We start from the raw sequence: 144,179 nt of genomic DNA on the forward strand, positions 1-144,179 counted from the left end.
CATAATGGTCGTCATGGTGACGATGATGTCATAATGGTCGTAATGGCGACGATGATGTCAAAATGGTCATCATGGCAACTGTGATATCATATGGAAATGGTGATGTCATAATAGTCGTCATGGCAACGGTGAAGTCATATTGGTCGTCATGGCGACGGCTATGTCATAATGGTCGTCATGGCGACGGTGATGTCATAATGGTCGTCATGGCGACGATGATGTCATAATGGTCGTCATGGCGACGGTGAAGTCATAATGGTCGCCATTTCGACGATGATGTCATAATGGTCGTAATAGCGACGATGATGTCATAATGGTCGTCATGGCAACGGCGATGTCATAATGGTGGTGATGGTGAAGATGAAGTCACAATGGTCGTCATGGCAACTGCGATGTCATATGGGTAGTCATGGCAATGGTGATGTCATATGGGTCGTCATGGCAACGGTGAAGTCATATTGGTCGTCATGGCGACGGTTATGTCTTAATGGTCGTTATGGCGACGATGATGTCATAATGGTTGTCATGGCGACGATGATGTCATAATGGTCATCATGGCAACGGTGATGTCATAATGGTCGTCATGGCGACGATGATGTCATAATGGTCGTCATGGCAACGACGATGTCATAATGGTCGTGATGGCGACGATGATGTCATAATGGTCGTCATGGCAACTGCGATGTCATATGGGTCGTCATGGCAATGATGATGTCATAATTGTCGTCATGGTTGTCATGTCGACGGTGATGTCAAAGACTTGAAATGGTGACGATGATGTCATAATGGTCGTCATGGTGACGGTGATGTCATAATGGTCGTCATGGCGACGAGGATGTCATAATGTTCGTCATGGCAACTGAGATGTCATATGGGTCGTCATGGCAATGGTGTTGTCATAATGTTCGTCATGGCAACGGTGAAGTCATATTGGTCGTCCTGGCAATGGTTATGTCATAATGGTTGTCATGGCGACGATGATGTCATAATGGTCGTCACGGCAACGGTGATGTCATAATGGTCGTCTTGGCGACGATGATGTCATAATGGTCGTCATGGCGACGGTGATGTCATATTGGTCATCATGGTGACGATGATGTCATAATGGTTATCATGACAACTATGTTGTCATAATGGTAGTCTTGGCAACGGTGATGTCATAATGGTCGTCATGGTGACGATGATGTCATAATGGTCGTAATGGCGACGATGATGTCAAAATGGTCATCATGGCAACTGTGATATCATATGGAAATGGTGATGTCATAATGGTCATCATGGCAAAGGTGAAGTCATATTGGTCGTCATGGCGACGGCTATGTCATAATGGTCGTCATGGCGACGGTGATGTCATAATGGTCGTCAAGGCGACGATGATGTCATAATGGTCGTCATGGCGACGGTGAAGTCATAATGGTCGCCATTTCGACGATGATGTCATAATGGTCGTAATAGCGACGATGATGTCATAATGGTCGTCATGGCAATGGCGATGTCATAATGATGGTGATGGTGAAGATGATGTCACAATGGACGTCATGGCAACTGCGATGTCATATGAGTAGTCATGGCAATGGTGATGTCATATGGGTCGTCATGGCAACTGTGAAGTCATATTGGTCGTCATGGCGACGGTTATGTCATAATGGTCGTCATGGCGACGATGACGTCATAATGGTCGTCATGGCGTCAGTGACATCATAAACTCGAAATGGCGACGATGATGTCATAATGGACGTCATGGTGACGGTGATGTCATAGGGTCATCATGGCGACGATGATGTCATAATGATCGTCATGGCGACAGTGACATCATAAACTCGAAATGGCGACGATGATGTCATAATGGACGTCATGGTGACGGTGATGTCATAGGGTCATCATGGCGACGATGATGTCATAAAGGATGTGATGGCGACGATGATGTCATAAAGGATGTGATGGCGACGATGATGTCATAATGGTCATCATGGCGACGATGATGTCATAATGGTCGTCATGGCGACGATGATGTCATAATGGTCGTTATGGCGACGATGATGTCATAATGGTTGTCATGGCGACGATGATGTCATAATGGTCATCATGGCAACGGTGATGTCATACTGGTCGTCATGGCGACGATGATGTCATAATGGTCGTCATGGCAACGACGATGTCATAATGGTCGTGATGGCGACGATGATGTCATAATGGTCGTCATGGCAACTGCGATGTCATATGGGTCGTCATGGCAATGATGATGTCATAATGGTCGTCATGGCAACTGTGAAGTCATATTGGTCATCATGGCGACGGTTATGTCATAATGGTTGTCATGGCGACGATGATGTCATAATGGTCGTCATGGTTGTCATGTCGATGGTGATGTCATAGACTTGAAATGGTGACGATGATGTCATAATGGTCGTCATGGCGACGCTGAAATCATAATGGTCGTCATTGCGAAGATGATGTCTTAATGATCGTCATGGCGATGATGATGTCATAATGGTTGTCATGGCGACGATGATGATGTCATGATGTCATAATGGTCGTAATGGCAATGGTGATGTCATAATGCTCGTCATGGCGACGTTGATGTCATAATGGTTGCCATGGCGACGGTGATTTCATAATGGTCGTCATGGCGACGGTCATATCATAATGGTCGTCATGGCAACGATGATGTTTTATTGGTCGTCATGGCAACGATGATGTCATAATGGTCATCATGGCGACGAAGATATTATAATGGTCGTCATGGCGACGAAGATGTTATAATGGTCGTCATGGCGACGATGATGTCATAATGGTCATCATGCTGACGATGATGTCATAATGGTCGTCATGGCAACGGAGATGTCATAATGGTCGTCATGGCAATGGTGTAGTCAAAATGGTCGTCATGGCAATTATGATGTCATAATAGTTGTCATGGCGACGGTGACATCATAAACTCGAAATGGCGACGATGATGTCATAATGGTCGTCATGGCGACGGTGATGTCATAGGGTCATCATGGCAACTATGATGTCATAAAGGATGTGATGGCGACGATGATGTCATAATGGTCATCATGGCGACGAAGATGTTATAATGGTCGTCATGGCGACGATGATGTCATAATGGTCGTCATGGCAATGATGATGTCATATTGGTCGTCATGGCAACGATGATGTCATAATGGTCATCATGGCAACGAAGATGTTATAATGGTCGTCATGGCGACGATGATGTCATAATGGTCATCATGGCGACGAAGATGTTATAATGGTCGTCATGGCGACGATGATGTCATAATGGTCGTCATGGCAACGACGATGTCATAATGATCGTGATGGCGACGATGATGTTATAATGGTCTTCATGGCAACTGCGATGTCATATGGGTCGTCATGGCAATGGTGATGTCATAATGTTTTCGTCATGGCAAAGGTGAAGTCATATTGGTCGTCATGGTGACGATGATGTCATAAGGGTCGTAATGGCGACGATGATGTCAAAATGGTCGTCATGGCAACTCTGATATCATATGGCAATTGTGATGTCATAATGGTCGTCATGGCGACGGTTATGTCATAATGGTCGTCATGGCGACGATGATGTTATAATGGTCGTCATGGCGATGGTGATGTCATAATGGTCGTCATGGCGACGATAATGTCATAATGGTCGTGATGGCGACGATGATGTCATATTGGTCGTCATGGCAATGGCGATGCCATAATGGTCGTCATGGCGACGATGATGTCATAATGGTCGTCATGGCAACGGTGAAGTCATAATGGTCGTCATGGCGACGATGATGTCATAATGGTCATAATAGCGACGATGATGTCATAATGGTCGTCATGGCAACGACTATGTCATAATGGTCGTGATGGCGACGATGATGTCATAATGGTCGTCATGGCAACTGCGATGTCATATGGGTCATCATGGCAATGGTGATGTCATAATGGTCGTCATGGCGATGATGATATCATTATTGTCGTCATGGCGATGATGATGTCATAATGGTCGTCATGGCAACGACGATGTCATAATGGTCGTCATGGCAATGATGTCATAATAGTCGTCATGGCGACGATGATGTCATAATGGTCGTCATGGCGCAAGTGACATCATAGACTCAAAATGGTGACGATGATGTCATAATGGTCGTCATGGCGACGATGATGTCATAATGGTCGTCTTAACAACAATGATGTTATGATGGTCGCCATGGCGACGATGATGTCATAATGGTCGTCATGGCGACGGTGATGTCATAATGGTCGTCATGTCGATGGTGATGTCATAATGGTCGTCATGGCGACGGTGATGTCATAATGGTCGTCATGGTGAAGGTGATGTCATAATCGTCGTCATGGCGATGATGATGTCATAATGGTCGTCATGGCGTTGATGATGTCATAATGGTTGTCATGGCAACTGCGATGTCATATGGGTCATCATGGCAATGGTGATGTCATAATGTTCGTCATGGCAACGGTGAAGTCATATTGGTCATCATGGCAACAGTTATGTCATAATGGTCGTCATGGCGACGATGATGTCATAATGGTCGTCATGGCGGCGGTGATGTCATAATAATCGTCATGGCGGCGGTGATGTCATAATGGTCGTCATGGCAAAAGTGACGTCATATTGGTCGTCATGGCAAAAGTGACGTCATAATGGTTGTCATGGCGACGATGATGTCATAATGGTCGTCATGGTTGTCATGTCGACGGTGATGACATAGACTTGAAATGGTGACGATGATGTCATAATGGTCGTCATGGCGAAGCTGAAATCATAATGGTCGTCATTGCAAAGATTATGTCTTAATGGTCGTCATGGCGATGATGATGTCATAATGGTTGTCATGGCGACGATGATGATGTCATGATGTCATAATGGTCGTCATGGCAATGGTGATGTCATAATGCTCGTCATGGCGACGGTGATGTCACAATGGTTGCTATGGCAACAATGATGTCATAATGGTCGTCATGGCGATGGTGATGTCATATTGGTCATCATGGCGACGGTGATTTCATAATGGTCGTCATGGCGACTGTGATTTCATAATGGTCGTCATGGCGACTGTCATGTCATAATGGTCGTCATTGCAACAGCGATGTCATAATGGTCGTCATGGCAACTGCGATGTCATATGGGTCGTCATGGCAATGGTGATGTCATAATGTTCGTCATGGCAACGGTGAAGTCATATTGGTCATCATGGCAACGGTGAAGTCATATTGGTCGTCATGGCGACGGTTTTGTCATAATGGTCGTCATGGTTGTCATGTCGACGGTGATGTCATAGACTTGAAATGGTGACGATGATGTCATAATGGTCGTCATTGCGAAGATGAAGTCATAATGGTCGTCATTGCGACGATGATGTCATAATTGTTGTCATGGCGACGATGATGATGTCATGATGTCATAATGGTCGTCATGGCAATGGTGATGCCATAATGCTCATCATGGCGACGGTGATGTCATAATGGTTGCCATGGCAACAATGATGTCATAATGGTCGTCATAGCGATGGTGATGCCATATTGTTCGTCATGGTGACGGTGATTTCATAATGGTCGTCATGGCGACGGTGATTTCATAATGGTCGTCATGGCGACGGTCATGTCATAATGGTCGTCATGACAATGATGATGTCATATTGGTCGTCATGGCAACGATGATGTCATAATGGTCATCATGGCGACGAAGATGTTATAATGGTTGTCATGGCGACGATGATGTCATAATGGTCATCATGGCCACGATGATGTCATAATGGTCATCATGGCCACGATGATGTCATAATGGTCGTCATGGCAACGGCGATGTCATAATGGTCGTCATGGCAACGGTGTTGTCAAAATGGTCGTCATGGCAATGATGATATCATAATAGTCGTCATGGCGAGGATGATGTCATAATGGTCGTCATGGCGACAGTGACATCATAGACTCGAAATGGCGACAATGATGTCATAATGGTCGTCATGGCGACGATGACATCATAAACTCGAAATGGCGACGATGATGTCATAATGGTCGTCATGGCGACGATGTTGTCATAATGGTCATCATGGAAACGGTGATGTCATAATAGTCGTTATGGCGACGATGATGTCATAATGGTCGTCATGGCGACGATGATGTCATAATGGTCGTCATGGCGACGATGATATCATAATGGTTGTCATGGAAACGGCGATGTCATAATGGTCGTCATGGCGACAATGATGTCATAATGGTCCTCATGGCGATGATGATGTCATATTGGTCGTCTTGGTGACGATGATGTTATAATGGTAATGACAACGATGATGTCATAATGGTCGTCCTGGCAACGGTGAAGTCATATTGGTCGTCATGGCGACGGTTATGTCATAATGGTCGTCATGGCGACGGTTATGTCATAATGGTCGTCATGGTGACGATGATGTCATAATGGTCGTCATGGCGATGGTGATGTCATATTGGTCATCATGGCGACAATGATGTCATAATGGTCGTCATGGTGACGGTGTTGTCAAAATGGTCGTCATAGCGATGATGATGTCATAATAGTCGTCATGGCGACAATGATGTCATAATGATCGTCATGGCGACAGTGACATCATAGACTCGAAATGGCGACGATGATGTCATAATGGTCGTCATGGCGTCGGTGACATAGACTCTAAATGGCGACGATGATGTCATAATGGTCGTCATGGCAACGACAATGTCATAATGGTCGTGATGGCAACGATGATGTCATAATGGTCGTCTTGACAACAATGATGTTATGATGGTCGTCATTGCGACGATGATGTCATAATGGTTGTCATGGCGACGATGATGATGTCATGATGTCATAATTGTCGTCATGGCAATGGTGATGTCATAATGCTCGTCATGGCGACGGTGATGTCATAATGGTTGCCATGGCAGCAATGATGTCATAATGGTGGTCATGGCGATGGTGATGTCATATTGGTCGTCATGGCGGCGGTGATTTCATAATGGTTGTCATCGCGACGGTGATTTCATAATGGTCGTCATGACGACGGTCATGTCATAATGGTCGTCATGGCAACGATTATGTCATATTGGTCGTCATGGCGACGAAGATGTTATTATGGTCATCATGGCGTCCATGATTTTTTTAACGGTCATCATGGCGATGATGATGTCATAATGGCTGTCATGGCAACGGCGATGTCATAATGGTCGTCATGGCAACGGTGTTGTCAAAATGGTCATCATGGCAATGATGATGTCATAATAGTCGTCATGGCGACGATGATGTCATAATGGTCGTCATGGCGATAGTGACATCATAGACCCGAAATGGCGACGATGATGTCATAATGGTCGTCATGGCGACGGTGACATCATAAACTCGAAATGGCGACGATGATGTCATAACGGTCGTCATGGCGATGGTGATGTCATAGGGTCATCATGGCGACGATGATATCATAAAGGATGTGATGGCGACGATGATGTCATAATGGTCATCACGGCGACGATGATGTCAAAATGGTCGCCATGGAAACGGTGATGTCATAATAGTCCTCATGGCGACGATGATGTCATAATGGTCGTCATGGCGACGATGATGTCATAATGGTCCTCATGGCGATGATGATGTCATATTGGTCGTCTTGGTGACGATGATGTTATAATGGTGGTAATGGCAACGATGATGTCTTAATGGTCGTCATGGCGACGGTGATGTCATAATGGTCGTCATGTCGATGGTGATGTCATAATGGTCGTCATGGCGACGGTGATGTCATAATGGTCGTCATGGTGAAGGTGATGTCATAATCGTCGTCATGGCGATGATGATGTCATAATGGTCGTCATGGCGTTGATGATGTCATAATGGTTGTCATGGCAACTGCGATGTCATATGGGTCATCATGGCAATGGTGATGTCATAATGTTCGTCATGGCAACGGTGAAGTCATATTGGTCATCATGGCAACAGTTATGTCATAATGGTCGTCATGGCGACGATGATGTCATAATGGTCGTCATGGCGGCGGTGATGTCATAATAATCGTCATGGCGGCGGTGATGTCATAATGGTCGTCATGGCAAAAGTGACGTCATATTGGTCGTCATGGCGACGGTTATGTCATAATGGTTGTCATGGCGACGATGATGTCATAATGGTCGTCATGGTTGTCATGTCGACGGTGATGACATAGACTTGAAATGGTGACGATGATGTCATAATGGTCGTCATGGCGAAGCTGAAATCATAATGGTCGTCATTGCAAAGATTATGTCTTAATGGTCGTCATGGCGATGATGATGTCATAATGGTTGTCATGGCGACGATGATGATGTCATGATGTCATAATGGTCGTCATGGCAATGGTGATGTCATAATGCTCGTCATGGCGACGGTGATGTCACAATGGTTGCTATGGCAACAATGATGTCATAATGGTCGTCATGGCGATGGTGATGTCATATTGGTCATCATGGCGACGGTGATTTCATAATGGTCGTCATGGCGACTGTGATTTCATAATGGTCGTCATGGCGACTGTCATGTCATAATGGTCGTCATTGGAACAGCGATGTCATAATGGTCGTCATGGCGACTGTCATGTCATAATGGTCGTCATAGCGACGATGATGTCATAATGGACATCATGGCGACGGTGATGTCATATTTGTCGTCATGTTGACGATGATGTCAAAATGGTTATCTGGGCAAAAGTGATGTCATAATGGTCGTCATGGCAACGATGATGTCATATTGGTCGTCATGGCAACGATGATGTCATAATGGTCATCATGGCGACGAAGATGTTATAATGGTCGTCATGGCGACGATGATGTCATAATGGTAATCATGGTGACGATTATGTCATAATGGTCGTCATGGCAACGGAGATGTCATAATGGTCGTCATGGCAACGGTGTTGTCAAAATGGTCGTCATGGCAATGATGATGTCATAATAGTCGTCATAGCGACGATGATGTCATAATGGCCGTCATGGCGACAGTGACATCATAGACTCGAAATGGCGACGATGATGTCATAATGGTCGTCATGGCGACGGTGACATCATAAACTCGAAATGGCGATGATGATGTCATAATGGTCGTCATGGCGACGATGTTGTCATAATGCTCGTCATGGAAACGGTGATGTCATAATAGTCGTCATGGCGACGTTGATGTCATAATGGTCGTCATGGAAACGATGATGTCATAATGGTTGTCATGGAAACGGTGATGTCATAATGGTCGTCATGGCGACGATGATGTCATAATGGTCCTCATGGCGATGATGATGTCATATTGGTCGTCTTGGTGACAATGATGTTATAATGGTGGTAATGGCAACGATGATGTCATATTGGTTGTCATGGCGACGGTTATGTCATAATGGTCGTCATGGCAACGATGATGTCATAATGGTCGTCATGGCGACGGTGATGTCATGATCGTCATCATGGCGATGATGATGTCATAATGGTAGTCATGGTGACTGTGTTGTCAAAATGGTCGTCATGGCAACTGCGATGTCATATGGGTTGCCATGGCAATGGTCATGTCATAATGGTCGTCATGGCGATGATGATATCATAATTGTCGTCATGGCGATGATGATGTCATAATTGTCGTCATGGCAACGACGATGTCATAATGGTCGTGATGGCGACGATGATGTCATATTGGTCGTCATGGCAATGGCGATGTCATAATGGTCGTCATGGCGACGATGATGTCATAATGGTCGTCATGGCAACGGTGAAGTCATAATGGTCGTCATGGCGACGATGATGTCATAATGGTCATAATAGCGACGATGATGTCATAAAGGTCGTCATGGCAACGACTATGTCATAATGGTCGTGATGGCGACGATGATGTCATAATGGTCGTCATGGCAACTGCGATGTCATATGGGTCGTCATGGCAATGGTGATGTCAAAATGGTCGTCATGGCGATGATGATATCATTATTGTCGTCATGGCGATGATGATGTCATAATGGTCGTCATGGCAACGACGATGTCATAATGGTCGTCATGGCAATGATGTCATAATAGTCGTCATGGCGACGATGATGTCATAATGGTCGTCATGGCGCAAGTGACATCATAGACTCAAAATGGTGACGATGATGTCATAATGGTCGTCATGGCGACGATGATGTCATAATGGTCGTCTTAACAACAATGATGTTATGATGGTCGCCATGGCGACGATGATGTCATAATGGTCGTCATGGCAATGGTGATGTCATAATGCTCGTCATGGCGACGGTGTTGTCATAATGTTTGCCATGGCAACAATGATGTCATAATGGTCGTCATGGCGATGGTGATGTCATATTGGTCGTCATTTCGACGGTGATTTCATAATGGTTGTCATGGCAACGGCAATGTCATAATGGTCGTCATGGCAACGGTGTTGTCAAAATGGTCGTCATGGCAATGATGATGTCATAATAGTCGTCATGGCGACGATGATTTCATAATGGTTGTCATGGCGACAGTGACATCATAGACTCGAAATGGCGACGATGATGTGATTATGGTCGTCATGGCGACGGTGACATCATAAACTCGAAATGGCAACGATGATGTCATAATGGTCGTCATGGCAACGGTGATGTCATAGGGTCATCATAGCGACGATGATGTCATAAAGGATGTTATGGCGACGATGATGTCATAATGGTCATCACGGCGACGATGATGTCATAATGGTCATCATGGAAATGGTGATGTCATAATAGTCGTCATAGCGACAATGATGGCATAATGGTCGTCATGGCGACGATGATGTCATAGTGGTCCTCATGGCGATGATTATTTCATATTGGTCGTCTTGGTGACGATGATGTTATCATGGTGGTAATGGCAACGATGATGTCTTAATGGTCGTCATGGCAACGGTGAAGTCATATTGGTCATCATGGCGACGGTGATTTCATAATGGTCGTCATGGCGACGGTGATTTCATAATGGTCGTCATGGCGACAATGATGTCATAATGGTCGTCATGGCAATGATGATGTCATATTGGTGGTCATGGCAACGATGATGTCACAATGGTCATAATGGCGACGAAGATGTTATAATGGTCGTCATGGCGACGATGATGTCATAATGGTCATCTTGGCGACGATGATGTCATAATGGTCGTCATGGCAACGGCGATGTCATGATGGTCGTCATGGCAACGGTGTTGTCAAAATGGTCGTCATAGCAATGATGATGTCATAATAGTCGTCATGACGACGATGATGTCATAATGGTCGTCATGGCGACAGTAACATCATAGACTCGAAATGGCGACGATGAAGTCATAATGGTCGTCATGGCGACGATGTTGTCATAATAGTCGTCATGGAAACGGTGATGTCATAATAGTCGTCATGGCGACGATGATGTCATAATGGTCGTCATGGCGACGATGATGTCATAATGGTTGTCATGGAAAAGGCGATGTCATAATGGTCGTCATGGCGACGATGATGTCATTATCGTCCTCATGACGATGATGATGTCATATTGGTCGTCTTGGTGACGATGATGTTATAATGGTGGTAATGGCAACGATGATGTCATAATGGTCGTCATGGCAACGATGAAGTCATATTGGTCGTCATGGCGACGGTTATGTCATAATGGTCGTCATGGCGACGATGATGTCATAATGGTCGTCATGGCGGCGGTGATGTCATATTGGTCATCATGGCGACGATGATGTCATAATGGTAGTCATGGTGACGGTGTTGTCAAAATGGTCGTCATGGCGATGATGATGTCATAATAGTCATCATGGTGATGATGATGTCATAATAGTCGTTATGGCGACGGTGACATCATAGACTCGAAATGGCGACGATGATGTCATAATGGTTGTCATGGCGATGATGATGTCATAATGGTCGTCATGGCAACGACGATGTCATATTGGTCGTGATGGTGACGATGATGTCATAATGGTCGTCATGGCAACTGCGATGTCATATGGGTCGTCATGGCAATGGTGATGTCATAATGTTCGTCATGGCGACGGTGAAGTCATAATGGTCGTCATGGCGACGGTGAAGTCATAATGGTCGTCATGGCGACGGTGATGTCATAATGGTCGTCATGGCGACGGTCATGTCATAATGGTCGTCATGGCGACGATGATGTCATAATGGTCGTCATGGCGACGGTGATGTCATAATGGTCGTCATGGCGACGGTGATGTCATAATGGTCGTCATGGCGATGATGATGTCATAATGGTCGTCTTGGCGATGATGATGTCATATTGGTCGTCATGGCGACGATGATGTCATAATGGCCATCATGGTGACGGTGATGTCATATTTGTCGTCATGTTGACGATGATGTCATAATGGTTATCATGGCGACGATGTTATCATAATGGTCGTCTTGGCAACCGTGATGTCATAATGGTCGTCATGGCAAAAGTGATGTCATAATGGTCGTCATGGCGACAATGTTGTCATAATGGTCGTCATAGCGATGATAATGTCATAATGGTCGTCATGGCAAAGACGATGTCATAATGGTCGTGATGGCGACGATGATGTTATAATGGTCGTCATGGCAACTGCGATGTCATATAGGTCGTCATGGCAATGGTGATGTCATAATGTTCGTCAATGCGACGGTGAAGTCATAATGGTCGTCAATTCTAGCTCCAGTAGCGTCCACTAAAGCTGCTGCAGTTAAAAAGCTTTTATAAGGATCGAGCTCGGCTGTCCACCGCAAGGCATCCTACTGCCAGTCCCAGCCCCTATGCCTTGGGGTGCCTCCTGATGCTCTTCACTGAGTATCCCGTGGTCCCGAAGCATTTCCTTTGAAAAAATTAAGTGTCCAAACTACAGGTGGTGTAGCTTGCTTAACAGCCGGGATAATCCGCTGACTAGCAGACACTGCTACTAGGCACAAAGTATTTCCTGGGCTAGATGCAGTTAAAAATTTGTAATTAGAGACTCTCGTTGGATGCTGAGAAAGCATTCCATAGAGTCTCCTGGCACGCTATATATGATTCTCTTAAAAAGCTTGGGGTAGGGGTCTAGGGGACCCTTTTATAGCCAAAATCATGGCCCTGTATCACAATACGTCACCTAGGCTGAAGATAAATGGAACTGTAGCACCCTGAGGGCTCGGTTGCTACTGAGGTATTGCACCTCACCCAGAGGTGTGATATCTCACTCTCAGGTAAGGATGGAGTGTGGATCAGGACCCGACACCTGCATGCATTACACCACATTGCCGTGGGGCAGGGCGACCAATATGCCTCTGAGATGGGCACGACAGTCCCTGTCCCTGGCTGGAGTGGGGGGAGGGAACACTGGGGAAGGGGAACCCTGTAGTGCAGGAGCAGGGAGGAAGCAGTTCCTGGGTGCATTGAGAAGGGAGAATAAAAGGTGGGCACCATCTTAGTTCAGTGCAGAGAAGTCTGAGCAGAAGTGGCAGGGAGCAGGGGCTCTGCATGAGCTCTGCTCCGGAGGCGGGCCTAGTAACAGAGGCCAAGGCCTGGAAGAGGGAGAAGGAAGGAAGAGGAGCGGAGAAGGCTCCTGGAACGAGTAATGAAGGGATCCCAGGGGTGTGGACGGGCGAGTCGCCACCGCACGCCCGAATCCACCTGCGTGGAGGGGTCAGGCCAAAGGGGGAGACCGGTCCCCGAAACTAGTGGAGGCAGGAAATGACCCTCAGCTAGAAACCGGAGGCTGTGACATTTTATGTGGCGCAGCCCCTCGCTACACCCGCTAGGAAGGCACCACATAGGGTCAGGGAAACTGGCGCCAAGTTTACCAAGAGGAGGCCCGAGGCAGCCGGACAGAAGGGTTGGTAAGAAAGGCCAGACAAAGGACACACAAAGGGGGTCCTGTGAAGTGCTCCAAAGTTATCTGGGAGTTGTCTGAGCCCCTCACCTGGTGAGCACAGTACGACGTGGGCAGCCGTTACCTGCAGACGTGGTCTGGATAATAAGAACTGTGAGTAAAGGCCCTGGACTGCATCACTGACTCCGTGTCGTTACTGCTGCTGCCCTGCACCATCACCCCCATCCTCCGCATACACTGCCCTGAGGCTATACTCCTCCCGTGGGGAGTTATGCTACGCTCTGCTGCAGCCACACCACCAGCCTCAGCGGTCTGCCCTGCAGCGGCGGTTCACTCTGACCGCAATCCACGGGTGGCGTAGTCGGACATTTAAACATCAAAACCACATAAATAGTTCCGCCACTGGTTTGACCACCTTGAGCCATGGAACCGGGTCGCCGCCACGAAGACTACAACCACCAGCATCCACCAAAAAGGGTCCGGCTCCGGGTGTCCCAAGGCCCAGTGGGTGCATCAGAACATTTTCATCACCTTTCACAATCACCAATGGGACAAGGCAGGGATGTCCTCTGTCCCCTCTCTTATACAACCTAGTGACGGAGCACCTGCTCTCATCAATTCACCATAACCCCAATATTAGGTGGATTGAGGTGGGAAGCACCGAGTACAAGTGCTCTCTATTTGCTGATGATGTCCTAGTATATATCACTCAATCACATATATCCATCCATGCTGTTATGGCTGAAATAGATCTCTTTGTTACATGGTCAAATTTTAAAATCAATGCAGCGAAGTCTGAGGCCCTCGATGTCTCCCTCCCCAAATCCATATAGGATTCCATCCAGTCCAACTTTCCCTTTGACTGGCCCTCACAGGGAATCAAATACTTAGGAATTCCTATTCATAGAGACCTCTCCCATCTATGTTATCTTAATTTTGGGCCCTTTATTGAACAACTCCATACAGACCACGGTTGGTAAGTTAGAACTGTAAGATTCACTACGTGAACCACTGGTGTTTTGTGGAAAAGTACATGTACACTGTGTTCCAAATTTTTATGCAAAAAGTGTTTAGGAGTGATAAGGGAAGAATTTGTTTGTTTGTCAGTTAAACTCATTGATGGTGATGTGTGTCAGGGCTCTTTATATCACTGTAATCAATTGCAGACACCTGTGCTAATTAGTTTGGCAGGTGTGTCCAATGAAAGACAAGGCTACTTAAGAAGGCTGTCTCACATTATTAAGCAGCCTACATTTTCTGCCAAAATGGGAAAGAAAAAGGATGTGTCGGCTGCGGAGAAGCAACAAATTGTGGAGTGTTTAGGTCAAGGCATGACTACAATCAACATTGTGCGATGATCAGGATGAAGTGTCTTGGCAATCAAGAAGTATGTAGCTGATTCACAGTACACACGTGTGCGTGCTGATAAGGGCAAATTGAGGACTCTTTCCTACAGGCAATTACGTCAGGTTAAAAGAGCAGCGGCAAAAAAGCCTTGTCATAGCAGCAGACAAGTTTTTGAAGCTGCTGGTGCCTCCAACGTCCCCCGAACAACAAGATGCAGGGTCCTTCAGAGGTTTGCAGCTGTGCATACGCCATCCTGTCGACCTCCTCTATCCACTTCACACAAGCAGAAACGGCTCCAGTGGGCCAAACATTACATGAAGACTGATTTCAAAACTGTTTTGTTCACGGATGAGTGCCGTGCAGCGCTCGATGGTCCAGATGGATGGAGTGGAGGATGGCTGGTTGGTGGACACCCCACGCAAACACGGCTACAGCGCCAACAAGGAGGAGGTGGAGTAATGTTTTGGGCTGGAATGATGGGGAGAGAGATTGTCGGCCCCTTTAGGATCCCTGAAGGCGCTAAAGATGAACTCCATAATGTATGTGGATTTTCTCAAACAGCACTTCCTGCCATGGTTCAAGAAGAAGAACCGTGTATTTCACAGCAAGATCATTTTTTTGCATGATAATGCACCATCTCATGCTGCACATAAAACATCTGCATCTCTGGCTGATATGGGCATAAAAGGGGACAAACTTATGGTGTGACCCCCATGCTCCCCTAACCTGTACCCCATTGAGAACCTCTGGAGCATCATCAAAAGGAGTGTCTATGATGGCGGGAGGCAGTTCACATCTAAGCAACACCTCTGGGAGGGTATTCTGTTCTCATGCAAAACAATTGAAGCAGAAACCATCCAAAACCTGACAAATTCAATGGACGAGAGAGTTTAGAAGCTCCTTTCGAACAAGGGGTCCTATGTGAAAATGTAACATCACCTAGAAGAAAGTTTTGAGTTGAAAACTGTTTGATTTCAGTTTCTAATAACCTGCTAATGCTTATAATTTCAAAAATGACCATTTTTTTGGTCTTTATTAAAATGAAAAGGTTGATCGAAAAGTTTGGGGGATCTAAGAGTGTGGCAACCCAGTAGTCATGATTACTTCGAATTCTGACAATATGAGGGTCATGTTGCAGGTAGTGCAGCAAGAAGGCACTTATGTGTTTTGCGCATCTCGGAGCCCCAAAATTATTTTCCGGGCTAGATGCAGCTAAAAATTATTATTAATTTTAAATCTGGTGGAGCTTAGTATAGATGGCCTAATAGGATCAGTGCTGCACACTGCTACAAAGCCCAAATTATTTTCCAGCCAAGATACAGATAAACATGATTAGTAATTTTAAATCTGGTGGAGCTTATTATAGATGGCCTAATAGAATCAGTGCTGCACACTGCTACAAAGCCCAAATTATTTTCCAGCCAAGATACAGATAAACATGATTAGTAATTTTAAATCTGGTGGAGCTTATTATAGATGGCCTAATAGAATCAGTGCTGCACACTGCTACAAAGCCCAAATTATTTTCCAGCCAAGATACAGATAAACATGATTAGTAATTTGAAAGCTTAAAACAGTTGGTAGGGTGATTTTAACCAATCATCAAGCTTTTACTCTCCCCAGGATGACACAGGGGTAGAAAAGTCGTTTCGGATCCATGATTTGTTCATCTTTATGAACATGAGTCTGTCTACATTATCAGTGGAGAGCCGCGTGCGCTTATCTGTCAGCACACCACCAGCAGCGCTGAACACACGTTCAGACAGAACGCTGGCTGCGGGGCATGACAAGATCTCCAAGGCGTAAGTGGCTAGCTCTGGCCATTTGTCCAGATTGGAAGCCCAAAAAGAGCAAGGGTCCAGTGACACAGTCATGGCTTCAATGTTTACTTGGAGATACTCCTGTACCATCGTCTCTAGGCGTTGACTATGTGTCAGACTTCTTGTCTCCTGTGGCCTTGCAAAGGATGGGCTAAAAAAGTGGTGAAATGATTCCGCAAAATTGATGTTACCAGCAGATACTGTGGTTCTGTTACGGTTTGAGTGCTGAACACTTGACGGTCCCACGGTTGGCAAGTTGGAACTGTGAGATTCACTACGTGCACCACTGGTGTTTTGTGGAAAAGCACATGTAAGATTCTGCAACAGTCTCTGCTGATACTCCTGCATGCGTGCATCCCTTTCTATGGCAGGAATAATTTCGGCAAATTTACTTTTGTACCGGGGATCTAACAGTGTGGCAACCCAGTAGTCAGGATTATTTCTAATTCTCACAATTCGAGGGTCATGTTGCAGGTAGTGCAGCAAGAAGGCACTCATGTGTGTTGCGCATCCAGGAGCACCAAGTCCCTGTTGTGTTGGTGGCGACGTAACAATCATGCTTCCTTCCTCTGTCCTCTCCCCCCAACCTCGCACAACAGAAATGTGATCAAGGTCTCCCTCATCTGATGAGTCTTCCATCAGTTCGTCCTCCACTTCTTCCTGGGCTCCTGCACCTTCCTCACTAGTTTGGCTGCTACCATGCGCCCTGGTAAAACCATCTCCCCCACCCTCACATGCCTGCCGCCTTGGTGCTGCCGACCGTCTGGACCTTGCAGATGTTAGCCCTTCCGCATACAACTCCTCGTCCTCTACTTCCTCCACCTCCTCTTGTGCCACCACCTGACTCCGAATTCTGTTTAACATGTGCTCCAGCATGTAAATCACCGGAATAGTCATGCTGATAATGGCATCGTCAGCACTAAACATCTTCGTCACCATTTCAAAACTGTGCAGAAGGGTGCATAGGTCCCTGATCTGAGACCACTCCTCCAGCGTGATTTGCCCCACCTCTGGATCTCGTTGGCCCAGGCTATACGTCAGAACGTATTGCACCAGGGCTTGTCGGTGCTGCCACATTCGCTGCAACATGTGCAGAGTTGAATTCCACCGGGTAGGCACATCGCATTTTAGCCGGTGAAGTGGCAGGCCCAACGACTTCTGTAGAGATGCAAGTCGCTGAGCTGCGGGATGCGAACGGCGGAAGTGAGCACACAGCGACCGTGCCCTCTGCAGAAGGCCATCTAGTCTGGGATAGTGGGCTAAAAATTGCTGGACAACCAGGTTCAACACGTGAGCCATACAAGGCACGTGTGTGACATTGCCCCGGCGAAGGGCCGCACCCAGGTTTGCAGCATTGTCGCACACGGCCTTCCCTGGTTTCAGGTCCAGTGGAGACAACCATTCATGAAATTGGTTCTCCAGAGCTGACCACAACTCCTCAGCTGTGTGACTCACATTTCCCAGACATTTCAAAGTTAAAACCACCTGATGACGTTGAGCCCTACTGCCAGCATAGTAAGGAGGTGTGCAGGATCCCTTCTGCGCAGTTAGAAAGCTTGTGGCATGACCAGACAGGCTTTGGGTGCAGGTGGAAGACCGAGAGGAGGTTGAGGAGGCAGAAGCAGTGGAGGAACTTTGACATAAAGAGGATTGACGCACAACTCGTGGGGACGGCAAGACTTGGACAGCAGCCCCTTGTCCTGCTGTAACCATAGTTACCCAGTGCCCAGTCAGCGACATGTAACGCCCCTGTCCATGCCTACTCGTCCAAGTGTCTGTGGTGAAATGCACCCTGTCACACACAGAGTTTCTCAAAGAAGAAGGTGATGTTGTGTGCGACATGCTGGTGGAGCGCAGGCACACCTTTCTTTGAGAAGTAGTGCCGACTGGGCATCTGGTACTGGGGCACTGCGACGGACATAAGGTCTCGAAAATCCTCTGTGTCCACCAGGCGGAAAGGCAGCATTTCTGTAGCCAAGAGCTTGCAGATGGTGAAATTCAACCTCTTAGCTTTCTCATGGCTAGGAGGAAATGGTCTTTTACTTGTCCACATCTGAGGGACCGAGGGCTGGCTATTGTGCTTAGACGGGGTTGATAAGGGTGTCCCCGGCAAACTGCTGGTCTGTGAGGAAGATGCAGGCGGACATGTTATGTTGCGTTGATCCAAAGGTGGTGCTATCGATGTCGGACAGCGCTCAACACCAGCTGGTGTTACCACCTCCAAAGAAAATGATGACCTGCCAATCACGCTGGCTGTTGCGGGTAAAGAGGTGGCAGGTCTGCGCCACAAAACAGGTGTGACTGCTGTGCCCCCAGTCACAGAGGATGAAGAGGCCGCGGATGCACAAGATATGGCAGACGGTGGTTGGCCCGGCCGGCTAGGCCGCATTGTAGCACACTGAGCTTCCCACTGCAACTTATGCTTCATGTCCATGTGCCGGTTCATGCATGAAGTACTCAAACTATGTATTTTTTGGCCTCTACTTAGCTTTTGCTGACAAATGTTACAGATAACACGAGTTGGGTCATCTTTATCGATCTGAAAAAATGCCCTGGCTATGCAAGGCTTAGCACCCATGCGACCTGAAGAGTCACCACGACTTGTGGTGAGAGGCAGAGTTGTGTTTGAGGATGCAGTTGTTGACGTGCTTCCAGTACTACGTCTCTGTCCAGGAAGGCGCAACCTGACCTCGTCGTCACTAGCATCTTCCTCCACCTCCTCTGCTGATCTCATCTCTTGGCTGACTGTGGGTTGACAGTAAGTGGGATCTCCAACCTCATCATCATCACCCTGTGCGTTATCACACCCGTCGTCCTCAGAGCCAACCTGTTCCTGCCCTGACAAAAAACTAAAGTTGTCGCTCCAATCAGGTATTTGAGTCTCATCATCGTCTTCCTCATTGTCTCCACCAACAGGAGTTACAGTTTGGGAATGAGGGTCTACATTATGGTCAGAACCTTCTGCGTCTGGTCCTGGATCTGACTCATAAAGATTCTGGGCATCAGTGCAGATCATTTCCTCGTCTGGATTCACAGAAGGGCTGGAGTCGACCCCTAATTCCCAGGCTATAGTATGAGTAAACAGCTCTGCAGACTCAACCATCTGTTCTACCTCATACTCAGACGGGCAGCTGGAGATATGGGAGCTGTGAGGAAGCAAGTGCGATTGGGGTGACACCTTTGAGGACTGGAGTATTTGTGATGTTGAAGTTGATGTGGAGGAGAGTCCACTTAAAGGAGCACTTGATATCCGTTGAAGCACCTGCTGTTTTTGTGCCTCATCTGGAATTTGTAGCAATTGGCGTGGCCGTAAGAAAGGGATCTTATCACATTGTCCGCTAAAAGAAGTAGACATTTTAGTTTGGCTGGAAGATGGTCTTTCTTCTGCAGATGTTACTGTTGCTTTAACACCTACCCCACGGACACAACCTTTTTTCCCCTTCCCAACACGCCTATTCCCCTTTCCACGAGCAGCAGGCCTTTTTCCACTCATTTTGGTGGTTAACTAATTCACAACTCTGGAGTTGTTTGCACAAAAAAACAATCGATGGGAACCGAGCAGAGCTGAGTGGCCAAACTGTGGTATTAGGCCAAAACTATTGGCTGGGCTAGATGCAGAAAAAAATTATATTCTATTTGCAACCTGATGGAGGTCAGTATAGATGGACTAATAGAGAAAGTCCCACACACTGCTAGAAGGCCAAATATTTTTTCAGAGCTAGATGCAGACAAAAAATTATTTTTAATTTGCAACCTGATGGAGGTCAGTATAGAGGGACTAATAGAGAAAGTCCCACAAACTGCTAGAAGGCCAAATATTTTTTCAGAGCTAGATGCAGAAAAAAATTATATTCAGTTTGCAACCTGATGGAGGTCAGTATAGATGGACTAATAGAACAAGTCCCACACACAGCTAGAAGCCCAAATATTTTTTCAGAGGTAGATGCAGATAAAAATTATTTTTAATTTGCAACCTGATGGAGGTCAGTATAGATGGACTAATAGAGAAAGTCCCACACACTGCTAGAAGGCCAAATATTTTTTCAGAGCTAGATGCAGAAAAAAATTATATTCAGTTTGCCACCTGATGGAGGTCAGTATAGATGGACTAATAGAACAAGTCCCACACACAGCTAGAAGCCCAAATATTTTTTCAGAGGTAGATGCAGATAAAAATTATTTTTAATTTGCAACCTGATGGAGGTCAGTATAGATGGACTTATAGAGAAAGTCCCACACACTGCTAGAAGGCCAAATATTTTTTCAGAGCTAGATGCAGACAAAAAATTATTTTGAATTTGCAGCTTGATGGAGGTCAGTATAGATGGACTAATAGAACAAGTCCCACACACTGCTAGAAGGCCAAATATTTTTTCAGAGCTAGATGCAGAAAAAAATTATATTCAGTTTGCAACCTGATGGAGGTCAGTATAGATGGACTAATAGAATAAGTCCCACACACTGCTAGAAGCCCAAATATTTTTTCAGAGCTAGATGCAGAAAAAAATTATATTCAATTTGCAACCTGATGGAGGTCAGTATAGATGGACTAATAGAATGATGCTATGCCCAAAAGATTTTACTTCACTAGGTGCAGTAAAAAAATTGGTATTCCATACACAGGTGGTATATCTTGCAACACAGATAGGCTACTCCACTGACTAACACACTCTGCAATAGGCCAAAAAGGATTAGCTTTGCTAGATTCAGCCAAATGCTGTGAAAAAAACTTGCACAGCACTGGCACAGACCTGCCTGGCAAAAACTGATAGGAACTGATGTAACCTAGTTCTGAAAAGGACTGCAATTACAATTAGTCTTTACTCCCACAATCTATCTATTTAAGAGCACAGACCTGCCTGATAAAAGTCGTAGGAAATGCTGTAACCTAGTCCTTAAAAGGACTGCAATCACAACTATTCCCTACTCCCAAGCTATCTGTAGATTTGTGCGAAAATTGGCTTGAAATTAACAAGGTATAGCGCACACAGCAACAGCTGTGCCGTCTAACACGCAGCTGCAGCAGTGAGAAAAGGGTGGCGACGGGGAAAATGGCTTGGTCTTATAGGGCAAGGACATGTGACATACACTGCCTATGACACATGCCCTTGCTTGTGTGAAAAAAAGCACTTCGCTCCGTGTGTGCGCTGCTGATAGGCTGACAGATTGCACCTCCCCACTGTAAATGCGGGAAAGAGTAAAAAAAAATGGAGATCTTCATTATTCCTGCAGAGATCCATCCCCTGCCCCTCCCCCCACCCCGCTGTACACTCAAACTGCGTATTAACATTAATTTTCATCATTACTGAGAAAAAATCCAGTTATGATTTTGGTGCACGAACAGTTATCGAACATAACCTCGAACAGCCGAATTTTTCTCAAATTGTTCGTGTTCGCCGAACGGCTCGAACACCGCCCAAAACAGCTCGAATTTGAGATTGGCGAACAGTTCGAGTCGAACAACGCTCATCTCTAATGGTGACAGACTATTTGTCTTGCCCTCTTACTGTACTCCCAGACGGCTCTTCTCCCTTCAAGTTTTGGGTCTGTAAGCTGGATACATGGCAAGAGCTTAGTCAGTATGCATTGGGGGTGCTAGCTTGCCCTGCTGCTAGTGTATTATCGGAACGCGTTTTTAGTGCTGCAGGTGGTGTACTAACAGACCGTCGCATGCGACTATCCTCCGATAACGTTGACCGGCTTACTTTTCTCAAAATGAACAAGGCCTGGATCTCTCATGAATTTGCCAGTCGTCTTCCAGAATAAATAATTGGTTGGCAACAGTATCCAGGTATCCTGTTGTGTTCATGTTTCTACCACCTGAACTGTAATCCCTGAGCTCCAACACTGCCAGTTGGCGCTCGGAAGTGACGTCTGCACAGTCAACACTTGCTGCCGTGTTATTGGGGTTCAGTAACGTCAGCTGTTCCCCTGCTGTGCGGATGGCAATTTCTCCTGCTCTGTCCACATTCTCACTACTACAGATTTTAAAGTTGCTCCAATTACACCTCTGGCTCCTCTGTTTTCAGTATTATCCCTGAGCTCCAACACCGCCAGTTGGCGCTCGAAAGTGCCGTCTGCACAGTCAACACTTGCTGCCGTGTTATTGGGGTTCAGTAACGTCAGCTGTTCCCCTGCTGTGCGGACGGCAATTTCTCCTGCTCTGTCCACATTCTCACTACTACAGATTTTAAAGTTGCTCCAATTACGCCTCTGGCTCCTCTGTTTTCAGTATTATCCTTGATCTCCAACACCGCCAGTTGGCGCTCGGAAGTGCCGTCTGCACAGTCAACACTTGCTGCCGTGTTATTGGGGTTCAGTAATGTCAGCTGTTCCCCTGCTGTGCGGACGGCAATTTCTCCTGCTCTGTCCACATTCTCACTACTACAGATGTAAAGTTGCTCCAATTACACCTCTGGCTCCTCTGTTTTCAGTATTATCCTTGATCTCCAACACCGCCAGTTGGCACTCGGAAGTGCCGTCTGCACAGTCAACACTTGCTGCCATGTTATTGGGGTTCAGTAACGTCAGCTGTTCCCCTGCTGTGCGGACGGCAATTTCTCCTGCTCTGTCCACATTCTCACTACTGCAGATTTTAAAGTTGCTCCAATTACACCTCTGGCTCCTCTGTTTTTAGTATTTACCCTGGGCTCCAATACCGCTAGTTGCTGCTCAGAAGTGCCGTCTGCACAGTCAACGCTTGCTCCAGTGTTATTGGGGTTCAGTAACGTCAGCTGTTCCCCTGCTGTGTGTCCGGCAAATTCTCCTGCTTTGTCCACATCCACTGTACTACTGATTTAAAACTTGCTCCAATTACACCTCTGGCTCCTCTGTTTTTAGTATTTACCCTGGGCTCCAATACCGCTAGTTGCTGCTCAGAAGTGCCGTCTGTACAGTCAACGCTTGCTCCAGTGTTATTGGGGTTCAGTAACGTCAGCTGATCCCCAGCTGTGTGTCCGGCAAATTCTCCTGCATTGTCCACATCCACTGTACTACTGAATTAAAACCTCCTCCAAATACACCTCTGGCTCCTCTGTTTTTAGTATTTACCCTGGGCTCCAATACCGCTAGTTGCTGCTCAGAAGTGCCGTCTGCACAGTCAACGCTTGCTCCAGTGTTATTGGGGCTCAGTAACGTCAGCTGATCCCCAGCTGCGTGTCCGGCAAATTCTCCTGCTTTGTCCACATCCACTGTACTACTGATTTAAAACCTCCTCCAAATCCACCTCTGGCTCCTCTGTTTTTAGTATTTACCCTGGGCTCCAATACCGCTAGTTGCTGCTCAGAAGTGCCGTCTGCCCAGTCAACGCTTGCTCCAGTGTTATTGGGGTTCAGTAACGTCAGCTGATCCCCAGCTGTGTGTCCGGCAAATTCTCCTGCTTTGCCACATCCACTGTACTACTGATTTAAAACCTCCTCCAAATCCACCTCTGGCTCCTCTGTTTTTAGTATTTATTCTGGGCTCCAATACCGCTAGTTGCTGCTCAGAAGTGCCGTCTGCACAGTCAACGCTTGCTCCAGTGTTATTGGAGCTCAGTAACGTCAGCTGATCCCCAGCTGTGTGTCCGGCAAATTCTCCTGCTTTGTCCACATCCATTGTACTACTGATTTAAAACCTCCTCCAAATCCACCTCTGGCTCCTCTGTTTTTAGTATTTACCCTGGGCTCAATACCACTAGTTGCTGCTCAGAAGTGCCGTCTGCACAGTCAACGCTTGATCCAGTGTTATTGTGGTTCAGTAACGTCAGCTGTTCCCCTGCTGTGTGTCCGGCAAATTCTCCTGCTCTGTCCACATTCACACTACTACAGATTTTAAAGTTGCTCCAATTACGCCTCTGGCTCCACTCTGTTTTTAGGATTTACCCTGGGTTCCAGCACTGCCAGCTGTTTCCCCACAGTGTCTTTGGCACGGGTACTCCCTCCTGCCCAGCCTGGTTCCAGCACGCCAGCTGTTTCCAGGTAGTGTCAACCTCACTTTGCCTCCAATGCGTCGTCCTGTCGTGTTGCGGTCGGGTTAGCCGACTCTCTGGTGCTTGCAGTTTAGGTGACTCCTATGTGGGCTGCGGGATCTGGCAATGAAGGCTGGTTCCATAGTGCAAATAGGACAAGCACCCCCTGTAGGACTGTGGGTTTTTTGGTAACTGCGGCCGGCTCGCGGCCTTGAAACTTTTTTTTACATGGGTACCTTCTGCTACCCATCCGGGTTCCAGTACCGTCAGCTGGTTCTCGGCAGTGTCTTTGGCACGGGTACTCCCTCCTGCCCAGCCTGGTTCCAGCACGCCAGCTGTTTCCAGGTAGTGTCAACGTCACTTTGCCTCCAATGCGTTGTCCTGTTATGATGCGGTCGGGTTAGCCGACTCTATGGTGCCTGCAGTTTTGGTGACTCCTATGTGGGCTGCGGGATCTGGCAATGAAGGCTGGTTCCATAGTGCCAATAGGACAAGCACCCCCTGTAGGACTGTGGGTTTTGGTAACTGCGGCTGGCTCGCGGCCTTGAAACTTTTTTTAACATGGGTACCTTCTGCTACCCATCCGGCTTCCTGTACCGTCAGCTGGTTCTCGGCAGTGCCTTTGGATTAGGTGCCTCCTTCTCGGTATCCAAGTTCCACCAATGTCTGCTGGTCCTTGGTAGTGCTTTCTGGCACAGGTACCTCCTGCTTAGTAACCGAGTTCCAGTACCATCAGCTGGTCCTCGGTAGTTCCATTGGCTCTTGTACCTTCTGCTACCCATCCGGGTTCCAGTACTGTCAGCTGGTCCTTGGTAGTTCCTCAGCCTTCTTGTACCTTGTGCTACATTTCCAAGTTCAAGCTTTTTGAAATGGTTCTTGGTAATCACTCTGGATCTCCCTGACGAGGACCCTGAAGACGAGGACCCTGAAGACCAACCAGAAGAAGACGAGGACCCCGAAGACGACGACCCTGAAGACCACCCCGAAGAAGACGAGGACCCTGAAGACCACCCCGAAGAAGACGAGGACCCTGAAGACCACCCCGAAGAAGACGAGGACCCTGAAGACCACCCCGAAGAAGACCAAGAAGATGACCCTGAAGAAGTTGACCAAGAGGACAAAGAAGAGAAGACAAGCACCAAGATACAGAAGAACAAGAGACAGAAAACCAAGAAGCAGAAATACAAGAAGCTGCAGAACAAAAAGCGGAAGAACATTAAGCATAAGACTAAAAATCAGAGCAAAAGATAATATCTAAATTATAAGCAGAAGATGACTAAGCAGTGTATGGGGGTGAGTCCGTTCCTCCTTGTGGTGCCCCTGGAAAAGACCTGCTGCTGCAGGCCAAACTGAACGCGGACAAATCCTGTTGTAAATCTTTTGTGACGGGCAGAACGAAAGGTGTAATGTCCAACCTTTTATAGATAACAACTACAGGAATGCCTGTCACAAATAAGAATATGATGAAGAAGTAGAATATGAAGAATGTAAAAAAAAGAATATTACGAAGAAGGTGAAGAAGAAGAAGATGAAGAAGGTGAAGAAGAAGTGGATGAAAAAGATGCTGAGGATGATGAAGGAGAAAGTGTGGGAGAAGTAAAAAAGAAGGTGAAGAGCATGGAAGTAGTGAAACATAAATATCTGACAAAATATAAAAATACTTAACATAGTCAATATTTCCGTAACTCAGAATGTCTTAAAAAAAATATTAATTCCTGCTATTCCATTTGATTGGGCTAAACCTCTATGCCTTTATTGTCTCCCCCACCTCCCCCAATACATTCTACATTATTCTTAGTTGTTTTCCTTCATGTAGAATTAACCTACAAGGAAAGAAAGGGTTTATTTTCATTCCGATATTTCTGTCCCATTGACTTGCATTGGTTTCCGGTATCGGAATCGGCAATATCCGATACTTTTTCAGTATCGGTCCGATCCAATCCGATCCGATATTTCCCGATATTGGAAGGTATTGCTCAACACTAGTTGTGGGACATGTGCTTGTGTAATGCAGGAACGGCACACCAGGAGAAATAGTGGCGGCTGGGGACCGAGTACCGAGGGACAGCAGCCGCCATGAGGTTGCAAAAAGCTTCCGTCTCCACGAGCCTAAAAGGCAAAATTTTGAGCGCAAGCATTCGAGAAATGTGTGAATTTAGTAGTGTGGCATGTGGGATGCTGGCTGTATATTTGCGCTTGCGTTCCAAGGACTGGGGTAGGGACAACTGAACTTTGTGCTGGGACAAGGACGTGGACGTGCTTGCTGATGGCGCTAGTTGAGAGTGTGCAACGACCGGTGCAGGGCGGGAGGCATCTTGGCATGCTCCATGGACAGGGAATTAGTGTGCATGCACAACAGCGGAAAAAGCAGTGATGTCACCTGCAGATACTGTTGCTGAACCCTGGGGTTCGGCCAACTTAGTCGGGTGCTTTGCTGCCATGTGCCTAATCATGCTGGTGGTGATCAGGCTGCTAGTTTTTCTACCGATGCTGATGCTGGCCTGGCAGGTGATGAAAATGGCCTTTTTGGGGTAATCTGCAAAGTCTTTAAAAAATAACCAGACTTGGGAAGACCTAACAGTTGTACTGGCAACATCCGTCGTGTTGGCGTTACAAGGAACGCTTTCCCGTCTTGCGTCTGTGACCACCACACTGCTTCTTCCTGCCTGTTGTGGTGCTATGCCTCCCTCCCCCTGTGTGCTGCTGTTCTAGCTCTGTATATCCCCCTACCAGGTTGGGTCAGTTACTATATCATCCACCACCTCATCTTCCACTGCTGCACCATGGTCTTCCTCCTGACTTTCTGGTAATTGTGTCTCATTATCACCATCATCCACCTATTGCGACAGTAATTGCACTTTCCCACCACCACCTTCATGTGACCGTGGCATCTCCAATATTTGGGCATCGCTACACGCGTTCTCCTCTTGACTCGCTTGAAGCTGGCCGGGCGAGAGACCCAAATCTACAAATCTATAAGTGAAAAGCTTTTCTGAGTGTCCAAGTGAGGGAACAGTTGGCTCCGGGCACTCGGCATGGTGGAAGGAAGGAGGATCAGGTTGAGGAATATGTTGTTTTAAATAGTAGGCCTGTAATTTGCTAATACAATACTTCACCGGCACCTAGTGTGAATAGCTTGACCGACACACTGCAACGGAATGAAAATGGAATAAATGTCTGATTTTGGAACAGTTTTATAGGTGTTATATCTGACAGAGAACCACAGTTTTAAATAGCATGCATGTAATTACTAATGCTATCCTTCACAGACACCTAGTGTGAATAGCTTGACTGACACACTGCAACAGAATGGTAAAGAATGCCAATATTTTCCACGTTCAGTTTAAATTTCTGGATTTTTATTGCTGAAATATGGAACAGATCTGGCTTTATTCTGCAGTGAGAATAAGCAAATGTAGCAGAAAAATGGTGTACTCTGGATTGCTTTTTAAGCAAAATAACCAGGATTAAGATAAAAAACAAAAATTTCCCGGTCTCCTGATATCTGGGTCTATGTCTACAAATATCTGTAAGAACAGCAGCAGGAATGTTAAATGGAACCTCTTGCACTGTATGCACTGCAGTCTGCCACATACATTGTCTGCCTGCCTTATTCCTGCTATCACCACTGAATATATGCAGCTGGACTGTTAGTTCAGATGGATATATATACTATATACACACACGTGGTCAAAATTGTTGGTACCCCTCATTTAATCAGAAACACCGAGATACCTAAGGTAAAATACAACTACATAGCCGAAGTTGAAAGTTGCCAAAACTTTAATGAGAACATATAAAACATAAGTACACAAAACAATTGTTAAAAAGGCACACCACAGATGAAAAAGGTGAAATGCCTGGACCCCAATGATATATAGGATAACAAGTGTATCATTCATATAGCTCCCACAGGTAAGTATAAAATACCCAGTATATGGTATGATAGAACTTTACACATTAAATTCATAAAGCAGCAATCGGGATTACATGGATGGCAAATTACATATATAAAAAAATAGAATCCAAATATACAAAAGATAAAGAAGTATAAAATATAAGTGCATAGAGTAATTCCACCTGAATATAAATATATGAATAAATAATTTTAATAAGTACAATATCCCAATATAGCTGCATATATAGATAAGCAATACCCAAAAAGACTACCAAACATAACCAGAAAAAGTAACCATAATTACCAGAGAGCGTAGATCAATGGTCCAGGCACCCACCAGACACCCGATGTGCGTTTCGCACAGGAAATGCTTCGTCCAGGGGCCCAAATGATTTATTGGTGTTTAATATTTTTTTACCCCTCGTTTAATGAAAGAAAAACCCACAATGGTCACAGAAATAACTTGAATCTGACAAAAGTAATAATAAATCAAAAATAAATGAAAATGAACAAATGAAAGTCAGTCATTGCTTTTCAACCCTACCTCCACAGAATTTAAAAAAAAATTAAACTCATGAAACAGGTCTGGACAGAAATGATGGTACCCCTGAAAAAAATGTGACAAAAGGGACATGTTAAATCAAGTTGTGTCCAATAATTAGCATCACAGGTGTCTACAATCTTATAATCAGTCAGTGTACCTGTATATTGGGATACAGATACTCACTATGCTGTTTGGTGACACACTCAACATGGACCAGAGGAAGCAAAGGAAAGTTGTCTCAGGAGATTAGAAAGGAAATTATAGACAAGCATGTTAAAGGTAAAGGTTATAAGACCATCTCCAAGCAGCTTGATGTTCCTGTGACTACAGTTGCACATATTATTCAGAAATTTAAGATCCATGGGACTGTAGCCAACCTCCCTGGACGTGGCCGCAGGAGGAAAATTGATGACAAATCAAAGAGATGGATAATACGGATGCTAACAAAAGAGCCCAGGATAACTTCTAAAGAGATTAAAGGTGAACTTTAAGTTCAAGTAACATCAGTGTCAGATCGCACCATCCTTTGATCCAAAGTGGACTTCATGGAAGATTACCAAGGAGAACACCATTGTTGAAAAAAATCATAAAAAGCCAGACTGGAATTTGTCAAACTACACGTTGACAAGCCACAAAGCTCCTGGGAGAATGTCCTATGGACAGATGAGACAAAAATGGAAGTTTTTGGCAAGGCACATCAGTTCTATGTTCACAGGCAGAAAAATGAAGCATATCAAGAAAAGAACACAGTCCCTACTTTGAAACATGGAGGAGGCTCTGTTATGATCTGGGATTGCTTTGCTGCATCTGGCACAGAGTGTCTTGAATCTGTGCAGGGTACAATGAAATCTCAAGACTATCAAGGGATTCTAGATAGAAATGTGCTGTCCAGTGTCAGAAAGCTTGGTCTCAGTCGCAGGTCATGGGTCTTGCAACAGGATAATGACCCAAAACACACAGCTAAAACACCCAAGAATGGCTAAGAGGAAAACATTGGACTATTCTGAAGTGGCCTTTTATGAGACCTGACCTGCTCATGAGAAGTGGGCCAAAATACCTGTCGAGAGGTGCAGAAGTCTTATTGACAGTTATAGGAATCGTTTGATTGCAGTGATTGCCTCAAAGGTTGTTAAACAAATATTAAGTTAACAGTACCATCATTTCTGTCCATGCCTAATGAATGAGTTTAATTTTTTTGTAAAATTCTGTGGAAGCAGGGTTGAAAAGCAATGACTGACTTTCATTTGTTCATTTCCATCAATTTTTCATTTATTATTACTTTTGTCAGATTTAAGTTATTTCTTTGACCATTGTGGGTTTTTCTTTCATTAAACGAGGGGTACCAACAATTTTGATCACGTGTGTGTATATATACTGTATATATATATGTAACATATATATATTGTAGGGTTCGGTACTCACTTAGCCGCGTTAGAGGTAGGCATGGGACACTGTCTCTTTAAAATGTCCAAGGCAGGTTTATTATGCTGTATAAACCGTACTTCCAGAAGTAAACAAAAGAAAGCCTTGTCCGGCACAGTGTAACAAAATCAGAAAATAAACAGTCCAATACAATATGGCGGGTTCACCCACTCACGGTCACAGTCAGTGTCTTTTTGGCACAGACACTCTGGAGGTCTCTACACCTCCAGCCACAGACACTGAATGAGACACTTGGTCTCCATTTTATACACACGCCCTGGGGATGGGGATATGTGAGCAGCCAATCACCCCCATCTATTATGACTGCTCAAAAAAAACAGCCCTGATACACCTAATTAACCCTTTCAGCACTACTTGTGCTGGAGCATGTTTTTCTGGTTTTACTTCACTGAAGTTGCCAACCTCAGCGATACATATCTCCCCTCAAGGACATGTCCGGTGGCCATTTTACAAACCCCCCCTCCTCTGCACAAAGCCGGGGGGCTTGGCACCTTCTGCTAACATACAGTGGACCCTCGACAATACGTCAGCATTGCCATGCAGTTTCCCAGGCCTATGCTTTACATGGAAGCTAAATTCCTGGAGAGGTAGGAACCACCTGTTCACTCAGGTATTGTTCCCCTTCTTCTCTATCATCCACCTTAGTAGGGCATGGTCTGACACCAGCCTGAACTTCCTGCCTAAGAGGTAGTATTTCAGGGTGTCCAACGCCCACTTGATGGCCAAGCATTCCTTCTCCACTATGGAGTAATTCTTATCACAAGATGTCAGCTTCCAGCTTAAATACATTATGGGGCACTCCTCCCCATTCACCTCTTGTAATAGGACAGCCCCCAGTCCAACATCTGATGCGTCTGTCTGGACCACAAACTCCTTTGAGAAATCGGATGCCACCAGCACTGGCTGTTTACACAGAGCCTGCTTCAGCTCCTGGAAAGCCGTCTCAGCTTCTGGAGACCACTTAGCCATAGCAGACTTTGTCCCTTTAAGGAGGTCTGTCAGAGGGGCTGCTATCATGGCGAAGTTAGGGATGAACTCTAGGTTTTTTGACTTGTTTGCATTCTGTGCAATTTAAGGGTGTGGCATGCCCTTTGTTGAGCTGATTGGTATATATGTAGCTTACCACGGGCCTAGGTGGTCTGGAGTTGGGACCCGGTCCTATTTGTCTACCCTTTTATATGCATTACTTCAACTTTGATATACAGTAAGGTTTTTAATATAGGCAGTATAGGTACCGTCCCAATTTAGGGTCACCTTGCCGCTGGTGGGACGGCTTGTATACTTTTTTTGATCAAAAATAGTTCACTAAGTACCCTATATTTATTATGCAATTTTGCTTTACATTTATATATAATTATGGTAGGGTATGAGATATATTTTTGTCTTGCTTCTTTTTTGCTAGTGTGAACATGCCTCTGTTTCTTGTATGTCTGCCATCTTAGACCTCAGTTCACATTGTCTGGTTTTTTGACTTGTTTGCATTCTGTGCAATTTAAGGGTGTGGCATGCCCTTTGTTGAGCTGATTGGTATATATGTAGCTTACCACGGGCCTAGGTGGTCTGGAGTTGGGACCTGGTCCTATTTGTCTACCCTTTTATATGCATTACTTCAACTTTGATATACAGTAAGGTTTTTAATATAGGCAGTATAGGTACCGTCCCAATTTAGGGTCACCTTGCCGCTGGTGGGACGGCTTGTATACTTTTTTTGATCAAAAATAGTTCACTAAGTACCCTATATTTATTATGCAATTTTGCTTTACATTTATATATAATTATGGTAGGGTATGAGATATATTTTTGTCTTGCTTCTTTTTTGCTAGTGTGAACATGCCTCTGTTTCTTGTATGTCTGCCATCTTAGACCTCAGTTCACATTGTCTGGTTTTTTGACTTGTTTGCATTCTGTGCAATTTAAGGGTGTGGCATGCCCTTTGTTGAGCCGATTGGTATATATGTAGCTTACCACGGGCCTAGGTGGTCTGGAGTTGGGACCCGGTCCTATTTGTCTACCCTTTTATATGCATTACTTCAACTTTGATATACAGTAAGGTTTTTAATATAGGCAGTATAGGTACCGTCCCAATTTAGGGTCACCTTGCCGCTGGTGGGACGGCTTGTATACTTTTTTTGATCAAAAATAGTTCACTAAGTACCCTATATTTATTATGCAATTTTGCTTTACATTTATATATAATTATGGTAGGGTATGAGATATATTTTTGTCTTGCTTCTTTTTTGCTAGTGTGAACATGCCTCTGTTTCTTGTATGTCTGCCATCTTAGACCTCAGTTCACATTGTCTGGTTTTTTGACTTGTTTGCATTCTGTGCAATTTAAGGGTGTGGCATGCCCTTTGTTGAGCTGATTGGTATATATGTAGCTTACCACGGGCCTAGGTGGTCTGGAGTTGGGACCCGGTCCTATTTGTCTACCCTTTTATATGCATTACTTCAACTTTGATATACAGTAAGGTTTTTAATATAGGCAGTATAGGTACCGTCCCAATTTAGGGTCACCTTGCCGCTGGTGGGACGGCTTGTATACTTTTTTTGATCAAAAATAGTTCACTAAGTACCCTATATTTATTATGCAATTTTGCTTTACATTTATATATAATTATGGTAGGGTATGAGATATATTTTTGTCTTGCTTCTTTTTTGCTAGTGTGAACATGCCTCTGTTTCTTGTATGTCTGCCATCTTAGACCTCAGTTCACATTGTCTGGTTTTTTGACTTGTTTGCATTCTGTGCAATTTAAGGGTGTGGCATGCCCTTTGTTGAGCTGATTGGTATATATGTAGCTTACCACGGGCCTAGGTGGTCTGGAGTTGGGACCCGGTCCTATTTGTCTACCATTTTATATGCATTACTTCAACTTTGATATACAGTAAGGTTTTTAATATAGGCAGTATAGGTACCGTCCCAATTTAGGGTCACCTTGCCGCTGGTGGGACGGCTTGTATACTTTTTTTGATCAAAAATAGTTCACTAAGTACCCTATATTTATTATGCAATTTTGCTTTACATTTATATATAATTATGGTAGGGTATGAGATATATTTTTGTCTTGCTTCTTTTTTGCTAGTGTGAACATGCCTCTGTTTCTTGTATGTCTGCCATCTTAGACCTCAGTTCACATTGTCTGGTTTTTTGACTTGTTTGCATTCTGTGCAATTTAAGGGTGTGGCATGCCCTTTGTTGAGCTGATTGGTATATATGTAGCTTACCACGGGCCTAGGTGGTCTGGAGTTGGGACCCGGTCCTATTTGTCTACCCTTTTATATGCATTACTTCAACTTTGATATACAGTAAGGTTTTTAATATAGGCAGTATAGGTACCGTCCCAATTTAGGGTCACCTTGCCGCTGGTGGGACGGCTTGTATACTTTTTTTGATCAAAAATAGTTCACTAAGTACCCTATATTTATTATGCAATTTTGCTTTACATTTATATGTAATTATGGTAGGGTATGAGATATATTTTTGTCTTGCTTCTTTTTTGCTAGTGTGAACATGCCTCTGTTTCTTGTATGTCTGCCATCTTAGACCTCAGTTCACATTGTCTGGTTTTTTGACTTGTTTGCATTCTGTGCAATTTAAGGGTGTGGCATGCCCTTTGTTGAGCTGATTGGTATATATGTAGCTTACCACGGGCCTAGGTGGTCTGGAGTTGGGACCCGGTCCTATTTGTCTACCCTTTTATATGCATTACTTCAACTTTGATATACAGTAAGGTTTTTAATATAGGCAGTATAGGTACCGTTACAATTTAGGGTCACCTTGCCGCTGGTGGGACGGCTTGTATACTTTTTTTGATCAAAAATAGTTCACTAAGTACCCTATATTTATTATGCAATTTTGCTTTACATTTATATATAATTATGGTAGGGTATGAGATATATTTTTGTCTTGCTTCTTTTTTGCTAGTGTGAACATGCCTCTGTTTCTTGTATGTCTGCCATCTTAGACCTCAGTTCACATTGTCTGGTTTTTTGACTTGTTTGCATTCTGTGCAATTTAAGGGTGTGGCATGCCCTTTGTTGAGCTGATTGGTATATATGTAGCTTACCACGGGCCTAGGTGGTCTGGAGTTGGGACCCGGTCCTATTTGTCTACCCTTTTATATGCATTACTTCAACTTTGATATACAGTAAGGTTTTTAATATAGGCAGTATAGGTACCATCCCAATTTAGGGTCACCTTGCCGCTGGTGGGACGGCTTGTATACTTTTTTTGATCAAAAATAGTTCACTAAGTACCCTATATTTATTATGCAATTTTGCTTTACATTTATATATAATTATGGTAGGGTATGAGATATATTTTTGTCTTGCTTCTTTTTTGCTAGTGTGAACATGCCTCTGTTTCTTGTATGTCTGCCATCTTAGACCTCAGTTCACATTGTCTGGTTTTTTGACTTGTTTGCATTCTGTGCAATTTAAGGGTGTGGCATGCCCTTTGTTGAGCTGATTGGTATATATGTAGCTTACCACGGGCCTAGGTGGTCTGGAGTTGGGACCCGGTCCTATTTGTCTACCCTTTTATATGCATTACTTCAACTTTGATATACAGTAAGGTTTTTAATATAGGCAGTATAGGTACCGTCCCAATTTAGGGTCACCTTGCCGCTGGTGGGACGGCTTGTATACTTTTTTTGATCAAAAATAGTTCACTAAGTACCCTATATTTATTATGCAATTTTGCTTTACATTTATATATAATTATGGTAGGGTATGAGATATATTTTTGTCTTGCTTCTTTTTTGCTAGTGTGAACATGCCTCTGTTTCTTGTATGTCTGCCATCTTAGACCTCAGTTCACATTGTCTGGTTTTTTGACTTGTTTGCATTCTGTGCAATTTAAGGGTGTGGCATGCCCTTTGTTGAGCTGATTGGTATATATGTAGCTTACCACGGGCCTAGGTGGTCTGGAGTTGGGACCCGGTCCTATTTGTCTACCCTTTTATATGCATTACTTCAACTTTGATATACAGTAAGGTTTTTAATATAGGCAGTATAGGTACCGTCCCAATTTAGGGTCACCTTGCCGCTGGTGGGACGGCTTGTATACTTTTTTTGATCAAAAATAGTTCACTAAGTACCCTATATTTATTATGCAATTTTGCTTTACATTTATATATAATTATGGTAGGGTATGAGATATATTTTTGTCTTGCTTCTTTTTTGCTAGTGTGAACATGCCTCTGTTTCTTGTATGTCTGCCATCTTAGACCTCAGTTCACATTGTCTGGTTTTTTGACTTGTTTGCATTCTGTGCAATTTAAGGGTGTGGCATGCCCTTTGTTGAGCTGATTGGTATATATGTAGCTTACCACGGGCCTAGGTGGTCTGGAGTTGGGACCCGGTCCTATTTGTCTACCCTTTTATATGCATTACTTCAACTTTGATATACAGTAAGGTTTTTAATATAGGCAGTATAGGTACCGTCCCAATTTAGGGTCACCTTGCCGCTGGTGGGACGGCTTGTATATTTTTTTTGATCAAAAATAGTTCACTAAGTACCCTATATTTATTATGCAATTTTGCTTTACATTTATATATAATTATGGTAGGGTATGAGATATATTTTTGTCTTGCTTCTTTTTTGCTAGTGTGAACATGCCTCTGTTTCTTGTATGTCTGCCATCTTAGACCTCAGTTCACATTGTCTGGTTTTTTGACTTGTTTGCATTCTGTGCAATTTAAGGGTGTGGCATGCCCTTTGTTGAGCTGATTGGTATATATGTAGCTTACCACGGGCCTAGGTGGTCTGGAGTTGGGACCCGGTCCTATTTGTCTACCCTTTTATATGCATTACTTCAACTTTGATATACAGTAAGGTTTTTAATATAGGCAGTATAGGTACCGTCCCAATTTAGGGTCACCTTGCCGCTGGTGGGACGGCTTGTATACTTTTTTTGATCAAAAATAGTTCACTAAGTACCCTATATTTATTATGCAATTTTGCTTTACATTTATATATAATTATGGTAGGGTATGAGATATATTTTTGTCTTGCTTCTTTTTTGCTAGTGTGAACATGCCTCTGTTTCTTGTATGTCTGCCATCTTAGACCTCAGTTCACATTGTCTGGTTTTTTGACTTGTTTGCATTCTGTGCAATTTAAGGGTGTGGCATGCCCTTTGTTGAGCTGATTGGTATATATGTAGCTTACCACGGGCCTAGGTGGTCTGGAGTTGGGACCCGGTCCTATTTGTCTACCCTTTTATATGCATTACTTCAACTTTGATATACAGTAAGGTTTTTAATATAGGCAGTATAGGTACCGTCCCAATTTAGGGTCACCTTGCCGCTGGTGGGACGGCTTGTATACTTTTTTTGATCAAAAATAGTTCACTAAGTACCCTATATTTATTATGCAATTTTGCTTTACATTTATATATAATTATGGTAGGGTATGAGATATATTTTTGTCTTGCTTCTTTTTTGCTAGTGTGAACATGCCTCTGTTTCTTGTATGTCTGCCATCTTAGACCTCAGTTCACATTGTCTGGTTTTTTGACTTGTTTGCATTCTGTGCAATTTAAGGGTGTGGCATGCCCTTTGTTGAGCTGATTGGTATATATGTAGCTTACCACGGGCCTAGGTGGTCTGGAGTTGGGACCCGGTCCTATTTGTCTACCCTTTTATATGCATTACTTCAACTTTGATATACAGTAAGGTTTTTAATATAGGCAGTATAGGTACCGTCCCAATTTAGGGTCACCTTGCCGCTGGTGGGACGGCTTGTATACTTTTTTTGATCAAAAATAGTTCACTAAGTACCCTATATTTATTATGCAATTTTGCTTTACATTTATATATAATTATGGTAGGGTATGAGATATATTTTTGTCTTGCTTCTTTTTTGCTAGTGTGAACATGCCTCTGTTTCTTGTATGTCTGCCATCTTAGACCTCAGTTCACATTGTCTGGTTTTTTGACTTGTTTGCATTCTGTGCAATTTAAGGGTGTGGCATGCCCTTTGTTGAGCTGATTGGTATATATGTAGCTTACCACGGGCCTAGGTGGTCTGGAGTTGGGACCCGGTCCTATTTGTCTACCCTTTTATATGCATTACTTCAACTTTGATATACAGTAAGGTTTTTAATATAGGCAGTATAGGTACCGTCCCAATTTAGGGTCACCTTGCCGCTGGTGGGACGGCTTGTATACTTTTTTTGATCAAAAATAGTTCACTAAGTACCCTATATTTATTATGCAATTTTGCTTTACATTTATATATAATTATGGTAGGGTATGAGATATATTTTTGTCTTGCTTCTTTTTTGCTAGTATGAACTCTAGGTAGTAGCCCACGATGCCCAGGAAGGCTCTGACCTGTTTTTTTGAGAGAGGTTGTGGCCAACCCTGGATCGCTTCAATTTTATTTATTTGGGCTTTATCACGCCTCTGCATACGACATAGCCCAAATATCTGGTTTCCTCCATGCCTATGGCACATTTCTTCTGGTTGATTGATAACCTCACCTTTCGCATCGAATATTGCCTGGACTTTGCTCACATGGCTTCCCCAATCCTGGCTGTAGATCATGATATTATCCAGGTAGGCCGCTGCATACTTCTTATAGGGAGCTAGGATCCGGTCCATGGCTCTCTGGAAGGTAGCTGGAGCTCCTTGCAACCCAAACGGCATCTGGGTTTACTGAAAACACCCATCTGGAGTTGAAAAGCCTGACCTATCTTTGGCATCTTGGGCCATAGGGATCTGCCAATACCCTTTTGTGAGGTCAAGGGTGGTAATGTACCTGGCCGGCCCTAGCCTTTCAATTAGTTCATCTACCCTGGGCAGGGCCGACGTCAGGACCCGGCGCACTCGGGCAAGTGTCAGGGTCCTGAGCAGGCGGGGGGGCCCACTCGCTGTCAGGTACCCCGCCATGCTATGGGACCCGTGAGTGAAGGAGAGCGATGTCAGTGCCTACTCCCACCCGCTTGCTCAGGGCCCTGGCAGCCAGCTCAAAACTTACCTCTCCCCGTGCCTCCGCAGCAGCTCCGGTTTCTTCCGCGGCTGCTGCACTGTGAAGTCTCAGGTCAGAGGGCGCAGTGACATCTTTCCACCACTCTCTCTCCTGAGCCGTCACAGCGCAGAGCGGGAAGACTCCAGGGATGCTGGAGTCCAGATCTGAGCAGCAGCAGCAGGTGAGAAGTCAGGTAAGTATTTTATTGTTTTTTTTTAATGTACAGAGGCATGGGGCATTATAAGGGAGGTGGGGGGGTGACATCCTGCATGGGGCATTAAAATGGAGGGAAGTGACATCCTGCATGGGGCATTAAAAGGGAGGGTGTGACATCCTGCATGGGGCATTATAAGGGGGAAGTGACATCCTGCATGGGTCATTATAAGGGAGAAGTGACATCCTGCATGGGGAATTATACGGGAGAGGTGGGTTGTGACATCCTGCATGGGGCATTAAAGGGGGGGGAGTGACATCCTGCATGGGGCATTATAAGGGAGGGGGTGACATCCTTCATGGGGCATTAAAAGGGGGGAAGTGACATCCTGAATGGGGCATTATAAGGGGGGGTGACATCCAGCATGGGGCATTATAAGGTGGGGTGACATAATGCATGGGGAATTATAAGGGGGGTGACATCCTGCATGAGGCATTATAAGGGGGGAAGTGACATCCTGCATGGGGCATTATAAGGGAGAAGGGAGTGTGACATCCTGCATGGGGCATTAAAAGGTGGGAAGTGAGATCCTGCATGGGACATTATATGGGGGGGTGACATCCTACATGGGGCATTATAAGGGAGAGGGGTGTGACATCCTGCATGGGGCATTATATGGGGAGGAGTGACATCCTGCATGGGGCATTATAAGGGAGGGGGGGTGTGACATCCTGCATGGGGCATTATAAGGGGGGTGACATAATGCATGGGGCATTATAAGGGGGATGACATCCTGCATGGGGCATTATAAGGGGGGGTGACATCCTGCATGGGGCATTATAAGGGAGAAGGGAGTGTGACATCCTGCATGGGGCATTAAAAGGTGGGAAGTGAGATCCTGCATGGGACATTATATGGGGGGGTGACATCCTACATGGGGCATTATAAGGGAGGGGGTGTGGCATCCTGCATGGGGCATTATATGGGGGGGAGTGACATCCTGCATGGGGCATTATAAGTAGGGGGTTGTGACATCCTGCATGGGGCATTATAAGGGTGGGTGACATAATGCATGGGACATTATAAGGGGGATGACATCCTGCATGGGGCATTATAAGGGGGGTGACATCCTGCATGGGGCATTATATGGGGGGAACAGCTTGCATGGGGCATTATGTGGGGGGAGCAGCCTGCATGAGGCATTATGTAGGGGGAACAGCCTGCATGGAGCGTTACATTGGGGCCAGTATCCTGTATGGAACGTTATATGGGGGCCAGTATTCTGTATGGAGCGATTCGCCAGTTTCTGAGCTATTGTGGAATATACATTAGATATCGCTCATGTAATGTAAGAAGTGAAATCTTCGGCATTGTACTATATATATATATATATATGTGTATGTATTTCTCTGCAGTATCTGTGCATCATGAATCGTGGTATGTGTTAAAGTGGCCCACTGAGACTCTTTCGCCCAGGACCCACAAAAACCTGGAGCCGGCCCTGACCCTGGGCATTGGGTATGAATTGAAATTTAGAGACCTCATTCAGTTTCCTATAGTCATTGCAAAACTGCCATTCTCCATCTGGTTTCGGCACTGGGACTATGGAACTGGACCAGCCAGTTTTGGATTATTCAATGACTCCCAGACCTAGCATCCGCTTTACTTCTTTCGAGATTACCTCTCGGCAGGCTTCGGGAATCCTATACGGTTTCAGGTTTACCCGGACATTAGGTCCTGTAAGGACCTCATGCTCTATGATCTGGGTACAACCAGGTAGTTTGGAGAACACGTCCCTGTTCTGCTGCATTAACTCTCGGCACTGTTGCTTTTGGGCACGTGAGAGCAACTCAGCCAACTTCACCTCTTCTATATCGGCTTCAGACTTCGCCACCAAACACGTAGCTACCACGGGCTCCCTATCTTACCATGGCTTGATTAAGTTGATGTGGTACTCCTGGTAGGGCTTTCTCCTCCCTGGTTGGTGAATTTTATAATTGACAAAACCAACATTTTCCACTACTTCATAGGGACCCTGCCACTTGGCCAGGAACTTGCTCTCCACTGTAGGCAGCAACAAAAGTACTGTAAGTGAAAAAACGAGAGAAACACCAGGGTATAAGCATCCTGGGGCATGGAGTACGAAGAACCACCTCGAAATTGGCACAAATGAAAAAGGGAAGAGGCTCCAGCCACAGGAAAGTCCCCAAAAAATCTTATTTATTTAGATTAAAATACAAATACTACAGCACATGTCCAAAAAAGGGCCCATACAGGCATTTCAAACGCCTATAGTGCGTTCTTTGTCAAGCTACAGACATATGGTAAATGCCTAGTATATATATGTGGCCCGACCAATAAAACAAAGATATACAAATTATGTGACAATTAAGAAACACCCACTGCAATGGGGTGTTGTCTTTGACAGAGTAGAAAGTTGGATGATATAACAAACAAGAGAAAAAACACACAAAAAAACATGTGATCATACTTGAATGTAGAAAAACGTAATGAACAATAGATGCATGTGACAATTATTCATGATAATGAAAGAGAAGCTCTCTCCGCATATTTAACCCAGCCGGATGACGTGTCAAGAAAGTACATCCAGAAAGCTTCACGAACTAGGAGGCGTCTCCGATTGTCACCTCCTCTTGGATTCAAAGACAAACATTCAATTGCAAATATTTGGAGAGAAGAGATGTTTCTATTGTGGGACTGTATGAAATGCCTAGAAGCTTAAGATATATTGCGGTTAGTAATGTTCACAATATCTCTGATATGCTCCGCAATGCGCTTTTTTAATTTTCGTATTGTTGAGCCCACATAAAATAAATTACAGGCTGTATATTCTATTATATATACCAGATATTCACTATTACAATTAATAAATTGTTTCATCTCGTATTGTTGTGTTTTCTCTGTTGGAAAATTCCTTTGTGACTTTAACATATCGACACATTCCACAACGACTCTGACCACATCTAAAAAAGCTCTTACAATTGAGCCACGTGTGGCATTGTTTTTTGGGGTTAATGAAACTAGGAGATAATAAATTACCTAAAATTTGAGCCCGTTTAGCCACTACTCTACATCCTGGTTGCAAGATCCTGGCTAATACAGTATCATCATACAGCATTGGTATACGTTTTAATATAATTTGATTGATTTGGAAAAATTGGGGACTAAATTTCAACGAAATAAGAGGTTTATTCTCTTGTGCAACAGTAGAAACGGGTTTAGATGAAATGTTCCTCTGTGTTGGCTGAATTAAATTCGTTCTAGATTTATTTTTGACTATAGTTTCAGCTCTCTAAAGTGTCCATGCTGGATACCCCCTTTTCTTAAGCTTATTTTTACATGCCTCAATTTCACTGTGTAATTTAGCAGCATTACCACAGTTCCTTTTTATGCGAGTAAATTCTTCCACTGGAATAGCTTTAATGGTGGATAGTGGGTGACCACTGTTAGCATGTAAAATGCTGTTACCTGCCATGGATTTCACAAATGTAGATGTAATGATTCTACCTTCAATGATCTCCAATTTGAGATCTAAAAAGGAAATACAGGTAGAATCAAAAAAATAGGTGAACGACAAATTAAAGGCATTGCTATTGAGGTATGCCACGAATTCCGGTATGGCAGACACATCGCCCCTCCAAATAAATATCAGATCATCTATGTATCTGCCATACCAGAAGAGGTGATCAGATCAAGGATTAGAGACAACATATAGCATTTCATATTCCCAAAAAGACATAACCATGTTAGCAATGGACGCAGAGTATGTCGCTCCCATAGAGACACCTCTAGATTGAAGGTAATACTGCTGCCCATACATAAAGAAATTGTGAGTCATCAGGAATTGTGCCACAGTTAGTCATACATAGTTTTATCCATAACAATTACATGACCTCCTCTGTCTGACATTTTAAAGAAGATTTCTACTCTTGTATATTCTCCAACATTTGTCACCAAATGGAACCAAACACTTACCAATTATTCACTAGAACTTATTAAATTAATTATAACCGAAGAGGAGATCAAATTATCTAAATTGAATTCTGAAATATAAAATTTAAAACGATCTCTAAAGGAGTAACATGATCAAAACACCTTTGATGATATGATTGCACAAATCAATATTACTGTCTCCAAACTGGAGAGTACTATCACCTCCAGAAAGAGGAGCAAATTCATTCGGGACAGTAAAGATTATCAATCAAACCAGGTGTATGAGTGCGGTAGATGGGAGAAATCATCTTACACACCGAGATCCATTCTCAAATGAACTTCAACCAATCAGAGATCCCCCCATAATTTTCATGTGAATTTCAGTTCATCAGATCTTGACACCTCTGAATCAAATACAAATTATACAGACTCCAGCCATGTCCAATCGGATTTTTCTTACTTCCAAAAAACAAAAAAAAAGAAGAAACGCACCAAACATGGTGGAAGAAAACACACCAAACATGTCAATAATGTTCTCTCGTCGCAAGAAATAGAGTCAACCAATTTGGACACTTCAAATGTATTGAACTTATCACAACAGATTTTGACACCAGAACAATTGCAAGTTTTATCATATGGTCTTAATTTTGTACCGGACAAGAAATTTGATTTATTTGGCACCTTGATGGACATCAATAAATTTGTCAGAAATTTAACGGTGAAGAGACATTTTTTGGGGGAAAATTCCAAAGAGCAAATTTACGATAATGTGCAACAACCTTACAATCAATATCGCAACTTTAATTTTCAAGAGCAACAAGCTACAATTAGTCTTGAAGATCTTCAGGAAACATCCACTTCCCAACAACGTCTGATAAACCAGTCTTCATCCTTCAAGATCCGTAACCCATACTTTTATCCTGTACAATCCAGGACTGAATCTATGGATAGGTTCCAGGATAGTGATCAGCAGGAACTAAAGAATCTGCATACATCCACGGAAATGTACAAAATTACCAACAATCTTAACAAAAGACAAAACAGAGCTCTCCAGGAACTGGTGCGTAATGAGGAAATTGTAGTAAAAATGTCAGACAAAGGAGGTTGTGTAGTTGTTATGGATAGAACTATGTATGACGCCCAGATTTACCTATTGCTGTCCGACACCACTACATATAAAAAACTTCCCTTGAATCCATTAGAGTCGTATAAATTGGCCACACATGCTATCATTCTAGAAGGATGCGCTTTAGGAGTTATTTCACAGAAACAAAAAGAATTCTTGATAGTGGATCATCCCATGTTACCTTGTTTATATGGGTTACCTAAAACCCACAAGGGAATCTCACCCCCACCGATGAGACTCATTGTCTCTAGTATTCAATCAGTAACAGAACACCTGGGTGACTGGCTTGATTCATTATTACAACCATTAGCGCAAAGATCTGCCGGTTTCCTCAAGGATTCTAGGGATGTATTAGATCAGCTGGCACCAGTAAAATGGAAAAGAGAGTATACATTGCTTAGCTGTGATGAGGTTTCGTTATACACTTGTATACCCTACCACATCGCAATGCAGGCATTAAAATTTCAACTACAGAAATACAGTACATACACTCCCAAACTGTGTAATTATTTACTAACTGTGGCACAATTCCTGATGACTCACAATTTCTTTATGTATGGGCAGCAGTATTACTTTCAATGTAGAGGAGTCTCTATGGGAGCGAAATACTCTACGTCCATTGCTAACATGGTTATGTCTTTTTGGGAATATGAAATGCTATATGTTGTCTCTAATCCTTGGTCTGATCACCTCTTCTGGTATGGCAGGTACATCGACGATCTGATGTTGATTTGGAGGGGCGATGTGTCTGCCATACCGGATTTCGTGGCAAACCTCAATAGCAATGCCTTTAATTTGTCGTTCACCTATTTTTTTGATTCTACCTGTATTTCCTTTTTAGATCTCAAATTGGAGATCATTGAAAGTAGAATCATTACATCTACATTTGTGAAACCCATGGCAGGTAACAGCATTTAACATGCTAACAGTGGTCACCCACTATCCACCATTAAAGCTATTCCAGTGGGAGAATTTACTCGCATAAAAAGGAACTGTGGTAATGCTGCTAAATTACATAGTGAAATTGAGGCATGTAAAAATAAGCTTAGGAAAAGGGGGTATCCAGCATGGACACTTAAGAGAGCTGAAACTATAGTCAAAAATAAATCTAGAACGAATTTGATTCAGCCAACACAGAGGAACATTTCATCTAAACCCGCTTCTACTGTTGCACAAGAGAATAAACCTCTTATTTCGTTGAAATCTAGTCCCCAATTTTTCCAAATCAAACAAATTATATTAAAACATATACCAATGCTGTACGATGATACTATATTAGCCAGGATCTTGCAACCAGGATGTAGAGTAGTGGCTAAACGGGCTCAAACTTTAGGTAATTTATTATCTCCTAGTTTCATTAACCCCAAAATAGAACGCCACACGTGGCTCAATTGTAAGGGCTTTTTTAGATGTGGTCAGAGTCGTTGTGGAATGTGTCGATATGTTAAAGTCACAAAGGAATTTTCCAACACAGAGAAAACACAACAACACGAGATAAAACAATTTATTAATTGTAATAGTGAATATCTGGTATATATAATAGAATATACAGCCTGTAATTTATTCTATGTGGGCTCAACAATACGAAAATTAAAAAAGCGCATTGCGGAGCATATCAGAGATATTGTGAACATTACTAACCGCAATATATCTTAAGCTTCTAGGCATTTCATACAGTCCCACAATAGAAACATCTCTTCTCTCCAAATATTTGGAATTGAATGTTTGTCTTTGAATCCAAGAGGCGGTAACAATCGGAGACGCCTCCTAGATCGTGAAGCTTTCTGGATGTACTTTCTTGACACAGGTCATCCGGCTGGCTTAAATAAGCGGAGAGAGCTTCTCTTTCATTATCATGAATAATTGTCACATGCATCTATTATTCATTACGTTTTTCTGCATTCAAGTATGATCACATGTTTTTTTGTGTGTTTTTTCTCTTGTTTGTTATATCATCCAACTTTCTACTCTGTCATAAACAACATCCCATTGCAGTGGGTGTTTCTTAATTGTCACATGATTTGTATATCTTTGTTTTATTGGTTGGGCCACATAAATATACACGGCATTTGCCATATGTCTGTAGCTTGACAAAGAACGCACTATAGGCTTTCGAAACGCATTGCTCTTATGGGCCCTTTTTTGGACATGTGCTGTAGTATTTGTATTTTAATCTAAATAAAGAAGAATTTTTGGGGACTTACCTGTGCTGGAGCCTCTTCCCTTTTTCATTAGCAACACAAGTACCCAATCTCCAGGGTTGAAGTGTCTCACCCTCGCCGACCTATTGTACACCCTCGACTGTGCCTCTTGCGCTTTAAGGAGGTGTTCTTTCACAATGGGCATTACTTCTGCAATCCTCTCTTGCATCTGTGCCACATGTTCAATTATGCTCCTGTAGGCAGTAGAGTCTGCCTCCCAGGTCTCCTTTGCTACGTCCAGGAGTCCACGGATGTGTCAGCCATACAACAGCTCGAAAGGGGAGAATCCAGTAGAGGCCTGTGGGACTTCTCTGATGGAGAACAGATGGTACAGCATTAGGCAGTCCCAGTCCCGGATGTCTTTCTCTATGACCATCTTCAACATGGCCTTCAAGGTTTTATTGAACCGCTCCACCAAGCCATCTGTCTGTGGGTGGTAAACTGAGGTCCTTAGTTGTGTGATTTGTAGGATCTTGCACAACTCCCTCATCACCTTTGACATAAACAGGGTTCCTGGGTATGTTAGAATCTCTTTAGGCAACCCCGTCCTGGAAAAGATATGGACCAACTCCTGGGCTATACACTTGGAGGAGGAGTTTCATAGGGGCACGGCCTCTGGATACGGCGTAGCATAGTCCAGTACCACCAGGATGTACTGGATCACTGTACTGATGTCCTCTGGCGGACTTGACCAGGGGTCTCACTAGATCCATTGCGATGCGTTCAAACGGGATCTCTATGACAGGTAGAGGCACTAAAGGGCTACGGAAATGAGCCACTGGGGTGGTCGTCTGACAGTTGGGACACGGCCTGCAATAATTCACTATCTCTCGGTGACACCTGGGTCAGTAGAACCCCTGGAGGACCCTTTCCTGTTTTTCTTCTACTCTCAGATGTTCACCCAAGACATCTGTATGGGCCATATCTAACACCCTGCGTCTGTATGGCCCTGGCACTAGTAACTGCTCGATTACTTCCCCTCTGAGCTTGGTGACCCGATATAGTAACTCCCCATTTATGGCAAAGTGCGGATATCGCGTGTCAGCCCCCGGCTCTTGAGCAATACCATTAAGAACTGTTACATTATTAAACACCCCTTTTAGAGTTAAGTCCCTGAGCTGGGCAGTTCCAAAGTTTCCCCCAGACACCTCCAGTTTAGGGATGTTAGCCTCCGGGGATGCTGCCTCATCTTCATCCCTAACCAGCACACAAAAAGGAAACCCGTCGGCTGAAGCCTGTGATGACGTTTCCTCAGGGGTGACTTGGTTGTTGCCTGGACAACCCGGCTTCCTCCCATTCTCCCACAAGTCCCAAAACAGGGAAAAGTCCCGCCCTATTATGACCGGATGCAACAGGTCCTTGACTACGCCGACCTCATGGGACTTGGCACCACAGTTTGTTTCTATGACCACTCGGGCCACAGGGTATTCCTTAGCGTCCCCATGGATACAATGGACGCTGACCTTTTTCTCCGGAAGCTGATGAGGAACTATAGCTCTCATTAAGGTTACTAAACTCCTCAAGTCTAACGGACAGTCACTTGCATACAATTCACTGACACGACGCATGCCTGTGGTCCCTCGCCTGGTTGAGGGAACAGCACTGTTGGCAGGATATGCAAAATATGAGCAACGCCATTGCTATGGTTAATTTTTAATACCTAGATATTATTAATTAGAAAATCAATTTAGATTTTTACTACATCTGAAGTCGGCTTGAGTGTTTTAAGACATACATTGTGAAATGTCTGACTAAGATACTGGTTTCCTGTGAAGTCTGAGAAAGTTTTTACGTTGGGCAAAGGGAAATGTGTTTGTTACTGATAAGCTATTTCAGTTGTCTGTTCAGTTGTATGTAACAACGAAGTTACGCTTTTTTGTCTAGATAATAAATTGGTGAGTCTATGTTGCCACACCAGAAGACTCTACTTGCTGACAATGAATGTCACATGTATTCTGTCTCTCTCCCTTCATCGATGAAGTATTTTAATTTGAATCTCACTGGCAACGTGAAGACTCTTTGCTGTCTAAACCAAAGTTTTCCTTAAACCAAAGAGGGTCTCCATAACACCGTCCTGCGCTGCAGTCCATTGGTTCATTTGTCATAGGGCACCGGGCAGCTATGTGACCTGGTGTATGACACCTCCAACATACTACGTTATGGGGCAGGACCCTGGGCAGCAACTCAGACCCCTCCTGAGCTCTACGATGCCCCCCAGGTGTGGCTCTAGCTACCCTCTTTTGGGTGCCTGCCCCCTTTTGGGAACCCCAGTATGGAGACGCTACGACCCCTTGTTTCCCCAAGGAACTCTCAACCGCCTGGTACCTTTCCACCAACTCCACCAAGTCATCAGCATTGCGGGGATCTCCCTGGGCAACCCAGGATTGCACAGACCTCGGAAGGGAGTGTATGAACCTGTCAATGACAACATTCTTAACCATTTGGGCAGGGGAGGAAGATTCAGGTTGCAACCACTTTTGGACCAGGTGTAGGAGGTCGCCATTGCAATAGGCCCAGTGGTGCACTCGCAGTCAATGTCACTCCCAAGCGCACCAAAATCAAATTTTTCAACTTGGCGTAATCCTTTGCGTCCTGCAAGGCCAGGTCATAATAGGCCTTCTCACTGTCTCTTTAAAATGTCCAAAGCAGGTTTATTATTCTGCATAAACCGCACTTCCAGAAGTAAACAAAAGAAAGCCTTGTACGGCACAGTGTAAAAAAAACAGAAAATAAACAGTCCAATACAATATGGCGGGTTCACTCGTTCACGGTCACAGTCAGTGTATTTTTGGCACAGACACTCTGGAGGTCTCTACACCTCCAGCCACAGACACTAAATGAGAAACTTGGTCTCCATTTTGTACACACACCCTGGGGGTGGGGATACGTGAGCAGCCAATCCCCCCATCTCTTATGATTGCTTGAAAAAAACAGGCCTGATACACCTAATTAACCCACTCAGCACTACTTGTGCTGGAGCATGCTTTTCTGGTTTTATATCACTGAAGTTGCCAACCTCAGCGATACATATCTCCCCTCAAGGACATGTCCGGTGGCCATTTTACAATATATGTATCTATCTTGTGGAATACCTATAATAACAGGACGTTCAATGGACCCTCTAATGTTGTATCTTGCACTGCAGTCTGCCACATACACTGCTTGCCTAACTCCTGCTATCACCATTGAATATATGCAGCTGGATTAGTCCTCAGAAGGATTGTTATTTCAGTTGGATATATATATAGATAAATGTTGTGAAATACCTATACTAACTATGAAGAAGCAAATCTCTCCCTGATGCAGCAGCAGCTCTCCCTACTTTGCCTGGTTCTGGAGTAGACTGTGACGATCATGGCGGCGCCCAGTCTTATATACACCTGCTGATGCTTTGCGGCCCAGCCAATCACTGTAATGCCCACAACCAACATGGCTATTGCATTTCAGTGCATGGCAGGCAATCCAGGCATGTTCATTGGCTCTCTAAAGAGCACCAAACATGCAGGGAGGGGACTCGAGTTTCCACCTGAGCAACCCGGAAATCCTCGCTGAACGCCGAGCTTGTCGAGCACAGTGATGCTCAGGTGACTACCAAGCAGTGGCGAGCATGTTCGCTCATCACTAGAGATGAGTGTTGTTCGACTCGAACTGTTCGCCAATCTCAAATTCGAGCTGTTTTGGGCGGTGTTCGAGCCGTTCGGCAAACACGAACGATTTGAGAAAAATTCGGCTGTTCGAGGTTATGTTCGATAACTGTTCGTGCACCAAAATCATAACTGGATTTTTTCTCAGTAATGATGAAAATTAATGTTAATACGCAGTTTGAGTGTACAGCGGGGTGGGGGGAGGGGCAGGGGATGTATCTCTGCAGGAATAATGAAGATCTCCATTTTTTTTCTCTTTCCCGCATTTACAGTGGGGAGGTGCAATCTGTCAGCCTATCAGCAGCGCACACACGGAACGAAGTGCTTTTTTTCACACAAGCAAGGGCATGTGTCATTGGCAGTGTATGTCACATGTCCTTGCCCTATACGACCAAGCCATTTTCCCCATCGCCTCCGTTTTCTCACTGCTGCAGCTGCGTGTTAGACGGCACCGCTGTTGCTGTGTGCGCTATACCTTGTTAATTTCAAGCCAATTTTCGCACAAATCTACAGATAGCTTGGGAGTAGGGAATAGTTGTGATTGCAGTCCTTTTAAGGACTAGGTTACAGCATTTCCTACGACTTTTATCAGGCAGGTCTGTGCTCTTAAATAGATAGATTGTGGGAGTAAAGACTAATTGTAATTGCAGTCCTTTTCAGGACTAGGTTACATCAGTTCCTATCAGTTTTTGCAAGGCAGGTCTGTGCCAGTGTTGTGCAAGTTTTTTTCACAGCATTTGGATGAATCTAGCAAAGCTAATCCTTTTTGGCCTATTGCAGAGTGTGTTAGTCAGTGGAGTAGCCTATCTGTGTTGCAAGATATACCACCTGTGTATAGAATACCAATTTTTTTACTACACCTAGTGAAGTAAAATCTTTTGGGCATAGCATCATTCTATTAGTCCATCTATACTGACCTCCATCAGGTTGCAAATTGAATATAATTTTTTTCTGCATCTAGCTCTGAAAAAATATTTGGGCTTCTAGCAGTGTGTGGGACTTGTTCTATTAGTCCATCTATACTGACCTCCATCAGGTTGCAAACTGAATATAATTTTTTTCTGCATCTAGCTCTGAAAAAATATTTGGCCTTCTAGCAGTGTGTGGGACTTTCTTTATTAGTCCATCTATACTGACCTCCATCAGGTTGCAAATTAAAAATAATTTTTATCTGCATCTACCTCTGAAAAAATATTTGGGCTTCTAGCTGTGTGTGGGACTTGTTCTATTAGTCCATCTATACTGACCTCCTTCAGGTTGCAAACTGAATATAATTTTTTTCTGCATCTAGCTCTGAAAAAATATTTGGCCTTCTAGCAGTGTGTGGGACTTTCTCTATTAGTCCATCTATACTGATCTCCATCAGGTTGCAAATTAAAAATAATTTTTATCTGCATCTAGCTCTGAAAAAATATTTGGCCTTCTAGCAGTGTGTGGGACTTTTTCTATTAGTACATCTATACTGACCTCCATCAGGTTGCAAATTAAAAATAATTTTTTGTCTGCATCTAGCTCTGAAAAAATATTTGGCCTTCTAGCAGTGTGTGGAACTTTCTCTATTAGTCCATCTATACTGACCTCCATCAGGTTGCAAACTGAATATATTTTTTTTCTGCATCTACCTCTGAAAAAATATTGGGCTTCTAGCTGTGTGTGGGACTTGTTCTATTAATCCATCTATACAGACCTCCATCAGGTTGCAAACTGAATATAAGTATTTTCTGCATCTACCTCTGAAAAAATATTTGGGCTTCTAGCTGTGTGTGGGACTTGTTCTATTAATCCATCTATACAGACCTCCATCAGGTTGCAAACTGAATATAATTTATTTCTGCATCTACCTCTGAAAAAATATTTGGGCTCCTAGCTGTGTGTGGGACTTGTTCTATTAGTCCATCTATACTGACCTCCATCAGTTTGCAAATTAAAAATAATTTTTATCTGCATCTAGCTCTGAAAAAATATTTGGCCTTCTAGCTGTGTGTGGGACTTGTTCTATTAGTCCATCTATACTGACCTCCATCACGTTGCAAACTGAATATAATTTTTTTCTGCATCTAGCTCTGAAAAAATATTTGGCCTTCTAGCAGTGTGTGGGACTTTCTCTATTAGTCCATCTATACTGACCTCCATCAGGTTGCAAATTAAAAATAATTTTTTGTCTGCATCTAGCTCTGAAAAAATATTTGGCCTTCTAGCAGTGTGTGGGACTTTCTCTATTAGTCCATCTATACTGACCTCCATCAGGTTGCAAACTCAATATATTTTTTTTCTGCATCTACCTCTGAAAAAATATTTGGGCTTCTAGCTGTGTGTAGGACTTGTTCTATTAGTCCATCTATACTGACCTCCATCAGGTTGCAAACTGAATACAATTTTTTTCTGCATCTACCTCTGAAAAAATATTTGGGCTTCTAGCTGTGTGTGGGACTTGTTCTATTAGTCCATCTATACTGACCTCCATCAGGTTGCAAATTGAATATAATTTTTTTCTGCATCTAACCCAGCCAATAGTTTTGGCCTAATACCACAGTTTGGCCACTCAGCTCTGCTCGGTTCCCATCCATTGTTTTTTTGTGCAAACAACTCCAGAGTTGTGAATTAGTTAACCACCAAAATGAGTGGAAAAAGGCCTGCTGCTGGTGGAAAGGGGAATAGGCGTGTTGGGAAGGGGAAAAAAGGTTGTGTCTGTGGGGTAGGTGTTAAAGCAACTGTAACATCTGCAGAAGAAAGACCATCTTCCAGCCAAACTAAAATGTCTACATCTTTTAGCGGACAATGTGATAAGATCCCTTTCTTACGGCCACGCCAATCGCTACAATTTCCAGATGAGGCACAAAAACAGCAGGTGCTTCAACGGATATCAAGTGCTCCTTTAAGTGGGCTCTCCTCCACATCAACTTCAACATCACAAATACTCCAGTCCTCAAAGGTGTCACCCAAATCGCACTTGCTTCCTCACAGCTCCCAAATCTCCAGCTGCCCGTCTGAGTATGAGGTAGAACAGATGGTTGAGTCTGCAGAGCTGTTTACTCATACTATAGCCTGGGAATCAGACGTCGACTCCAGCGCTTCTGTGAATCCAGACGAGGAAATGATCTGCACTGATGCCCAGAATCTTTATGAGTCGGATCCAGGACCAGACGTAGAAGGTTCTGACCATAATGTAGACCCTCATTCCCAAACTGTAACACCTGTTGGTGGAGACAATGAGGAAGACGATGATGACACTCAAATACCTGATTGGAGTGACAACTATAGTTTTTTGTCAGGGCAGGAACAGGTTGGCTCTGAGGACGACGGGTGTGATAACGCACAGGGTGATGATGATGAGGTTGGAGATCCCACTTACTGTCAACCCACAGTCAGCCAAGAGATGAGGTCAGCAGAGGAGGTGGAGGAAGATGCTAGTGACGACGAGGTCACGGTGCACCTTCCTGGACAGAGACGTAGTACTGGAAGCACGTCAACAACTGCATCCTCAAACACAACTCTGCCTCTCACCACAAGTCGTGGTGGCTCTTCAGGTCGCATGGGTGCTAAGCCTTGCATAGCCTGGGCATTTTTTCAGATCGATAAAGATGACCCAACTCGTGTTATCTGTAACATTTGTCAGCAAAAGCTAAGTAGAGGCCAAAAAATACATAGTTTGAGTACTTCATGCATGAACCAGCACATGGACATGAAGCATAAGTTGCAGTGGGAAGCTCAGTGTGCTACAATGCGGCCTAGCCGGCCGGTCCAACCACCGTCTGCCATATCTTGTGCATCCGCGGCCTCTTCATCCTCTGTGACTGGGGGGACAGCAGTCACACCTGTTTTGGGGCGCAGACCTGCCACCTCTTTACCCGCAACAGCCAGCGTGATTGGCAGGTCATCATTTTCTTTGGAGGTGGTAACACCAGCTGGTGTTGAGCGCTGTCCGACATCGATAGCACCACCTTTGGATCAAGGCAACCTAACATGTCCGCCTGCATCTTCCTCACAGACCGGAAGTTTGCCGGGGACACCCTTATCAACCCCGTCTAAGCACAATAGCCAGCCCTCGGTCCCTCAGATGTGGACAAGTAAAAGACCATTTCCTCCTAGCCATGAGAAAGCTAAGAGGTTGAATTTCACCATCTGCAAGCTCTTGGCTACAGAAATGCTGCCTTTCCGCCTGGTGGACACAGAGGATTTTCGAGACCTTATGTCCGTAGCAGTGCCCCAGTACCAGATGCCCAGTCGGCACTACTTCTCAAAGAAAGGTGTGCCTGTGCTCCACCAGCATGTCGAACACAACATCACCGCTTCTTTGAGAAACTCTGTGTGTGACAGGGTGCATTTCACCACAGACACTTGGATGAGTAGGCATGGACAGGGGCGTTACATGTCGCTGACTGGGCACTGGGTAACTATGGTGACAGCAGGACAAGGGGCTGCTGTCCAAGTCTTGCCGTCCCCACGAGTTGTGCGTCAATCCTCTTTATGTCAAAGTTCCTCCACTGCTTCTGCCTCCTCAACCTCCTCTAGGTCTTCCACCTGCACCCAAAGCCTGTCTGGTCATGCCGCAAGCTTTCTAACTGCGCAGAAGGAATCCTGCACACCTCCTTACTATGCTGGCAGTAGGGCTCAACGTCATCAGGCGGTTTTTGCTTTGAAATGTCTGGGAAATGTGAGTCACACAGCTGAGGAGTTGTGGTCAGCTCTGGAGAACCAATTTCATTAATGGTTGTCTCCACTGGACCTGAAACCAGGGAAGGCCGTGTGCGACAATGCTGCAAACCTGGGTGCGGCCCTTCGCCGGGGCAATGTCACACACGTGCCTTGTATGGCTCACGTGTTGAACCTGGTTGTCCAGCAATTTTTAGCCCACTATCCCAGACTAGATGGCCTTCTGCAGAGGGCACGGTCGCTGTGTGCTCACTTCCGCCGTTCGCATCCCGCAGCTCAGCGACTTACATCTCTACAGAAGTCGTTGGGCCTGCCACTTCACCGGCTAAAATGCGATGTGCCTACCCGGTGGAATTCAACTCTGCACATGTTGCAGCGACTGTGGCAGCACCGACAAGCCCTGGTGCAATACGTTCTGACGTATAGCCTGGGCCAACGAGATCCAGAGGTGGGGCAAATCACGCTGGAGGAGTGGTCTCAGATCAGGGACCTATGCACCCTTCTGCACAGTTTTGAAATGGCGACGAAGATGTTTAGTGCTGACGATGCCATTATCAGCATGACTATTCCGGTGATTTACATGCTGGAGCACATGTTAAACAGAATTCGGAGTCAGGTGGTGGCACAAGAGGAGGTGGAGGAAGTAGAGGACGAGGAGTTGTATGCGGAAGGGCTAACATCTGCAAGGTCCAGACGGTCGGCAGCACCAAGGCGGCAGGCATGTGAGGGTGGGGGAGATGGTTTTACCAGGGCGCATGGTAGCAGCCAAACTAGTGAGGAAGGTGCAGGAGCCCAGGAAGAAGTGGAGGACGAACTGATGGAAGACTCATCAGATGAGGGAGACCTTGATCACATTTCTGTTGTGCGAGGTTGGGGAGAGAGGACAGAGGAAGGAAGCATGATTGTTACCTCGCCACCAACACAACAGGGACTTGGTGCTCCTGGATGCGCAACACACATGAGTGCCTTCTTGCTGCACTACCTGCAACATGACCCTCGAATTGTGAGAATTAGAAATAATCCTGACTACTGGGTTGCCACACTGTTAGATCCCCGGTACAAAAGTAAATTTGCAGAAATTATTCCTGCCATAGAAAGGGATGCACGCATGCAGGAGTATCAGCAGAGACTGTGTTATGTTCTGCTACCAAAGCTAAGGAAAGAGAGGAGATCTGTTCCTACGATAGAACTCAGCTTAATCCCTACGATGTAACAGGGGACCTGATCCTGCGATCAGACCTGCTAAAGTCCTAATCTAGTCTGTACGGAGACCTATAGATGTGGGGAGGGAATCCCTACAAGTACTAAGGACTGGGAGGAATATGGGACACCTCCTAACAGAAATAGTAGCAGACAGACGAACAAACAAAATAGAAAGAACATAGAGGTCCGTAGACCAAGCAAACTAACAGAGTTAGATACAGAGCACAGGCTAGCTAGAAAGTAGATATACAATGAAGTCCAGCAAAGCCAGAAGTGCGGAGCAGGATTAAATAGGCCAACAAGGTCATGTGACCAGCAAAGGAAAAAAAGACCTAAGAGCAAGGTTCTAACAGTACCCCCCCTTCTAAGAGGATCCTCCGGATCCCCTAGGACCAGGCTTATCAGGAAATCTCCTGTGAAACGCTCTGATAAGTCTGGACGCGGAAACATCATCCGACCTCACCCAAGAGTTATCCTCGGGTCCGAAACCTTTCCAGGCCACAAGATACTGCAAACTACCTCTATACCGTCTAGAGTTAAGGATGCGAGAAATTTCATATTCCCCGTCCTCCACCACCGGAGGAACAGAGGCAGAGGCGTCACAATCCGATACAACAGCTTTTTTCAACAGAGAGACATGAAATACCGGATTAATTCTCCAGGAGGTAGGAACCTCAAACCTAACAGCAGATTGGTTGACAACCTGAAGCACCTTAAAGGGCCCTACAAACTTGGGACCCAATTTCTTTGAAGGAATCCTCAACCGCAGATTCCTAGAGGACAACCAAACCATGTCACCAACAGCGAACAAAACCTCCTGTCGTTTCCTATCAAAGTAGTCTTTAGATTTTCTGTTGGCCTCCTGAAGATTACCACGCACATCCGTCCAAACTCTCTCCAAATCACCGGAAAAATTCTCCTCCTCAGGCACGGCAGATCCCAACTTGGAGAACGACCCAAACGACGGATGTCTCCCAGAACAACAAAAAAAAGGCGAACAACCAGCAGAAGAAGATGTATGATTGTTCAGAGCAAATTCAGCAAGTGGCAGAAACTCAGACCACCCCTCTTGATTGTCTGCCACAAAACAATGCAAGAACTGCTCAACATCCTGGTTTTTCCTTTCTGTCTGGCCATTAGATTCAGGATGATATCCGGACGAGAACGACAAATGAATTCCCAACCTATCACAAAAGGCACGCCAAAAACGAGCCACGAACTGAGGACCCCTATCAGAAACAATGTCAGTAGGAACGCCATGAAGTCTGACAATTTCCTTGACAAAGGCCTTAGCGAGAGTTTTAGCGCAGGGCAGTTTGACGAAAGGAACCAAGTGACACATCTTGCTAAAACGGTCCACGACCACCCAGATGACAGTAAAACCCTCAGAGGGGGGAAGGTCAGTTATAAAGTCCATAGCCAAATGTGTCCAAGGAGCACTGGGAACCTCCAAAGGACAAAGCAACCCCGCAGCAGGAGTATGTGAGGACTTAGATCTAGCACATATAGTACATTGACGCACCCACTTAATGACTTCCTTCTGCCATCCAGGCCACCAAAAACTGCGACCCACCAGTCTCTTGGTCTCAGAGATTCCGGGATGACCTGCCAACCGAGATTCGTGACACTCAACAAACAAATCTCTCCTAAAGGTCCCAGGCACAAACTACCTCCCATGAGGAGTGTTAGAAGGGGCATTCTCCTGTGCTTTAAGAATCTCATTTTCCAAAACGGAGTCCAAAGCAGCTATCACAACACCTTCTTGTAAAATGTTCTCCTCTTTCTCAGTACCGACTATGGGAGAAAAACTGCGAGACAAGGCATCCGCCTTAACATTCTTAGTACCAGGGATGTAAGTAACGGAGAAATTAAACCGCGAGAAAAACAGTGCCCACCTAGCCTGACGGGCATTCAGGCGCTTGGCAGCATCAAGATATATCAGATTTTTATGATCCGTAAGAACCTGAACGGGAAATTCCGCACCTTCCAAGAAGTGGCGCCAGTGTTCAAATTCGAGTTTAATAGCCAATAATTCCCGATTACCAATATCGTAATTCAGTTCAGTCTCCGAAAATTTTTTTGAAAAAAAGGCACAGGGATGTAATCCATCCCCGTTATCCTGAGACAATACTGCGCCAACCCCCACAGAGGAAGCATCAACCTCAACCAAAAACGGCCTAGTAACATCAGGCTGCATAAGGATGGGAGCAGAGGTGAACCTCTCCTTGAGATACACAAAAGCTTCAATGGCCTCAGAAGACCACTGAACCGCATCAGCACCTTTCCTGGTGAGATCAGTCAGAGGTTTGACAATACTAGAAAAATTTTTTATGAATTTTCTATAGTAATTGGCGAAACCCAAAAACCTCTGTATCGATTTCAAACCAATAGGCCTAGGCCATTCCTGCACAGCCTGAACCTTAACCGGATCCATCTCAAAACCTTTGCTGGAGATAATGTAGCCCAAAAAACTAATTCTCTGTACAGCGAACTCACATTTCTCCAGCTTAGCAAAAAGCAAATTGTCCATTAATAACTGTAATACCTCACGCACGCTCCGCCAATGAGACTCCAGATCTGGCGAATAAATCAAAATGTCATCCAAATACACAACCACATTTTTACCGATCAAAGGTCTAAGGATGTCATTAATCAGATTCTGAAAAAATGCAGGAGCATTAGTAAGACCAAAAGGAATAACCAGATTCTCAAAATGACCCACAGGAGTGTTAAAAGCAGTCTTCCATTCATCACCCTCCTTCATGCGCAACAGATTGTATGCCCCCTTAAGGTCAATTTTAGAGAACCACTTGGCCCCCAATAACTGGTTAAACAGATCAGGAATCAATGGCAGTGGGTAAGGATTGCGTACCGTAATTTTGTTAATCTCACGAAAATCCAGACAAGGACGTAAACCACCATCCTTTTTTTTTACAAAAAAAAATCCAACCGCCACAGGAGACTTAGAGGGCCTAATGTGACCGGCGGCCAAACTTGTCTGTATGTATTCCTCCAAAGCCTTCCTCTCAGGAATAGTAAGGTTAAATAAACGACTTTTAGGAAGAGTCGCTCCAGGGACAAATTCAATAGAACAATCATAGTCTCTATGGGGAGGCAAAACCTGCGATTCCTTCTCAGAAAAAACTCTCCAAAAATCCTGAATAGGAACAGGCAATTCTCCCCTATCCAAAGCTGCAATACGCCCGTTACAACACTTGTCATAACATTTATGGCTCCAGGATTTAATTTCACTGGTAGACCAATCCAGTACAGGATTGTGACATTTTAACCAGGGCAAACCCAATATTACTGGAGAAGGCAAGTTATTCAACACCACCAAATCCAATTTCTCATGGTGAACACCATTAATAGTGAGAGGAAATTCACTGACCTTGAGAGTAATATTCTTCAAAGGGGAGCCATCCACAGAAACCACAGCAATGGGGGATGATAAAGGTTCAGGTTTTAAATTGAGTTTTTCCACGAATCCCCCATCAATTACATTCAGTGTAGACCCGCAATCAACAAACACCCGAAATTCCATTAATTTTTCCTGAGCAATCGTGGAAGCAGCTAAAAATATACCCTTGGAATTTAGACAGGCAATACGGGCGTGACTGACCATTTTTTTTTCTTTCTTCATACGAAGCTCACAGCCTTTAATCAAATGACCAGATTTTCCGCAATAGAAACACAAGCCTTCCGAAAAACGACGGTCTTTTTCTTGAGAGCGAGGTGCCACCGATCCAATCTCCATCGGTTCACCACTGTTAGTACACACATTATCATAACCAGAAACTGACATAGCAGAGGATTTGCTCTCATTAACCCTTGCACGCAGTCTCCTATCCACCCGTATAGCTAATTGCATAGCCTGTTGCAAATCTTCAGGTGTAGGATAAGCAATTAGCAGGTCTTTAACCCTTTCACTGAGCCCAGCAAGAAATAGACTTTTCAGAGCAGAATCGTTCCACCCTGTTTGAGTGGACCAACAACGAAAATGAGTACAATATTTTTCCACATTACCTGACCCTTGTTTTAAACGTCTCAACTCAGTCTCAGCTGATGCCACACGGTCAGGATCATCATATAATAGTCCTAAAGCAGAAAAAAAAACTATCCACTGATCTGAAGCATGTATCACTAGGTTGCAAAGAAAAGGCCCACTCCTGAGGCTCTTTGCGCAAAAGTGACATTATGAACCCTACGCGCTGGGATTCATCCCCAGAGGACTTGGGTCTCAAACGAAAATACAATAAGCAAGCATTTTTAAATGAAAAAAATTCTCGATGTTCACCAAAAAATAAATCCGGCAAACATACCTTAGGCTCCAAGAAATGTGCTCCAGGACAGTTACTCACGTGCTGACGGAGCTCGGCCACCTTCAGAGAGAGTCTCTGCAGGCGATGAACCAAATCCTGAACCGACACCATGATGGAACAGAAAAATCTTTCCTTAGAGAACTTGCAGGCTGGACTTACTGTTATGTTCTGCTACCAAAGCTAAGGAAAGAGAGGAGATCTGTCCCTACGATAGAACTCAGCTTAATCCCTACGATGTAACAGGGGACCTGATCCTGCGATCAGACCTGCTAAAGTCCTAATCTAGTCTGTACGGAGACCTATAGATGTGGGGAGGGAATCCCTACAAGTACTAAGGACTGGGAGGAATATGGGACACCTCCTAACAGAAATAGTAGCAGACAGACGAACAAACAAAATAGAAAGAACATAGAGGTCCGTAGACCAAGCAAACTAACAGAGTTAGATACAGAGCACAGGCTAGCTAGAAAGTAGATATACAATGAAGTCCAGCAAAGCCAGAAGGGCGGAGCAGGATTAAATAGGCCAACAAGGTCATGTGACCAGCAAAGGAAAAAAAGACCTAAGAGCAAGGTTCTAACAGACTGTTGCAGAATCTTACATGTGCTTTTCCTCAAAACACCAGTGGTGCACGTAGTGAATCTCACAGTTCCAACTTGCCAACCGTGGGACCGTCAAGTGTTCAGCACTCAAACCGTAACAGAACCACAGTATCTGCTGGTAACATCAATTTTGCGGAATCATTTCACCACTTTTTTAGCCCATCCTTTGCAAGGCCACAGGAGACAAGAAGTCTGACACATAGTCAACGCCTAGAGACGATGGTACAGGAGTATCTCCAAGTAAACATTGAAGCCATGACTGTGTCACTGGACCCTTGCTCTTTTTGGGCTTCCAATCTGGATAAATGGCCGGAGCTAGCCACTTACGCCTTGCAGATCTTGTCATGCCCCGCAGCCAGCATTCTGTCTGAACGTGTGTTCAGCGCTGCTGGTGGTGTGCTGACAGATAAGCGCACGCGGCTCTCCACTGATAATGTAGACAGATTCACGTTCATAAAGATGAACAAATCATGGATCCGAAACGACTTTTCTACCCCTGTGTCATCCTGGGGAGAGTAAAAGCTTGATGATTGGTTAAAATCACCCTACCAACCGTTTTAAGCTTTCAAATTACTAATCATGTTTATCTGTATCTTGGCTGGCAAATAATTTGGGCTTTGTAGCAGTGTGCAGCACTGATTCTATTAGGCCATCTATAATAAGCTCCACCAGATTTAAAATTACTAATCATGTTTATCTGTTTCTCGACTGGAAAATAATTTGGGCTTTGTAGCAGTGTGCAGCACTGATCCTATTAGGCCATCTATACTAAGCTCCACCAGATTTAAAATTAATAATAATTTTTAGCTGCATCTAGCCCGGAAAATAGTTTTGGGGCTCCGAGATGCGCAAGACACATAAGTGCCTTCTTGCTGCACTACCTGCAACATGACCCTCATATTGTCAGAATTCGAAGTAATCATGACTACTGGGTTGCCACACTCTTAGATCCCCCAAACTTTTCGATCAACCTTTTCATTTTAATAAAGACCAAAAAAATGGTCATTTTTGAAATTATAAGCATTAGCAGGTTATTAGAAACTGAAATCAAACAGTTTTCAACTCAAAACTTTATTCTAGGTGATGTTACATTTTCACATAGGACCCCTTGTTCGAAAGGAGCTTCTGAACTCTCTCGTCCATTGAATTTGTCAGGTTTTGGATGGTTTCTGCTTCAATTGTTTTGCATGAGGACAGAATACCCTCCCAGAGCTGTTGCTTAGATGTGAACTGCCTCCCGCCATCATAGACACTCCTTTTGATGATGCTCCAGAGGTTCTGAATGGGGTAGAGGTCAGGGGAGCTTGGGGGTCACACCATAAGTTTGTCCCCTTTTATGCCCATATCAGCCAGAGATGCAGATGTTTTATGTGCAGCATGAGATGGTGCATTATCTTGCAAAAAAATGATCTTGCTGTGAAATACACAGTTCTTCTTGAACCATGGCAGGAAGTGCTGTTTGAGAAAATCCACATACATTATGGAGTTCATCTTTAGCGCCTTCAGGGATCCTAAAGGGGCCGACAATCTCTCTCCCCATGATTCCAGCCCAAAACATTACTCCACCTCCTCCTTGTTGGTGCTGTAGACGTGTTTCCGTGGGGTGTCCATCAACCAGCCATCCTCCACTTCATCCATCTAGACCATCGAGCGCTGCACGGCACTCATCCGTGAACAAAACAGTTTTGAAATCAGTCTTCATGTAATGTTTGGCCCACTGGAGCCGTTTCTGCTTGTGTGAAGTGGATAGAGGAGGTCGACAGGATGGCGTATGCACAGCTGCAAACCTCTGAAGGACCCTGCATCTTGTTGTTCGGGGGACGTTGGAGGCACCAGCAGCTTCAAAAACTTGTCTGCTGCTATGACAAGGCTTTTTTGGCGCTGCTCTTTTAACCTGACGTAATTGCCTGTAGGAAAGAGTCCTCAATTTGCCCTTATCAGGACGCACACGTGTGTACTGTGAATCAGCTACATACTTCTTGATTGCCAAGACACTTCATCCTGATCATCGCACAATGTTGATTGTAGTCATGCCTTGACCTAAACACTCCACAATTTGTTGCTTCTCAGCAGCCGACACATCCTTTTTCTTTCCCATTTTGGCAGAAAATGTAGACTGCTTAATAATGTGAGACAGCCTTCTTAAGTAGTCTTGCCTTTCATTCGACACACCTGCCAAACTAATTAGCACAGGTGTCTGCAATTGCTTACAGTGATATTAAGAGCCCTGACACACATCACCATCAATGAGTTTAACTGACAAACAAACAAATTCTTCCCTTATCACTCCTAAACACTTTTTGCATAATAATTTGGAACACAGTGTACATGTGCTTTTCCACAAAACACCAGTGGTTCACGTAGTGAATCTTACAGTTCTAACTTGCCAACCGTGGTCTGTATGGAGTTGTTCAATAAAGGGCCCAAAATTAAGATAACATAGATGGGAGAGGTCTCTATGAATAGGAATTCCTAAGTATTTGATACCCTGTGAGGGCCAGTCAAAGGGAAAGTTGGACTGGATGGAATCCTATATGGATTTGGGGAGGGAGACATCGAGGGCCTCAGACTTCGCTGCATTGATTTTAAAATTTGACCATGTAACAAAGTGATCTATTTCAGCCATAACAGCATGGATGGATATATGTGATTGAGTGATATATATTAGGACATCATCAGCAAATAGAGAGCACTTGTACTCGGTGCCTCCCACCTCAATCCACCTAATATTGGGGTTATGGCGAATTGATGAGAGCAGGTGCTCCGTCACTAGGATGTATAAGAGAGGGGACAGAGGACATCCCTGCCTTGTCCCATTGGTAATTGTGAAAGGTGATGAAAATGTTCTGATGCACCCCCTGGGCCTTGGGACACCCGGAGCCGGACCCTTTTTGGTGGATGCTGGTGGTTGTAGTCTTCGTGGCGGCGACCCGGTTCCATGGCTCAGGGTGGTCAAACCAGTGGCGGAACTATTTATGTGGTTTTGATGTTTAAATGTCCGACTACGCCACCCGTGAATTGCGGTCAGAGTGAACCGCCGCTGCAGGGCAGACCGCTGAGGCTGGTGTTGTGGGTGCAGCAGAGCGTAGCATAACTTCCCACGGGAGGAGTATAGCCTCAGGGCAGTGTATGCGGAGGATGGGGGTGATGGTGCAGGGCAGCAGCAGTAACGACACGGAGTCAGTGATGCAGTCCAGGGCCTTTACTCACAGTTCTTATTATCCAGACCACGTCTGCAGGTAACGGCAGCCCACGTCGTACTGTGCTCACCAGGTGAGGGGCTCAGACAACTCCCAGATAACTTTGGAGCGCTTCACAGGACCCCCTTTGTGTGTCCTTTGTCTGGCCTTTCTTACCAACCCTTCTGTCCGGCTGCCTCGGGCCTCCTCTTGGTAAACTTGGCGTCAGTTTCCCTGACCCTATGTGTTGACTTCCTAGCGGGTGTAGCGAGGGGCTGCGCCACATAAAATGTCACAGCCTCCGGTTTCTAGCTGAGGGTCGTTTCCTGCCTCCACTAGTTTCGGGGACCGGTCTCCCCCTTTGGCCTGACCCCTCCACGCAGGTGGATTCGGGTGTGCGGTGGTGACTCGCCCGTCCGCACTCCTGGGTCCCTTCATTCCTCATTCCTGGAGCATTCTCCGCTCCTCTTCCTTCCTTCTCCCTCTTCCAGGCCATGGCCTCTGTTACTAGGCCCGCCTCCGGAGCAGAGCTCATGCAGAGCCCCTGCTCCCTGCCACTTCTGCTCAGACTTCTCTGCACTGAACTAAGATGGTGCCCACCTTTTATACTCCCTTCTCAATGCACCCAGGAACTGCTTCCTCCCTGCTCCTGCACTACAGGGTTCCCCTTCCTCAGTGTTCCCTCCCCCCACTCCAGCCAGGGACAGGGACTGTCGCGCCCATCTCAGAGGCATATTGGTCGCCCTGCCCCACGGCAATGTGGTGTAATGCATGCAGGTGTCGGGTCCTGATCCACACTCCATCCTTACCTGAGAGTGAGATATCACACCTCTGGGTGAGGTGCAATACCTCTGTAGCAACCGAGCCCTCAGGGTGCTACAGTTCCATTTATTTTCAGCCTAGGTGACGTATTGTGATACAGGGCCGTGATTTTGGCTATAAAAGGGTCCCCTAGACCCCTACCCCAAGCATTTTAAGAGAATCATATATGGCGTGCCAGGAGACTCTATGGAATGCTTTCTCAGCATCCAACGAGAGTATCTAATTACAAATTTTTAACTGCATCTAGCCCAGGAAATACTTTGTGCCTAGTAGCAGTGTCTGCTAGTCAGCGGATTATCCCGGCTGTTAAGCAAGCTACACCACCTGTAGTTTGGACACTTAATTTTTTCAAAGGAAATGCTTCGGGACCACGGGATACTCAGTGAAGAGCATCAGGAGGCACCCCAAGGCATAGGGGCTGGGACTGGCAGTAGGATGCCTTGCGGTGGACAGCCGAGCTCGATCCTTATAAAAGCTTTTTAACTGCAGCAGCTTTAGTGGACGCTACTGGAGCTGGAATTACGCGGCTGCTGGCATGAGACTTGCCCTCCAATAGATCCTTGTAAATGGATTTAAAGTGTATTCATTCAAATTAGAGAGACAATTTAAATTAAAAAGCTTAGAGCTGCCTCCACCACAGGGGGGCTCGCTCGACCCACCAGCGGACAGGCACCAGTATTGGGAGAGGGGGGCTGGCCGTCAGGGTTCACCGCAGCTCTGGCACAAACCCGGCGACACGGAGGTGGCACGGGCAGGAGCGGACTGAACGTGTCGGCTTCTCACTTTTTGGATTTTAGAAGGGCATGACATGCCTATATCTGTGTCTCCCCCTCCTTTTACTCCTCCACCTCTTTTCTTTTCGCATGACTGTATGTACTTGTCACTTTTCCATGTGTCAGTTGTGTCTTCTGAGCAGTTTGTCAGCTTTTGGACACCTTTGAAGGTGTTTTCTATGTGTTTCTATGTGTTTTTGTTTGCCTGCCATTGGTTTTAACGGTGTTCGAAGGTGTTCGACGAACAGTTCGGCGAACACACGGGTGTTCGACGAACCGAACCGAACTCGAACACTACGGGGGTGGCTCAACACTACTCATCACTAGCACACACGCGTTATACTTTCAGAAGCAGCTCTGGCAGATCTGGGTAGGTTTTGAGAAACTGCTGAACCACTAAGTTGAGCACATTTAGTGCTCTCTTATTACTAATGTGCACCACTGTATGGGGAACAATATCAGCACCGAAAAATTAAAAGATGAAATATAGCCTGCTTTATATACCACGGTACTAAGAAAATCAATTTCGATTAGATTATATCTTGTGTATCCCTGTGACAAAAATATCTGTACCAAAGAATTACTTTCATTAGAGAACTAGTATAATGGTGACCGACAACTCTTCCACTACAGCCAAACCCAATAGATGGAGATCCAATCAGGATTCCCCACATTTCCAAAAATTAGTGGCAGACGCCAGTAAAGTGACATCAATTTCACCAGAGTAGAAGTAGTTTAATGGAGATCGAAACCTCTTCCACTGCAGCCAACACAATAAATGGAGACGCAATTAGGAGTGTTCACATTTTAATAAACTAGGGCTAAAAACCACCAAAACGGCATCAGTTTCACTTGAATAGAAGTAGTATAATGGGGACCAACACTGCTTCCACTACAGCCAACCCAATAGATGGTGTCCAATCAGGATTCCCAACATTTCCAAAATATAGATGCAGACACCAGCAGAGTGGCATCAATTTCACTACAGTAGAAATTGTAGAACTTGGAACGACACCTCTATCACTACAGCCAACCCAATAGATGGAGAGACCCAATCAGGATTCCCACATTTCAAAAAATAAGAGCCAAAAACAACCAAAGTGGCATCAATTTCAGCACAGTACAAATTGTAGAACTAGGAATGACACCTCTTCCCCTAAAGCCAACCCAGTAGATGGAGATGCTATCAGGATTCCCCATATTTCCAAAAATTTGTGTCAGACACCAGCAAAGTGACATCAATTTCACCAGAGGAGTAGAATTTTAATAGAGACCGAAACCTGTTCCACTACAGCCATCCCAATAGATGGATACCCAATCAGGAGTGTTCACATTTTCATAAATTAGGGCCTAAAACTACCAAATTGGCATCAATTTCATTAGAGTAGAAGTAGTATAATGTGGACCAACATTGCTTCCACTTCAGCCAACCCAATAGATGGAGACCCAATCAGGATTCCCCACATTTCCATAAATTAGTGTCAGACACCACCAAAGTGGCATCAATTTCACCAGAGTTGAAATAGTTTAACGGAGACTGAAACCTCTTCCACTACAGCTAACCCAATAGATGGAGACCCAAATAAGGAGAGTTCAATAAATTAGAGCCTAAAACCACCAAAGTGGCATGAATTTCACTAGACTAGTAGTAGTATAATGGGGACCAACAGCGCTTCCAGTAAAGCCTACCCAATAGATGGAGACCCAATCAGGATTCTCCACATTTCCAAAATTTAGTGGCAGACACCAGCAAAGTGACATCAATTTCCCCAGAGTAGAACTAGTTTAATGGAGACAGAAACCTCTTCAAAATACAGTCAAACCCAATAGCTGGAGACCCAATCAAGATTCTGCACATTTCCAAAAATTAGTGGCAGGTACCAGCAAAGTGGCATTAATTTCACAAGAGTAGAAGTAGTTTAATGGAGACAAAAACCTCTTCCACTAAAGCCAAACCCAATAGATGGAGACTAGTGATTAGTGATGAGCGAGCATGCTCGCCACTGCTCGGAACTCGCCCGAGCATCTCAGTACTCAGAATGCTCGGAGCTCGCCGAGTACTTTCGAGATGCTAGGGCGGGAGCTCGGGTCCCCGTCCTGCATGTTTGGCGCTATTTAGAGCACCAATCATGCAGGGATTGTCTGCCACTCACTGTAATGTCACAGCCATGGTGGTTGTGGAATTACAGTGATTGCTCAAATCGATGGGAACAGTGCTCACAGTGAAACATGAAAAGGCGGCAATTCATCAGCCGCATACACCGGTACCCGACAATTTAGAACAGAAAGAATAGAGCATCACACATAGATTAGATAGATAGAAACATGTCAGTCACATATATAATAAGTACAGTGACAGTGTTGGTTACTGTACTTGTTATTTAGTGTTAAAATAAAGGATTTATTAAAAAAAAAATAAGTGTTTTCATGCACCCGTCTCTATAAAAAAGCCGGCCGGCAATTCTTCAGCGGCATACATTGGTACCTGACAATTTAGAACAGAAAGAATAGAGCATCAGACATAGATTAGATAGATAGAAACATGTCAGTCACATATATAATAAGTAGAGTGACAGTGTTGGTTACTGTACTTGTCATTTAGTGCTAAAATAAAGGATTTATTAGAAAAAAAATTGGCGTAGGGTTCCCTGTAATTTTAGTCTCTAGCGGAGGTTAAGCAGATGGCTGGGACAGATGTTTGAAGCCTGGGAAGGGGGTAATACCCACGGAGCTTCCCAGGCTACTAATATCAGCCCCCAGCTGAATAACTAGCCTTTACCAGCTATTAAAATGGGGGACCCCCCAAAAAAATGATGTGGGGTCCCCCCTATTTTAATAGCTCGCTAAGGCTAGGCAGACAGCTGGGGGCTGATATTAATAGCCCAGCAAGGGTGCCATGAATATTGACCCCCTCCCAGGCTAGAAACACCAGCCGTCAGCCGCCCCAGAAATGGCGCATCCATAGGATGCGCCAATTCTGGCACTTAGCCACACTGTTCCCACTGTCCTGTAGCAGGGGCAGTGGGGTAATAGGCCTGGGGTTGATGTCAGCTTATATTGGCAGCTGACATCAAGCCAAGGTTAATAATGGAGAGGCGTCTAAAAGACACCCCCATTACTAACCCCATAGTCAAAGTTAAAAAAAACACAAACACCCAGAATAAAGTCCTTTAATTGAAATAAACACACAATTCTTTAATGTTCTAAATTAAACCATGCTTACCATCACGCCCATTCCAGCTGAAGCCAATGTCTTCTGCAATAAAAGTAAAATAATAAAGCAACCTCATCCTTACCTTTCCATGGTTCCCAGGACAGCTTCAGCTCTGCTACATTCACATGACAGGCTGGATCGCAGCAGAACGATGCCATCCAGCTTGCCATGCCACAGACACTGAGAAGCGCAGGCATGCTTGCGCTCCTCAGTGTCTGGCTGTGACGGCATCCAAATGAGCAGAGTTCGTGTCCAATGAACTCAGCTCACCTCATGCACGTCACTGACAGCGTGGGAAAATTCTCCTGCGCTTTCGGTGAGCGTGAGAGAATTCTCCTGCGCTCAAGGCAAGCGCAGCAGAATTTTCCCACTCTGTCAGTGACGTGCATGAGATGAGCTCAGTTCATTGGACATGTCCAATGAACTCAGCTCACCTCATGCACGTCACTGACAGTGTGGGAAAATTCTCCTGCGCTTGCTGTGAGCGTGAGAGAATTCTCCTGCGCTCAAGGCAAGTGCAGGAGAATTTTCCCACGCTGTCACTGACGTGCATGAGGTGAGCTGAGTTCAAAGATGCACGTCACTGACAGCGTGGGAGAATTCTCCTGCGTTTGCATTGAGCGCAGAAGAATTCTCTCATGCTCACCTCATGAGCAGGAGAATTCTCCCACGCTGTCAGTGATGTGAATGAGGTAAGCTGAGTTCATTGGACATGAACTCGGCACATCTGGATGCCGTCACAGCCCGACACTGAGGAGCCCAAGCATGCCTGCGCTTCTCAGTGTCTGCGGCATGGCAAGCTGGATGGCAGCTTTCGGCTCCGATCCAGCCTGTCATGTGAATGTAGCAGAGCTGGAGCCGTCCTGGGAAGCATGGAAAGGTAAGGATGAGGTTGGTTTATTATATTACTTTTATTGCAGGAGATCATTGGCTTCAGCTGGAATGGGTGTGATGGTAAGTATGGTTTAATTTAGAACATTAAAGAATTGTGTGTTTATTTCAATTAAAGGACTTTATTCTGGGTGTTTGTGCTTTTCTTTACCTTTGACTATGGGGTTAGTAATGGGGGTATCTTAAAGACGCCTCTCCATTACTAACCTGGGCTTGATGTCAGCTGGCATTATAAGCTGACATCAACCCCAGGCCTATTACCCCACTGCCACTGCTACAGGGCAGTGGGAACAGTGAGGCTAAGTGCCAAAATTGTCGCATCCTATGGATTCGCCATTTCTGGGGCGGCTGACGGCTTGTGTTTCCAGCCTGGGAGGGGGCCAATATTCATGGCACCCTTCCTGGGCTATTAATATCAGCCCCCAGCTGTCTGCCTAGCCTTTGTTAGCTATTAAAATAGAGGGGACCCCACGTCATTTTTTTGGGGGGTCCCTCATTTTAATAGCTAGTAAAGGCTAGGTATTTAGCTGGGGACTGATATTAGTAGCCTGGGAAGCACCGTGGGTATTACCCCCTTCCCAGGCTTCAAACATCTGCCCCAGCCGTCTGCTTAACCTCCGCTAGAGACTAAAATTATGGGGAACCCCACGCCATTTTTTTTTTTATAAATCCTTTATTTTAACACTAAATGACAGGTACAGTAATCAACACTATCACTCTACTTATTATATATGAGACTGACATGTTTCTATCTATCTAATCTATGTGTGATGCTCTATTCTTTCTGTTCTAAATTGTCTGGTATCAGTGTATGCTGCTGATGAATTGCCGGCCGGCTTTTTTAAAGAGACAAAAACACTATTATTTTTTTTTAATAAATCCTTTATTTTAACACTAAATAACAAGTACAGTAACCAACACTGTCACTGTACTTATTATATATGTGACTGACATGTTTCTATCTATCTAATCTATGTGTGATGCTCTATTCTTTCTGTTCTAAGTTGGTGGGTACCGGTGTATGCCACTGATGAATTGCCTGCCGGCTTTTTCAAAGAGCTGGGTGCAAGAAAACAGGAGAGCACTAGTGTGTTCCAAGTGCCCTGCTATGTTTTTTATGCACCCTTCTATATACCCTGCCTGCCTGTCTGCCTATATATTCTGCCTGCCTGATGTTTAATTGAGCACCGTTCCCATCGATTTGGGCAATTTTTGACCTTCTGCAGACCGCCGGGGGGGACCACCAGAAAAATGCTTGAGTTTCCCATAGATTTACATTGGGCTCGTTGCTCGGGTCGAGCATTCGAGTATTCCAATGTGCTCGACCCGAGCTTCGAGGACCCGAGCATTTTGTTGCTCGCTCATCACTAATGGAGACCCAATCAGGATTCCCCACATTTCCAAAAATTAGGTGCAGACACCAGCAAAGTGACATCATTTTCATTACAGTACAAATTGTATAATTAGGAACTACACGTCTTCCCCTAAAGCCAACCCAGCAGTTGGAGACTCAATCAGAATTGTTTACATTTCCCTAAATTAGGGCCTAGCACCACCAAAGTGCCATCAATTTCACCAGAGTAGAAGTAGTTCAATGTAGACAGAAGCCTCTTCTGTTATGATCTGCTACAAGCACTAAGGAAAGACAGGAGATCTGTCCCTACAATAGAACTAAACTGGAACCCTACGATGTAACGGGGAACCTGATCCTGCGATCAGACCCGCTAAAGTCCTAGGCTAGTCTGTACGAAGACCTATAGATGTAAGGGAGGGATCCCTACAAGAACTAGGGACTGGGATAAAGTTGGTCACCTCCTAGCAGAAATAGTAGCAGTCAAAGACAAACACACAACAAAGAACATAGAGGTCAGAAGACCTAGCAAAACTAACAGAGAACAGTAACAGAGCAACAAGCTACCTCAAGAGTAGTAAATACAATGAAGTCCAGCAAGGCCAGGAGGGCGGAGCCGGATTAAATAGGCAAAAATGGTCATGTGACCAGCAAACTAGAAAAAAACTAACAGGAGAGTTCTAACAGTACCCCCTCTTCTAAGAGGATCCTCCGGATCCCCTAGGACCGGGCTTATCAGGAAACCTCCTGTGAAACGCTCTGACAAGTCTGGAAGCAGAAACATCATCCGCCCTCACCCATGAGGTATCCTCGGGTCCGAAACCCTTCCAAGCGACGAGATACTGCAAACTCCCTCTATACCGTCTAGAATTTAGGATGCGAGAAATTTCATATTCCCCGTCCTCCACCACCGGAGGAACAGTGGCAGAGGCGTCACCAACCAACACATCAGCTTTTCTCAACAGAGAAACATGAAACACCGGATTAATCTTCCAGGAGGTAGGAACCTCCAACCTAACAGCAGATTGGTTAACTATCTGAAGCACCTTAAAGGGCCCTACAAACTTGGGACCCAATTTTTTAGAAGGAATCCTCAATCGCAGATTCTTAGAGGACAACCAAACCATGTCACCAATAGTAAACGAAACCTCTTGCCGTTTCCTATCAAAGTACCTCTTAGATTTTTTGTTAGCCTCCTGAAGATTATCACGCACATCCTTCCAAACTCTATCCAAATCACCGGAAAAACTCTCCTCCTCAGGCACAGCCGATACCAATTTGGAGAATGACCCAAAAGACGGATGTCTCCCAGAACAACAAAAAAAAGGCGAACACCCAGCAGAAGAGGATGTATGGTTGTTAAGAGCAAATTCAGCAAGTGGCAGAAACTCAGACCACCCCTCTTGATTGTCTGCCACAAAGCAACGCAATAACTGCTCAACATCCTGGTTCTTTCTTTCTGTCTGGCCATTAAACTCAGGATGATATCCGGATGAAAACGACAAATGAACTCCCAACCTGTCACAAAAGGCACGCCAAAAACGAGCCACGAACTGAGGTCCCCTATCAGAAACAATGTCAGTAGGAATACCATGGAGTCTGACAATTTCCTTGACAAAGGCCTTAGCGAGTGTCTTAGCGCAAGGCAGTTTGATGAAGGGAACCAAGTGACACATCTTGCTAAAACGGTCCACGACCACCCAGATGACCGTGAAACCTTCAGGGGGGGAAGGTCAGTAATAAAGTCCATAGCCAGATGTGTCCAAGGTGCACTAGGAACCTCCAGAGTGCAAAGCAACCCCGCAGCAGGAGCATGCGAAGATTTAGATCTAGCACACACAGTACATTGACGCACCCACTTAATGACTTCCTTCTGCCATCCAGGCCACCAAAAACTGCGACCCACAAGTCTCTTGGTCTCAGAAATTCCTGGATGACCTGCCAACCGAGACTCATGACACTCAACAAACAAATCTCTCCTAAAGGTCCTTGGCACAAACAACCTCCCATGGGGAGTGTTAGATGGGGCATTCTCCTGAGCTTTAAGAATCTCATCCTCCAAAACGGAGTCCAAAGCAGCAATCACAACACCTTCTTGTAAAATGCTCTCCTCCTCCTCCTCAGCACCGACCATGGGAGAAAATCTGCGAGACAAAGCATCTGCTTTAACATTCTTGGTACCCGGGATGTAAGTAACGGAAAAATTAAACCGCGAGAAAAAAAGTGCCCACCTAGCCTGACGGGCATTCAAGCGCTTGGCAGCATCAAGATAGATCAGATTTTTATGATCAGTGAAAACCTGAATGAGAAATTCAGCACCTTCCAAGAGATGACGCCAGTGTTCAAATGCGAGTTTAATAGCCAGCAATTCCCGATTACCAATATCGTAATTAAGTTCAGTCTCAGAAAATTTTTTTGAAAAAAAAGCACAGGGATGTACTCCATCCTTTCTTTCCTGAGACAACACCGCACCGACCCCGACAGAAGAAGCATCAACCTCAACCAAAAACGGCTTAGCCACATCAGGCTGCATAAGGATGGGAGCAGAGGTGAACCTCTCCTTTAGAAACACAAAAGCTTCAATGGCCCCAGAAGTCCACTGAACCGCATTAGCACCTTTCCTGGTGAGATCGGTCAGCGGGTTGACAATAATAGAAACATTTTTTATGAATTTTCTGTAATAATTGGCGAAACCCAAAAACCTCTGTATCGATTTCAAACCAATAGGCCTAGGCCATTCCTGCACAGCTTGAACTTTAACCGGGTCCATCTCAAAACCTTCACTGGAGATAATGTAGCCCAAAAAACTAATTCTCTGTACAGCGAACTCACATTTCTCCAGCTTAGCAAAAAGCAAATTGTCCATTAATAACTGTAAAACCTCACGTACGCTCCGCCAATGAGACTCCAAATCAGGCGAATAAATCAAAATGTCATCCAAATACACAACCACATTTTTGCCGATCAAAGGTCTAAGGATGTCATTAATAAGATTCTGAAAAAATGCTGGAGCATTGGTAAGACCAAAAGGCATAACCAGATTCTCAAAATAACCCACAGGAGTGTTAAAAGCAGTCTTCCATTCATCACCCTCCTTCATGCGCAACAAATTGTATGCCCCCCGGAGATCAACTTTAGAGAACCACTTGGCCCCCACTAACTGGTTAAACAAATCAGGAATCAATGGCAGTGGGTAAGGATTGCGTACAGTAATTTTATTAATCTCACGAAAGTCCAGACAAGGACGTAAACCGCCATCATTTTTTTAAACAAAAAAAAATCCAACAGCCACAGAAGACTTGGAAGGCCTAATGTGACCGGCGGCCAAGCTTGTCTGTATGTATTCCTCCAAAGCCTTTCTCTCAGGAATAGTAAGATTAAATAAACGACTTTTAGGAAGAGTCGCTCCAGGGACAAATTCAATGGAACAATCATAGTCTCTATGGGGAGGCAAAATTTGTGACTCCTTCTCAGAAAAAACTCTCCAAAAATCCTGAAGAGGTACAGGTAATTCCCCTTTTTCCACCGCAGCAATACGTCCGTTACAACACTTGTCATAACATTTAGGACTCCAGGACTTAATTTCATTGATAGACCAATCCAGTACAGGATTATGCAATTTTAACCAGGGCAACCCCAAAATTACAGGAGAAGGCAAATTATTTAATACTACCAAATCCAAATTCTCTTGATGAATACCATTAATAGTGAGGGGAAATTCACAGACCTTGTGAGTAACACTCTTCAAGGGAGAGCCAGCAACAGAAGCCACAGCAATAGGGGATGACAAAGGTTTGTGTTTTAATTTAAGTTTTTCCAAGAATCCCCCATCAATCACATTCAGAGTAGAACCACAATCCACAAATACCCGAAATTCAATTAATTCTTCCTGAGCAGAGGTAGTAGCAGATAGGAATATTCCCTTAGTATTTAAACAGGCTATGCGTGCATAACTGACCTTTTTTTTTTCTTTGTTCATACGAAGCACACAGTTCTTAATAAAATGACCAGAATTTCCGCAATAGAAGCACAAACTTTCAGAAAGCCTGCGGTCTTTTTCCTGAGAGCGGGGTGTCATCGCCCCAATCTCCATTGGCTCTCCTTTGTCAGCACAGACCCACTCAAGACTCGGAGCTGACACAGCAGAGGATTTGCTCTCATTAACCCTTGCACGCAGTCTCCTGTCCACCCGTATAGCTAATTGCATAGCCTCCTACAAGTTTCCAGGTGTGGGATAAGCAATCAGCAAATCTTTAACCCTTTCACCTAGCCCAGCAAGAAACAAACTTTTCAAAGCTGAATCGTTCCACCCCACCTGGGCAGACCACCGACGGAAGTGAGAACAATATTTTTCCACATTACCTGATCCCTGCCTCAAACGTCTCAATTCAGACTCAGCAGATGAGACACGATCAGGATCATCGTTCAACAAACCCAAAGCAAAAAAAAAACTATCCACTGATCTAAAGCACGGATCACTAGGTTGGAGAGAAAAAGCCCATCCCTGAGGATCCTTGCGCAAAAGTGACATTATGAACCCTATGCGCTGTGATTCACCAGAGGATCCGGGTCTTAAACGAAAATACAATAAACAAGCATTTTTAAAAGAAAAAAAATCTTGTTGTTCACCAAAAAATAGATCAGGCAGACGTACCTTTGGCTCTACAAAATGTGCTCCAGAACAGCTACTCACGTGTTGTTGGAGGTTGGCCACATCCAGAGAGAGTCCCTGCAAGCGTTGAGCCAAATCTTGAACCGAGACCATGATGGAAACTGGAGGTTTTTCCTTAGAGAAATTTTTTACGGCTGGACTTACTGTTATGATCTGCTACAAGCACTAAGGAAAGACAGGAGATCTGTCCCTACAATAGAACTAAACTGGAACCCTACGATGTAACGGGGAACCTGATCCTGCGATCAGACCCGCTAAAGTCCTAGGCTAGTCGGTACGAAGACCTATAGATGTAAGGGAGGGATCCCTACACGAACTAGGGACTGGGATAAAGTTGGTCACCTCCTAGCAGAAATAGTAGCAGTCAAAGACAAACACACAACAAAGAACATAGAGGTCAGAAGACCTAGCAAAACTAACAGAGAACGGTAACAGAGCAACAAGCTACCTCAAGAGTAGTAAATACAATGAAGTCCAGCAAGGCCAGGAGGGCGGAGCCGGATTAAATAGGCAAAAATGGTCATGTGACCAGCAAACTAGAAAAAAACTAACAGGAGAGTTCTAACATCTTCCAGTACAGCTAACCCAATAGATGGAGTCACATTCAGGAGTGTTCACATTTACATAAATGAGGGCCTAAAACCACCGAAGTAGCATCAATTTTACTAGAGTTTGATTAGTATAATGGGGACCGACACCGCTTCCACTACAGCCAACCCAATAGATGGAGAGACCCAATCAGGATTCTCCACATTTCAAAAAATTAGTGGCAGACACCAGAAAAGTGGCATTAGTGTCACTACATTAGAAATTATAGAATTAGAAACCAAAACCTCTTCCACTACAGGGAATCCAGCAGATGGGGACTCAATCAGGAGTACACCATCCTCTCCAGTCGTTCACCACGTCTCAGACTTTTATTCTGTTGTGAAGGTGAATGAACAATTTCATCAGAGTAGAAGTAGTTTAATGTAGACAGAAATCTCTTCCAATACAACCAAACCCAATAGATGGAGACCCAATCAAGATTCTCCACATTTCAAAAAATTAGTGGCAGACACCAGCAAAGTGGCATTAATTTCACGACATTAGAAATTATAGAATTAGGAACCAAAACCTCTTCCACTACAGCCAATCCAGCAGATGGGGACTCAATCAGGAGTGCACCATCCTCTCCAGTCATTCACCACGTGTCAGACTTGTACTCTGTTGTGAAGGTGTACGAGCTGATCTAAAAAATGTGAGAAAGAACCCACAGAAATTGCTTCTGCCACTTACACTACTGCTGCTGATAATATTTTGGCGTTGACAAATTGACTTGCCGGAGGTTGAAAGTGTAGAGCTGCAATGAGCCCTGTGTGCCTCACTGCTGGCTTGGGGAAAACCTATCTTAAGGTTGTGTAAAAGTGTGTTTCGATACTCCAGCATTCGCAGGTCCCTTTCCAGGACGAGAAGCATCTGGCAAAATTTACTCTTATAACGAGGATCTAACAGAAGGCACTATTATGTCGGCCTCTTTCTTGAGGTTCAAGCCCATGCTGTGTTTCTGGCTGGCTAATTCTGATGCTTGTTTTCTTTGTTCCCTGACGTGAAACACGAACAGAGAGGGGATGATTATGATCTTCATGTTCTGACTGTTGTTCGCCCATCACCTCTTCCTCTTCTATTTTTTCTTCGCCTTCACTAACACCTTCACTAACAGTTTTTCTGGTATTGCCAACCTCCCTCAATCACAATGAACCACCCTTCCATGGCACCCTGAGTTGTCCCCTAGTGTATAGTTGTGCTCAAAAGTTTACATACCCTGGCAGAATTTTTGCTCTCTTGACCCTGCTTCAAAGAATATGAATGATAACAAAAAAACTTTTTTTCCACTCATGGTTATTGGTTGGGTGTAGCCATTTATTGTCAAACTACTGTGTTTTCTCTTTTTAAATCTTAACGACAACAAAAAACATCCAAATGACCCTGATCAAAAGTTCACATACCCTGTTGATTTTGGCCATTCCTACTGTAATGCATGGAGGTGGATCGCTGATGTTTTGGGGATGTGTGAGCTACAAAGGCACTTTAAATTTGGTAAAAGTTGAAAGAAAGAAGAATGCAGGGACGTATTTGGACATTCCAACATGACAACAATCCAAAACACAAGGCCAAGTCGACCTGTCATTGGCTACAGCAGAGTAATGTGAAGGTTCTGGAGTTGCCATCTCAGTCTCCTGACCTCAATATTATTGAGCCACTCTGGGGAGATATCAAGCGTGCAGTTCATGTTAGACAGCCCAGGATTTTACAGGAACTGGAGGCTTTTTGCCAAGAAGAATGGGCAGCTTTACCATCTGAGAAAATAAAGAACCTCATCCACAACTATCACAAAAGACTTCAAACTGTCATTGATGTTAAATGGGTCAATAAACGGTATGGGGTATGTGAACTTTTGATCAGGGTCATTTGGATGTTTTGGCTGTCATTAAGATTTAAAAAGAGAAAACACAGTAGTTTTACAATAAATGGCTTCACCCAACCAATAACCATGAGTGGAGAAAAAGTTTTTTGTTATTCATATTCTCTGAAACAAGGCCAAGAAAGAAAAAATTCTGCTGGGGTATGTAAACTTTTGAGCACAACTGTATGACGATAGTAACAGAAGAAATTATTTTTTTAGTGTGGATGAGGCCTGTATAACATAGGAGATATGCTATGAACAATTTCAAACCGAGATGTCGCCTACTCTATCACATTAGTAACAGAAGAAAGTATTTTTTTACTGTGGATGAGGCCTGTATAACATACGAGATATTCTCTAAATTAATTCAAACTGAGATATCCCCTGCTGTATAACGTTAGGAATCAAAGCAAGTATTTTTTGACCATGGATGAGGCCTGTATACCATAGAATATATACTCCAAGATATTTCAAACTCAGATTTAGCCTGCGTTAGTCACAGTTAAAAATAGATTTATTTACGCTGCATAAGCTCTGCATACAGCTGAATTTTATCGCCACTAAAATAGTATGTGGCTTTTAGCAAAGTGTATCACATTTGTGACAACAAAAAATCTTTTGTGGACTCTGCCTTGAAACTGAAAAAATATATTTTTTACTCTGAAAACAACTGAAGTTCACCACAACTAACGTAGTAGCTGACGTTTAGCAGAGTGTATGACGTTTGCCACTCAAAAAAATCTTTGGTAGAGTCTGCCTAGCAAGTCAAAAAAATCAATTTTTTTACTCTGAAAACAGCTGAAGTTCACCACCACTAACGTAGTAGCTGACATATAGCAGAATCTATGATGTTTGCCACACACAAAAATCTTTGGTGAACTGTGGCTTGCAACAGGAAAAAAAATATTTGTTTTACTGTGCATAAAGCTGATGTTCATCCACCAAAAAAAAAGGAAAACTGGGCTAACACAGCTTGGACTATCACTTTAGCAAATTAAAAAAAGGTTTTTGTGCTCTGCACTCAGAAGCTCTACACTGACAATCTCTGCAGATAGCTGATTTTCAACCCCACAAAATTAAAAAGTGGCCTACAAGGGCATGCTTGCATGCTTGCTTGCTTCATCACATTAGCAAGTGCAAAAATAGATTGAAGGTACACCCCTGCATGGAGCACCTACAGAACAACCAGTACACAACACTGTTCTATGCCATAGGCCCTGTTCTTTGTGTCAGAATCTCAGGAATTGCACAAAAACAAAAAACAGTGCTCCAAGGTCGACTGAACAAGTACACAACACAGGATTTATTTACACAATCTCACTTCCACAGAAATGCCCATCTATTTAGCTAATATCTCTCATTACACAGGAGCTGGGTGCAGGAGCAGCGTCTAACACGTGTGAAATGCATAAAATGGTGCTGAGGGAACCTGGCCGGTTTTTATAAGGAGAGGACATGTGATTTCAGCAGACAATTGCAGAAACCCTTGTATCTGGGACACTGTGGATTCTGCCTGCCAATCCTTCCTTCCAATCAGAGCGATTGGCTAGCCGCGCTTTCCCTACTTATAGGGAAAAAAAAAGCGTGCCGCTGATCTGACCTGTTCTGAGCTGTCATCAGCCCCCCCCCCCCCCGCGCTCATCGACTTCATCTCCCCGCTCATCATACACAAGCACTAGGCTAGCAAATCTGTTAAAAATGCTTTGGTTGCCCCGCAATCACGTAACCACGGAAATTTGCCGAACGTTACCGATTTTCCAGAATTTAACAAATTTTGCTTGACTTTCCGATCAAATATCCGAATGTGCCACATTCGTGTCGAACTTAAGTTTGAAGATCGGATTTCGAACATATTCGCTCATCACTACACAAGATATTATCAAAATTGGTTTTCTTAGTATCGTGGTATATAAAGCAGGCTATATTTCATCTTTTAATTTTAATTTTAAAATGTGCTCAATTTAGTGGTTCATCAGTTTCTCAAAACCTAGCCAGATCAGCCAGAGTTGCTTGTAAAAGTACAACGTGTATGTGTCCATTTCAGAAAGTCAGCTATAGCTTCTGCCACCCTGGCAGTGATCCCGCAGCATTTGCAGCTTCAACACGCCCATCGGCATTCAGGTCAGCCTCCACACATAAGAGCTAATGAGTGGACATGGATGTCTGACATCTGTGCCATCCTCCAAAACTTTGAGGACTCCTTCAAGACAGTGAGCGGCGATGATGCTATAATTGACGTCACCATCCGACTTCTCTCTCTACTGAAACAATCTGTGCTCACAGTTAAAGAGGAGGCATTGCAGGCAGAGGAAGGAACTATACAGCCCAGCTTCATCTCATCTCTATGTGGATTGGGTGATAATGAGGAGGATGAGGAGGAGAACATGGACAGTCATCCTCTTGGTGAGGACAGGGAACTCTTGGCTGTCTTGGAAGTCTTGATACCCTTCTTTCAGTCTGTGGGAAAGCTGTAGGAGTTTCGCTTAATGACCTTCAGTGGCCTAAACCGTGGCTTTGCTTTTGCACGTTTTTTCTCAAAACACATTGCAGATCAGGCCATTGTCCCACTCTGTAGTGATTAAATTCAAGGTGTAAAAAAAGATCTCTGTCTTTGACAAAGCAACACCGAGAAGTGTGAGCTGATGTTGAATGGGCTGCCATTGCATATGCAACAAGCTGCACTAGAGGACTTCCTGGGAGAAATGACAGCCGGAGTAGATACAGTTCCCCTCTATGCCAGTCCTTTCACCGAGCTAAAGAGTATGGCTGTGGTGAAATGCAACTCTCACCAAGAAGCAGTGTCGGACTGAAGAACATAGGGCCCACCAAAGGATTGGATTCTAAGGGACCACCTTTCTGCTTCGCTAAAGAGCCCCGTAGCAGCTGCAAGATTTGTGCTATGAACTCTCCTGATGGAGAAGCCAGGGCCCATTGGTGGGTGGGTCTCTCGTGGGCCCGTCCAACCCTGCCAAGAAGCAGCCCTGGCTAAGAAAAGTCTGTGTGAAGGTTCCTGGACACCTAATTGCACCTTTTTTTACTGAGGAGGAAACCCACGCAAACACGGGAAGAACATAAAATTCCTTGCAGATATTGTCCTTGCTGGGATTTAAACCAAGGATGCCAGAGTTGCACGGCTTCAGTGCTAACCACTGAGCCACTGTGCTGCCATTCTTCATCTAATATCTAACATGCTGGAGAGACTTGCACCTACTGCCACTCTGTATCTTCAGTTCATTGTGAGAAACCAGTGCATTTGGGCAGCCAGTCAGTCTACCAAACAATCTTCCCGAAATGGAAATTGTTGATGACTTTACTACTGGTACTGGGGATACTGCTAATCCATGGTGTTGTGCCATAGTTCACTGGAAATAATACAGGCCGGTAGGAGCCATGCAGATTCCCACAGAAGAGTACCAACAGTAATGTTCTGGGTCCCGTGCTTCTGGAAGGTGGGGACGACAATGGGAGAAATAGTGGCGGCTGGGGACCGAGCATGGAGACCAGGCCACTGCCTCCATGAGGTTGTGAAAAGCTTCTACCTCCATGAGCCTAAAAGGCAACATTTCAAGTGCAAGCAGCTGTACTTGCGCTTGTATTCCAAGTAAAAGAAAACTAAGGAGATGGATGGCCTCATTATCAACACAACCTGCAAGGTTTCCACTATGAACTCTTATGATGGAGAAGCCAGGGCCAACCAGAGGATTCTCTAGCTCTCTGGTGGGCCTGTCCAACCCCTCCGAGAAGCAGCCCTGGCTAAGAAAAGTCTGTGTGAAGGATCCCGGACACACTATGGCTGCTTTTTTACTGTGGACTGGCTCCAGCAATCCATAAGATTACAATCTATAAGATTCATTCACTGGCTCACAATTGACCAGCGAATCCAGTTCAAACTACTAACACTGACATACAAAGCCATCCATAACCTTTCTTCTCTGTATATCTCTGAACTAATCTCCCGATATATATTCCCTTACGTAATCTCTGGACCTCCCAAGACCTCCTTCTCTCCACACTTATTTGTTACTCACCCAATCACTTCCAATACTTCTACCAAATATCCCCCATCCTTGGGAATTCTGTGCCTCAACACGTCTGATTAGCAACCACATTCGGATCCTTCAGATACAACCTGAAAACCCATCTCTTCAAGTCAGTCTACAGTCTGCCATTGCCTGCTGTCACCTCAACACCACCAGAGGTAATGCAACTCCACAACCTACTGTCTCCTTTTCCACCATCCAGTAGAATATAAGGACGCAAAGTGCATGGTCTATAAGACTTAAGATGCAATATGACACCTTGGCAAAGCGCAGTTAGGATCTCTCTCTGATATCTAACAATAACAAACAGGTCATGGTGGAGAAACTTGCACCTACTGCCACTCAGTGTCTTCAGCTTCTTTGTGAGAAACTAATGTTTGCTCAGCCAGCCTACCAAATAAAATTCCTGTGGTGATTTGTGGATGACTTTGCATCTGGTACTGGGTGCTAATACCAAATCATGGTGTGCCATTTACTGGATATTCCTGGCTGGTTGGAGACAAGCTCATTCCCACAGAAAATTATCAGCAAGCTAAGGAGATGGTGGCCTGTATCATCATGAAGGAGTTTGCTCATTGTCTAGTAGTCTGGCTTTTACACTAAAGATTCTGCTCATTTTTATAGTTTTAAGCGAGCACGCAGAGACCGTGGTTTCTGCAGCAGAGCATTCAGGCCGGGATAGTAGTGGAGAAATTGCTGTACCATCAGGTTGAGGATGCGAGCCATGCAAGGCACGTGTCTGAGGTTGTCCCGGCATAGGACCGCCACTGGGGTGGACCGTTACTGCACACTGCCTTCCCTTGCCCCAGGTTGAGTGCAGACAGCCATTGCTCAAACTCGGCCAGGAGAGCTGTCCATAACTTTTCAGCTGTATGACTGCGATCTCCAAGGCATATTAATTTTAACACTGCCTGATTGCAGTGACTCCTGGCTGCGCAGTATGGAGGAGGAGGGGATTCTTTCTGCACTGTTAGAACATGTGTCTCAGTAAAGCAGAGGTTGAGGGTGCAGGTGGAGGCCCTAGCGGAGGTGGAGGATGCAGAAGCACTGGAGGAAGTGTTAGATATAGAGGTTTGTCCCGCAAGCCTTGGGGATTCCAACACTTGCTGTCCAGTGACAACTTGGTGTCTCGTGGTTTAGTTCTCCATCCCCTGGTGTGTAGTGGTTTAGTTCTCCAACCCTAGCTGTTTAGTAGGTTAGTTTTCCAAACCCTGTTGTCTTATTAGTTTAGTTCTCCAATCCTGTTTTCAATTAGTTTAGTTCTCCATGTTCTGGTGTGTATTTGTTTCATTCTCCAACCTTAGCTGTTTAGTAGTTTAGTTCTCCAACCCCTGTTGTATATTAGTTTAGTTCTCCATGTTGTCGTGTGTATTTATTTCTTTCTCCAACCCATCCATACCCACCCCCAGCGGTTAATGTCTGGTGACGAGGGTTTGGATTTTTTTCGGACCCTACTTCTTCTGGGCACGGATCAACTAAAAAAATTGTGGACATCGCTACACATCCTTTCCGCCTCTTTAGTCTGTGAAGCTTGGATCAGACCTAGGATGCCCAGGGATAGAATGTGTGAACAGCTCTTCAGACTCACCCATCTGTGCTTCCCCATAGTCAGTTGGCAGGTTGGAGAGTTGTGACATGGGTGAAAACAAGGGTAGTTGGAGTGCCACCTCTGAGGACTGCACTGTGTGTGATGTTAAGATGGAGGAAGAGGAGAGGAGGCCACTTGATGCAACACTTGTCATCTACAGGAGCACATGTTCTTCCTGCCCCTCATCAACAAAGTGTACCGCAGTGCATTTGCCAAAGAAAGGGAGTGGAGTCCAGTAACAGACGTTTTCAAAATACTGCACAATTGCTCACTGCAGCAAAACAAATCTACTTTTCATCTCTCATATCATACGTGTTTCACAATCCTAAACAGCAATTCAGTAGAGATGAGCGGTGTTCTACTCGAACTGTTCGCCAATCTCAAATTCGAGCTGTTTTGGGTGGTGTTCAAGCCGTTCGACGAGCACGAATGATTTGAAAAAAATCCGGCTGTTAGAGGTTATGTTCGATAACTGTTCGTGTACCAAAATCGTAACTGGATTTTTTCACAATAATGCTGTTAATCAATGTTAATACACAGTTTGAGTGTACAGTGGGCGAGGGGAGGGGCAGGGGATGGATCTCTGCAGAAATAATGAAGATCTCCATTTTTTTCCTTTCCCGCATTTACAGTGGGGAGGTGCAGTCTGTCAGCCTATCAGCAGTGCACACACGCAGCAAAGTGCTTTTTTCACACAAGCAAGGGCATGTGTCATTGGCTGTGAATGTCACATGTCCTTGCCCTATAAGACCCAGCCATTTTCCACGTCGCTACCATTTTCTCACTGCTGCAGCTGAGTGTTAAATGGCACCACTGCTGCTGTGGGCGCTATACTTTCTAACTGTGTGAAATGCAAGCGAATTTGCTCTTAAATAGACAGATAGGTTGGGAGTAGGGACTAGTTGTAATTGCAGCCCTTTTGAGGGCTAGGTTACAGCATTTCCTAGGACTTTATGCCAGGCAGGTCTGTTTTAGTGCTGTGCAAGTGTTTTTCACAGCATTTGGCTAAATCTAGCTAAGCAAATCCTATTGGGCCTCCTGCAGTGAGTGTTAGTCAGTGGAGTAGCCTATCTGTGTTGCAAGCTACACCACCTGTGTATGTAATAAGAATTTTTTACTGCGCCTAGCCAAGTAAAACCTATTGGGCATAGTACCAGTGTGTGTTACTCATTGTATTAGGCCATCTATACCAAGCTCCACCAGCTTTGAAATTAATAATAATTTTTAGCTGCATCTAGCCCAGAAAATAATTTTGGGCATAGTAGCAGTGTTTGGTAATTATTGTATTAGGCCATCTATACCAAGCTTCACCAGCTTTGAAATTAATAATAATTTTTAGCTGCATCTAGCCCGGAAAATAATTTTGGGCCTGCAGCAGTGTGCGGTACTCATTCTATTAGGCCATCTATACCAAGCTCCACCAGCTTTGAAATTAATAATAATTTTTAGCTGCATCTAGCCTGGAAAACAATTTTGGGCATAGCAGCAGTGTGTGGTACTCATTTTATTAGGCCACCTATACCAAGCTCCACCAGCTTTGAAATTACTAATAATTTTTAGCTGCATCTAGCCCGGAAAATTATTTTGGGCATAGTAGCAGTGTGTGGTACTCATTGTATTAGGCCATCTATACCAAGCTTCACCTGCTTTGAAATTAATAATAATTTTTAGCTACATCTAGCCCAGAAAATAATTTTGGGCATAGCAGCAGTGTGTGGTACTCATTGTATTAGGCCATCTATACCAAGCTCCACCAGCTTTGAAATTAATAATAATTTTTAGCTGCATCTAGCCCGGAAAATAATTTTGGGCCTGTAGCAGTGTGTGATACTCATTCTATTAGGCCATCTATACCAAGCTCCACCACCTGTGTATGTAATAAAATTGTTTTACTGCTTCTAACCCAGCCAATCCATTTGGGCTAGTACCAGAGTTTGGCCACTCAGTTCTGCTCGGTTTCCATCCATCGTTTTTTGTACAAACAACTACAGAGTTGTCAGTTAGTTAACCACCAAAATGAGTGGCAAAAGGCCTGCTGCTGGTGGAAAGGGGAATAGGCGTGTTGGTAAGGGAAAAAAAGGCTGTGTCCGTGGGGTAGGTGTTAAAGCAACAGTAAAATCAGCAGAAGAAAGACCATCTTCCAGCCAAACTAAGATGTCTACTTCTTTTCGTGGACAATGTGTCCGATCTTTTCTTACGGCCACGCCCATCGCTACAAATTCCAGATGAGGCACAAAAACAGCAGGTGCTTCAATGGATATCAAGTGCTCCTTTATGTGGGCTCTCCTCCACCTCAACTTCAACATCACAAATACTCCAGTCCTCAGAGGTGTCACCCCAATCACACTTGCTTCCTCACAGCTCTCAAGTCACCAGCTGCCCGTCTGAGTATGGGGTAGCACAGATGGTTGAGTCTATAGAGCTGTTTACTCATACTATAGCCTGGAAATCAGAGGTCTGCTCCAGAGCTTCTGTGAATCCAGACGAGGAAATGATCTGCACTGATGCCCAGAATCTTTATGAGTCGGATCCAGGACAAGATGAAGAAGGTTCTGAGCATAATGTAGACCCTCATTCCCAAACTGTAACTCCTGTTGGTGGAGACAATGATGAAGACGATGATGAGACTCAAATACCTGATTGGAGCGACAACTTGAGTTTTTGGTCAGGGAAGTAAGAGGTTGGCTCTGAGGATGACGGGTGTGAGAACACACAGGGTGATGATGACGAGGTTGGAGATCCCACGTACTGTCAATCCATCATCAGCCAGTCGATGAGGTCAGCAGAGGAGGTGGAGGAGGATGCTAGTGATGACGAGGTTAGGTTGCGCTTTCCTGGACAGAGATGTAGTACTGGAAGCACGTAAACAACTGCATCCTCAAACACAACTGTGCTTCTGACCACAAGTCGAGTTGGCTCTTCAGGTCGCATGGGCTCTAAGCCTTGCATAGCCTGGGCATTTTTTCAGATCGATAAGGATGACCCAACTCGTGTTATTTGTAACATTTGTCACCAAAAGCTAAGTAGAGGCCAAAAAATCCATAGTTTGAGTACTTCATGCAGGAACGGTCACATGGATATGAAGCATAAGTTGCAGTAGGAAGCTCACTGTGCTACAATGCGGCATAGCGGGCCGGGCAAACCACCGTCTGCCCCATCTTGTGCATCCATGGCCTCTTCATCCTCTGTGACTGTGGGGACAGCAGTCACACATGTTTTTGGATGCAGACCTGCAACCTCTTTACCCGCAACAACCAGTGTGATTGGCAGGTCATCATTTCATTTGGTAGTGGAAATACCAGCTGGTGTTGAGCGCTCTCCGACATCGAGAGCACCACCTTTGGATCAAGGCAACCTAACTTTTCTGCCTGCATCTTCCTCACAGGCCAGCATTTTGCCGGGGACACCCTACTCAACCCCGTCTAAGCACAACAGCCAGCCCTCGGTCCCTCAGATGTGGACAAGTAAAAGACCATTTCCTCCTAGCCATGACAAAGCTAAGAGGTTGAATTTCACCATCTGCAAGCTCTTGGCTACAGAAATGCTTCCTTTCTGCCTGGTGGACACAGAGGATTTTCGAGACCTTATGTCCGTCGCAGTGCCCCACTACCAGATGCCCAGTCGGCACTACTTCTCAAAGAAAGGTATGCCTGCGCTCCACTAGCATATCGCACACAACATCACCGCTTCTTTGAGAAACTCTGTGTGTGACAGGGTGCATTTCACCACAGACACTTGGATGAGTAGGCATGGACAGGGGCGTTACATGTCGCTGACTGGGCACTGGGTAACTATGGTGACAGCAGGACAAGGGGCTGCTGTCTAAGTCTTGCCGTCCCCACGAGTTGTGCGTCAATCCTCTTTATCTCGAAGTTCCTCCACTGCTTCTGCCTCCTCAACCTCTTATCTGTCCTCCACCTGCGCCCAAAGCCTGTCTGGTATTGCCACCCGCTTTCTAGCTGCGCAGAAAGAATCCTGCACACCTCCTTACTATGCAGGCAGCAGGGCTCAACGTCATTAGGCAGTTTTTACTTTGAAATGTCTGGGAAATGTGAGTCACACAGCTGAGGAGTTGTGGTCCGCTCTGGAGAACCAGTTTCATGAATGGCTGTCTCCACTGGACCTACAACCAGGGAAGGCCGTGTGCGACAATGCTGCAAACCTGGGTGCGGCCCTTCGCCGGGGCAATGTCATACACGTGCCTTGTATGGCTCACGTGTTGAACCTGGTTGTCCAGCAATTTTTAGCCCACTATCCCGGACTAGATGGCCTTCTGCAGAGGGCACGGTCGCTGTGTGCTCACTTCCGCCGTTCGCATTCCGCAGTTCAGCAACTTACATCTCTACAGAAGTCGTTGGGCCTGCCACTTCACCGGCTGAAATGCGATGTGCCGACATGGTGGAATTCAACTCTGCACATGTTGCAGTGACTGTGGCAGCACCGACAAGCCCTGGTGCAATACGTTGTGACGTATAGCCTGGGCCAACGAGATCCAGAGGTGGGGCAAATCACGCTGGAGGAGTGGTCTCAGATCAGGGACTTATGCACCCTTCTGCACAGTTTTGAAATGGCGACGAAGATGTTTAGTGCTGAGGATTCCATTATCTGCATGACTATTCCGGTGATTTACATGCTGGAGCACACGTTAAACAGAATCCGGAGTCAGGTGGTGGGACAAGAGGAGGTGGAGAAAGTAGAGGAGGAGGAGTTGTATGCAGAAGGGCTAACATCTGCAAGGTCCAGATGGTTGGCAGCACCAAGGCGGCAGGCATGGGAGGGTGGGGGAGAAGGATTAAGCAGGGCATGGTAGCAGTCAAACTGTTGAGGAAGGTGCAGGAGTCGAGGAAGAAGTGGAGGACAAACTGGTGATTGGCATGGAAGACTCATCAGATGAGGGAGACCTTGATCACATATCTGTTGTGGGAGGTTGGGGGGAGAGGGCAGAGGAAGGAAGCATGATTCTTACCTCGCCACCAACACAACAGGGACTTGGTGCTCCTGGATGTGCAAGCCACATGAGTGCATTCTTTCTGCACTACCTGCAACATGACCCTTGGATTGTCAGAATTCGAAGTAATACCGACTACTGGGTTGCCACACTCTTAGATCCCCGGTACAAAAGTAAATTTGCAGAAATAATTCCTGCCATAGAAAGGGATTCACGCATGCAGGAGTATCAGCAGAGAATGTTGCAGAATCTTACATGTGCTTTTCCAAAAAAACACCAGTGGTGCGCGTAGTGAATCTCACAGTTCTAACTTGCCAATCGTGGGACTGTCGAGTCTTCAGCACTCAAACCGTAACAGAAACACAGTATCTGCTGGTAAGAGCAATTTTGTGCAACCATTTCACCACTTTTTTAGCCCATCCTTTGCAAGGCCACAGGAGACAAGAAGTCTGACACATAGTCAACGCCTAGAGACGATGGTACAGGAGTATCTCCAAGTGAACATCGAAGCCATGACTGTGTCACTGGACCCTTGCTCATTTTGGGCTTCCAATCTGGAAAAATGGCCTGAGCTCGCCACTCATGCCTTGGAGATCTTCTTGTGCCCCGCAGCCAGCGTTCTCTCTGAACGTGTGTTCAGGGCTGCTGGTGGTGTGCTGACAGATAAGCGCACGCGGCTGTCCACTGAGAATGTAGACAGACTCACGTTCATAAAGATGAACAAATCATGGATCCTCAAGGACTTTTCTACCCCTGTGTCATCCTGGGGAGAGTAAAAGCTTGAGGATTTGGTAAAGTCACCTCACCAACCATTTCAAGCAACTCTGGGGCAATTGATGCCACTTAATTGGTGTCTGTGCCACAAATTTTTGGAAAAAATGGAGACTCTTTTTGGAGTCCCCTTGCTGTGTTTTACATGACATTGGCATCGTCAATTACAGGTGGGTTGGGTCTCCCCCCTCCCCTTTTTAACCGTAAAAAACTACATACACTATGGCTTGGGGTAACACAGATGGTTGAGTCTGTATTGCATTATTGGCTATGACTACGTCCTAGTGTAATAAGTCTCCACTGGTGGTAATTTTGGATTGAGTGACTAATTCTCTTATGCATAGCGCCCCGAAGAAGGTGATCGCAAATGCAGTAGACAGTAGTGTTGCTTTGAATTGTGAGTGTCATGTTAATGGTGTTAGGGATATGATGTGAGAAATCAGTTTTAGTGACACGGGACGGGACGTCTACACTCCTGACTTGGCTGACCCCTTTTCCACCCTTTTATTGATTGTCTGATAATGAATCTCTTTGTCACATCTCCCCAATTCAGTAGTTGGAAGTGAAATGCTACTCCGGTCAGCCACCACTGTGCTGACGCCCTTGATATGCCCCTCATCATTAGCTGGTGGAGAAATTCTATGGTGACTTGTAATCTGGCTTGTTCACATTGGTCAACCCGTCTGCCTGCTACTAGTCGTGTCCACTCTTCCCATGCCTTACCGTATGCTTACCTCATCGACGGGGCAACTGACGCTCTGATTAATCGCATCAACTATTCGCCACTAGATCCCATAGGGAGGCTGGGCAACTGTTGCCCGATGGGTGGGCGTTGGGGAGGAGCTCTGTGAATATCTGCCAATTGAATTGTGATAAAGCGTTAGAAGCAGCATTAGACCCCTCAGCATCGCGGCTAGTGCGGACCCATACTTTGTGTTTTAGGCACAGGAATGCTAGCCGGCATAGTAGGCCTAGCACTGGGAGAGACGATGATGCCATATTATTAATGAAGTGCGCTAGGCTGGTGTTTTTTGCTATGAAGTGTATATTTTTGTTAGCCAGGCACGCGCCCCATATTTCTATTGCTACCACTATTGGAAACAGTTTCAGGACTGTTTGTATTTTTGTCAGCACTTGTTCTGCCCAATACGGAGGCCATAAGCTTGTGCACCATTGGTTATTTAGCATCGCTGCATATCCGCCTGATTCTGCCACCCCGGTGAATAATCTTAGTTCAATGTTGGACTGTTCTGCTGACATAAATAATGTGTTACCGTTGAATGATTATAAGAAGGTTTTCCACACCTCTAAGTCCGCCCGTAGCTGCCAACTGATTCTGATTGTATGACTTGGTTTAGATGCCCCTTTTGTTGCAGGTGATAAATGAAGAGAAAAAACCCTTCCGACTGGCATCACCCGGCTCACAAACACGAGGAGACCTAGTAATACTTGCATCTGCTGTAGTGTTACTTTCCATACTGCGCAAAAAACCTAGATCAGGTGTAATGTTTTGGTATTTTTTCCCATGGGAGGCGTAACAACCTTGCTGTGGTGTTGATTTCGATGCCTAAGAACGATATCTTTGTTGTGGGGCCTATGTTTTTGGTTGGGCATAATGGGACTTCAAACCAACGGGAGATGTTTGTGAATTTGTTGAGTAAGGGGCAGCGAAAGTGGATGACCAATCGCCACGGCCCGCGGAGGGGCCACCACAGTCAGTGAATCCTTCCTTATTTAGTATAGAGTCTACAAATACTTTGGGCGTAGTAGTCCAGCTGCGAAGCAAGCTGCACTGCCTGTGTATCTAATAAGAATTTTTTACTGCATCTAACAAAGCCAATTATTTGATAGTATTGCTAGTAGCAGAGTCGCATGGGCTCTAAACCTTGCATAGCCTGGGCATTTTTTGAGATGTCTAAGGATGACCCAACTCATGTTATCTGTAATATTTGTCACCAAAAGCTAAGTAGAGGCCAAAAAGACTATAGATTGAGTACTTTATGCTTGAACCGTCACATGGATATGAAGCATAAGTTGCAGTGCGAAGCTCACTGTGCTACAATGCAGCCTAGCGGGCCGGTCCAACCACCATCTGCCCCACCTGTGTCATCCTGGGGAGACTAAAAGCTTTAGGATTTTGGAAAATCACCTCACCAACCATTTTAAGCAACTCTGGGACAATTGATGCCACTTAAGTGGTGTCTGTGCGACAATTTTTGGAAAAAATGGAGACTCTTTTTGGAGTCCCCTTGCTGTGTTTTTCATGACGTTGGCATCGTCAATTCCAGGTGGGTCGGGTCTCTACCCCCCCTTTTAACCGTAAGAAAGTACATACACTATGGCTTGGGGTAACACAGATGGTTGAGTCTGAAGAGCTGTTTACTCATACTATAGTCTGAGAATCAGAGGTCTGCTGCAAAGCTTCAGTGTCTGCCAGTCAGCGGAGAAGCCACCGCCTGTAGATCTAATTACAAATTTTTAACTGCATCTAGTCCAGGCAATACTTTGGGCCTAGTAGCAGTGTCTCCTAGTTAGCGGATTATCCCAGCTGTTAAGCAAGCTACACCACCTGTAATTTGGACACTTAATTTTTTCAAAGGAAATGCTTCAGGCCCCCGGGACACTCAGTGAAGAGCATCGGGGGAGGCACCACAAGGCACAGGGGCTGGGACTGGCGGTAGGACGCCTTGCGGTGGACCGCCAAGCTTGATCCTTATAAAAGCTTTTTAACTGCAGCAGCTTTAGTGGACGCTACTGGAGCTGGAATTACCGTGGCTGCTGGCATCAGACTTGCCCTCCAATAGATCGTTGTAAAAGGATTTAAAGTGTACTCATTCAAATTAGAGAGACAATTTAAATTAAAAAGCTTAGACCTGCCTCCACCGCGGGGGGGGGCTCGACCCACCAGTGGACAGGCACCAGTATTGGGAGAGAGGGGCTGGCAGTCAGGGTCCACTACAGCTCTGGCACAAACCCAGCGACACGGAGGTCGCACGGGCAGGAACGGACTGGCCGCGTCGGCTTCTCACTTTTTTGGTTTTAGAAGGGCATGACATGCCAATATCTGTGTCTCCCCCTCCTTTTACTCCTCCACCTCTTTCTTTTCGCATGACTATATTTACTTGTCACTTTTCCATGTGTTAGTTGTGTCTTCTGAGCAGTTTGTCAGTTTTTGGACACCTTTGAAGGTGTTTTCTATGTGTTTCTATGTGCTTTTGTTTGCCTGCCATTGGTTTTAAAGGTGTTCGACGAACAGTTCGACGAACAGTTCGGCGAACAAACCGGTGTTCGGCGAACCGAACCCGAATACTACGGGGGTGGCTCAACACTACTATTCAGTACTTTCAAGTCCCTCCTCAGTCCACCAGCTCCCCCTCCCTCTCCTCTCAGCTGAAGAATTAGCTTCATTCTTCAAGCAGGAGATTGAGAACATAGGGCAAAGCTTTTGCTTCAAGTTCCAACAGTTCTTTCTCTCTCATAACGACTCAACTCTCCTCTTCTTAAACCATCTTCTCTGCCATCACGGAAGATCATCTTTACTCTCCAAATCACATCTCACCACCTGTGAACTTGACCTAATACCATCCCACTTTATTCCAAACCATGCCACAGAATTCATCTCAAGCCTAACCCTCCTCTTCTACCTGTCACTAACAACTGGCATCTTCCCCTCATGATTCAAATATACCTCAATCACACCCTTCCTCCAAAAGCCCTCCCTTGACCCATCCTATATTTAGCTATCACCCCATCTCACTTCACCCCTATGCCTCCAAACAACTGGATCAACATAGTCTATTTTTAACTGTCCTCCCACCTCTTCTTCTGCTCCTTCTTTGACCACTTACAATAAGGCTTCCGACCTCACCATTTCACTGAAACTGCCCTGACTAGAGTCACCAACGACCTAATAACTTCCAAATCCAAGCCAGACTACTCTGTCTCCCTCCTCCTAGACCTTTCACCTGCCTTCGACACAGTAGACAGACGCTCAGTAGACTACAGTCTCTCATCTCTCGGCATTACAGACATTCATTGTCACCCACTCACACACCACCTCCTAATCTCACTCCCTATGTGTCGGTGTCCCCTAAGGTTCAATTGTAGGACCCAGGCTTTTCTCCATCTACACCTTCAGCCTGGGACAGCTTATGATCTCACGGCTTTCAGTATCACCGCTATGCTGATGACACACAGATCTACCTCTCTGGACCTGATATCACCTCCTTACTAACCAGAATCCCTCAATGTGTGTCCTGTATTTCACCTTGCTTCTCCGCTAGATTTGTAAAAATGAACATGAATAAAACAGAATGCATCATCTTTCCACAATCTCATTCATCCCCCTAACTGACCTATCCATCAAAGTGAACGGCTGGTCACTCTCCCCAGTCCTGCAAGCTTGACTCTGATCTGTCCTTCAAACATCAGATCCAAGCCCTTTCCACTTGCCGCTGACTCCAACTCCAAAGTATCTCGGGCATCTGCAAGTTCCTCAACCATGAATCTAGAAAACCACCAGTGCACGCCCTCATCATCGAACGCCTACACTGGCTAAAAGCTTCTGCACTGTGACCTTCTACCACTCTCGCACTCCTCCAATCTATCCTAAACTGTGCTGGCTGATTAATCCACCTATCACCCCGCTATTCCCAGGCTTCTCCCCTCTGTCAATCCCTGCACTAGCTCACGGTTGCCCAGAGACTCCAGTTGAAAAGCCTAACTTTGGCACACCAAGCCATCAAAAACCTGTCTTCTCCATACATGTGTGACCTAGTGTCTCTGTACAAGTTACATGCACGCAACCTCCCATCCTTGCAAGATCTCCTTCTCTACTTCTCTCTTATATCTTCTTGTCACAATCGCATGCAAGATTTGTTCCGTGCATCTCACCTACTGTGTAGCGATGCACCCCAACACATCAGACTCTCGCCTACCGTGGAAACCTTGAAAAGTAAGCTGAAGACCCACTTCTTGTGACAAGCATGCAATCTACTGTAAGCCTCACTCCAGCATATCGCTGCACGACTAGCCATACCCTGACCTACTGTATCCTCACCCATCCCTTGTAAATTGTTTGTGCACCCTCGCAGGCAGGGTTTTCTTTCTTCTTGTACCAGTCGGTGACCCCTTCACATATAACGCGCCACAGAATAAATGTCGCTGTAATAATAATAATAATAATAATAATAATTGAACTCTGAGTCAATTGATGGCACTTTCCTGGTGTCTTCCTCTAATTTGATGTGTTTTGGCAGCTTTTGAGCCCATTTGAAGGTGTTGTATATGTGTTTTTTTTGTCCCCCCATTGAATTATATGGCATTAGGAAATGTTCTTAGAATATTCAACGAATAAATTCAGCTAATGTCTAAATATTCGGCGAACATTTTCGAACCAAACATTGAAATGTTCACTCAGCTCTAGTCATAAATGTTACGTTCTCTAAGTGGGATATAGTCAGCAGTGGGGTGCCGCAGGGATTTGTGCTAGGACCTATTTTTAATCTCTTTATTAATGTTCTTAAGAATGGGATTGAGAGTAAAGCATCAGTCTTTGCTGATGACACAAAACTATGTAGGATATTAAAATCTGATTTTGACATTATAATATTGCAAAACGATCTGGATAAGATGACTGAATGGGCATACACTTGGCAAATGAGATTTAAGGTTGATAAATTGTAGAGTAATGCACCTAGGACAGAGCAATCCTATTGCTGCATATACATTAAATGGGAGTATACTCAATTACAGAGCAGGAGAAGGACTTGGGTATTCTGGTTACAAGTAAGCTGAGCAGCAGTACTCAATGTTAAGCAGCAGCCGCAAAAGCAAACAATATTTTAGGGTGTATAAAAAGAGAAATAAAATCCAGTGATCCTAATGTATTGTTACCCCTTTATAAATCACTTGTGAGGCCACATCTGGAATATGGGATGCAGTTTTGGGCTCCACATTTTAAAAAGGATATTCAGAAGTTAGAGTCAGTTCAAAGGCGGGCAACTAGATTATTACAAGGGATAGAAGTCCTATCATATGAGGAGAGGTTGAAAAAATTGAGCTTGTTTAGCTTAGAAAAATGATGCCTCAGAGGGAATCTCAATTATATGTATAAATATATGTGTGGTCTATACAAAGGACTGGCACATGATGTATTCCTTCCAAAGACCTTGCTAAGAACCATTCATTATGTGTTGACGAAAGGCGATTCTGCAGCTAAATAGGAAAGTCTTCTTTACAGTCAGAGCAGTCAGATTGTGGAATGTCCAACCGCAAGAGGTAGTAATGGCAGACCCTATAGCAGCTTTTAAAAAAATACTGGATGATTTCCTCAGTACACATAACATTGTGGATTATAGATAATTTAGCGACAAAAATGTGTAATTGGTGGAGAAAGTTGAACTTGATGGATCTAGGTCTATTTTGAACCTATGTAACTATGACTATAAACTATGACTTTTTTTTTTAATTAAAAAAGCGTAAAAGCTATCCCAATGCAGCAAGGTTTACCTAAACAGGATGGTCTCTATCTCTAATAAGTCACCTCTCTATGTGTTCTCAAAATAGACGGGGGCAGAGCAGGTTGACGACCTGCCCCTGGAAAGCTGAATGTATAATATGCACAGATATATCCCCAAATATACAAGAAACATACGAGAAACCTTAGTAAGGTTACACTAATGAAGAGTTTTGTTACTCACTTTCTTTCCAGAATTCATCATTCAAACAGCTATGTCTCTACAAAAAGACATTCTGAGAGTAGTTTCTTCTATAATACATAACGGCTAACCCACCTGTCTAGGTGAGAGTAACATGTGAAACTACAAATAACGCAATAATTGTTTATCATGTAATAGCTGTGAATTTGGCTCCAGAAACTCCTTCTCATTAGTTATTTTCTCAACCACTATAGTTTAAATTTCTCTTATCGGTTGCTATAGCAACCCCAAGAAAAAAGATAATCTCTACAATACATTTTTTTTTTCATATTTCTCCCTTGGCATATCTTACTTTTTAAAATATTTCATTTGAATTGAATGTTTGATGTACACAAGCACATAATTTGTACTTTCCAGAATCTCACCAGAAAACTGCTAATAGCATTTACAGTATACATCAAAAAGTTATCAGAAACTTTTGTGTTTATGAAAGCTGTGTTTCACCAGGGGGGAATTTGGCGCCTCTGAGGGTTTTACCGCCACAGGGATGCTGCACCTCTTCAATGGGGTGTGGTGTTCCTCCTTCGAGGTAAGAACGGTGCAATGGTCAGGACCCCACCTCCACATCCAACACCACACTTTTCCCACCAGAGGGGGCTAGTAGGCACTAGGGTGCTGCCCCTACTGGAAAATGGGAGACTGGGGAACCAAGAGACAGGGGGAACCATGTAGTGGGTGAGGGTGGAGGACGCACATTTAGGTACACTTAATATTTCATATTTAATAAACAGCCATCTTGGGCTCATAGTTCTTTGATTGTGATCTCCATCCCTGAACATGGATTCTGGGTGAACCTGCAGCGGATAGAGACACGGCCCTCATACTCTGGCCTTGAGTCGAGGGGCAGGTTGGAGTTAACGTATGTCTCAACCCGGTCAAGGACCATACCCAAGAAGGCCTGGAGCTTAGGAGTGTAGCTCCACTGTAAAAGGATCCCAGGGGGATGCAGACGGAGCGGTATACGCCACCTGTCCTCACTATTCTGGCCTAGTCAGAGGGATTCCGGCTGCAAGAGGGGTACCGACCCCCGACACCTGACTTTGCTACTCTACGTCCTAGTCAGGGAAGCCCGGCAGGCCCAGAGGATCCCACCGGGTAACGGAAGGAGCGGAGCTGCCACCCGAACCCTTTTTCTGAGCGTAATCCAGAGGGAGACCCGGCCTATCTACACGCACAGACAGGAGAGGACTCAGTCTGAAATCTAGGAACACTCTGGTGCGGGGTCCTGATTAAGCACTTGAATTACTCGGAGGTTGTCGGACCCCCGTCCCTGGGACCGCAGAACTCCGTGAGGAGCAGGGAGAAGCCATGCAGCTGCACTCTCCACCATGAGTAAAAACCCTGGAAGTCAACCCTATGGCCTCCGGACTCTTTATTTCTGCACCACACCGCGCAGCACCAGACCTCCTACACTACAACTCCCTCCATCTTCGTCTCTGCCCTGAGGCCCTGCTCCGCCTGTGGGGAGTAGTATCAACAACGGCTGCCACAACATCCAGCCTCAGAGGACTGCAGCAGAGCTGGTGGCCTTCACCAGGTACCATAGGTGGCGTAGTCGATAGAAACCACTCAACCCTGAAAGCCCATTACATCTTTTTTTTTAATGTGACAGCCCTGGGCACGGACCGGGTCCAGGCCACGGCTGCGACCCCACAAAACATCTGACCCGGCTCCGAGTAATCCCCTCATCTTCCCAGGGTAGGGCTGCGAGCGTCACACAGCATCCTCCCTGGAGAGCCCAGGTGTTCAGCGCTCAGAGACATGGCTGAGGTAAGGAAGCCTGAAACTGATCACCACTGAACAAGACACAGAAGGGGAAACATCAAGACTGGGCCAAGAAATATCTGAAGACAGATTTTTCAAAGGTTTTACGGACTGATGAGATAAGAGTTACTCTTGATGGACCAGATCAATTGGTCTATGGCTGGATCACTAATGGGCACAGACCTCCACTTCAACTCAGACGCCAGCAAGTTGGAGGTGGGGTACTGTTATGGGCTTGTATTACTAAAGAGAAGCTAGTTGAACCTTTTCAGGTTGAAGATGGAGTAAAAATCAACTCCCAATCCTACTACCTATTTTTAGAAGACACTTTCTTCACGCAGTGGTAAAGGGGGAAAAAGTCTGCATCTTAATAGTTCTTGATGGGACAGCAGCAATGGGTCCCTCAACTATCTACCCATTTTTCAATCCTGTAGATTGTAATCTTGTAGATTATCCTGCAGATAATTGTCTAACAATATTTTGAAACTGACAACGTTTTTAAATTAGTAATGTACTGAGAGGAATTGTCACTTCCCCTACGCCACTAATTACACAGGAGCAACCATGAGCACCAAATGGGAATGTAATGATTCCTTGCCCCAACTTCAGGCATGATGATGTAACATGTTTTACCTAAGCAATGCTGTTGATCCTGCTGTTAATGGGATGTCATTCTAATGATTTCACTTTATTGCTTGGCTATTGAAAAAGTCAGCCGATGTCACATGACTCAGTGTAATGTGTTGATTGCTAATTTTGCAAAAGTGACTCCTCTGAGATCACATTATTTGCATTACAATAAGGAAGTCAATGATTTCTGCTAATGAAACACAAGGTGAGAGAAACATTTTTACTCTGCTAGTGTTATATTTAAAGGTAATCTGTCAGCAGGATTTTACCCCCAAACTACCTATATAGGCATGTAAGTCTTTCGAAGACAAATCCAAAAATACCTTTACATGGCCAGTCCATTACTCTGTTACTGAGAAATCAGCTTGTGAATTCATATGAAAATGAGGCTGAACAGCTATTTGTAGATTTTAAGCCTCTTTCATTCCAGCTCTATTCCCTACCCAGTGACGTCTTCTGCTTGACTGACTGATTCTGTGACCTCAGGCAAACAGTCATTCAGTAAAGCAAGAGGCAGCGGCACTGGGCAGGGAATAGAGCTGGAGTGACAGAAGCTTCAGATCTTTAGCCTCATTTGCATATAAATTCAAATGCTGATTTCTCAGGACTTGAATTAATGTGTGCTAATATGGAGGAGCAGATGGGCCATATAAAGGGAATGCTGGACTTGTCTTTGAAAGAGCTATATGCACATATAAATAGTTTCGGGAGTAAAATCTTGCTGAAAGATTCCATTTCAGCAGGGCTATAGAGCACTTTCCCAACAGCTCTTGTATATGATTGGCAATGTGAGCAAATTATGATGCAAAACATTACAGTCGGAAACTGCTATTAGTAGTATAAACCTCTATGTACAACCTATATGAATATTTTTTGCAGAATACCTGGACACTACATACATTAAATATGAATGATCATGAATAGAGCAATTATGCTGTAATAACAAAAATATAGGAATCTCCAGTACTGAAGTAAATGTAGTAATTAGTAATGGGAGAGCACTAAAATGCTCGGGTGCTCGATGCTCGGGTCGAGCACATTGGAATACTTGGGTGCTCGATCCGAGCAACGAGCCCAATGTAAGTCTATGGGAAACTCAAGCATTTTCCCCATGGCGGTCTGCAGAGGGCCTAAAAATTGCCCAAATCAATGGGAACAGTGCTCAAATGAGATGGGAACAGCATGGGGAAGACCCCTGTAAGCATTTCTGACTCCCAGGTCACTGCTGACAACAACATTGTCAGAGGTATTACGCTACTTTTACAGACTCACAATAAAACATACAAAAACGAAACCAAAATGGATTTTCCTGGGAAATATGTTAAGGAACAACCTTTCCAGGGTAATGACTAGCGCTGAGCGAGCATGCTCGACACTGCTCGGTACTCGCACGAGCATCATGCTACTAGGGATGTTCGGCGAGCACCGAGCATTTCTGGGTTACTCGGGCGGGAGCTCGGGTCTCCGCTCTGCATGTTTGGCGCTCTATACAGAGCCAATGAACATGCAGGGATTGCCAGCGAGTCACTGTAATGCTGCAGCCATGTTGTTTGTGGGCATTACAGTGATTGGCTGGCCACACAACGTCACCTCGAGTATTTAAAACCGGGCGCCGCCATCTTGGACACAGTCGCTCCGGATCAGACAGTGTAGGGACAGCGCTGCTGAGCTAGGGAGAGATATATCCTGCGAAATAGTGTAGGGTCTGTAAAGGCTGCCAGATCAAACAAACAGTCCTTCTCAGGACGAATATCTATCCCAGATATCAGGCAGGCAGGCTGTATATGAGACGCACTGGTTATACCAGCAAACGCTGCATTACAGACCTATGTGCTCCTGTTGCTGAAATTGCTGGACTTAGCTCCAGGTCTCGGGGGCCAGGAAAAATCTTTTTTTTTTTCATCTATATCCTCTTTTTTTTTCCTCCTTCACACTGTACAAAATACCCGTCTTATTAACCTTTTGGTGTGCCCCCCCCTCCAAAAAAAAAAAAAGTGTGTCTCTGATTTTTCAGACACAAATATATCTGTTGAAAATAGTGTGGTGTAGGTCAGAGAAATAGAAGTGTGGTTTTGAAGTTCCATGGGCCATTTGTATCTAAAAAAAACTGTTTGAGTGTGTCGTTCACTGTTCAGCCGCAAATATATATATTTAAAAAAGTCTGGTATACACCAGTAAATTATACCTGTGGTTTTGATGTTCCACATTAAAAAATCTCTATTATCCTGCTTTTGGCATTTTTTGCCATAAAAAAAAATAATAGTGTATCCCTGATTTTTCAGACACAAATATATCTTTTGAAAATAGTCTGATGTAGGCCCGAGAGATACAAGTGTGGTTTTGCAGTTCCACGGTTCAAACCTCTGTATTATCCTGCTTTTGGCATTTTTTGCTGTAAAAACTAAATAAAAGTGTCTCCTGATCGTTCAGACACAAATATATCTGTTTAAAATAGTCGGGTGTAGGCCCGAGAAATACAAGGGTGGTTTTGCAGTTCCACGGTTCAAACCTCTGTATTATCCACGTTTGGGCCATTTGTATCTAAAAAAAACAGTTTGAGTGTGTCGCTCACTGTTCAGCCGCAAATATATATTTTAAAAAGTCTGGTATACACCAGTCAATTATAACTATGGTTCTGCTGTTCCACGGTAAAAAATCTCTATTATCCTGCTTTTGGCATTTTTTGCCGTAAAAAATAAATAATAGTGTCTCCTGATTGTTCAGACAAACATATCTGTTGAAAATAGTCTGGTATAGGCCCGAGAAATACAAGGGTGGTTTTGCAGTTCCACGGGTCAAATCTCTGTATTATCCTGCTTTTGGCATTTTGTGCCGTAAAAAATAAATAATAGTGTCTCCTGATTGTTCAGACACAAATATATCTAATAAAAATAGTCTGGTGAAGGCCCGAAAAATACAATGTGGTTTTGCAGTTCCATGGGTTAAATCTCTGTATTATCCACTTTTGGGCCATTTGTATTTAAAAAAAACAGTTTGAGTGTATCTCTCACTGTTCAGCCGCAAATATATATATTTAAAAAAGTCTGGTATACACCAGTAAATTAGAACTGTGGTTTTTGCTGTTACACTGGAAGAAATCTCTATTATTCAGCTTTTCGTATTTTTTCCGTAAAGAAAAACAGTAATAGTTTCTCCCTGATTGTTCAGATTGTTTAAAAGAGTCGGGTGTAGGCCATATAAATAGAACTGTGGTTTTCCTCTTCCACGGTTCTAATCTACTTTTATTACCCTTTTTCCATTGATAGTGCGAGTGTAAGCTATTTTACTTCCTTTACAATGGGCAAGGCGAGTGGCAAGGGACGTGGAAGTGGATGTTCTGGTGATGGTGCGTGCAGAGGACGGGGCCGTGGCCAAAGTGAAAATGTGCCACAACCAACAGCCACATCTTCTCGCTCCCACTTCTAGACCGAATTACTAGAGAAGCACAGAACAACACCAGTATTGACTAGTGATCATTGTGAACAGGTTATTAATTGGATAGCAGATAATACTTCCAATTACCTGGGCACCTCCACCTCTGGCCTGTCTTCCACACGGTCGACTCTTAGTAGCCGTGAGTCTCGACCGCATACTCCTTCTCACCCTGATACTCCTTCCTCCCACCATGCCGAGTGTCGTCAGACAGCAACTGATTCCACACTTGGACACTCTGAAGAGCTGTTCACTGGTCCATTTCCATATTTGTGCCCCTCGCCTGGTCCGCTTGAAGTGGTGGAAGAGGAGAGCCCATGTAGCGATTAGAGATGAGCGTTGTTCGACTCGAACTGTTCGCCAATCTCAAATTTGAGCTGTTTTGGGCGGTGTTCGAGCCGTTCGGCGAACACGAACGATTTGAAAAAAATTCGGCTGTTCGAGGTTATGTTCGATAACTGTTCGTGCACCAACTGGATTTTTTCTCAGTAATGATGAAAATTAATGTTAATACGCAGTTTGAGTGTACAGCGGGGCAGGGGGAGGGGCAGGGGATGGATCTCTGCAGGAATAATGAAGATCTCCATTTTTTTTTCTCTTTCCCGCACTTACAGTGGGGAGGTGCAATCTGTCAGCCTATCAGCAGCGCACACACGGAGCAAAGTGCTTTTTTTCACACAAGCAAAGGCATGTGTCATTGGCAGTGTATGTCACATGTCCTTGCCCTATAAGACCCAGCGATTTTCCCCCTTGCCACCCTTTTCTCACTGCTGCAGCTGCGTGTTAGACAGCACCGCTGTTGCTGTGTGCGCTATACCTTGTTAATTTCAAGCCAATTTTCGCAGAAATCTACAGATAGCTTGGGAGTAGGGAAGAGTTGTGATTGCAGTCCTTTTAAGGACTAGGTTACAGCATTTCCTATGACTTTTATCAGGCAGGTCTGTGCTCTTAAATAGATAGGTTGTGGGAGTAAAGACTAATTGTAATTGCAGTCCTTTTCAGGACTAAGTTACATCAGTTCCTATCAGTTTTTGCCAGGCAGGTCTGTGCCAGTGTTGTGCAAGTTTTTTTTTCACAGCATTTGGCTAAATCTAGCAAATCTCATCCTTTTTGGCCTATTGCAGAGTGTGTTAGTCAGTGGAGTAGCCTATCTGTGTTGCAAGATACACCACCTGTGTATAGAATACCAATTTTTTTACTGCACCTAGTGAAGTAAAACCTTTTGGGCATAGCATCATTCTATTAGTGCATCTATACTGACCTCCATCAGGTTGCAAATTGAATATAATTTTTTTCTGCATCTAGCTCTGAAAAAATATTTGGCCTTCTAGCAGTGTTTGGGACTTGTTCTATTAGTCCATCTATACTGACCTCCATCAGGTTGCAAATTCAAAATAATTTTTATCTGCATCTAGCTCTGAAAAAATATTTGGCCTTCTAGCAGTGTGTGGGACTTGTTCTATTAGTCCATCTATACTGACCTCCATCAGGTTGCAAATTCAAAATAATTTTTTGGCTGCATCTAGCTCTGAAAAAATATTTGGCCTTCTAGCTGTGTGTGGGACATGTTCTATTAGTCCATCTATACTGACTTCCATTAGGTTGCAAATTGAATATAATATTTTTCTGCATCTAGCTCTGAAAAAATATTTGGTCTTCTAGCAGTGTGTGGGACTTGTTCTATTAGTCCATCTATACTGACCTCCATCTGGTTGCAAATTCAAAATAATTTTTTCTGCATCTACCTCTGAAAAAATATTTGGGCTTCTAGCTGTGTGTGGGACTTGTTCTATTAGTCCATCTATACTGACCTCTATCAGGTTGCAAACTGAATATAATTTTTTTCTGCATCTAGCTCTGAAAAAATATTTGGCCTTCTAGCTGTGTGTGGGACTTGTTCTATTAGTCCATCTATACTGGCCTCCATCAGGTTGCAAATTCAAAATAATTTTTTGTCTGCATCTAGCTCTGAAAAATATTTGGCCTTCTAGCAGTGTGTGGGACTTGTTCTATTAGTCCATCTATACTGACCTCCATAAGGTTGCAAACTGAATATAATTTTTTTCTGCATCTACCTCTGAAAAAATATTTGGGCTTCTATCTGTGTGTGGGACTTTTTCTATTAGTCCATCTATACTGACCTCCATCAGGTTGCAAATTGAATATAATTTTGTTCTGCATCTAGCTCTGAAAAAATATTTGGCCTTCTAGCTGTGTGTGGGACTTGTTCTATTAGACCATCTATACTGACCTCCATCAGGTTGCAAATTAAAAATAATTTTTATCTGCATCTAGCTCTGAAAAAATATTTGGCCTTCTAGCAGTGTGTGGGACTTGTTCTATTAGTCCATCTATACTGACCTCCATCAGGTTGCAAATTAAAAATAATTTTTATCTGCATCTAGCTCTGAATAAATATTTGGCCTTCTAGCAGTGTGTGAGACTTGTTCTATTAGTCCATCTATACTGACCTCCATCAGGTTGCAAATTAAAGATAATTTTTATCTGCATCTAGCTCTGAAAAAATATTTGGCCTTCTAGCAGTGTGTGAGACTTGTTCTATTAGTCCATCTATACTGACCTCCATCAGGTTGCAAATTCAAAATAATTTTTATCTGCATCTAGCTCTGAAAAAATATTTGGCCTTCTAGCAGTGTGTGGGACTTGTTCTATTAGTCCATCTATATTGACCTCCATCAGGTTGCAAATTCAAATTAATTTTTTGTCTGCATCTAGCTCTGAAAAATTATTTGGCCTTCAAGCTGTGTGTGGGACTTTTTCTATTAGTCCATCTATACTGACCTCCATCAGGTTGCAAATTGAATATAATATTTTTCTGCATCTAGCTCTGAAAAAATATTTGGACTTCTAGCAGTGTGTGGGACTTGTTCTATTAGTCCATCTATACTGACCTCCATCTGGTTGCAAATTCAAAATAATTTTTTGTCTGCATCTAGCTCTGAAAAAATATTTGGCCTTCTAGCAGTGTGTGGGACTTGTTCTATTAGTCCATCTATACTGACCTCCATAAGGTTGCAAATTGATTATAATTTTGTTCTGTGTCTAGCTCTGAAAAAATATTTGGCTTTCTAGCTGTGTGTGGGACTTCTTCTATTAGACCATCTATACTGACCTCCATAAGGTTGCAAACTGAATATAATTTTTTTCTGCATCTACCTCTGAAAAAATATTTGGGCATCTAGCTGTGTGTGGGACTTGTTCTATTAGTCCATCTATACTGACCTCCATCAGGTTGCAAATTGAATATAATATTTTTCTGCATCTAGCTCTGAAAAAATATTTGGCCTTCTAGCAGTGTGTGGGACTTGTTCTATTAGACCATCTATACTGACCTCCATCAGGTTGCAAATTCAAAATAATTTTTTGTCTGCATCTAGCTCTGAAAAAATATTTGGCCTTCTAGCAGTGCGTGGGACTTGTTCTATTAGTCCATCTATACTGACCTCCATCAGGTTGCAAATTGAATATAATATTTTTCTGCATCTAGCTCTGAAAAAATATTTGGCCTTCTAGCAGTGTGTGGGACTTGTTCAATTAGTCCATCTATACTGACCTCCATCAGGTTGCAAATTCAAAATAATTTTTATCTGCATCTAGCTCTGAAAAAATATTTGGCCTTCTAGCAGTGTGTGAGACTTGTTCTATTTGTCCATCTATACTGACCTCCATCAGGCTGCAAATTAAAAATTATTTTTATCTGCATCTAGCTCTGAAAAAATATTTGGCCTTCTAGCAGTGTGTGGGACTTGTTCTATTAGTCCATCTATACTGACCTCCATCTGGTTGCAAATCAAAATTATTTTTTGTCTGCATCTAGCTCTAAAAAAATTTTTGGGCTTCTAGCTGTGTGTGGGACTTGTTCTATTAGTCCATCTATACTGACCTCCACGAGGTTGCAAACTGAATATAATTTTTTTCTGCATCTAGCTCTGAAAAAATATTTGGCCTTCTAGGAGTGTGGGACTTGTTCTATTAGTCCATCTATACTGACCTCCATCAGGTTGCAAACTGAATATAATTTTTTTCTGCATCTACCTCTGAAAAAATGTTTGGGCTTCTAGCTGTGTGTGGGACTTGTTCTATTAGTCCATCTATACTGACCTCCATCAGGTTGCAAATTGAAGATAATATTTTTCTGCATCTAGCTCTGAATAAATATTTCGCCTTCTAGCAGTGTGTGGGACTTGTGCTATTAGTCCATCTATACTGACCTCCATCAGGTTGCAAATTCAAAATAATTTTTTGTCTGCATCTAGCTCTGAAAAAATATTTGGCCTTCTAGCAGTGTGTGGGACTTGTTCTATTAGTCCATCTATACTGACCTCCATCAGGTTGCAAATTGAATATAATATTTTTCTGCATCTAGCTCTGAAAAAATATTTGGCCTTCCAGCAGTGTGTGGGACTTGTTCTATTAGTCCATCTATACAGACCTCCATCAGGTTGCAAATTCAAAATAATTTTTATCTGCATCTAGCTCTGAAAAAATATTTGGCCTTCTAGCTGTGTGTGGGACTTGTTCTATTAGTCCATCTATACTGACCTCCATCAGGTTGCAAATTAAAAATAATTTTTATCTGCATCTAGCTCTGAAAAAATATTTGGCCTTCTAGCAGTGTGTGAGACTTGTTCTATTAGTCCATCTATACTGACCTCCATCAGGTTGCAAATTAAAAATAATTTTTATCTGCATCTAGCTCTGAAAAAATATTTGGCCTTCTAGCAGTGTGTGGGACTTGTTCTATTAGTCCATCTATACTGACCTTCATCAGGTTGCAAATTCAAAATAATTTTTTGTCTGCATCTAGCTCTGAAAAAATATTTGGCCTTCTAGCTGTGTGTGGGACTTGTTCTATTAGTCCATATATACTGACCTTCATCAGGTTGCAAATTGAATATAATATTTTTCTGCATCTAGCTCTGAAAAAATATTTGGCCTTCTAGCAGTGTGTGGGACTTGTTCTATTAGTCCATCTATACTGACCTCCATCAGGTTGCAAATTCAAAATAATTTTTGTCTGCATCTACATCTGAAAAAATATTTGTCCTTCTAGCAGTGTGTGGGACTTGTTCTATTAGTCCATCTATACAGACCTTCATAAGGTTGCAAACTGAATATAATTTTTTTCTGCAAATACCTCTGAAAAAATATTTGGGCTTCTAGCTGTGTGTGGGACTTGTTCTATTAGTCAATCTATACTGACCTCCATCAGGTTGCAAACTGAATATAATTTTTTTCTGCATCTACCTCTGAAAAAATATTTGGGCTTCTAGCTGTGTGTGGGACTTGTTCTATTAGTCCATCTATACTGACCTCCATGAGGTTGCAAATTGAATATAATATTTTTCTGCATCTAGCTCTGAAAAAATATTTGGCCTTCTAACAGTGTGTGGGACTTGTTCTATTAGTCCATCTAAACTGACCTCCGTCAGGTTGCAAATTCAAAATAATTTTTTGTCTGCATAAAGCTCTGAAAAAATATTTGGCCTTCTAGCAGTGTGTGGGACTTGTTCTGTTAGTCCATCTATACTGACCACCATCAGGTTGCAAATTGAATATAATATTTTTCAGCATCTACTTCTGAAAAAATATTGGGCTTCTAGCTGTGTGTGGGACTTGTTCTATTAGTCCATCTATACAGACCTCCATCAGGTTGCAAACTGAATATAATTTTTTTCTGCATCTACCTCTGAAAAAATATTTGGGCTTCTAGCTGTGTGTGGGACTTGTTCTATTAGTCCATCTATACTGACCTCCATCAGGTTGCAAACTGAATATAATTTTTTTCTGCATCTAGCTCTGAAAAAATATTTGGCCTTCTAGCAGTGTGTGGGACTTTCTCTATTAGTCCATCTATACTGACCTCCATCAGGTTGCAAATTAAAAATAATTTATATCTGCATCTAGCTCTGAAAAAATATTTGGCCTTCTAGCAGTGTGTGGGACTTTCTCTATTAGGCCATCTATACTGACCTCCATCAGGTTGCAAATTAAAAATATTTTTTTGTCTGCATCTAGCTCTGAAAAAATATTTGGCATTCTAGCAGTGTGTGGGACTTTCTCTATTAGTCCATCTATACTGACTTCCATCAGGTTGCAAACTGAATATATTTTTTTTCTGCATCTACCTCTGAAAAAATATTGGGCTTCTAGCTGTGTGTGGGACTTGTTCTATTAATCCATCTATACAGACCTCCATCAGGTTGCAAACTGAATATAATTTTTTCTGCATCTACCTCTGAAAAAATATTTGGGCTTCTAGCTGTGTGTGGGACTTGTTCTATTAATCCATCTATACAGACCTCCATCAGGTTGCAAACTGAATATATTTTTTTTCTGCATCTACCTCTGAAAAAATATTTGGGCTTCTAGCTGTGTGTAGGACTTGTTCTATTAGTCCATCTATACTCACCTCCATCAGGTTGCAAACTGAATACAATTTTTTTCTGCATCTACCTCAGAAAAAATATTTGGGCTTCTAGCTGTGTGTGGGACTTGTTCTATTAGTCCATCTATACTGACCTCCATCAGGTTGCAAATTGAATATAATTTTTTTCTGCATCTAACCCAGCCAATAGTTTTGGCCTAATACCACAGTTTGGCCACTCAGCTCTGCTCGGTTCCCATCCATTGTTTTTTTGTGCAAACAACTCCAGAGTTGTGAATTAGTTAACCACCAAACTGAGTGGAAAAAGGCCTACTGCTGGTGGAAAGGGGAATAGGCGTGTTGGGAAGGGGAAAAAAGGTTGTGTCCGTGGGGTAGGTGTTAAAGCAACAGTAACATCTGCAGAAGAAAGACCATCTTCCAGCCAAACTAAAATGTCTACTTCTTTTAGCGGAAAATGTGATAAGATCCCTTTCTTACGGCCACGCCAATCGCTACAAATTCCAGATGAGGCACAAAAACAGCAGGTGCTTCAACGGATATCAAGTGCTCCTTTAAGTGGGCTCTCCTCCACATCAACTTCAACATCACAAATACTCCAGTTCTCAAAGGTGTCACCCCTATCGCACTTGCTTCCTCATAGCTCCCAAATCTCCAGCTGCCCGTCTGAGTATGAGGTAGAACAGATGGTTGAGTCTGCAGAGCTGTTTACTCATACTATAGCCTGGGAATCAGAGGTCGACTCCAGCGCTTCTGTGAATCCAGACGAGGAAATGATCTGCACTGATGCCCAGAATCTTTATGAGTCGGATTCAGGACCGGACGCAGAAGGTTCTGACCATAATGTAGACCCTCATTCCCAAACTGTAACTCCTGTTGGTGGAGACAATGAGGAAGACGATGATGAGACTCAAATACCTGATTGGAGCGACAACTTTAGTTTTTTGTCAGGGCAGTAACAGGTTGGCTCTGAGGACGACGGGTGTGATAACGCACAGGGTGATGATGATGAGGTTGGAGATCCCACTGTCACGGGTGTGTTGCCACGAAGATCGTCACGAGTACACAGCCTGACTTCTCGCAGCTGACTTGTTGGTGCCTTGTGTTTCTCGGCAGTGAGGGAGTTAATTCTCTCTCTCTCTGGGCTAGATGAGGTCCAGCCTCGCCCAGCTGCAATCAATACTTCTGTAGTGAGACTCCTTCATATACCTGCTGGTCTGTTTGGGAGGTGTCGGTGAAAGCATTTCATTCAGACCGACAGAGCGGATCGTGGTGTTTGGAGTTGCTGAGATAAGTGTATTTGGAAGTGTTTTTTCCCTTTCCTCGCTTTATCATTTATCTCCTTTCCCGTTGGTTTTCCCTCTGTTGTAGTTGAGTAGTTGTTGTATGCAAGGTGGTTTTGGTTTTTCCCTTGTACTGTCTCGTTCGTCTAAGTACTGTGTTTGGGCATATTATTTCTTGTTCCCTTTGGTTGTGATCGGGGTCCTTCTCAGGACTAGATTACTGAGGTGCAGGGATCTTCAGGAGGTAGGGGTTACGCTGGCGGCCTGGACCTCTGTACCTTTAACAGTACCTCCAGGTTGAGGGATTAGTCAGGGCCCCAGCTTAGGGTCAGCTTAGGCCCCCTACCTCCAGTATACAGAGACAGCGTGACATTTTCACCGACCAACTTAGTTTTTCTCCAGCTACCATGGATCCAGTAGCCGGTCTAGCTCGGCAATTGCAGAGTTTGTCCATGGAGCTGGCGGACGTTAGGTCCAAGGTTTGGCATCCTCAGGAGCAAGCCGGACCAGAACCTAAAGTAGCTCTCCCTGACAGGTTCACTGGGGGGCGGGACAAGTTTTTTGTTTTCCGGGAGGCATGCAAATTGTACTTTCGGCTGCGGCCTCGGTCATCGGGGAGTGAAGAACAAAGGGTGGGAATTGTCATCTCGCTCCTACAAGGGGACCCACAATCTTGGGCGTTCTCTCTTCCCCCGGGTTCCCCGGCTCTCCAGTCAGTGGATAGGTTTTTCGCTGCTCTGGGACTCGTATATGATGACCCAGATCGGATCTCCCTTGCTGAGTCTAAGTTACGTAGGATCCAGCAGGGAGATCGTCCGGCGGAGGAATTCTGTTCGGAGTTCCGTAGGTGGGCCACGGACACCCAGTGGAATGACCCGGCTCTTAGGAGCCAGTTTTGTCATGGTTTATCCGACAAATTACAGGATGTGTTGGCTCAGTATGACTCTCCCGTGTCACTGGAAGCCGCTATGGCCCTTGCTATTCGCGTGGACAGACGGCTTCGGGAGAGGTGCGGGATAACTCTACCCCCTGTGATGACTCCACCTCCTACAAGGTCCCCTCATATGGTGGTTCCCCTGGTCAGTCCAGAGGAGCCTATGCAATTAGGAGGGACATCATTTCGGGGGAGGGGACCGGTGGTGCGCCATAAGGCAGGAAGGTGTTTCTTCTGCGGGAGAAAGGGACATTTTATTGGGGGGTGTCCATCCCGTCCCTTGCAGAGTGAAGAGTCGTCGGAAAACTGTTGATCCCAGGTTGTGTGGTGGACGGCAATCTGGGAGTAGGTATTTCGTCCCTAGGTTTGTCTCAGTTTCTCGTACCGGCGGAGGTGGTGGTGGGTACGAGAACTGAGAGGATATCTGTTCTTCTGGATAGTGGGGCCGGGGCTAATCTGGTTGATGCTCGGTTTGCCCGGGTTCAAGGTATGCGGTTGAGTGAGTTGGCTAAACCCATCCCCATATTCTCGATCGATGCCAGGCCTCTCGGTCAGGGAAGTTTTTTGCAAGCTGTGCATGACGTAAAACTTCAAGTGGGGGCAATACATAAAGAACTGTTGTCTTGCTACGTGTTGGAGGGTCTTCCCACTCCTATTGTGTTGGGCCTTCCTTGGTTGGCTAAGCATAACCCGGTTAATAATTGGCAAACCAGGGAGATAAGCCAATGGAGTAAATTCTGTAATAAAAACTGCATGAACACGGTCATTGGTGCGGTTACTCCTTGGGTCTTACCTCCATTTCTGGCGGACTTTGAGGATGTATTCTCGGAGAAAGGGTGTCAGGAACTACCTCCTCATCGCGTGTATGACTGTTCTGTAAAACTGCTCCCTGAGGCCAAGTTACCTAAAGCTAGGTTGTATAACTTTTCTGGTCCTGAGAGGCAGGCCATGAAGGATTATATTTCAGAAAGTCTGGCTAAGGGGCATATTAGACCTTCATCTTCACCGGTGGCTGCGGGGTTCTTCTTTGTTAAGAAGAAAGATGGAGGCCTACGCCCTTGCCTGGATTTCCGTGAACTTAATCGGATTACGGTCCGAGATCCGTATCCGCTCCCACTTATTCCCGATCTCTTTAATCAGATCGCGGGCGCCAAATGGTTCTCTAAGTTGGATCTCAGGGGGGCGTACAATCTGATTAGGATGAAGGAGGGGGATGAGTGGAAGACGGCGTTTAACACTCCGGAGGGGCATTATGAGAACCTTGTCATGCCATTCGGTCTGACTAATGCCCCGGCGGTGTTTCAACACTTTGTTAATGACATTTTTCGCCGCCTGGTGGGACAGTTTGTTGTCATATATCTGGATGATATCTTAATTTACTCGCCGGATCTGGTGTCTCATCAGGAGCACGTTAGGCAGGTGTTACAGATCTTGCGGGATAATAAACTGTATGCCAAGTGGGAAAAGTGTGTGTTCGCCGTACAGGAACTCCAGTTTTTAGGCTTTCTGGTTTCAGCGTCCGGTTTTCGTATGGACCCTGGGAAAGTGCGGGCAGTTCTTGAGTGGGATCGGCCAGAGAATCTTAAGGCACTACAACGTTTCCTGGGGTTTGCTAATTATTACCGGAAGTTCATTCGTAATTTCTCGTCCTTGGTTAAGCCTCTCACTGACATGACTAAAAAGGGGACGGATTTTTCTAGGTGGTCTGACAAGGCTTGTCAAGCATTCTCCTCTTTGAAAAAATGTTTTGCCTCGGCACCCATACTCATTCAACCTGATGCGTCTCAGCCATTCATTGTAGAGGTAGACGCTTCCGAGGTAGGGGTGGGAGCAGTATTGTCACAGGGTTCGTCCCCTGGTAAGTGGCATCCGTGCGCCTTTTTCTCTAAAAAATTGTCGTCCGCTGAGAGGAATTACGATGTCGGCAATAGGGAACTCTTGGCCATTAAGTTAGCTTTTGAGGAGTGGCGCCATTTTTTGGAGGGGGCAGTTCATCCGGTCACCGTCATCACCGATCACAAGAACCTGCTATATCTGGAGTCCGCGAAACGTCTGAATCCCAGACAAGCTAGGTGGTCATTGTTTTTTACCAGGTTTAATTTTGTCGTTACATATCGTCCTGGGTCAAAAAATGAAAAGGCGGATGCCTTATCTCGTAGTTTCCCGGGGGCCGGGAATACGGACGACCCGATTCCTATCCTTCAGGAGGGGGTGGTGGTTTCGGCAGTATGCTCTGAGCTTGAGGAGGAGGTATTGGAGGCTCAGGGGGACGCCCCTGTTGGACCTCCGGGGAGGCTGTTTGTTCCAGATCAGTTGCGACAAAAGGTGATCGAGGCACACTATAACTCAGTTTTTGCAGGACACCCGGGGAGTAAAGCAACTGTGGATCTCCTCTCGCGTCGGTTTTGGTGGCCTAACTTACATAAGGAGGTGGTAACTTTTGTCGCGTCCTGTGGGGTTTGTGCGCGCTCTAAGACCTCACATACCCGTCCGTCTGGGGCCCTCTTACCTTTGAAGATCCCGGAGCGTCCTTGGACTCATCTGTCTATGGACTTTATTACGGACCTCCCTCCGTCTTCGGGAAAAACGGTCATACTCGTTGTAGTGGACAGGTTCAGCAAGATGGCACATTTTATCGCTCTTCCGGCTCTCCCTAATGCTAAAACTCTTGCGCAGGTGTTCATTGGGGAGATTGTGAGGCTTCACGGGGTACCCTCCGAGGTGGTGTCTGATCGGGGGTCTCAGTTTGTGTCTAAGTTCTGGAAGGCGTTTTGTGCACGGCGGGGGATGCAGTTGTCATTCTCATTGGCTTTTCATCCTCAGACCAATGGTCAGACGGAACGTATGAACCAGAGCTTGGAGACATATCTCCGGTGTTTTGTGTCAGAGAACCAGGAGGACTGGGCTTCTTTCTTACCTCTGGCAGAGTTTGCTCTTAATAATAGGCGGAGCGAGTCCCCTGGTAAGTCCCCGTTTTTTGGGGCATATGGTTTTCACCCCCAGTTTTGTACTTTCAGTAGGGGGGGCTCTTCGGGGGTTCCTGAGGAGGAACGATTTTCCTCATCACTCGCTTCAGTATGGAGAGGGGTGCTGAAGAATCTGAATACTATGGGGAACCGATACAAACGTATGGCTGATAGGAGGAGAGTGTCTGGTCCGGACCTAAGTGTGAACGATCGGGTATGGTTGTCTACCAGGAATATTAAACTTAAGGTTCCCTCCTGGAAACTGGGTCCCAGGTTCATCGGGCCGTACAGAATCAGTTCTATTATTAATCCGGTGCCATTCCGTCTTGACCTCCCCCCTACGTTTAAAATTCACAACGTGTTTCACAGATCATTGCTTAAGAGGTATGTGGCGCCGGTGGTACCGTCACCTTTTCCTCCCCCTCCAGTGGTTGTCAATGGTAACTTGGAGTTCCAGGTATCGAGGGTCATTGATTCACGCTTTAATCGCCGGTCCCTTCAGTACCTGGTTCATTGGAAGGGGTATGGTCCTGAGGAGAGGATGTGGGTTCCTGCGTCGGATATTAACGCAGACCGATTAGTTCGGGCCTTCCACACGACTCACCCGGATAAACCTGGCCCTGAGGGTCCGGAGGCCCCTCGTAGAAGGGGGGGTACTGTCACGGGTGTGTTGCCACGAAGATCGTCACGAGTACACAGCCTGACTTCTCACAGCTGACTTGTTGGTGCTTTGTGTTTCTCGGCAGTGAGGGAGTTAATTCTCTCTCTCTCTGGGCTAGATGAGGTCCAGCCTCGCCCAGCTGCAATCAATACTTCTGTAGTGAGACTCCTTCATATACCTGCTGGTCTGTTTGGGAGGTGTCGGTGAAAGCATTTCATTCAGACTGACAGAGCGGATCGTGGTGTTTGGAGTTGCTGAGATAAGTGTATTTGGAAGTGTTTTTTCCCTTTCCTCGCTTTATCATTTATCTCCTTTCCCGTTGGTTTTCCCTCTGTTGTAGTTGAGTAGTTGTTGTATGCAAGGTGGTTTTGGTTTTTCCCTTGTACTGTCTCGTTCGTCTAAGTACTGTGTTTGGGCATATTATTTCTTGTTCCCTTTGGTTGTGATCGGGGTCCTTCTCAGGACTAGATTACTGAGGTGCAGGGATCTTCAGGAGGTAGGGGTTACGCTGGCGGCCTGGACCTCTGTACCTTTAACAGTACCTCCAGGTTGAGGGATTAGTCAGGGCCCCAGCTTAGGGTCAGCTTAGGCCCCCTACCTCCAGTATACAGAGACAGCGTGACACCCACTTACTATCAACCCACAGTCAGCCAAGAGATGAGGTCAGCAGAGGAGGTGGAGGAAGATGCTAGTGACGACGAGGTCAGGTTGCGCCTTCCTGGACAGAGACGTAGTACTGGAAGCACGTCAACAACTGCATCCTCAAACACAACTCTGCCTCTCACCACAAGTCGTGGTGGCTATTCAGGTCGCATGGGTGCTAAGCCTTGCATAGCCTGGGCATTTTTTCAGATCGATAAAGATGACACAACTCGTGTTATCTGTAACATTTGTCAGCAAAAGCTAAGTAGAGGCCAAAAAATACATAGTTTGAGAACTTCATGCATGAACCAACACATGGACATGAAGCATAAGTTGCAGTGGGAAGCTAAGTGTGCTACAATGCGGCCTAGCCGGCCGGGCCAACCACCGTCTGCCATATCTTGTGCATTCCCGGCCTCTTCATCCTCTGTGACTGGGGGGACAGCACTCACACCTGTTTTGGGGCGCAGACCTGCCACCTCTTTACCCGCAACAGCCAGCGTGATTGGCAGGTCATCATTTTCTTTGGAGGTGTTAACACCAGCTGGTGTTGAGCGCTGTCCGACATCGATAGCACCACCTTTGGATAAAGGCAACCTAACATGTCCGCCTGCATCTTCCTCACAGACCTGCAGTTTGCCGGGGACACCCTTATCAACCCCGTCTAAGCACAATAGCCAGCCCTCGGTCCCTCAGATGTGGACAAGTAAAAGACCATTTCCTCCTAGCCATGAGAAAGCTAAGAGGTTGAATTTCACCATTTGCAAGCTCTTGGCTACAGAAATGCTGCCTTTCCGCCTGGTGGACACAGAGGATTTTTGAGACCATATGTCCGTCGCAGTGCCCCAATACCAGATGCCCAGTCGGCACTACTTCTCAAAGAAAGGTGTGCCTGCGCTCCATCAGCATGTCGCACACAACATCACCGCTTCTTTGAGAAACTCTGTGTGTGACAGGGTGCATTTCACCACAGACACTTGGATGAGTAGGCATGGACAGGGGCGTTACATGTCGCTGACTGGGCACTGGGTAACTATGGTGACAGTAGGACAAGGGGCTGCTGTCCAAGTCTTGCCATCCCCACGAGTTGTGCGTCAATCCTCTTTATGTCAAAGTTCCTCCACTGCTTCTGCCTCCTCAACCTCCTCTCGGTCTTCCACCTGCACCCAAAGCCTGTCTGGTCATGCCACAAGCTTTCTAACTGCGCAGAAGGGATCCTGCACACCTCCTTACTATGCTGGCAGTAGGGCTCAACGTCATCAGGCGGTTTTTACTTTGAAATGTCTGGGAAATGTGAGTCACACAGCTGAGGAGTTGTGGTCAGCTCTGGAGAACCAATTTCATGAATGGTTGTCTCCACTGGACCTGAAACCAGGGAAGGCCGTGTGTGACAATGCTGCAAACCTTGGTGCGACCCTTCGCCGGGGCAATGTCACACACGTGCCTTGTATGGCTCACGTGTTGAACCTGGTTGTCCAGCAATTTTTAGCCCACTATCCCAGACTAGATGGCCTTCTGCAGAGGGCACGGTCGCTGTGTGCTCACTTCCGCCGTTCGCATCCCGCAACTCAGCGACTTACATCTCTACAGAAGTCGTTGGGCCTGCCACTTCACCGGCTAAAATGCGATGTGCCTACCCGGTGGAATTCAACTCTGCACATGTTGCAGCGACTGTGGCAGCACCGACAAGCCCTGGTGCAATACTTTCTGACGTATAGCCTGGGCCAACGAGATCCAGAGGTGGGGCAAATCACGCTGGAGGAGTGGTCTCAGATCAGGGACCTATGCACCCTTCTGCACAGTTTTGAAATGGCGACGAAGATGTTTAGTGCTGACGATGCCATTATCAGCATGACTATTCCAGTGATTTACATGCTGGAGTACATGTTAAACAGAATTCGGAGTCAGGTGGTGGCACAAGAGGAGGTGGAGGAAGTAGAGGAGGAAGAGTTGCATGCGGAAGGGCTAACATCTGCAAGGTCCAGACGGTCGGCAGCACCAAGGCGGCAGGCATGTGAGGGTGGGGAGATGGTTTTACCAGGGCGCATGGTAGCAGTCAAACTAGTGAGGAAGGTGCAGGAACCCAGGAAGAAGTGGAGGACGAACTGATGGAAGACTCATCAGATGAGGGAGACCTTGATCACATTTCTGTGTGCGAGGATGGGGGGAGAGGACAGAGGAAGGAAGCATGATTGTTACCTCGCCACCAACACAACAGGGACTTGGTGCTCCTGGATGCGCAACACACATGAGTGCCTTCTTGCTGCACTACCTGCAACATGACCCTCGAATTGTGAGAATTAGAAATAATCCTGACTACTGGGTTGCCACACTGTTAGATCCCCGGTACAAAAGTAAATTTGCAGAAATTATTCCTGCCATAGAAAGGGATGCACGCATGCAGGAGTATCAGCAGAGACTGTTGCAGAATCTTACTTGTGCTTTTCCACAAAACACCAGTGGTGCACGTAGTGAATCTCACAGTTCCAACTTGCCAACCGTGGGACCGTCAAGTGTTCAGCACTCAAACCGTAACAGAACCACAGTATCTGCTGGTAACATCAATTTTGCGGAATCATTTCACCACTTTTTTAGCCCATCCTTTGCAAGGCCACAGGAGACAAGAAGTCTGACACATAGTCAACGCCTAGAGACGATGCTACAGGAGTATCTCCAAGTAAACATTGAAGCCCTGACTGTGTCACTGGACCCTTGCTCTTTTTGGGCTTCCAATCTGGATAAATGGCCGGAGCTAGCCACTTACGCCTTGGAGATCTTGTCATGCCCCGCAGCCAGCGTTCTGTCTGAACGTGTGTTCAGAGCTGCTGGTGGTGTGCTGACAGATAAGCGCATGCGGCTCTCCACTGATAATGTAGACAGACTCACGTTCATAAAGATGAACAAATCATGGATCCGAAATGACTTTTCTACCCCTGTGTCATCCTGGGGAGAGTAAAAGCTTGATGATTGGTTAAAATCACCCTACCAACCGTTTTAAGCTTTCAAATTACTGATCATGTTTATCTGTATCTTGACTGGAAAATAATTTGGGCTTTGTAGCAGTGTGCAGCACTGATCCTATTAGGCCATCTATACTAAGCTCCACCAGATTTAAAATTAATAATAATATTTAGCTGCATCTAGCCCAGAAAATAATTTTGGGGCTCCGAGATGCGCAAGACACATAAGTGCCTTCTTGCTGCACTACCTGCAACATGACCCTCATATTATCAGAATTCGAAGTAATCATGACTACTGGGTTGCCACACTCTTAGATCCCCCAAACTTTTCGATCAACCTTTTCATTTTAATAAAGACCAAAAAAATGGTCATTTTTGAAATTATAAGCATTAGCAGGTTATTAGAAACTGAAATCAAACAGTTTTCAACTCAAGACTTTATTCTAGGTGATGTTACATTTTCACATAGGACCCCTTGTTCGAAAGGAGCTTCTGAACTCTCTCGTCCATTGAATTTGTCAGGTTTTGGATGGTTTCTGCTTCAATTGTTTTGCATGAGGACAGAATACCCTCCCAGAGCTGTTGCTTAGATGTGAACTGCCTCCCGCCATCATAGACACTCCTTTTGATGATGCTCCAGAGGTTCTGAATGGGGTAGAGGTCAGGGGAGCATGGGGTTCACACCATAAGTTTGTCCCCTTTTATGCCCATATCAGCCAGAGATGCAGATGTTTTATGTGCAGCATGAGATGGTGCATTATCATGCAAAAAAATGATCTTGCTGTGAAATACACGGTTCTTCTTCTTGAACCATGGCAGGAAGTGCTGTTTGAGAAAATCCACATACATTATGGAGTTCATCTTTAGCGCCTTCAGGGATCCTAAAGGGGCCGACAATCTCTCTCCCCATGATTCCAGCCCAAAACACTACTCCACCTCCTCCTTGTTGGCGCTGTAGCCGTGTTTGCGTGGGGTGTCCATCAACCAGCCATCCTTCACTCCATCCATCTGGACCATCGAGCGCTGCACGGCACTCATCCGTGAACAAAACAGTTTTGAAATCAGTCTTCATGTAATGTTTGGCCCACTGGAGCCGTTTCTGCTTGTGTGAAGTGGATAGAGGAGGTCGACATGATGGCGTATGCACAGCTGCAAACCTCTGAAGGACCCTGCATCTTGTTGTTCGGGGGACGTTGGAGGCAGCAGCAGCTTCAAAAACTTGTCTGCTGCTATGACAAGGCTTTTTTGGCGCTGCTCTTTTAACCTGACGTAATTGCCTGTAGGAAAGAGTCCTCAATTTGCCCTTATCAGCACGCACACGTGTGTACTGTGAATCAGCTACATACTTCTTGATTGCCAAGACACTTCATCCTGATCATCGCACAATGTTGATTGTAGTCATGCCTTGACCTAAACACTCCACAATTTGTTGCTTCTCAGCAGCCGACACATCCTTTTTCTTTCCCATTTTGGCAGAAAATGTAGGCTGCTTAATAATGTGAGACAGCCTTCTTAAGTAGTCTTGCCTTTCATTGGACACACCTGCCAAACTAATTAGCACAGGTGTCTGCAATTGCTTACAGTGATATAAAGAGCCCTGACACACATCACCATCAATGAGTTTAACTGACAAACAAACAAATTCTTCCCTTATCACTCCTAAACACTTTTTGCATAATAATTTGGAACACAGTGTACATGTGCTTTTCCACAAAACACCAGTGGTTCACGTAGTGAATCTTACAGTTCTAACTTGCCAACCGTGGTCTGTATGGAGTTGCTCAATAAAGGGCCCAAAATTAAGATAACATAGATGGGAGAGGTCTCTATGAATAGGAATTCCTAAGTATTTGATACCCTGTGAGGGCCAGGCAAAGGGAAAGTTGGACTGGATGGAATCCTATATGGATTTGGGGAGGGAGACATCGAGGGCCTCAGACTTCGCTGCATTGATTTTAAAATTTGACCATGTAACAAAGTGATCTATTTCAGCCATAACAGCATGGATGGGTATATGTGATTGAGTGATATATACTAGGACATCATCAGCAAATAGAGAGCACTTGTACTCGGTGCCTCCCACCTCAATCCACCTAATATTGGGGTTATGGCGAATTGATGAGAGCAGGTGCTCCATCACTAGGATGTATAAGAGAGGGGACAGAGGACATCCCTGCCTTGTCCCATTGGTGATTGTGAAAGGTGATGAAAATGTTCTGATGCACCCCCTGGGCCTTGGGACACCCGGAGCCGGACCCTTTTTGGTGGATGCTGGTGGTTGTAGTCTTCGTGGCGGCGACCCGGTTCCATGGCTCAGGGTGGTCAAACCAGTGGCGGAACTATTTATGTGGTTTTGATGTTTAAATGTCCGACTACGCCACCCGTGGATTGTGGTCAGAGTGAACCGTCGCTGAAGGGCAGACCGCTGAGGCTGGTGTTGTGGGTGCAGCAGAGCGTAGCATAACTCCCCATGGGAGGAGTATAGCCTCAGGGCAGTGTATGCGGAGGATGGGGGTGATGGTGCAGGGCAGCAGCAGTAACGACACGGAGTCAGTGATGCAGTCCAGGGCCTTTACTCACAGTTCTTATTATCCAGACCACGTCTGCAGGTAACGGCTGCCTACGTCGTACTGTGCTCACCAGGTGAGGGGCTCAGACAACTCCCAGATAACTTTGGAGCGCTTCACAGGACCCCCTTTGTGTGTCCTTTGTCTGGCTTTTCTTACCAACCCTTCTGTCCGGCTGCCTCGGGCCTTCTCTTGGTAAACTTGGCGCCAGTTTCCCAGACCCTATGTGGTGCCTTCCTAGCGGGTGTAGCGAGGGGCTGCGCCACATAAAATGTCACAGCCTCCGGTTTCCAGCTGAGGGTCGTTTCCTGCCTCCACTAGTTTCGGGGACCGGTCTCCTCCTTTGGCCTGATCCCTCCACGCGGATGGATTCGGGCGTGCGGTGGCGACTCGCCCGTCCGCACCCCTGGGATCCCTTCATTCCTCGTTCCTGGAGCCTTCTCCGCTCCTCTTCCTTCCTTCTCCCTCTTCCAGGCCTGGGACTCTGTTACTAGGCCCGCCTCCAGAGCAGAGCCCATGCAGAGCCCCTGCTCCCTGCCACTTCTGCTCAGACTTCTCTGCACTGAACTAAGATGGTGCCCACCTTGTATTCTCCCTTCTCAATGCACCCAGGAACTGCTTCCTCCCTGCTCCTGCACTACAGGGTTCCCCTTCCTCAATGTTCCCTCCCCCCACTCCAGCCAGGGACAGGGACTGTCATGCCCATCTCAGAGGCATATTGGTCGTCCTGCCCCACGGAAATGTAGTGTAATGCATGCAGGTGTCGGGTCCTGATCCACACTCCATCCTTACCTGAGAGTGAGATATCACACCTCTGGGTGAGGTGCAATACCTCTGTAGCAACCGAGCCCTCAGGGTGCTACAGTTCCACTTATCTTCAGCCTAGGTGACGTATTGTGATACAGGGCCGTGATTTTGGCTATAAAAGGGTCCCCTAGACCCCTACCCCAAGCATTTTAAGAGAATCATATATGGCGTGCCAGGAGACTCTATGGAATGCTTTCTCAGCATCCAACGAGAGTATCTAATTACAAATTTTTAACTGCATCTAGCCCAGGAAATACTTTGTGCCTAGTAGCAGTGTCTGCTAGTCAGCGGATTATCCCGGCTGTTAAGCAAGCTACACCACCTGTAGTTTGGACACTTAATTTTTTCAAAGGAAATGCTTCGGGACCACGGGATACTCAGTGAAGAGCATCAGGAGGCACCCCAAGGCATAGGGGCTGGGACTGGCAGCAGGATGCCTTGCGGTGGACAGCCGAGCTCATTCCTTATAAAAGCTTTTTAACTGCAGCAGCTTTAGTGGACGCTACTGGAGCTGGCATGAGACTTGCCCTCCAATAGATCCTTGTAAATGGATTTAAAGTGTATTCATTCAAATTAGAGAGACAATTTAATTTAAAAAGCTTAGAGCTGCCTCCATCACAGGGGGGCTCGCTCGACCCACCAGCGGACAGGCACCAGTATTGGGAGAGGGGGACTGGCCGTCAGGGTTCACCGCGGCTCTGGCACAAACCCGGCGACACGGAGGTGGCACGGGCAGGAGCGGACTGAACGTGTCGGCTTCTCACTTTTTGGATTTTAGAAGGGCATGACATGCCTATATCTGTGTCTCCCCCTCCTTTTACTCCTCCACCTCTTTTCTTTTCACATGACTATATGTACTTGTCACTTTTCCATGTGTTAGTTGTGTCTTCTGAGCAGTTTGTCAGCTTTTTGGACACCTTTGAAGGTGTTTTCTATGTGTTTCTATGGGTTTTTGTTTGCCTGCCATTGGTTTTAACGGTGTTCGAAGGTGTTCGACGAACAGTTCGGCGAACACACGGGTGTTCGACGAACCGAACCGAACTCGAACACTACGGGGGTGGCTCAACACTAATTATGACATCAACGTCGCCATCACGACCATTATGACATCGTCTTTGCCATGACGACCATTATGACATCATCATCGCTATGACGACAATTATGACATCATCATCGCCATGATGACCATTATGACATCACCGTCACCATGACGACCAATATGACATCACCATCGCCATGACGACCATTATGACATCATCGTCGCCATGACGACCATTATGAAATCACCGTCGCCATGACGACCATTATGAAATCAACATCGCCATGACGACCATTATGACATCATCGTCACATGACGACAAATATGACATCACTATTGCCATGACGACCATTATGACATCACCGTCGCCATGACGACCATTATGACATCATCGTCGCCATGACAACCATTATGACTTCAACGTTGCCATGACGACCATTATGACATAACCATCGCCATGACGACCTATATGACATCGCAGTTGCCATGACGACCATTATGACATCATCATTGCCATGACGACCCATATGACATCGCACTTGCCATGACCACCATTATGACATCATGTTTGCCAAGAAGACCATTATGATAACATCATCGCTATGATAACCATTATGAGATCATCGTCAACATGACGACAATTATGACATCATCGTCGCCATGACGACCAATATGACTTCACCATTGCCATGAAGACCATTATGACATCACCATTGCCATGACGAGCCATATGACATCGCAGTTGCCATGACGACCATTATGACATTATCGTCGCCATCATGACCATTATGACATCGTCTTTGCCATGACGACCATTATGACATCATCATCGCCATGACGACCATTATGACATCACCATCACCATGACGACCAATATGATATCACCGTCGCCATGACGATCATTATGACATAATCATCGCCATGACGACCATTATGACTTCACCGTCGCCATGACGACCATTATGACATCGCCGTCGCCATGTCAACCATTATGACATCATCGTCGCCATGACGACCATTATGACATCACGGTTGCCAAGACGATCATTATGACATCATCGTCGTCATGACGACCATTATGACATCACTGTTTCCATGACAACCATTATGACATCACCATTGCCATGGCGTCCATTATGACATCATCGTCGCCATGACGACCATTATGACATCATCGTCGCCATGACGACCATTATGACATCGTCTTTGCCATGATGACCATTATGACATCATCGTCACCATCACGACCTTTATGACATCGACGTTGCCATGATGACCATTATGATATAACCGTCGCCATGACGACCAATATGACATCGCAGTTGCCATTACGACCATTATGACATCATCATTACCATGACAATGCATATGACATCGCACTTGCCATGACCACCATTATGACATCATCGTCACCATTATGACCATTATGACATCGTCTTTGCCATGATGACCATTATAACATCATCATCATCCAGGAGAGGAGTCCTGAGGAGATAATTTGCATATTCCCACTGCATTTTGGGGTAAGTGAAGAGTCTCCGCGAGCTCAAAGAACACTGGATTTTGGCTGTTGGAGCTGAAAAGAGGACATCAGTAAACCAGGGGAGGAGTCCTGAGGAGATAATTTGCATATTCCCACTGCATTTTGGGGTAAGTGAAGAGTCTCCGCGAACTCAAAGAGCACTGGATTTTGGCTGTTGGAGCTGAGAAGAGGACATCGGTAAACCAGGGGAGGAGTCCTGAGGAGATAATTTGCATATTCCCACTGCATTTTGGGGTAAGTGAAGAGTCTCCGCGAGCTCAAAGAACACTGGATTTTGGCTGTTGGAGCTGAAAAGAGGACATCGGTAAACCAGGGGAGGAGTCCTGAGGAGATAATTTGCATATTCCCACTGCATTTTGAGGTAAGTGAAGAGTCTCCCCGAGCTCAAAGAACACTGGATTTTGGCTGTTGGAGCTGAAAAGAGGACATCGGTAAACCAGGGGAGGAGTCCTGAGGAGATAATTTGCATATTCCCACTGCATTTTGGGGTAAGTGAAGAGTCTCCGCGAGCTCAAAGAGCACTGGATTTTGGCTGTTGGAGCTGAAAAGAGGACATGGGTAAACCAGGGGAGGAGTCCTGAGGAGATAATTTGCATATTCCCACTGCATTTTGGGGTAAGTGAAGAGTCTCCGCGAGCTCAAAGAACACTGGATTTTGGCTGTTGGAGCTGAAAAGAGGACATCGGTAAACCAGGGGAGGAGTCCTGAGGAGATAATTTGCATATTCCCACTGCATTTTGGGGTATGTGAAGAGTCTCCGCGAGCTCAAAGAACACTGGATTATGGCTGTTGGAGCTGAAAAGAGGACATCGGTAAACCAGGGGAGGAGTCCTGAGGAGATAATTTGCATATTCCCACTGCATTTTGGGGTAAGTGAAGAGTCTCCGCGAGCTCAAAGAACACTGGATTTTGGCTGTTGGAGCTGAAAAGAGGACATCGGTAAACCAGGGGAGGAGTCCTGAGGAGATAATTTGCATATTCCCACTGCATTTTGGGGTAAGTGAAGAGTCTCCGCGAGCTCAAAGAACACTGGATTATGGCTGTTGGAGCTGAAAAGAGGACATCGGTAAACCAGGGGAGGAGTCCTGAGGAGATAATTTGCATATTCCCACTGCATTTTGGGGTAAGTGAAGAGTCTCCGCGAGCTCAAGGAACACTGGATTATGGCTGTTGGAGCTGAAAAGAGGACATCGGTAAATCAGGGGAGGAGTCCAGAGGAGATAATTTGCATATTCCCACTGCATTTTGGGGTAAGTGAAGAGTCTCCGCGAGCTCAAAGAACACTGGATTTTGGCTGTTGGAGCTGAAAAGAGGACATCAGTAAACCAGGGGAGGAGTCCTGAGGAGATAATTTGCATATTCCCACTGCATTTTGGGGTAAGTGAAGAGTCTCCGCGAGCTCAAAGAACACTGGATTATGGCTGTTGGAGCTGAAAAGAGGACATCGGTAAACCAGGGGAGGAGTCGTGAGGAGATAATTTGCATATTCCCACTGCATTTTGGGGTAAGTGAAGAGTCTCCGCGAGCTCAAGGAACACTGGATTATGGCTGTTGGAGCTGAAAAGAGGACATCGGTAAATCAGGGGAGGAGTCCAGAGGAGATAATTTGCATATTCCCACTGCATTTTTGGGGTAAGTGAAGAGTCTCCGCGAGCTCAAAGAACACTGGATTTTGGCTGTTGGAGCTGAAAAGAGGACATCGGTAAACCAGGGGAGGAGTCCTGAGGAGATAATTTGCATATTCCCACTGCATTTTGGGGTAAGTGAACAATCTCCGCGAGCTCAAAGAACACTGGATTATGGCTGTTGGAGCTGAAAAGAGGACATCGGTAAACCGCGCGCCGTTAGGCATTTTGAAGCTTTTTTTTTTTAAGCTTTTTTCATTGTTTTCAGAACATTAACAATAAGAACATGGAAGAGTCCAGGAGCCATTTGGTGAGCTGCATATCCTGCTACATGTTCACAGACCTGCCAGTGGAAAAGCCAAACTTCACATGCCAGAAATGCAAGCTTGTGTCCCTGTTGGAGGAAAAGTTGCGAAATCTAGAAGAGAGGTTAACTACCTTGAAAATCATTAAGGAAGGTGAAGAGTTCTTAGACAGAGCATAATTCTCTATTCATGATTCAGAAAGAGAAGAAATTCGAACTGCACCTGACGAAACAGAGGAATGGAAGCATGTGACCCACAGAAGCAGGAGGATCGAGAGGCAGTCAGCACCCATACTGCTCAGGAACCAGAACCAGGCTCTCACGCAGGAGAACCATGAAGAAATACAGCAAAATAAGACTTTACCAGCAATAAATAACATTGTAAGCCCTCAGAATCCTCCTGGATGGAGAAAGAAGAATGTTTTGAAGAAAAAACGGAGAGTGGTGGTCATGGGGGATTCCCTGTTAAGAGGAACAGAGGCCGCTATCTGCAGACCAGACATAACCTCAAGAGAAATGTGCTGTCTTCCAGGAGCAAAAATTAAAGATGTGTCTGACAGGATATCAAGACTCTTCAGACCTACAGATCACTACCCATTTCTGCTAATACATGTGGGGACAAATGACACCGCAAGAAAGGACCTGGAAACCATCTGCAGTGACTTTGAAGACTTAGGCAAGAAAGTGAAAGAATTGGGAGCGCAGGTGGTCTTCTCATCCATCCTCCCAGTGGATGGCCATGGAACAATGAGGTGGAATAAGATTCTACAGGTGAACAACTGGCTACGTCGATGGTGCCGTCAACAAGGATTTGGATTTCTGGATCACGGAATGAATTATCTATACGATGGACTACTTGCTAGAGATGGGGTGCACGTTACGAAGACTGGAAAACATGTATTTGGAAGTCGCCTTGCTACACTCATCAGAAGAGCTTTAAACTAGAACAATGTGGGAAGGGAAGCAAAAGGCCAGAAAAAGCCATACAGCGGACAAATACTATTGAGATCTCTGCTACTGGAAGTGGAAAAGAAGAACAAAGACAAAAAAATCTAAATAATAAAAATATGGGAGGAAGAGAAACCAATCACAAACTAAAATGTTTTTATACAAATGCACAAAGCATGGGCAACAAACAAGGAGAATTGGAACTACTAATGCAGGAAAAGGAATATGATGTCATTGGAATCACTGAAACTTGGTGGGACGATACACATGATTGGAATAAAAGGCTAAAAGGATACAACTTATTTGCAAGAAACAGACTTGATAAACGAGGAGGAGGTGTTGCATTGTATGTTAGAAAAGCGTATATCTGCACAGAGATTGAAGCTTCAGAGACTGGGAGTTCTGTGGAAACTGTTTGGGTAAGAATACAAGGAGAGAACAACGGAAAGGACACCATTGTAGGCATTTACTACAGGCCACCTGGGCAAGCTGAAGATATGGATGAACTCTTTATGTATCAAATGACCAAGTTCTCAAAAAAATATGACGTAGTGGTCATGGGAGATTTCAACTATCCAGACATTTGTTGGGAATCTCTCTCAAGTAAAACTAACAGGTCAAGCAAATTCTTATCCTCTCTTGCTGACAACTTTATCTTCCAAAAGGTAGGGGAGAAAACAAGGGGATCTGCTACTTTGGATCTAATCCTTATAAACAGGGAGGAAATGGTTGAGGAGGTAAAGGTGGCTGGGACCCTAGGAGGCAGCGATCATGCTATTATAGAATTTTGGATAACTAGAGGAGGAAGACATGTGAAGACTCAAACTTCAAGGTTAGATTTTAGAAAGGCAGATTTTAAGAGACTCAGAAAGAGAATAGGAGGGATCCAATGGCTGGATGTCCTTAAGGACAAAAATGTCCAGGAAGGATGGGAAATTTTTAAAAATGAGATTCTCAAAGCACAATCGTTAACAATCCCGAAAAGTAGGAAGAATGGGAAGCATTTAAGGAAACCAGGATGGATGAACACAGAACTTAAACACATGCTAAAAAGAAAGAAAGAAATGTTTATTAAATGGAAAGAGGGAGGCATATCTAAAGAAGATTATAATGCAGTCTGCAGATCTTACAGGGCACGTATCAGGTTAGCTAAAGCTGACAATGAATTAAGGCTTGCAAGAGATGTCAAAAGCAATAAAAAAGGATTTTGGGGGTATGTCAAAAGTAAAAGAAAAGTCAAAGATGCTATAGGATTTTTACAGGATGAAAATGGAGAAATGGTAAGAGAGGATGTTGAGAAGGCCGAACTTTTTAATTCCTATTTTGCATCTGTTTTCTCTCAGAAAGAAAATGTAACATCAACTGATCTTCACTGTCCTTTTAAAGGAATAGAGGAATCCAAGTTATCTGTAAACAGAAAGATTGTGAGGGAATATTTAGCTAACATAAATGAGTTCAAGTCTCCAGGTCCAGATGACTTACACCCCAGAGTACTGAAGGAGATCGTAGAAGAAATTTTAGAACCACTCTCCATAATCTTTGAAAATTCTTGGAGAACAGAAGTCCCAGAAGACTGGAGAAGAGCAAATGTTGTTCCTATCTTCAAAAAGGGGAAGAAGGTGGACACAGGGAACTATAGGCCGGTGAGTCTGACTTCTATACCAGGAAAGATCTTTGAACAAATTATTAAACAACATGTATGTAAGTACATGGATAAGAATGAAGTGATTAACCAGAGTCAGCATGGGTTTGTTACTAACAAGTCATGTCAGACTAACTTAATTTCCTTCTATGACAGAATCACTGACTGGGTGGATCAGGGAAATGCTGTAGATATAGTATACCTTGACTTCAGCAAAGCATTTGACAAAGTATCTCACACCATCCTTATTGAAAAAATGACCAAGTATGCAATGGACCAGGCAACTGTTAGGTGGATTCATAACTGGCTTAGTGATCGGACTCAAAGGGTGGTTGTAAATGGCTTCACATACAGCTGGATGAATGTCTCAAGTGGGGTACCACAGGGCTCCGTCCTGGGACCTGTATTGTTCAACATCTTTATCAATGATTTAGATGAAGGAATTGAGGGTAAACTGATTAAATTTGCTAATGACACAAAGCTAGGAGGGATAGCTAATACTAGAGAAGAGAGAGAGAGGATTCAAAAAGACCTAAATAAACTGGAGCAGTGGGCAGCAACCAACAGAATGGTTTTTAACAGGGAAAAATGCAAAGTACTACATCTGGGCAATAAAAATGAAAAAAGCATATACAGAATAGGAGGAATAGAGCTAAGCAACAGTACATGTGAAAAAGACTTAGGTATACTAAAAGATCATAGACTGAACATGAGTCAACAGTGTGATGCAGCAGCAAAAAAGGCAAATACAATTCTGGGATGTATTAACAGAAGCATACAGTCTAGATCACGTGAAGTCATTATCGGTCTTTACTCCTCTTTGGTCAGACCTCATCTGGAATACTGTGTACAGTTTTGGGCACCACATTTTAAAAAAGACATAGACAAACTGGAGCAAGTTCAGAGAAGAGCGACCAGAATGGTGACTGGTCTGCAAACCATGTACTATGAGGAACGGTTGCAGGATTTGGGAATGTTTAGCTTGCAAAAAAGAAGACTGAGAGGAGACTTAATAGCTGTCTACAAATATGTCAAGGGCTGTCACATTGTAGAAGGATCATCTTTATTCTCATTTGCACAAGGAAAGACTAGAAGCAATGGGATGAAACTAAATGGGAGGAGACACAGATTAGATATTACAAAAAACTTTTTGACAGTTAGGGTGATTAATGAGTGGAACAGGCTGCCACGAGAGGTGGTGAGTTCCCCTTCAATGGACGTCTTCAAACAGAGGCTGGACAGACATCTGTCTGAGAGGATCTAGTCAATCCTGCTTTGAGCAGGGGGTTGGACCAGATGACCCAGGAGGTCCCTTCCAACTCTACCATTCTATGATTCTATGATTCTATGATCATCGCCATGACGACCATTATGACATCATCGTCGCCATGACGACCATTATGACATCACCGTCGCCATGACGACCATTATGACATCACCGTCGCCATGACGACCATTATGACATCATCATCGCCATGATGACCATTATGACATCAGGGTTGCCAAGACGACCAATATGACAACATCATCGCCATAATAACCATTATGACATCATCATCACCATGACGACAAATATGACATCACCGTTGCCATGACGACCATTATGACATCATCGTCGCCATAACGACCATTATGACATCACCGTCACCATGACGACCAATATGACATCACCATCTCCATGACGACCTATATGACATCGCAGTTGCCATGATGAACATTATGACATCATCGTCGCCATTACGTCCATTATGACATCATCGTCGCCATGACGACTATTATGACTTCACCGTTGCCATGATGACCATTATGACATAACCGTCGCCATGACGACCAATATGACACACAGTTGCATGATAACCATTATGACATCATCGTCACCATGACGACAAATATGACATCAGCGTTGCCATGACGACCATTATGACATCATCGTCGCCATGACGACCAATATGACTTCACCATTGCCATGACGACCCACATGACATCGCACTTGCCATGACGACCATTATGACATCGTCGCCATCATGACCATTATGACATCATCATCGCCATGACGACCAATATGATATCACCGTCGCCATGACAACCATTATGACATCATCGTCGCCATGACGACCATTATGACATCACAGTCGCCATGACGACCATTATGACATCACTGTCGCCATGACGACCATTATGACATCACTGTCGCCATGACGACCATTATGACATCATCGCCGCCATGACGACCATTATGACATCACGGTTGCCAAGACGACCATTATGACATCATCGCCATGATAACCATTATGACATCATCATAACCATGACGACAAATATGACATCACCGTTGCCATGACGACCATTATGACATCACCGTCGCCATGACGACCATTTTGACATCATCGTCGCCATGACGACCATTATGACTTCACCGTTGCCATGACGACCATTATGACATCACCATTGCCATGATGACGTATATGACATCGCAGTTGCCATGATGACCATTATGACATCATCGTCGCTATCACGACCATTATGACATCGTCTTTGCCATGACGACCATTATGACATCGTCTTTGCTATGATGACCATTATGACATCATCTTCGCTATGACGACCATTATGACATCATCGCCATGATGACCATTATGACATCATCATCGCCATGACGACCATTATGACATCACCGTCACCATGAGAACCAATAAGACATCGCCATTTCCATGACGACCATTATGACATCACCGTCGCCATGACGACCATTATGACATCATCGTCACCATGACGACAAATATGAAATCAACGTCACCATGACGTCCATTATGACATCATCGTCGCCATGATGACCATTATGACATCACCGTCGCCATGAAGACCATTATGACATCATCGTCGCCATGACAACCATTATCACTTCACCGTTGCCATGACGACGTATATGACATAGCAGGTGACATGACGACCATTATGACATCAACGTCGCCATCACGACCATTATGACATCGTCTTTGCCATGACGACCATTATGACATCATCATCGCTATGACGACCATTATGACATCATCATCGCCATGATGACCATTATGACATCACCGTCACCATGATGACCAATATGACATCGCCATGACGACCATTATGACATCATCGTCGCCATGACGACCATTATGACATCATCGTCACCATGACGACAAATATGACATCACTATTGCCATGACGACCATTATGACATCACCGTCGCCATGACGACCATTATGACATCATCGTCGCCATGACGACCATTATGACTTCAACGTTGCCATGACGACCATTATGACATCACCATCGCCATGACGACCTATATGACATCGCAGTTGCCTTGACAACCATTATGACATCATCATCGCTATGACGACCATTATGACATAATCGCCGCCATGACGACCATTATGACATCAACGTCACAAAGACAACCAATATGACATCACCATCGCCATGATGACCTATATGACATCGCAGTTGCCATGACGACCATTATGACATAACCGTCGCCATGAAGACCAATATGACATCGCAATTGCCATGACGACCATTATCACATCATCATTGCCATGACGACCCATATGACATCGCAGTTGCCATGACGACCATTACGTCATCACAGTTGCCAAGAAGACCATTATGATAACATCGTCGCTATGATAACCATTATGAGATCATCGTCAACATGACGACAATTATGACATCATCGTCGCCATGACGACCAATATGACTTCACCATTGCCATGATGACCATTATGACATCACCATTGCCATGACGACCCATATGACATTGCAGTTGCCATGACGACCATTATGACATTATCGTCGCCATCATGACCATTATGACATCGTCTTTGCCATGAAGACCATTATGACATCATCATCGCCATGACGACCATTATGACATCACCATCACCATGACGACCAATATGATATCACCGTCGCCATGACGATCATTATGACATAATCGTCGCCATGACGACCATTATGACTTCACTGTCGCCATGACGACCATTATGAGATCGCCGTCGCCATGACGACCATTATGACATCATCGTCGCCATGACGACCAATATGACATCACGGTTGCCAAGACGATCATTATGACAACATCGTCGCCATGATAACCATTATGACATCATCGTCACCATGACGAAAAATATGACACCACCGTTGCCATGACGACCATTATGACATCATCGTCACCATGACGAATAATATGACACCAACGTCGTCATGACGACCATTATGACTTCATCGTCGCCATGATGACCATTATGACATCACCATTGCCATGACGTCCATTATGACATCATCGTCGCCATGACGACCATTATGACATCATCGTCGCCATGACGACCATTATGACATAGTCTTTGCCATCATGACCATTATGACATCATCGTCACCATCAGGACCTTTATGACATCGACATTGCCATGATGACCATTATGATATAACCGTCGCCATGACGACCAATATGTCATCGCAGTTGCCATGACGACCATTATGACATCATCATTGCCATGACGTCCCATATTACATCGCAGTTGCCATGACGACCATTATGACATCATCGTCACCATCACGACCATTATGACATCATCGTTGCCATAACGACCATTATGACATAACCGTCGCCATGACAACCAATATGACATCACCATTGCCATGACGACCCATATGACATTGCAGTTGTCATGACGACCATTGTGACATCATCGTCGCCATCACGACCATTATGACAACGTCGTTGCCATGACGACCATTATGAAATCATCGTCGCCATGACAACCATTATGACTTCACCGTTGCCATGACGACCATTATGACATAACCGTCGCCAAGACGACCAATATGACATCGCAGTTGCCATCACGACCATTATGACATCGACTTTGCCATGACGACCGTTATGACATCATCATCGCCATTACGACCATTATGACATCATCGTCGCCATGACGACCATTATGACATCACCATTGCCATGACGACCATTATGACAACACGGTTGCCAAGACGACCATTATGATAACATGGTCGACATGATAACCATTATGACATCATCGTCAACATGACGACAAATATGACATCACCGTCGCCATGATGGCCATTATGACATCATCGTCGCCATGACGACCAATATGACTTTACCATTCCCATGACGACCATTATGACATCACCATTGCCATGACGACCTATATGACATCGCAGTTGCCATGACGACCATTATGACATCACCATCACCATGACGACCAATATGATATCACCGTCGCCATGACGATCATTATGACATAATCGTCGCCATGACGACCATTATGACTTCACCATCGCCATGACGAACATTATGACATCACGGTTGCCAAGAAGACCATTATGATAACATCATCGTCATGATAAATATTATGACATCATCGTCAACATGACGACAAATATTACATCACCGTCGCCATGATGGCCATTATGACATCATCGTCGCCATGACGACCATTATGACTTCACCAATGCCATGATGACCATTATGACATCACCATTGCCATGACAACCTATATGACATCGCAGTTGCTATGACGACCATTATGACATCATCGTTGCCATCACGACCATTATGACATCAACTTTGCCTTGACGACCATTATGACATCATCATCGCTATGACGACCATTATGACATCATCATCGCCATGATGACCATTATGACATCACCGTCACAAAGACGACCAATATGACATCACCACCACCATGACGACCTATATGACATCGCAGTTGCCATGACGACCATTATGACATCATCGTCACCATCACGACCATTATGACATCGACGTTGCCATGACGACCATTATGACATCATCGTCGTCATCACGGCCATTATGACATAACCGTCGCCATGACGACCAATATGACATCGCAGTTGCCATGCCGACCATTATGACATCATCGTCGCCATCACGGCCAATATGACATCGTCGTTGCCATGACGACCAATATGACTTCACCATTGCCATGACGACCATTATGACATCACCATTGCCATGACGACCCATATGACATCGCAGTTGCCATGACGACCATTATGACATCATCGTCACTATCATGAACATTATGACATCGTCTTTGCCATGACGACCATTATGACATCATCATCGTCATGACGACTATTATGACATCACCATTGCCATTACGACCAATATGACATCACCGTCGCCATGACGACCATTATGACATCATCGTCGCCATGACGACCATTATGACATCACCGTCGCCATGATGACCATTATGACATCACCGTCGCCATGACGACCATTATGACATCATCGTCGCCATGATGACCATTCTAACATGATCGGCGCCATGACGACCATCATGACTTCACCGTTGCCATGACGACCATTATGATATCACCATTGCCATGACGACGTATATGACATTGCAGTTGCAATGACGACCATTATGACATCGTCGCCATCACGACCATTATGACACCACCATCACCATGACGACCAATATGACATCACCATCGCCATGACGACCATTATGACATCATCGTCGCCATGATGACCAGTATGACATCACCGTCGCCATGACAACCATTATGACATCACCATCACGACAAATATGACATCACCGTTGCCATGACGACCATTATGACATCATCGTCGCCATGACGACCATTATGACATCACCGTCGCCATGACGACAATTATGACATCATCGTCGCCATGATGACCATTATGACTTCACCGTTGGCATGACGACCATTATGACATCACCATTGCCATGACGACCTATATGACATTGCAGTTGCCATGACCACCGTTATGACATCATCCTCGCCATCACGACCATCATGACATCATCGTCGCTATGACGACCATTATGACATCATCATCGCCATGACGACCATTATGACATCAACGTCACAAAGATGACCAATATGACATCACCATCGCCGTCACGACCTATATTACATCGCAGTTGCCATGACGACCATTATGAAATCATCGTCGCCATGACAACCATTATGACTTCACCGTTGCCATGACCATTATGACATAACCGTCGCCATGACGACCAATATGACATCGCAGTTGCCATTATGACCATTATGACATCATCGTCGCCATGACGACCAATTTGACTTCACCATTGCCATGACGACCATTATGACATCACCATTGCCATGATGACCCATATGACATCGCAGTTGCCATTATGACCATTATGACATCATCGTCGCCATCATTACCATTATGACATCGTCTTTGCCATGACGATCATTATGACATCACCGTCAACATGACGACCAATATGACATCACCGTCGCCATGACAACCATTATGACATCATCATCGCCATGACGACCATTATGACATCACCGTCGCCATGACGACCATTATGACATCACCGTCGCCATGACGACCATTATGACATCATCGTCGCCATGACGACCATTATGACATCACGGTTGCCAAGACGACCATTATGACAACATCGTCGCCATGACAACCATTATGACATCATCGTCGCCATGACGACCATTATGACATCACCGTCGCCATGACGAACATTATGACATCATCGTCGCCATGACGACCAATATGACTTCACCGTTGCCATGACGACCATTATGACATCACCATTGCCATGACGACCTATATGACATTGCAGTTGCCATGACGACCATTATGACGTCAACGTCGCCATGACGACCATTATGACATCGTCTTTGCCATGACGACCATTATAACATCATGATCGCTATGACGACCATTATGACATCATCATCGCCATGATGACCATTATGACATCACCGTCACCATGACGACCAATATGACATCAAAATCTCCATGACGAACTATATGACATCGCAGTTGCTATGACGACCATCATGACATCATCGTCGCCATAACGACTATTATGACATCATCGTCGCCATGACGACCATTATGACTTCACCGTTGCCATGACAACCATTATGACATCAACGTCACAAAGACAACCAATATGACATCACCATCGCCGTGATGACCTATATGACATCGCAGTTGCCATGACGACCATTATGACATCATCATTGCCATGACGACCCATATGACATTGCAGTTGCCATGACGACCATTATGACATCACGGTTGCCAAGAAGACCATTGTGATAACATCGACGCTGTGATAACCATTATGAGATCATTGTCAACATGACGACAATTATAACATCATCGTCACCATGACGACCAATATGACTTCACCATTGCCATGACGACCATTATGACATCACCATTGCCATGACGACCCATATGACATCGCAGTTGCCATGACGACCATTATGACATTATCGTCGCCATCATGACCATTATGACATCGTCTTTGCCATGACGACCATTATGACATCATCATCGCCATGACGACCATTATGACATCACCATCACCGTGACGACCAATATGATATCACCGTCGCCATGACGATCATTATGACATAATCGTCGCCATGATGACCATTATGACATCATCGTCGCCATGACGACCAATATGACATCACGGTTGCCAAGACGATCATTATGACAACATCGTCGCCATGATAACCATTATGACATCATCGTCACCATGACGAAAAATATGACACCACCGTTGCCATGACGACCATTATGACATCATCGTCACCATGACGAAAAATATGACACCAACGTCGTCATGACGACCATTATGACTTCATCGTCGCCATGATGACCATTATGACATCACCATTGCCATGACGTCCATTATGACATCATCGTCGCCATGACGACCATTATGACATCATCGTCGCCATGACGACCATTATGACATAGTCTTTGCCATCATGACCATTATGACATCATCGTCACCATCAGGACCTTTATGACATCGACATTGCCATGATGACCATTATGATATAACCGTCGCCATGACGACCAATATGTCATCGCAGTTGCCATGACGACCATTATGACATCATCATTGCCATGACGTCCCATATTACATCGCAGTTGCCATGACGACCATTATGACATCATCGTCACCATCACGACCATTATGACATCATCGTTGCCATAACGACCATTATGACATAACCGTCGCCATGACAACCAATATGACATCACCATTGCCATGACGACCCATATGACATTGCAGTTGTCATGACGACCATTGTGACATCATCGTCGCCATCACGACCAATATGACAACGTCGTTGCCATGACGACCATTATGAAATCATCGTCGCCATGACAACCATTATGACTTCACCGTTGCCATGACGACCATTATGACATAACCGTCGCCAAGACGACCAATATGACATCGCAGTTGCCATCACGACCATTATGACATCGACTTTGCCATGTCGACCGTTATGACATCATCATCGCCATTACGACCATTATGACATCATCGTCGCCATGACGACCATTGTGACATCACCATTGCCATGACGACCATTATGACAACACGGTTGCCAAGACGACCATTATGATAACATGGTCGACATGATAACCATTATGACATCATCGTCAACATGACGACAAATATGACATCACCGTCGCCATGATGGCCATTATGACATCATCGTCGCCATGACGACCAATATGACTTTACCATTCCCATGACGACCATTATGACATCACCATTGCCATGACGACCTATATGACATCGCAGTTGCCATGACGACCATTATGACATCACCATCACCATGACGACCAATATGATATCACCGTCGCCATGACGATCATTATGACATAATCGTCGCCATGACGACCATTATGACTTCACCATCGCCATGACGAACATTATGACATCACGGTTGCCAAGAAGACCATTATGATAACATCATCGTCATGATAAATATTAAGACATCATCGTCAACATGACGACAAATATTACATCACCGTCGCCATGATGGCCATTATGACATCATCGTCGCCATGACGACCATTATGACTTCACCAATGCCATGATGACCATTATGACATCACCATTGCCATGACAACCTATATGACATCGCAGTTGCTATGACGACCATTATGACATCATCGTTGCCATCACGACCATTATGACATCGACTTTGCCTTGACGACCATTATGACATCATCATCGCTATGACGACCATTATGACATCATCATCGCCATGATGACCATTATGACATCACCGTCACAAAGACGACCAATATGACATCACCACCACCATGACGACCTATATGACATCGCAGTTGCCATGACGACCATTATGACATCATCGTCACCATCACGACCATTATGACATCGACGTTGCCATGACGACCATTATGACATCATCGTCGTCATCACGGCCATTATGACATAACCGTCGCCATGACGACCAATATGACATCGCAGTTGCCATGCCGACCATTATGACATCATCGTCGCCATCACGGCCATTATCACATCGTCGTTGCCATGACGACCAATATGACTTCACCATTGCCATGACGACCATTATGACATCACCATTGCCATGACGACCCATATGACATCGCAGTTGCCATGACGACCATTATGACATCATCGTCACTATCATGAACATTATGACATCGTCTTTGCCATGACGACCATTATGACATCATCATCGTCATGACGACTATTATGACATCACCATTGCCATTACGACCAATATGACATCACCGTCGCCATGACGACCATTATGACATCATTGTCGCCATGACGACCATTATGACATCACCGTCGCCATGATGACCATTATGACATCACCGTCGCCATGACGACCATTATGACATCATCGTCGCCATGATGACCATTCTAACATGATCGGCGCCATGACGACCATCATGACTTCACCGTTGCCATGACGACCATTATGATATCACCATTGCCATGACGACGTATATGACATTGCAGTTGCAATGACGACCATTATGACATCGTCGCCATCACGACCATTATGACACCACCATCACCATGACGACCAATATGACATCACCATCGCCATGACGACCATTATGACATCATCGTCGCCATGATGACCAGTATGACATCACCGTCGCCATGACAACCATTATGACATCACCATCACGACAAATATGACATCACCGTTGCCATGACGACCATTATGACATCATCGTCGCCATGACGACCATTATGACATCACCGTCGCCATGACGACAATTATGACATCATCGTCGCCATGATGACCATTATGACTTCACCGTTGGCATGACGACCATTATGACATCACCATTGCCATGACGACCTATATGACATTGCAGTTGCCATGACCACCGTTATGACATCATCCTCGCCATCACGACCATCATGACATCATCGTCGCTATGACGACCATTATGACATCATCATCGCCATGACGACCATTATGACATCAACGTCACAAAGATGACCAATATGACATCACCATCGCCGTCACGACCTATATTACATCGCAGTTGCCATGACGACCATTATGAAATCATCGTCGCCATGACAACCATTATGACTTCACCGTTGCCATGACCATTATGACATAACCGTCGCCATGACGACCAATATGACATCGCAGTTGCCATTATGACCATTATGACATCATCGTCGCCATGACGACCAATTTGACTTCACCATTGCCATGACGACCATTATGACATCACCATTGCCATGATGACCCATATGACATCGCAGTTGCCATTATGACCATTATGACATCATCGTCGCCATCATTACCATTATGACATCGTCTTTGCCATGACGATCATTATGACATCATCGCCTTGACGACCATTATGACATCACCGTCAACATGACGACCAATATGACATCACCGTCGCCATGACAACCATTATGACATCATCATCGCCATGACGACCATTATGACATCACCGTCGCCATGACGACCATTATGACATCACCGTCGCCATGACGACCATTATGACATCATCGTCGCCATGACGACCATTATGACATCACGGTTGCCAAGACGACCATTATGACAACATCGTCGCCATGACAACCATTATGACATCATCGTCGCCATGACGACCATTATGACATCACCGTCGCCATGACGAACATTATGACATCATCGTCGCCATGACGACCAATATGACTTCACCGTTGCCATGACGACCATTATGACATCACCATTGCCATGACGACCTATATGACATTGCAGTTGCCATGACGACCATTATGACGTCAACGTCGCCATGACGACCATTATGACATCGTCTTTGCCATGACGACCATTATAACATCATGATCGCTATGACGACCATTATGACATCATCATCGCCATGATGACCATTATGACATCACCGTCACCATGACGACCAATATGACATCAAAATCTCCATGACGAACTATATGACATCGCAGTTGCTATGACGACCATCATGACATCATCGTCGCCATAACGACCATTATGACATCATCGTCGCCATGACGACCATTATGACTTCACCGTTGCCATGACAACCATTATGACATCAACGTCACAAAGACAACCAATATGACATCACCATCGCCGTGATGACCTATATGACATCGCAGTTGCCATGACGACCATTATGACATCATCATTGCCATGACGACCCATATGACATTGCAGTTGCCATGACGACCATTATGACATCACGGTTGCCAAGAAGACCATTGTGATAACATCGACGCTATGATAACCATTATGAGATCATTGTCAACATGACGACAATTATAACATCATCGTCACCATGACGACCAATATGACTTCACCATTGCCATGACGACCATTATGACATCACCATTGCCATGACGACCCATATGACATCGCAGTTGCCATGACGACCATTATGACATTATCGTCGCCATCATGACCATTATGACATCGTCTTTGCCATGACGACCATTATGACATCATCATCGCCATGACGACCATTATGACATCACCATCACCGTGACGACCAATATGATATCACCGTCGCCATGACGATCATTATGACATAATCGTCGCCATGATGACCATTATGACTTCACCGTCGCCATGACGACCATTATGTCATCGCCGTCGCCATGACGACCATTATGACATCATCGTCGCCATGACGTCCATTATGACATCACAGTTGCGAAGACGTCCATTATGACATCACCATTGCCATGACGTCCATTATGACATCATCGTCGCCATGACGACCATTATGACATCATCGTCGCCATGACGACCATAATGACATCATAGTCGCCATGACGACCATTATGACATCATCGTCGCCATGACGACGATTATGACATCGTCTTTGCCATGATGACCATTATGACATCATCGTCACCATCACGACCATTATGACATCGATGTTGCCATGATGACCATTATGATATAACCGTCGCCATGACGACCAATATGACATCACAGTTGCCATGACGACCATTATGACATCATCATTGCCATGACGACCCATATTACATTGCAGTTGCCATGACGACCATTATGACATCATCGTCACCATCACGACCATTATGACATCGCCGTTGCCATGACGACCATTATGACATCACCATTGCCATGACGACCCATATGGCATTGCAGTTGCCATGACGACCATTATGACATCACGGTTGCCAAGAAGACCATTATGATAACATCGTCGCTATGATAACCATTATGAGATCATCGTCAACATGACGACAATTATGACATCATCGTCGCCATGACGACTAATATGACTTCACCATTGCCATGACGACCATTATGACATCACCATTGCCATGACGACCCATATGACATCGCAGTTGCCATGACGACCATTATGACATTATCATCGCCATCATGACCATTATGACATCGTCTTTGCCATGACGACCATTATGACATCATCATCGCCATGACGACCATTATGACATCACCATCACCATGACGACCAATATGATATCACCGTCGCCATGACGATCATTATGACATAATCGTCACCATGACGACCATTATGACTTCACCGTCGCCATGACGACCATTATGTCATCGCCGTCGCCATGACGACCATTATGACATCATCGTCGCCATGACGTCCATTATGACATCACGGTTGCCAAGACGATCATTATGACAACATCGTCGCCATGATAACCATTATGACATCATCGTCACCATGAGGAAAAATATGACACAACCGTTGCCATGACGACCATTATGACATCATCGTCGTCATGACAACCATTATGACATCACCGTTGCCATGACGTCCATTATGACATCACCATTGCCATAACGTCCATTATGACATCATCGTCGCCATGACTACCATTATGACATCATCGTCGCCATGACGACCATTATGACATCGTCTTTGCCATGATGACCATTATGACATTGTCTTTGCCATGATGACCATTATGACATCATCGTCACCATCACGACCATTATGACATCGACGTTGCCATGACGACCATTATGACATCATCATCGCCATTATGACATCATCGTCGCCATGACGACCATTATGACATCACCGTTGCCATGACGACCATTATGACAACACGGTTGCCAAGACGACCATTATGATAACATCGTCGACATGATAACCATTATGACATCATCGTCAACATGACGACAAATATGACATCACCGTCGCCATGATGGCCATTATGACATCATCGTCGTCATGACGACCAATATGACTTTACCATTGCCATGACGACCATTATGACATCACCATTGCCATGACGACCTATATGACATCGCAGTTGCCATGACGACCTATATGACATCGTCTTTGCCATGACGACCATTAAGACATCGTCGTCGCCATTACAGCCATTATGACATCACCGTCGCCATGACGAACATTATGACATCATCGTCGCCATGACGACCATTATGACTTCACCAATACCATGACGACCATTATGACGTCGCAGTTGCCATGACGACCATTATGACATCATCGTTGCCATCACGACCATTATGACATCGACTTTGCCTTGACGACCGTTATGACATCATCATCGCTATGACGACCATTATGACATCACCGTTGCCATGACGACCATTATGACATCACGGTTGCCAAGAAGACCATTATGATAACATCGTCGCCATGATAACCATTATGACATCATCGTCAACATGACGACAAATATGACATCACCGTCGCCATGTAGGCCATTATGACATCATCGTCGCCATGACGACCAATATGACTTCACCATTGCCATGACGACCATTATGACATCACCATTGCCATGACGACCCATATGACATCGCAGTTGCCATGACTACCATTATGACATCATCGTCGCCATCATGACCATTATGACATCGTCATTGCCATGACGACCGTTATGACATCATCATTGCAATGACGACCATTATGACATCACCGTCACCTTGACGACCAATATAACATCATCGTCGCCATGACGACCATTATGACATCATCGTCGCCATGACGACCATTATGACATCACCGTCGCCATGACGACCATTATGACATCACCGTCGCCATGACGACCATTATGACATCATCGCCGCCATGACGACCATTCTAACATCATCGTCGCCATGACGACCATTGTGACATCACTAGTGTTGAGCATTCCGATACTGAAATATCGGGTATCGGCCGATATTCGCGGTATCGGAATTCCGATACTTAATTCCGATACTATTGCAATATCGTATACCGGAATCGGAAGTTCCCATAATGCAATGAGACATTTTCATTTTATTCAGCCAATGAGGATCCTAAGAAGTGTGGGCACATCCTGTTAGGCATGTAGGCATCTTAACTAATGGCATGGCTGTGATTGGCTGCTGAAATGATGTCATGATGCACTATAAAAGCCACCGCCGCCATTTTGAGCTCACTCTGCTGTGAATTCAGTTAGGGATAGGACGCTGTTGTTCTGAGGGACAGTTTTAGCTACCTATTTGCTCTATACTGCTTTACCCAAGCTACTTTCTAAATCACTGTGCCTTGCAGTGCTAGTGCACAGTTC

This window comes from Phyllobates terribilis, unplaced genomic scaffold, assembly GCF_046119375.1.
Source record: "Phyllobates terribilis strain yellow unplaced genomic scaffold, ASM4611937v1 Scaffold_75__1_contigs__length_6962009, whole genome shotgun sequence".
Taxonomy (NCBI): Eukaryota; Metazoa; Chordata; class Amphibia; order Anura; family Dendrobatidae; genus Phyllobates; species Phyllobates terribilis.